The following is a 144,179-nucleotide window of genomic DNA, read 5'->3' as shown; positions in this document are numbered from 1 at the left end:
AACGGTGTGCGGGACGGTAGCCCAGCTTCATGGAGACGGTTGCGAATGGTCCTCGCCGATACCCCAGGAGCAACAGTGTCCCTAATTTGCTGGGAAGTGGCGGTGCGGTCCCCTACGGCACTGCGTAGGATCCTACGGTCTTGGCGTGCATCCGTGCGTCGCTGCGGTCCGGTCCCAGGTCGACGGGCACGTGCACCTTCCGCCGACCACTGGCGACAACATCGATGTACTGTGGAGACCTCACGCCCCACGTGTTGAGCAATTCGGCGGTACGTCCACCCGGCCTCCCGCATGCCCACTATACGCCCTCGCTCAAAGTCCGTCAACTGCACATACGGTTCACGTCCACGCTGTCGCGGCATGCTACCGGTGTTAAAGACTGCGATGGAGCTCCGTATGCCACGGCAAACTGGCTGACACTGACGGCGGCGGTGCACAAATGCTGCGCAGCTAGCGCCATTCGACGGCCAACACCTCGGTTCCTGGTGTGTCCGCTGTGCCGTGCGTGTGATCATTGCTTGTACAGCCCTCTCGCAGTGTCCGGAGCAAGTATGGTGGGTCTGACACACCGGTGTCAATGTGTTCTTTTTTCCATTTCCAGGAGTGTATAAGCAGAAACTACATTTATCGTTTTGTAGTTACTAGCTCCCTTAACCATTCATTTATGCTTATGTTGTAATTTATATGTTAAAGACCAAGGAGGAAATAATATCAAAATTAAGAGATCCTAAGATCTGCTTCAGGCGGTAGTCAGACAGCGCCAAGTCTTGATTTTCGCTTTCAGTATTTTCCGTTGCGCACATTCATTTTACACCCGGCTGGAGTAGCATCTTGGAACACTCTCAGGCACCTTATTTGCTGCAAGTATTATTTCAGATTTAAGTACTGCAACAAAAACGGTTCACACTACAAACAGAAATCACAGGAGCAATTGTCATCATCTGTTGAAACCACAAGTCGCACCTCGTCCCTCCCCATCCCCATCTCCGCTGGAATTACTGGCATTATTTGAGTGTTGATATGCATCTAAGATGCGAGTCACGCTTCATTGTTAACGTACGAATGTCATTCAATAATTAAAGAGACAAATTGGTGTGGGGAAAAAACTGTTAGTAGGGCAATTTTGGTACTTTTATGGCTTTAAGTTGGCGTCATTGGGATGAGCCCTGATCAGCTAATGTACCAACATTGTTTTGTTTATAACCTCAAAAATACATTTCTAGATGGCGAGTCCGCTTGAAACGTCCACATTATTTGAACAACGTTCTGTTATTCGTTTTTCACTTGCTGAAGGCGAGAAACCAGTGAATATTATTATACTGTTGAAGGTTGTATGAATCGCGCAAATTTTTACAAGTGGGTAGAGCAGTTCAAAAATGGTCGCGACTCAGTGATGACGAATCCGTTCTGGCCAACCAGTTGCAGTTTCAACTCCCTCACTTGAAAGTCGAATTGATGATATTATTCGTGCCGACCGCCGTGTGACTGTGGAAATGATAGTTGATAAGGTTCAAGTTAGTACTGATACAGTTCATAACATTATCTGTAACAAGCTGAAGTACTGCTAAACATGTGCAAGATGAGTCCCAAAGGAGTTGACACGGTTACTCAAGGAAACAAAGTTGAGAGTGTGCACAGAGCTCAAGGAACGTTATGAAAGAGAAAATGAGCACTTCCACAACAAAAGTTTAACTTGTGATGAAACTTCGATTCACTATTATGAGCCAGAATCAAAAAGACAAAGCATGGAGTGGAAGTACACCAACCCACCTGTCAAGAAAAAATTCAAAACTGAAGCATCAGCAGAAAAGTCATGTTGACGGTGTTTTGGGATGCTGAAGGTCCAGATTTTTGTGATTATCTCGAAGAGCAGCGTACAATGAACAGCCAATACTACTCGGATTTGCTTTTAAACATGGTGAAGCTTCCGGTAGTTGGGAGTCAAACGCACTGCAGTAAATTTTCAAGAGTCTGTTGTGTCGGTCGGGGGAGTGGAAGATTTTGTGGCCTTCACTGAAAGCTGCCGTTTGCTAGAGGAAGACGCAGCCGAATTCTTCGTTGTTATTTTTTTTCCTGGTACGTAGTATTTATTTTCTTAGCTAACAACCATATTTTATTGTTTTGATTATCGACAGTTTATCACTCAGCTATATACAGGCAACTAATGGTGACATTTTTAGTGTAAATTAAATATTAATGGGGTTATGATGCATTATTTACGAAAAAATACCCTGTCTGTTGATATGGCCCCTGACTTGTTGATACTGTTCAATTTTAAGAAAGATAAGGAAGTGACAAGAGAGGGAGAGAGACGTCGGGGATCTCAAAGGAGAGGTGTGATTCTCCAGCAAGACAACGCACGTCCTCATATTGTTCAACTAACCCGTGAAACCATCGACAAAATGGGCTGGGAAGTACTGCCTCATCCCCCTTACAGTCCTGATTTAGCTACCTAGTGATTTCCATTTGTTTGGTCCACTGAAAGGGGGCAGTACGTTGGAAGAGGTTCGAGGACAACGAGGACGTGTAAAAGTTTGTGGCAAATTGGTTCAAACACACGAGATAAAGAGGAGTCTTTGCAGGCAGAATAAAAAAGCTTGTAGCCCTTTTGAACAAGTGCGGAAACGGTCAAGGGGATTATGATGAAAAGTAGAAGAAGTTTTTAAACGCTTTTTTCTCCAGACCAATGTGTCTATTTAATTATTGAATGACCCCCGTATAATGTATGGACTTAGGTAGATTTGTATGATACGTGCAGCTCGAGCTACAAGGAAAGTTATAATTAAAGTTATACCTGGCAGGTGTCTTCTAAATGTACAAGAAGTACACAGTCGGTTTCCTGTCACAGTCAGTATTAACAAGTAGCCAGAACTAAATCCCTGTGCGTCTTCTAGTATGGGTTCTGAAGCCTAGGGTAGAGTGTGACGCCGTTGTTGCGTGCACTGAAGCTGTTGTTTGTTCCCTCTAATTCCTGACATACTTTCGATAAGATTATCAGATGACGCAGCAACACCTAACAAAAAGAGACCTAGTGAACAGATTTTTCCGCTAAAATCATTTATCTCGTGAAGGTCAGTTCTCTAGTCCATACACCACAAAGCGCTGCGATTCACTCTCTTCATAGTGTAACAAACGACGTCCGACGACGTATTTTTGATGTTCGGAGTCGTCCTCAGTTGTCATAGACGTACAGGCGATGTGGGCTCTTACATTGTCCTGCAGGCAATAACTGTAGATATTTTCTTTCGTCGTTAATTCTCTGGGGGACATAAGTTACAATACAGTGTTGACATACCTATCTGAATTACTAGTTTGGTGGAAAAAGATCGGTCCAAGAATTCGTATTGCTCTAATGAATACCGTACTCCAGCTATTGTTCTGCGAGTTTGCAACCATGCTGCATCAGAAAAGAATGAATATTTCAAGAACAACCTCACAATTACTGCACTACTAACGACGATCAACAGTATCTGAATTAGTCAGCCAATGCACTACTATTACTTTTTGAGGTTTCAGTTGGAGTTTGTGCACAGTAATACAGGGTGCTTCACGATGTTACATATTTATAGAGGATGTAAAGGGAACCTAGCAGATCAAGTTTTACATAGGAACACTCGTCCGGAAAGGTGATCCGAACGCGCTACAGAGCATCAAAATTACAGGCGTCGGCGCCTGTAAATGTATGTCTCTATAGGGTGATTTCGTGATGACGTTACAAAATTTCAGTGGTGGTGGAGACGGATAAACGTATCAATTTGAGGAAAGTGTCCCTGTTACGGAAACGAAAGAGTCGAAAGTTATGAGCGAAAATCATTCTGATACCTGTGACAGTGGAATACATGTTCTAACAACTCTACCACAACAAAGGTCAGAATTTAATAACGATTGTGGTGTTGCTCACGCTGCTAAATACTGCATTTTGGGGCAACAACAGTCATATTATGTGGAAGGTGTCATTAGAGCACAGTTAATAAAGTCATTTCATGTAATAATCAAAAAACTAGGCACTCATCTTTTTGTGTTTCCCACGCTGGTCTCGTGTTATCATGGCTCAATCGTTGAAAATCTAGGTGATTATGATTCCAAGCTCGGATGCAAAGAGGCCTAGGTTTTATCCTGCTATATTCAAAAGTTTTGTAGATGCGCTTCACAAACCATTCTTCATGATTACACTTTTGCTGGACAATGCTGATTTAAAAAAATAATCATCACTCCGAAAGTAAGTTTCACTTCCTTTTAATTGCTTTTATTGCAATATCACGTAACACACAAACATCACTTCAATACAAAACATACTTGAAAACATCTTCATCACAGTCACTGTTAAAGTTCACATTTTATAAGCTGACTACGTTATGCGTCTTTCCAACATGACGTCCAACAGTTGACTTTCTCAAGGTCCGATTCTCTAACAACTCAACAACTAACTAACTAATAATCGCTTACGCGCCCAAAAATCAGAGTTACAAGTACGTCAAAGATCATAGTGACAAAAGAAAGAATACACATAAGAATAATATCATTGCAATATAAACATATCGATGCATCAAAAGTGAAATCAAATCTGTATGTTGTCTCATAAATATGTTAAGTAGTTAACAGAAATACAGTAGAATATTACTGGTATCGAGAGGTCCAGGTGAGGAGTCGTAAGGTTGCGTAATTCAAGTACCATTACAATGTACAGGTACAATTGTTGCTAGGAATGTAGGGTATGCAACTTTCAGAGATGCTAGTATGGACCAAGACAAGGAAAAATATTCAGTAAAGATAAGTTCTAAATTGCATATCTAAGGAGCTAAGAGCACTTGTCGATCTTCACTAGTGTGAAACACATTTCCTGTATTGAACAAGTGCCCATAGATCTTAAGGTATGAATTTTAGAGCCCATGTTTACTAGACGTTTTTTCTTGTTGTGTTCTTGAAAGTTACCTATCCTACAATCTTAGCAACAACAGTTCCGGTACATTTGTTCCACTGTCAGAGGTATTAGAACAGTTTTCGCTTACAACTTTCGACTCGTTGGTTTCCGGTACAGGCATCGTTACCTCTAGTTGATAAATTTATCCTTTTCCGTCATCCTCGAAAGTTCGTAACATCATCACGGAATCACCCAGTCTACACATACATTTACAGGCGCCTTGGCCTATAACAGCGGCATTTTGTAGCATTACTGGATGACATTTCCGGACATGGGTTCGTAGGTACAACTTGATCTAATAACTCCCCACTACAAGTTCTAGAAGTGTGTAATATGAGTTATGAAACACCCTGCGTGAGTAGTCACTATAAATGAACCAGTGTGATGTGCTAAGTCGCGCAACTATTTTCTCAGACTTCTGTGCAACGCCGCTCATAACTCGTGCCGTTCAGCTAGAAATTGATCTGGTGAATAGTTCATGGGGTGAAATTTTGCATTTTTAACTTCTGAATAATCAGTGACTATAAACTGAACATAATACAGGGAGTTTATAATTAAAGTAGAAATAACACCATTGGTCAGAACGACGTCAAATTGCAACTTAAAATTGTTGGAGAAGGGGGAAAACGCATGGCAGAAAAAAATAAATAGCTACAAAATGCAGCAATTGATGGCGCTGTAAGCATCATCATTTCATCTACACTCCTGGAAATTGAAATAAGAACACCGTGAATTCATTGTCCCAGGAAGGGGAAACTTTATTGACACATTCCTGGGGTCAGATACATCACATGATCACACTGACAGAACCACAGGCACATAGACACAGGCAACAGAGCATGCACAATGTCGGCACTAGTACAGTGTATATCCACCTTTCGCAGCAATGCAGGCTGCTATTCTCCCATGGAGACGCTCGTAGAGATGCTGGATGTAGTCCTGTGGAACGGCTTGCCATGCCATTTCCACCTGGCACCTCAGTTGGACCAGCGTTCGTGCTGGACGTGCAGACCGCGTGAGACGACGCTTCAAACAGTCCCAAACATGCTCAATGGGGGACAGATCCGGAGATCTTGCTGGCCAGGGCAGTTGACTTACACCTTCTAGAGCACGTTGGGTGGCACGGGATACATGCGGACGTGCATTGTCCTGTTGGAACAGCAAGTTCCCTTGCCGGTCTAAGAATGGTAGAACGATGGGTTCGATGACGGTTTGGATGTACCGTGCACTATTCAGTGTCCCCTCGACGATCACCAGTGGTGTACGGCCAGTGTAGGAGATCGCTCCCCACACCATGATGCCGGGTGTTGGCCCTGTGTGCCTCGGTCGTATGCAATCCTGATTGTGGCGCTCACCTGCACGGCGCCAAACACGCATACGACCATCATTGGCACCAAGGCAGAAGCGACTCTCATCGCTGAAGACGACACGTCTCCATTCGTCCCTCCATTCACGCCTGTCGCGACACCACTGGAGGCGGGCTGCACGATGTTGGGGCGTGAGCGGAAGACGGCCTAACGGTGTGTGGGACCATAGCCCAGCTTCATGGAGACGGTTGCGAATGGTCCTCGCCGATACCCCAGGAGCAACAGTGTCCCTAATTTGCTGGGAAGTGGCGGTGCGGTCCCCTACGGCACTGCGTAGGATCCTACGGTCTTGGCGTGCATCCGTGCGTCGCTGCGGTCCGGTCCCAGGTCGACGGGCACGTGCACCTTCCGCCGACCACTGGCGACAACATCGATGTACTGTGGAGACCTCACGCCCCACGTGTTGAGCAATTCGGCGGTACGTCCACCCGGCCTCCCGCATGCCCACTATACGCCCTCGCTCAAAGTCCGTCAACTGCACATACGGTTCAGGTCCACGCTGTCGCGGCATGCTACCAGTGTTAAAGACTGCGATGGAGCTCCGTATGCCACGGCAAACTGGCTGACACTGACGGCGGCGGTGCACAAATGCTGCGCAGCTAGCGCCATTCGACGGCCAACACCTCGGTTCCTGGTGTGTCCACTGTGCCGTGCGTGTGATCATTGCTTGTACAGCCCTCTCGCAGTGTCCGGAGCAAGTATGGTAGGTCTGACACACCGGTGTCAATGTGTTCTTTTTTCCATTTCCAGGAGTGTACATCTACATCTACATACATACTCCGCAATCCATCATACGGTGCGTGGCGGAGGGTACCTCGTATCACAACTATCATCTTCTCTCCCTGTTCCACTCCCAAACAGAACGAGGGAAAAATGACTGCCTATATGCCTCTGTACGAGCCCTAATCTCTCTTACCTTATCTTTGTGGTCTTTCCGCGAAATATAAGTTGGCGGCAGTAAAATTGTACTGCAGTCAGCCTCAAATGCTGGCTCTCTAAATTTCCTCAGTAGCGATTCACGGAAAGAACGCCTCCTTTCCTCCAGAGACTCCAACCCGAGTTCCTGAAGCATTTCCGTAACACTCGCGTGATGATCAAACCTACCAGTAACAAATCTGGCAGCCCGCCTCTGAATTGCTTCTATGTCCTCCCTCAATCCGACCTGATAGGGATCCCAAACGCTGGAGCAGTACTCAAGAATAGGTCGTATTAGTGTTTTATAAGCGGTCTCCTTTACAGATGAACCACATCTTCCCAAAATTCTACCAATGAACCGAAGACGACTATCCGCCTTCCCCACAACTGCCATTACATGCTTGTTCCACTTCATATCGCTCTACAATGTTACGCCCAAATATTTCATCGACGTGACTGTGTCAAGCGCTACACTACTAATGGAGTATTCAAACATTACAGGATTCTTTTTCCTATTCATCTGCATTAATTTACATTTATCTATATTTAGAGTTAGCTGCCATTCTTTACACCAATCACAAATCCTGTCCAAGTCATCTTGTATCCTCCTACAGTCACTCAACGACGACACCTTCCCGTACACCACAGCATCATCAGCAAACAGACGCACATTGCTACCCGCCCTATCCAAAAGATCATTTATGTAGATAGAAAACAACAGCGGACCTGCCATACTTCCCTGGGGCACTCCAGATGATACCCTCACCTCCGATGAACACTCACCATGGAGGACAACGTACTGGGTTCTATCACTTAAGAAGTCTTCGAGCAACTCACATATTTGGGAACCAATCCCATATGCTCGTACCTTAGTTAGGAGTCTGCAGTGGGGCACCGAGTCAAACGCTTTCCGGAAGTCAAAGAATATGGCATCCGTCTGATACCCTTCATCCATGGTTAATAGTGGTTGACTTCAAATGCGTAAGGTGTAAGTCTGACGTTAAACAAACTGTACTACTCAGTGTGCATGGGCGTACAGGTTTGATACTGTTAGTTACGTAAGCAGATCCGCCACGGCAAGGTCATATCCTGAGGCCAAAAACCGCATAAAAAACATCAATCAAAATCAAATCGCATTATCAATTTCCGTGTGACTGGTGCAAAAAATGTTCAATATACTGTCCACCGTTTTCTGCAACAAGTTGAAATCGAGAAACAGCATGTTCCACAACTGATCGAAGTGTTTCCGGGGTCACGTTCAGAATGCGTTGCGCAATGCGTGCCTTCAATACAGCTAAGCTTGCAATCGGAACTCTGAACACAACATCCTTCACATACCCCCACAGCCAGAAGTGACACGGATTAAGATCAGGTGATCGGGACAGCCAGGCTGTGGGGAAATGGCGGCTGATAATTCTAGCATTTCCGAAATGGCGCTTCAGCACCTGGTAAACTGAATTTGCAATGTGCGGAGGTGCGCCATCTTGCACAAACATTATCCCATCCACACATCCACGCTATTGGAGAGCTGCGCAAAATAAACTCACAGCGTTTGCCAGTGACGGTACAGGTAACGTGACCGGAAGCACCTGCCTCTTCGAAAAAATTTGGCCCAGTAATAAATGATGCCGTAAACCAACACCACACAGTGACCTTTTCAGGATGAAGTTCAATGGTTCAAATGGCTCTGAGCATTATGGGACTTAACTTCTGAGGTCATCAGTCCCCTAGAACTTAGAAGTACTTAAACCTAGCTAACCTAAGGACATCACACACATCTATGCCCGAGGCAGGATTCGAACCTTCGACCGTAGCGGTCGCGCGGTTCCAGACTGTAGCGCCTAGAACCGCTCGGCCACTCCGGCCGGCCCAGGATGAAATGGTACTGGTTGATTTGTGTGTGGATTTCCCGTTGCCCATATTCGATAGTTCTGTGTATTGACATATCCTGTCAGATGGAAGTGGGCTTCGTCTGTCCACAAAGTCTTCCACGGCCAATAACTGTCCACTTCCATGCGAGCAAGAAGTTCTAAAGCAAACGTCTCTCTTGATGGCAGGTCAACAGGAAGCAACTCGTGCGTATGGGAAATTTTGAATGGATAGCAAAGAAGGATGTTTCGTAGGATTTTACACACCGTGCTCACGGGTATGTCCAATGTTCGGGCAGTTCTCCGTCTATTACACATTTGCACACCACCACTCGTCTCCTCCTGCATTGATGTGGCCACTGCTTCAACTGACGTCAAATCAGTTTGTTTTCTCCCTCTACCAGGTTGCACACCAAAAGAACCCGTCTTTTCGAATTTGCGAATCATTTTCTCCAGACCCACGGCAGTCATCGGACCAACGCCTTTTTTCAAACCCTTCAGTAACCCGGAACTTCTGCAGAACTACGTGTGCGCATTCATCATTCTTGCAGTACAACTTTACAAGCACAGCGCTATCCTGCATTGAGACAGTCATGGCGAACGTCGCAGTCGCGAAAGAAGGACAAGCCGTGTACCCGGGGTGTTTATACCAACTTCAGTGGGTCGTGCGCATGACAGGTGTTTTCATTTACGTATTCTGACACATACAGAGTCATCTATTGATCAATTTCACACTATTTTTTTTTCTTCCGCCATACGTTTTCCCCCTCGTCCAATAACATTCCGTTGCAATTTGACGTCGTTCTGACCAGTGGTGTTATTTCTACAGCGTTTTGAAAGTTTAATTATAATCGCCCTGTCTTATTATTATGAGGTGAGCAGTCGTCGTTGGCCAGAATCAGCTGCAGAGTAATTACATCAATTGTAATCAATTCAAATATACCGACCTGTAGACTACTGCCTATGTGGTGGAGCGCGCTCGGTTATCGATGTTCGTACACTGCATCGTGCAGTAAACACGATCTTTATTTTTGAAGAGGTGCTGTTCGCAAACAGGACGTCAACAGCTTATCGTAGCGATTGCGCACTGCGGGATCCGAGTGCCGACCCGACGGGTTCAGCCGCCTGCAACAGGCGCCGACCTTGGGTGCACGCAAATGATACAAAAGTAGGCTTGCCTTTCTCCGGTCTAGCTTCTAAGAAAGGTCGCCGTGTCATTACTGCCTCGCGTGTTCCTACACTTGTCTGCAACTAAAACTGGCGTTCGTCAAGCTCTGCTTCTACCGGTCGCTCCATGCTTCTGTAGATAACTCGTGTTAAATTTTGCGATTTTGACTTCTGAAGCTGATGGTTGAGTAATTCTCTCTTCTGGCAGGATCTGTCTTGTTTGATATTGAAATTTTTATATTCTTCTTGAAACCTGGGGGTACTTCGCTGTCTCATGTATCCTATAAATCAGCTGGAACAGTTTCGACATGGCTGGTTCTCTCAAAGATCATGGTAATTCTGAGGGAATGTCGTCTCCTCCACGCACTTTTGTGTTCAGTTTTTTCCACAGTTATTTGTAAAGTTCGTTCAGTTATTTAATACAGAAACTTGTTTTGAGATACATCTCATCACACAAAAACATATCTCACCAATTGACAAGGACTGCAAAACATATTCTAGCTTTTCATTTGCTGAGGGCTGCACTGTTCATATGAATGAGACACTGAAAGATGAGTTTTGCTATTTGGATAGCTGTTCAGGAGACGACTGTGGAAGCAGAGAGGACAAAAATGTAGACTGGCAATAGATCGAGAAACGTTTCTGGAAAAGAAAGTAGGCGTATTTTCTGGAATTATTTGTATAGGTCGTAACGATATAGGGAAATGAAACATGGACGATGAAGGGTACTGATAAGAATGCCATACAAACTTTTGAAACTTGTGACACAATAATGCTGAAGATTAAACAGGTAGGTCAAGTAACTATTGAATACTACTGCGTCGATTTTTGATGAAAACTTTTTTATGAGACAATTTGACTTAAAGGAGGGATAGGCGGAGTGGTAGGGAGCTTGGATCTAGGAATGGTAAGGTGCTGAGACAAAATTTTAAAAAGTTTAATAATATTTATTTGCCTCAACGGCATATTAACACTGACAAAAACGAGCCATAAGAGGCATTATAATATTCACTATAAACTCGTTAAGGGGGGTAGTACGTCAAACGGGCCGACTTGGAGCAGGAGAGGCACCACAGGACATTTCAATTTCCACTGTCTATACTTTTACAAATAAATTCATAAAACTTTGTCAGCATGACCAGGAAGGATTCAGAATTTACATTCATAGCAGTGGAAGTTCTAAAACATAACGAAGTAATTTTTTTTAAGTGTGAAATTTCATCATTTTTTTCGCTTACTAATGGCAGCATTTGTTGCTATAGGTACACATTTCTTCATAAGTAAGAGAGATTCTTCGATGAAATTTGCACAGCATACAAATCATACTTAAAGGTGTATGAAACTCTAGAATTTTCCAAATCTATTAAAAACTGTGGTAAACATTGAGGTAATTAACTATAAAATTTGTGTTTTTTCTAAACATGAAGTTTAAAATATAACAGTTCATTCGTTTTTTTCATAAACTAAATATATTCTAGAGCTTCATACACCTGTGAGTATGGTATGTATGCTGTGCAAAATTCATCGAAGAATCTCTCTAACTTATGAAGAAAATGCAGCTATTAGTAAGTGAAAAAATGATGAAACTTCGCACGTAAAAAAATTTATTTTGTTATGTTTTCGAACTTCCACTGCAATGAGTGTGAATCCTGAATCCTTCCTGGTGATGCTGACAAAGTTTTATGAATTTATTTGTAAAAGTACAGATACTGGGAATTAAAATGTCCTGAGATGCCTCTCCTGCTCCAAGTCGGCCCGTTTGACGTTCTACCCCCCTTAATAATTCCTATCATGACTCACTCTTTGCTAGGGACAATTAACTACCCATGGTTAGTGCAGGCACATAGACAAAGCAGACACTGATGAACTAATTCGTTACAGCAAAACTAACTAGCGACGCTAGCTGTATGCACCCAGCCGACCACGCGACAACGAAGGCAAGCTATACTGCACACTAAACACAAACCAAACACAATAAAACCCCACACTGTATGCGATCGATTTATGACAAATTGGACGCTCATACAACAACCTTGGCATGTTACAGGTTACAGACGCTGCAACTGGCCCAAGAGACCTCACAGGTGCCCAGCCTCAGCAGTACCTCTCCTAGATTTGGACTGATACACTTTATAGCGAACATTAGGTATGACAATGATACCGAGCATTGCACGATACCCAAAAACTGACAATAACTGTACCCTTGAATGATCTGTCACATAAGCCGGCCGCTGTGACCGAGCGGTTCTAGGCTTTACAGTGTGGAACCTCGCGACCACTACGGTCGCAGGTTCGAGTCCTGCCTCGGGCATGGATGTGTGTGATGTCCTTAGTTAGGTTTAAGTAGTTCTAAGATCCAGGGGACTGATGACCTCAGAAGTTAAGTCCCATAGTGCTCAGAGTCATTTGAACCATTTTTGGTCTGTAACATAAAGCAAGAAAGCCGCTGGTGTTCTTAATACCCGTCCTGATTATCGCAGAGGTTTTCTTTCGCTTGGCGCTTGGCCTGGGATTTTTTCCCCTCTGCCCTTGAACCCGCTACCCTTCGTACGCTTTGCGACCACTTCTACCTTCTGCATGGACCCGTGTTTAGCAGCTAATCCTACCCAGACGCACGGACAACATCACTGCCCCACATCCAGTGATCTCCTCGATTGCATATGGATGTGGCAATAGAACTTTTGTGATGGCCACCACGTCGGTGTGGGCGTGCAGGAGCTACATCCTTCGCAAACAAGTAAAAACAACCATAAAAATGACAACATTTACCAAAAACTTTGAAGGTCGCGCGCTTGACATTGGGATAAGATATACGGTAAGAGAACCAGTGTTAACAAATTTACGAGTTTTCATAAAAACGTCACAAAACAGCTGAAAACATACACTATGTGATCAAAAGTATCCAGACACCCCCTAAAACATAAGTTTTTCATATTAGGTGCAATGTGCTGCCACCTACTGCGAGGTACTCCGTATCAGCGACCACATTAGTCATTAGACATCACGAGAGAGCAGAGTGGGACACTCCGCGGAACTCGCGGACTTCGAATGTGGTCAGGTGACTGGGTGTCACTGGTGTCATACGTCTGTACGCGAGATTTCCACACTCCTAAACATCGCTAGGTCCACTGTTTCCGATGTGATAGTGAAGTGGAACCGTGAAGGGACACGTACAACATAAAAGCGTACAGGCCGACCTCGTCTGTTGACCGTCAGAGACTACCGACAGCTGAAGAGGGTCGTAATGTGTAACAGGCAGACATCTATCCAGGCCATCATACAGGAACTCCAAACTGCATCAGGATCCACTGCAAGAACTATGACAGTTAGGCGGCGGGTGAGAAAACTTGGATTCCATGGTCGAGCGGCTGCTTATAAGCCACACACCACGCTGGTAAATGCCAAACGACGCCTCGCCTGGTGTAAGGAGCATAAACATTGGACGATTGAACAGTGGAAAGATGTTGTGTGGAGCGACGAATCACGGTACACAATGTGGTGATCAAAAGGCAGAGTGTGGATATGGCGAATGCCCGGTGAATGTCATCTGCCAGCTTCTGTAGTGCCAACTGTAAAATTCGGAGGCGGTGGTGTTATGATGTGGTCGTGTTTTTTATGGAGGGGGCTTCCACCCCTTGTTGTTTTGCGTGGCACTATCACAGCACAGGCCTACACTGATGTTTTAAGCACCTTCTTGCTTCCCCAAGTTGAAGAGCAATTCGGGGATGACGAGTGTATCTTTCAACACGATCGAGCACCTGTTCATAATGCACGGCCTGTGGCGGAGTGGTTACACGACAATAACATCCCTGTAATGGACTGCCCTGCACAGAGTCCTGACCTGAATCCTACAGAACACCTCTGGGGTGTTTTCGAACGCCGACTTCGTGCCAGGCATCACCAACCGACATCGATACCTCTCCTCAATGCAGCACTCCGTGAAGAGTGGGCTACCATTCCCCAAGAAACCTTCCAGCACCTGACTGAACGTATGCCTGCGAGAGTGTAAGCTGACATCAAGGCTAAGGATGGGCCAACACCATATTGAATTCCAGCATTACCGATTGAGGGCTCCACGAACTTTAAGTAATTTTCAGCCAGGTGTCCGGATACTTTTGATTATACAGTGTATGCATTTGAATAGAACTGAAGGCTACCAGCTTGTGCTAACTAAGACATCTCTCCCTCCTTTCAGATTTAAAACAAGCGCACGGAGTTAACATTAAAATGACTTATCCAGAAATCTCACGCCAAAAGATCTTACAATGTCTTTACAACTGTAAATAGACGATTGAAGTTTGCATCCCTCAGCATAGCAACCTCGAATTAAAAAAATACTGTAGCAGTTCAGAGGAAAACAAACAAGGCAAAATGACTGCTGGTTTTATCACGTCGGCCATTACACACTTAAAATAGAAATGTTGTAAATGATTAAGAGCAGAAATGAGTCTTCTGCGAAATAACCAACATAACCTTTAACAAGTAGGCTTAAAATACTCGGCCTTGAAGTATAACACGGAATGTTAATCCACATAGAGGTCTAAGACAAACGCAACTCTAACGGATGAAAGCTAAGCAGAACCCACACCGAATTTCGTACAACGAACAAGGGATTTCGCGATTACACTCATGTTCATAAATTAAGGATAATGCTGATACATGGTGAAACAACGCTCTGGTGGACTGCTGGTTTAAATCACCTCGGGGTATGACCATGCGATGTATTTGACCTGCGGTCTTCGCACAGTCACAGTGGCCCTGGCAGCAGTCTACATACGCAGAGGTGTGTTGGTGCATGTCAGAGTACCGTGCAGCGAGTAACTGGGCAGATGTTTTCAGACGTGCTAATGGTGACCGTGGGTTGAAAATGGCTCAAGGTACACATACTGATGACGTTATGAGGGGTGGAATACTAGGGCGACTGGAGGCTGGTCAAACACAGCAGGTCGTAGCACGGACCGTCCGTGTGCCACAAAGTGTGATATCAAGATTATGGCAATGATTCCAGCAGACAGGAAACGTGTCCAGACGCTACAGTACGGGACGTCCACAGTGTACAACACCACAAGAAGAACGATATCTTACCATCAGTGCTCGCAGACAGCCACGGAGTACTGCAGGTAGCCTTGCTCTTGACCTTACAGCAGCCAATGGAACAGTCGTCTCCAGACACACCGTCTACAGACGACTGAACAGACATGGTTTATTCGCCCGGAGACCTGCAAGGTGCGTTCTACTGACCCCTGGTCACACGAAAGCCAGTAAAGCTAGGTGTCAAAAACACAGTACACTGTTTTTGGAACAGTGGTCCCAGGTCATGTTCACGGACGAGTCCAGGTATAGCCTGAACAGTGATTCTCGCCGGGTTTTTATCTGGTGTGAACCAGGAACCAGATACCAACCCCTTAATGTCCTTGAAAGGGACCCGTATGGAGGTCGTGGTTTGATGGTGTCGGGTGGGATTACGATTGGTGCAGGTACACCCCTGCATGTCTTTGACAGAGGAACTGTAACAGGTCAGGTGTATAGGGACGTCATTTTGCACCAGTATGACCGCCTTATCAGGGGTGCAGTGGGTCCCACCTTCCTTCTCATGGATGATAACGCGCGGTCCCATCGAGCTGCCATCGTGGAGGAGTACCTTGAAACAGAAGATATCAGGCAAATGGAGTGGCCTGCCTGTTCTCCAGACCTAAACCCCATCGAGCACGTCTGGAATGCTCTCGGTCGACGTATCGCTGCGCGTCTTCAAACCCCTAGCACACTTCAGGAGCTCCGACAGGCACTGGTCCAAGAATGGGAGGCTATACCCCAGCAGCTGCTCGACCACCTGATCCGGAGTATGCCAACCCGCTGTGCGGTCTGTGTACGTGTGCATGCTGATCATATCCCATATTGATGTTGGGGTACATGCGCAGGAAACAGTGGCGTTTTGTAACATATGTGTTTCGGGATCGTTTTCTCAAGTTATCACCAATACCGTGAAATTACAGATCTGTGTCTCATTTACTAATCTAATTCCCTCAGGATCACCTGACATAATTCGACTACATTACATTATCCTCGTTTTGCTTTTGTTGATGTTCATATTATATCCTCCTTTCAAGACACCGTCCTTTCCGTTTAACTGCTCTTCCAAGTCCTTTGCTGTCTCTGACAGAATTACAATATCATCGGCGAACCTCAAAGTTTTTATTTCTTCTCCATGGATTTTAATACCTACTCCGAAGAATTTTTCTTTTGTTTCCTTTACTGCTTGCTCAATATACAGATTGAATAACATCTGGGATAGGCTACAGCCCTGTCTCACTCGCTTCTCAACCACTGTTTCCCTTTCATGCCCCTAGACTCTTATAACTGACATCTGGTTTCTGTACAAACTGTAAAGAGCCTTTCGCTCCCTGCATTTTACCCCTGTCAGCTTCAGAATCTGAAAGAGAGTATTCCAGCAACAATGTCAAAAGCTTTCTCTAAGTCTAGAAATGCTAGAAACGTAGGTTTGCCTTTCCTTGACGTATCTTATAAGATAAGTCGTAGGGTCAATATTGCCTGGCGTGTTCTAACATTTCTGCGGAATCCAAACTGATCTTCCCCGAGGTCGGCTTCTACCAGTTTTTCCAATCGCCTGTAAAGAATTCCTGTTATTATTTTACAGCCATGATTTATTATTATGATAGTTCTTCAATTTTCACATCTTTCGACACATGCTTTCTTTGGGATTCGACTTATTATATTCTTCTTGAAGTCTGAGGGTATTTCGCCTGTGTCATACATCTTGCTCACTAGATGGAAGAGTTTTGTCTTGGCTGGCTCTCCCATGGGTGTCAGTAGTTCTAATGGAATGTTGTCCATTCCCGGGGCCTTGTTTCGACTTAGGTCTTTCAATCATCTATACAATAATACATCAGAGTTCTCCTCTTGCTATTAGCTTTCAAAGATCGCACTCGCCAAGGCTTTACGAACTGCTAGAGCAGTTACAAGTACAGGTATGTCAGCAAAGTTCATTTAACGGCTCGCACTAAAATGAATTCTTTTAAAACGAGAAAATTCGAGTAGGTTCCTAAGTACAGGAAAGAATCTGTTCGCAACGAATTAGTATACGCCAACAATACAGGAGAAACAGTTTATAATGTTTAAATTGCCTGTAATACTCGACAAGAGTGCGAACTCGAGAAGATTCTTCGCACATCCGCCATCTAACAAGGAGAGGGCTTAGAAATGTTCACACGTAACTCCTGGTTTACGAGGCACAACGCTGAGTAACGCAATGACGGTGTCTTCGCTCCACCACTGCGACTTTCCTCTAGACGGAGAGGGGCGCTGCATACATCTGTACTCCATCGGATGAACTAAATCACTCATTCTGTTCCAGTTAGAGTCTCTGCTATGAGCTGACGATTCTATAGTTCGCGGATCTTTTCCCGAGTGAAATGGAGAGAAAAGTGTCACTCTAGTCTGCAAATCAAAGGCACATGAATTTCTTAAGACTCGACATTGTCGACTGCGGGCTCTGAAACAACTCATAAAATCTCCCTTAGGCTGGAGTATTAACTTTACACCACTCCAAAACCGCATATCTCTACAAAGTTCTATACTGTACAACATATTAAAAGTTGTCTGCTGATGGCTTAAAGCCAAGGGTAGTTAATCTAAACAGGTTTCTGCAATGTTTAGTGAAAATCATTACTCTCAGCATCATTTCTTCAAATTGAAAGATGTTTCTAAATGGCCACGGAACTACTTGCTTGCTATAATACACATTACCGCTGAACTAAAGCTCTCTAAAGCCATTCCCAACCGGTCTTAACGCCATCGAAAAAAGAACCACAATATCTCCAAAAAGAATACGTTTAGTTTTAACGGAACTTTGCGTAACACGCTTTCTAAGCATCCTTTATGCATTGATAACATTATATTCACTGCAAATGCTTTCTATAGCGCCTCTAAAATGACAGCACAACAGGTTGTGATGTCACTGCTAAGTCATTGGTGCGGAAAACGGACAGGACGGTTATCTGTGTATTTGAAACTGTTGGCGGCCGGCAGAAAGCCTTTCTTGCTTTCCCACGGACTGGAGTTAGCTGCAAAGAAGAAAATTTTAGCACCAGACAATGATTAGAACGTGTAAATCAGATTATCGACCACTTTGGGTGTGGCAGGAAAACATGCACGAAAAGATAAGCACACGATAGGAAAATGAGGTTGATATCACACAAATTAAGAGAGTGATGACTTAAAAAGAGAGAGGGAAGGAGAGAGAGAAGGACAAATCCACGAATTCCGAGCAAGATACTTGCTAGAAGGCTAATTTCCACAATGTAACCATCTAGTCAAAGCACGCTTTTATCTGGATGAATACAGATAAAGATTTTTTAGCGCGTAGTCCTTTCCTTTTTGGGCCGTTTTTAAAGGAGTTAAACATAAACTTAGTTACTAAGGGCCATGAAATACTCCATCATGCCTTTTTTGTATATTCTGAAGTCTGAAAGAGTGGATCATGTAATGATCGACAGAATGTTCACTAGGTATGATGCAGTATCAGCAAGTCCACAGAATTTACTAGGTAGTGAAAAGGGTGTAGTTGGCCTGCAATGGCACCTAAAATAGACTCCATTGAGAACATATTCATGGAGATGAAGAAGCTCATGAGTTAGGAATGGATATGTGTGTGTGTGTGTTTTTTTTCTGACACCTGGCGTCTTCGTCAACTGACAACCGTGAATGGGGATTATTAGCGAATAATGGGATCCGCTTCATCAAAGTAGGGCATTAATGCCACACAATTTGAGCACTGCAGCTCAAGGTGACCGTGCTTAACCAAAATACTACCAATTCCAAGTAGGCATTTTGTCATCTAATAGTACAAATAGAAGCAAAATGTACAGCACTAGATTCACTAGCATCTAGTATTAAGATTAAGAAATATGTTAAGTCAAAGTTTGTAGTGAACGAAAAAGTAAACTTGTCCTGGAATCGAAGGTACTACCTCACGATCTCCATCTCATATGGCGTTCTATCCACTCTCTACCTACTGTGCTGGGCTAACATGCACTCATGAGTGCTCGTGTGTTGCTGAAATACAGGATGTGCTCATCTCGTACTCATGAAAAATTGTCACATTTCCTCTCACCTTTTGCCGGCCGGAGTGGCCGTGCGGTTCTAGGCGCTACAGTCTGGATCCGAGCGACCGCTACGGGCGCAGGTTCGAATCCTGCCTCGGGCATGGATGTGTGTGATGTCCTTAGGTTAGTTAGGTTTAATTAGTTCTAAGTTCTAGGCGACTGATGACCTCAGAAGTTAAGTCGCATAGTGCTCAGAGCCATTTGAACCATTTGATTTGAGCCTCTCACCTTTTGCTTTTAACAACATACAGAGGGATGAATAACAGTTTTCTCTAATGTGTAGGGAGGATATGAAGAGTGTAAAACTGTATCTACGAACGTACTCTGGAATCCACAATACGGTGCATGGCGAAGGGTACTTGTACCAATGATAACCATTTCCTTTCCTGATCCATCCATGAATAATGCGAGAGGAAACCAAATTGTCTATTCGCCTTCGTACAAACCCGAATTTCTCTTATCTTGTTCTCGTGGTCCTTACGCGAGGTCTGCTTTGGTGACAGTAGAATCTTTCCTTGGTCAGTCTCAATTCTCGTTTCTACAACCTTTTTCAACTGTGTTTCGCGAAAAGACTGTCGTCTACTCACCATGAATTAACAATTAAGTTCACGAAGCATATCCGTAATATTCACGCGTCTTATGGGAAAAGTTTGATTTGTCGTAATGGTGAAGCTGCCAAACGAGGTTGTTTCGACATCACAGTGCTTTTTTACTAGGAACGGTCCTCTTCGAAGTGATGTGTGTTTGTCTTGCTCCGACCTATGAACCCATGCCGGTTATCAACAGTTTAACACGGACTCCACAACATGGTGCAACGGGATATTTTTCACGTTAACAAAACAGGTACGAAAGAAATGATAATGTCAGATAAAAATCCTGCGACTGACCGTGGAATAAACGCCAGACCTTCGGATCCGCAGTCTGACATTTATCCACCGAGCCACCGAGCGACCTAATTTCAAATTAGGGAACAGTTAGGGCACTTTAGAATAAATCAGAAGATAATGGTGAACCCAGTTGAAAACTCAGTTGAAGAATGCAATGAAGGTCAAGAATTTTTAAGCAATAAAACCCGGTACGTTGTCCTGGAGAGCGATTGTTCATCAGAGACAAGGGTATCGTAAGGAGTGCCCCAGACAAGTGTGATGAGGCGGCTCTTGTTCTGTATGCACACAAACGATCTGGTGGGTAGCGAGCGGCAATCTGAGACTGTTTGCTGATGACAGTGTAGTGTACAGGCAAGTGTCACCGTTGAGCGAATGTAGTATACTGGATGACTAAGAATTTCCATTTGGTGTAACGTACAAAAGTGTAATCTAATGCAGATGAATTTTATTAGAGCACAATACTAGCGATATGCTGCTTGACAGTCACGTCAATTATATAACTGGGCGTAACGAAGCAAAGAGATATGAAACGGAACGAGCACTTGTGGTTGGTTGTTGGGAAGGTGAATGGTCGACTTAGGAATATTGGGAGAAAACTGTGAAAGCGCAGCTGATCCACAAAGGAGGCCTCTATAGAACGCTGGTGCGACCAATCCTTGGTTACTGGTCGAGTGTTTTCGATGCTCTTCAGTTCGAGACCCTCCTGGAAGTATATTCGAAATTCACCACCCGACTATACAGAAACTAGAGATATTCGGCTAATGCGACTTTCGAGGAACTACGATCACAACCAAACACAGAAATATAACAGACCGGGCCAGACCAATAATACTCTCTCGTAGGGAAACTGACAAAAACCCAAAATTGCAGACAACATTACATCGGCGAGCTGCCGTATTTCAGTTAAGCTGAGTGGGTCCGTCAGCCACACAGACTGATACAGGGAAAATGACAACACGTAAAACACCAACTAAATATACACAAATTTCAGCACTGAGCGACTGATTTCATTGTCAAAGTAACGTCTCTGATGGTGACCATTGCATGTCACAGGATTGAGACCGTTGCAGTTGGTCCAGGAGACATCGTCGGTGCCCAACACTAACGGTAACTACGATCCTAGTACCCTTGCGTCAACTGTCGCTGTTAGCAGCATAATTCGATAGCAGCCTTACTATCCTTCTATAGTGTCGCAGAGGTTTTCTTCCGACTACTTGCAGTGTCACTTTTTCCCTTTCCTCTGTACCACTACCCTTCAAAAGCTATCGTCTTCTACCTCCCCGATGAGACCATATTCATGGACACTCATACCGAGACGTATGGTCAACATCGCAGATCCACATCCTGTGGATCCAAACTAGCAAACTAATCCTTCCCAGACGAGACAGTAGAACTGTTTGTTATGGTCACCATGCCAGTGAGCGACAGGAAGGGTTCCACTTCTTTCTTTACCCTTATAGGTTTACTCTTACGCCTGTAGATTATGGCCAAATGGAGGTCCATGAGGAACCCACCGGTTCTCCTGTCTACTCAGCGTAATGAGCGTTCTCCGTGAGTAATCGACTGTTTTCATAGCTCTTTCAGTAGATCTAGTGCACTGACATCGAATTTTTACCGCACTCATCAGTTTACCCTTAAACTGTTGGTTGTAAATCAGGGTCAAACTCGGACCTGTGAGGAACAACCTACACTACTGGGCATTAAAATTGCTACACCACGAAGATGACGTGCTACAGACGCGAAATTTAACCGACAGGAAGAAGATGCTGTGATATGGAAATGTTTAGCGTTTCAGAGCATTCACACAAGGTTGGCGCCGTTGGCGACACCTACAACGTGCTGACAAGAGTTTCCAACCGATTTCTCATATACAAACAGCAGTTGACCGGCGTTGCCTGGTGAAACGTTATTGTGATGCCTCGTGTAAGGAGGAGAAACGCGTACCATCACGTTTCCGACTTTGATAAAGGTCGGATTGTAGCCTATCGCGATTGCGGTTTATTGTATCGCGACATTGCTGCTCGCGTTAGTCGAGATCCAATAACTATTAGCAGAATATGGAATCGGTGGGTTCAGGAGGGTAATACGGAACGCCCTGCTGGATCCCAACGGCCTCGTATCACTAGCAGTCGAGATGACAGGCATCTTATCCGCATGGCTGTAATGGATCGGCTGCGGTTACCCTTGACGCTGCATCACAAACAGGAACGCCTGCTATGGTGTAATCAACGACGAACCTAGGTGCACGAATGGCAAAACGTCATTTTTTTCGGATGAATCCAGGTTCTGTTTACAGCACCATGATGGTCGCGACCATGTTTCGCGACATCGCGGTGAACGTACATTGGAAGCGTGTATTCGTCATCGCCATACTGGTGTATCACCCGGCGTGATGGTACAGGGTACCATTGGTTACACGTCTCGGTCACCTCTTGTTCGTATTGACGGCACTTTGAACAGTGGACGTTACATTTCAGATGTGTTACGACCCGTGGGGCTACCCTTCATTCGAACCCTGTGGAACCCTACATTTCAGCAGGATAATGCACGACCACATGTTTCAGGTCCTGTATGGGCCTTTTCGGATACAGAAAATGTTCGATTGCCGCCCTGGCCAACACATTCTCCAATTGAAAACGTCTGGTCAATGGTGGCTGAGCAACTGGCTCGTCACAATACGCCAGTCACTACTCTTGATGAACTGTGGTATCGTGTGGAAGCTTCATGGGCAGCTGTACCTTACACGCCATCCAAGCTCTGTTTGACTAAATGCCCAGGCGTATCAAGGCCGTTTTTACGGCCAGAGGTGGTTGTTCTGGGTACTGATTGCTGAGGTCCTATGCACCCAAATTGCGTGAAAATGTAATCACATGTCAGTTCTAGTATAATATATTTGCCCAATGAATACCCGTTTATCATCTGCATTTCTTCTTGGTGTAGCAGGTTTAATGGCCAGTAGTGTATTTCGTCCACCTGATCAGCATACTGAGCTTTTTCCGTGTGTCATCTCGATTGAGCAAGTGAATTTTCATCGAAATATGAAACGTTTGGAAATACATTAAAATATTCTTTGTAATTTTTCATAATTGTGAATTATTATGATGTTTGTGGTAAATCAGGACCAAGAACAGACCCTTGAGGAACCTCCTATATCGCGCGCCTGGTCAGTATTCTGAGCATTCTCCGCGAGTGGTGGATACGGTTCAGCTCTGCAGACGCACTTCCTTTGTCGGCGGGCACACCGTCCAGCGATGCCAACGTCCGCAGGCGGGGGCGCCTCGGTCTCCAGGGCGACAGCGGGCGGCGGACGTGCACACGTCCCGCGCCTCGGCGCGTCCAGTGGCTAGCCGGCTGCTGGCTATCAAGACGCGCGTCCAAAGGGCGCCTCTCCGTATCTGGGCTCGTGGTTCAAAGTGTGCGCCGCGCGCTCCTCTTACAAGGCGAGCGGCGCTCAGCGGACGCAACAGTCACACACCCGCCGTTGGACTCCCATCTCCTGCCAACAGGTAAGCCGGCTGCGAGCTTGTCCCTAGGCGACGCATACATTCTTGTTGCCAAGAAACACATCATTCGTTTGATACTTAGCGCTAAAATAACGGTCCCTCTCCCACATTGGTTGTAAATCGGGCCCAAGCACAGATCCCTGAGGAAATCCCATTTCGCTCAGCTGTGCGTCAACTGCGAGAAGTATTTTATTTTTTACAGTCGCTAGTTAAGAACTGCACTTGCACATGTTAATCTGCTTATATTTGTGCTCCCTTTCTGTACTGTTTACTGCAAAGATGCATATCCGTTTTTCGGTGACTGTCGCGTTTCTCAAGTACTGAGTCCAGTTGTTATGCTTCAACCTTTTAACGGTGGCAGCATCTATAAGGTCGCCCTCAACCCGTTAGTGTGCGACATGGGGAGATCGTAAGCCTAGGATATTCGTAGTACCGCTAGGAACGCGAGGATTTTATTATTTATTTTATTGACGAAATACTGACAGTGAAGGGTACAGCGATGTAGTGCTTGAATTCGCAGAATTTATGTCAGTCATTGTCCACAAGGAAACGCCGTCGTACGCCCCATCGTATTGGCCACGTGCAGTTGCTTGGGTTTCGGATTTACCATTATATATGCTCCCATAGATCAAGAGCAATATATACATAATGTGGTCAGAAAATGTCTGAAACGCTTGTAGGGATGTTGCAGGGCAGGTTGTACTGAGATATGAATGTTACAAAAAAAAAAAAAAAAAAAAAAAATCCGATACGTTGCTCCGTTTCCGAGTTATTTAGCATTGAAGTTAGCCAATCAGATCGTCGTCGCGCGCGTAAATTCAAGTTTCTGCTAACCAAACAAAGCGCTCGTTGGGCAACTCCGCCCCTGGCAGGCCGCTTGAGTGTGAGCGCGCGACGACCCGATTGGCTAAATTCTATGCTAAATAACTCGGAAACGAAGCAACGTATCGAATTTCTTTTTTAACATTCACGTCTCAGTACAACCTGCCCTGTAACATCCCTACAAGCATTTCACACATTTTCTGACCACCCTATATATATATGGACGCTGTCATTCTTGGCTAATAAGTGTATGTTTTTATAAAATTGTATTAACACAGATAGAGCTGCAGATGATCGTATTTGATCGAGACTAGTAACAAAATAAAAACAAATGCGCGTCCATAAAGGGTGATACAAATAAAATTATTTATGTGGCATGCTTAGAGACAAGAAGCTCCCGTCTAATCAAGTATCTTTCATAAGTTGTCTTACCAGCAGATTTGGGCGTACATGTTTTATAAAATCAACTATAAAGTGCTGATCGGTCTAAAACAAAACCGTAAAGAGAGCAGTAATTAATACTGCGAAAAGAAATCAGCGCTTGCTTGCATTATTCATTTCTCAGCAGATACGCATGCACAACGGTCAGTAACATTTACGAAACGTGACTGTCAGTTTTGTCCGGCTTCGATGCAAAAGAACTGAGTAGATCTAGTAATCACTGATATTTTTCAGAGCAGGAATTGGGAGACAAGGTGACTCTGAAGTACTATGAGTCTTCGTAGTAAATGCAATTGTAGACTGCACTCGTAATTACATTTTGTGGGTGTAATGCTGCCTGTAGTTGACAAGAGAAAATACAATGTCTTCAAAAGAAGATGGCAATTTCGACTTATGCTGTATTTATTTTATCGGTTAACGATTAGCTTCTAACTTTTAGGCTGATTTCAGGTGGTTCTCTACATTAGAAAAATGTGCCACATGCATTAAAATCACAGCGGCTTTCAATTTAGATGTTCTATTCCTTTTGGTTCACATTTATGCTGTCTTGTTGCTTTCTGACATTTTGAATAAGGCATAAAATCACTTGAAAATAGCCCAAAAGGCATAAAATAGTCGTGAACCAATAAAATAAGTACAGCAGACTTGAAAAATATCACTTTATCTTAATAAATTTCTTGATGTGATACCCACTACACCCACTATGAAGAAAATCCTTTGTCTTTGGCGTCAAACGGAAAGATCTTTGCGTCTAAAGTGAGAACCATTATGATGACAGCAACAGATCGTGTACGTAGATGTTCAAATCAGCACCCAACATCGAATTTCATTATCTTGAACAATGTTCCCATATATCAAGAGCAAAGGAGATATATGTCAGAATTAATAGTGCCTAGTTTGTTCTCTGAATACGTGCCGAGTTGTAGCATTCTCAGCTGTGAAGGCGTTCGCTTTCTGTCAAGATAAGCATTTCGATAAGCGTAACTCTGCAAGTGCTTGTCGCAGCTTGCTGATACGGTGCTTTGTGAGAAGGGATACCTGTACATGTCAGCGATCCGCAAAGCGACTGGCTAAGGCGACAGGCTCCGGTTTAGTAAGTACATCTCGCTGAACGTGCAGTGATGAACTGTGGTATCGTATTGAAGCTGCATGGGCAGCTGTACCTGTGCACGCCATCCAAGCTCTGTTTGACTCGATGCCCAGGCGTATCAAGGCCGTTATTACGGCCAGAGGTGGTTGTTCTGGGTACTGATTTCTCTGGATCTATCCACCCAAATTGCGTGAAAATGTAATCACATGTCAGTTTTAGTATAATATATTTGTCCAATGAATATCTGTTTATCATCTACATTTCTTCTTGGTGAGAGCAATTTTAATCGCCAGTAGTATATTTCAATATCTGCAGCAGATTTTTTCATGACTTCTTTTCGTGTGTTATTTTCCTCGTGATTATTGGCATCGCTACTCGTGATTGTCTCTACGAACTCCCACTTTTTCAAAAGATTTTATCCCAACTTAAACCTCCCCCAGTTTTTCTGTTCGTAAGGTCAATAAAACGTACATGAACGTCCCTCTATGCCACGTTTTGGGTCATGCAATTTCTTGCCGAAAACTTTTTTTTATAGCCATTATTAACCTTTTTGCTTAAAAAATATCAAATTTACTAACAGTAGTTTCTCCTTTATGCATCGCCCGAGTTTCACATTTTCTCTTTTCTTGCCATGACCTGTCATGTTTAGCAGTAATGATGTGTTTCTCTAGAACCTTAAATCACAGGACCATTTCAATTATATAACTATAAAACTGAAAATTTTCTCATCATTTTTGGATTTTTTTTTTCAAGGCGACAACTCAGTTTTATCAATGGATGGTTGACTTATTTCTGTAGAACATAATGAATTATTTCACTCTATAGAAGACGGATGAAATGTTGGTACTTACTAACCGATAATGCCGGGGTCGTTATTAAAAGAATTTGAACTCAGCTTGACACGAATGGTGGGCAATTGGCTGCAGACCAGTTGCTGGGAGGAGCAAGGTATTTGCCTGGAATGATGAAGGCGAAACGCTTTTCGAATACTAGGGCATTGCACAAGAAATGTAAGAAAGCGAAAAACTCTGGCTTCAAAAAGACTATCATAACTGCAGTTCCAAAGAAGGCAGGTGCTGACACATGTGAATATTACCGAATTCTCAGTTTACGAAGTCATGCCTGCGAAATAATGACACGAATTTTTTTGCAACAGAAAAGCTTGTAGATGACGACCTCCGGGGAAGATCAGAATGGATTCCGGAGGAATGTAGGAGTACACAAGGGAATACTAACCCTACGACGTAGCTTAAAAGATAAGTTAGAGACAAAAAACAACTTTTGTAGCAAATGTATATTTAAAGAAAGATTCTGACAATGTTGACTGGAACACACAGTAATGTTCTGAAGGTAGCAAGGACAAGATACAGGGATCGACAGGTTATTTGCCCTTTGTACAGAAAACAAACTGGAGTTGAAGGGCATGGATAACGATGGTTGAGAAGGAAATGAACAGGGTATCAGCCTTTACCTAATGCTACAAGTCTTAATATTGAGGAAGCACGAAAGCAAACCAAAGAAAAAATTGGAAAAGGAATTTAAGTTCAAAGAGAAGAAATAAAAACTTTGAAGTTCCAAGATGACACTGTGATTCAGTCAGGGACACCAAAGGAAGTGAAACAGCAGTTGAATGGAAAAGATAGTTTCTAGAGAAGAGTTTAGAAGATGAACAAGAGTAATGAAATGTAGTCAAATTCAGTCAGGGTATGTTGAGGGAATAAGATTAGAAAATGAGACACCAAAAGTAGTGGATGAGTTACGCTATTCGGACAGCGAAATAACTGGTGCTATTCGAAGTAGAGAAGATATAGAATGCAGACTTGATATAGCGTTTCCGGAAAAGGGGGGTTTGTTAACATCGCATCTAAGAGTTGGAAAGTCTATTCCGGCGGAATCTGTCTGGAGCGTAGCGTTGTACGGAAGTTAAACGTGCACGATAAGCAGTTCAGACAAAAATAGCTTTTGGAATGAGTTGCTACTGAAGAACACTGAAGATTAGATGGGTAGATAGAGTAATGAGGAGGTACTGAATCGAGCCGGCCGAAGTGGCCGTGCGGTTAAAGGCGCTGCAGTCTGGAACCGCAAGACCGCTACGGTCGCAAGTTCGAATCCTGCCTCGGGCATGGATGTTTGTGATGTCCTTAGGTTAGTTGGGTTTAACTAGTTCTAAGTTCTAGGGGACTAATGACCTCAGCAGTTGAGTCCCATAGTGCTCAGAGCCATTTGAACTGAATCGAACTGGGGAAAAAAGAGGTATATGGCTTAACTTGATTAAAAGGCGGAATCGGCTGACAGGACACATTTTGAGGCGTGAAAGAGTGGTCAGTCTGCAATTTGGTAATGTAAAGAAGAGTGTGTGTTTGAGCGGGGCAACAAAAATCGTAGAGGGAAACCAAGGGATGACGTGGCTTACAAAACAAGGTCAAAAGGATCTAGGCTGCAATAGTTAATCGGAGACGAAGAGGCTTACACAGGATAGAGTAGCGTGGAGAGCTGCGTCATAACCTCAACAACACACAGGTAAATGTTAATCAAGCCTTAGTCGAGATATTTGTCTTGTGTCAAACAAACTATAGAAAATACTGTCTAATATCTCCTACGGCAGAACGTAAAAACGCTATATTTCACTGAGTCACTGATGGAGGGTACTACACATTACGCTTCAAATCGCTGTGCTGATAAAAGACATGACACTGAACTATTAAAGACTGTGTTTTCACTTGCTGATTGGTCAATCTTTTATTTAGAGAATCCTTTTGTTAACATAATTTGAATGCATATAGAATCGCAGTTCTTGAAATCAGATGAATTTCAGTGAGGTTGTATTATGGTTCTGTGTACATGTTTATCAGGATTTCCTTGACATACTTCACTTACCCCAGATATCGTCTATATGTAAAACAGTATTGAAATTAAAGAGCACTATAACAGGAGAATGAAAGTTCATTCATGTGGTACTATTACTTCTGTATGTTCAGTTTTTATTTTACATTAATGTGTTTTATTAATACTCCTGGCGTGTATACATAAAGAAGTAGTACAAATTTGTTTTTTACGTTACTTCGTGTTATCTACTTCCCTTTTGAGTTGCTGTAATACATGAGCTTTTGAATGTTTCAGGCACTGTGTCTCCTGACATAAAACGTATATTCCAGAAAACCGATAATACTCCAGCAAACCGATAATCGTGTTAAAACTTCTCGTTCACACAGACTACGCGAAAATGTGCATTATTGGGACGTAAAGTTTCCGGGGTAACGCAATACAGTGACCTACTAAACCCGCGTTTCTAATACAGCACAGCACGCCATGGGCACTTGCAGCCAAGAAGTAAGTTTCACGAAATGCTATCGAGCTACAATCCATACCGTTACGTCCGAGAATTTGACGAGGTAATCACTTATTCGTGTAAATTTTTAATATATTATCTATCGAACTGGATCTGATGCCTTTCGCTTAAACAACAGAGTTTTGTCTCGTGCAATCCACACGATGTTTCCATAGGAACTTAATTTAACTCCAGCATATACCGAATGACTTGAAAGTAACAGAAAGATACAAATTTGAAAAATCTATTCATTATTGTGAAGTTCCTTTGTCATAGGAGCATTCGCAGACAGTAAGAAGGTTTTACTGTGATAGTTGCGATTACATGTTATGTGTGACGGCCATCACTGACGAGAACACACTTCAGACGACGGTAGACACACTGTATAGCATTGTATTGGTCCTTATATGTGTTGAATTTTGCAAAGCTGCGTATTGAGGATAATTTTAAGTGAATGTCACACAGATTTGTATTAAATATTAGTCTTCCTACATTGTCTACGGGCATGAATTTCCCTTTTGTTTAGCACATCGTGGTCGATGCCAGACACAACTTCAATGAATGTTTTACGTTTCCAGCATATTTGCCCGTGGTCAGAGAGCCTGTTCTATCTGCAATCTTTTGTCCACTAACTTTCAGTGACGAACAATACACGGATTACATTGTAGATGGCTCTTGCTTGTTTTGTTTCTAGGTCCTTTTTCTGTCATAATTTGTTTCGATTTCATTTTACACTAAATTTGATTACAGGTTTTCTTGCAGCAGGAAAAAGTATTTGCTCTATTAGTTAGTTTGAAATGAAGCGGCAACTCCAAGTCAGGCCACTGGAAAAATCTGGAAAGAAAACACGAAAAAACATCCGTACCACGGTAATTTCCAAAAATGATTTCCTATCGAAGTTGGAGGGCTCCAAACGATACATACCGAAGTTGCGATGGTTAAATCGATTACGGTAGTCTCGTGGCGCGCGTTATGATAATTTCTTGTGATCGTCATTTGTATCAGTTTTGCGTTATTTTTTCAGTTTGAGTACATTACGTTCCCGCCATAATTGTTTATGACAGTTTCCCTTCATAGCGAGTGTAATGTGTGCTGCTTCTCAGTTTCTTCTGCGGATTGCCTCACAAGGAAAACTCTGATTCCATGCATATACAGTGTAGACAAATGTTTGACTTTTTGCCAGACATACAGACTTCTGCCGGACGACGACAGGAGGGACTGTGTTGACTGTGGTGCTGCGAAATCTGTGAAACTGCGTAAGAGAAGTGCGGACACTGAGATTCCGTTGCAGTTTCATTGCGGACTTTGTGGAAGCGAACCAGCATCAGGAAAAATACGTTGTTCGAGTCCTCTAAATTGTCGATTCAGACAAGCGTAATTCTTGTGTCGTGCTCGATTCGAAATTATACTCTGCAAGCCACAGCATCAGAAACTGAGCTACCGGCGAATACCGTCTGTGATTACTTCGGGTTTTGCCGAGAAGTGTGCTACGTCATAGTGACAAATGACAGTGTGCCAACTGGTGGACCGAATAAAATAGTGGAAGTAGACGAGTCTCACATTGCTAGACGAAAGAATCAGAGAGGACGACCTTCTAAAAGTGAAGTAGATCATATTTGGGTTTTTAGTGGGATGGAAAGGGAGTCACGCAAATGTTTCATTGTCAGGGTATCGTCGCGAGACAAGGTCACTTTAATGGGTCTTATAAAGTATTTCATACTGCCTGGAAGAAAAGTCATCACAGACGGGTTTCAGTTATACCAGAGTCTCAAAGCTGAAAACTTCGAGCACGAATTTGTGAACCACTCTGTCAAGTTTGTCTCTTCAGATGACGCCAGTGTCCATACCCAGAACATAGAACGCCTGTGGAAGTCTGTCAAGTCAACCATAAAAAGAGAAGAACGGCCATGATAGAGGGACGAACTGTATTTGTTCCAGTACCTATACTTTCACAACTTGCGTTTGCAGGGGAAAGTCGACTCATGTGACACTCTGCCGATATCCCTACGCGATATTGGCAGAGTTTACCCTGGGTATGGGAAAAAAGGATTTGTCCCTGCAGCTTATACATCACGCGGACTGTCACAACACGATAACACCGACGACGACTAAGGTAAGTCGTCCCCTTTCCGTTTGCGAGTGCTTCTCTAACGCTTTTCTTTAGTCGTTCTGTAGTGACACCTTTAAACATACTCGTAACACGCGCCACGAGACTTCCATACTCGAGTTACTATCGCAACTTCGATATGTATCGTTTGGAGCCCTCCAACTTCGATAGGCAATCAGTCTTGGAAATTACCCGTACCACAATAATACTCCGTCTGTGAAAGAGTCGATTGCCATGAAAGCTTCTAGATATTGCTTTTATTCGTTTATTTATTTATTTATTTTTCTTGGCATGTTGTCTCAGAAAGCAACCTAAACGCACCTTTTGAGACCATCATTTTTTTACTTTAATTGGATTGTTTGTTGAATATAAGCGACAGTGGTCCAAAACGGATGGCAAAGAAACGCAATTGTGTGAAGTGTAGCAGCGCAACGTTGGAACTACTCGCAACATGGATTACGCAAACAGAGATCATGTGAAACTCAGCTCGCCCTATTTGCCCAAGAAATTCACAGTGCCGTAGACACTGGCGAGCAGATTGATGCCGTATTCCTGGACTTCAGGAAGGCATTTGATACGGTTCCGCACTTACGTTTAGTGAAAAAAATACGAGCTTACGGAATATCGGACCAGGTTTGTGATTGGATTCAGGATTTCCTAGAAGAAAGAACACAACATGTCATTCTTAACGGTTCAAAATCTGCAGATGTAGAGGTAATTTCGGGAGTACCGCAGGGAAGCGTGATAGGACCTTTATTGTTTACAATATACATAAATGACTTAGTTGACAACATCGGTAGCTCCGCGAGGCTATTTGCAGATGACACGGTTGTCTACAAGAAAGTAGCAACATCAGAAGACTCGTACGTACTCCAGGAGGACCTGCAGAGGATTAATGCATGGTGCGACAGCTGGCAGCTTTCCCTAAACGTAGATAAATGTAATATAATGCGCATACATAGGGGCAGAAATCCATTCCAGTACGATTATGCCATAGGTGGTAAATCATTGGAAGCGGTAACGACCGTAAAATACTTAGGAGTTACTATCCGGAGCGATCTGAAGTGGAATGATCACATAAAACAAATAGTGGGAAAAGCAGGCGCCAGGTTGAGATTCATAGGAAGAATTCTAAGAAAATGTGACTCATCGACGAAAGAAGTAGCTTACAAAACGCTTGTTCGTCCGATTCTTGAGTATTGCTCATCAGTATGGGACCCTTACCAGGTTGGATTAATAGAAGAGATAGACATGATCCAGCGAAAAGCAGCGCGATTCGTCATGGGGACATTTAGTCAGCGCGAGAGCGTTACGGAAATGCTGAACAAGCTCCAGTGGCGGACACTTCAAGAAAGGCGTTACGCAATACGGAGAGGTTTATTATCGAAATTACGAGAGAGCACATTCCGGGAAGAGATGGGCAACATATTACTACCGCCCACATATATCTCGCGTAATGATCACAACGAAAAGATCCGAGAAATTAGAGCAAATACGGAGACTTACAAGCAGTCGTTCTTCCCACGCACAATTCGTGAATGGAACAGGGAAGGGGGGATCAGATAGTGGTACAATAAGTACCCTCCGCCACACACCGTAAGGTGGCTCGCGGAGTATAGATGTAGATGTATGTAGATGTAGAGACAAGTCACCGAACTGTTAACGCTGAGGTACTAGTTTTAGCTATGCGAGCTTTGCATTGATTGTATCACATTGTGAGAGGAACTGAATTATTCTAGACTACCGATCTCGTAACACAAGTAGATTCTTACTCTTTGTACCAAAGAGATCTGAAATTTACGCCCTCGGTGACCAGCTGGTTGGATACAGCGGCAGTCCGTATCACTTATCTCTTATCGTATTTGATGGTGAGAAAGAATGCCATTCTGCAATACACTTCTCGAAGCTGCATATCAGATCTAAGTGGCCGACAGATGTTATCTGATAAGTTCAAGGACGCGTCAGATATAATTTCTGACGCAGCGCCTCAACAACTGCTATCTCCCTCTGAACAAATAAACTTCACCGTGGGATTTTGCAGACGTGACCCGAGGAGGAATTTCACGGCCCTGTTGACAATGTTCCACAGCAACGTCATTAAATAGCGGTTTTTGCTCTCACACCTTATCAACGTATCCGCTTCGAATCCCACCAACGAAAAAAATTATTTGAATGTCGATGGTAAGGGAAAATGAATTAGTGGCGTAATGTCCCTAACCAACTGGGTAAACTCCAGCGGTCTGAGTTCAATCCCCATCTTCGACAGTGTGTTAGTGGGTCAAGAAGGCACTTTTGACGATATCAGTCCATCGGAAGCAGAACTAATTATATGGATTTCATCCTCTAGCGTCTTCTATTTATGTGATTAGTATCAGATGCTTAACTGTATACTCTCCCCACAGTCACAGTCATAGACCGCGAACAGTTACACTTCGCAGGAAATGGAGTCCTTATAAACGATTTGAGAAAACTTTTCCAACAAATTGGCTGAATTTCCCATCAGTGTCTCCCAGCCAACAACCCCCCATAGCTTTATCAACTGAGCAGTGTGAGGCAGTTTTTAAAACAACAGCTCCAGCCCGCATTCGTATGGTACAATATTCAGTCTACCGTATTGCCATTGTGACATCGGCATTTCCCTAAATCACTTCAGATGAATTCCATGATGGTTCCTTAAAATCTCACAGGTGCTTGCTTTTTCTATTCTCGTTCATGTGAGCTAACGCTATGTCTTAATGTTGAGCAGATAATTAACTGATTTCGTTTCTCTTTCTCATCCGGTAGACTCTAAAAATAAAAAAAAGTATCATGCATTTTAGATTAGCACTGTTCATTACCGTGTATAAAAGTACGTCAATAACTATAGGACAGTAAACAGTCGCTTCGCCCCAGATTGCACGAATACGACCAATGGCAACTGTGAGTATTCTCATGTAGATAATTTAAGTTTATTCACTGTGAAATAAATTTCCTCTCCGATTTTCACTATTAATTTCTCACAAAAGGTTTCCAGTAACGCATTTCGGGTTTGTAACTTAGGAGTTTAGCTTGGTATGTGTAAAGAGCAATGGTGTTCATTTATGCTGTGAGCTCAATGTGTGAAAATTTTCCTCTTGTAACTCTGAGTTAAGGTTAGAAGGGAACAGCACACTGAGGACGTCTCACTGTCTTCGTGCATCGGATCTTCAAAATCGTAGACCCGGATGAGCAAAGATATTCTGTCTTGTTAGATTTTAGAAAGCTATCGACATCAGTTCGTACTGTCTTCTTAGTCCGAAGATGCAGTTGTTTGGAGAATCGTTCCAGCCACTTGAATAATAAACACTAAGAAGAACGAACAAAAAGTATCAATTTTAGGTTTCCGATTATTGTAAGGATTGTCGAATAATATGCTGTATTGGCAAAGGTTAGTGTACATGAATCAGTGTCTCGCGACCTATTCAAGATTTTTACTTCTAATATTTGGAATTTTCAAGTCACATTGAAGAAAGCGGTCGGTTTAGAGACTTGCTAAAAGAGTTCAGTGTTTGGTAGAGTGATACAAGAGTATTATGGAACTGTTTTATAGAATTGCTGAAGAAATTTACAAAGACATCATGGAGATAATACGAAGAAGACAAATGTTGTTATAACGAAATGATACTAAGCAAGTTTTGGATACCAGTATTCAACGTTAACTGTTAAATGATTGTGTAACCTCACTCCTGTCTTTCTCGTAAGGGTTAAAAAAGAAGACAAACAACCAGTCTGTGGCACGCGGTTAAAGTAAAAAGTAGGGTGATTCCGCAAAGGAGAGAGAGAGAGAGAGAGAGAGAGAGAGAGAGAGAGAGAGAGAGAGAGAGAGTTGAGAATCTTTGATCGAACTCATAGAACTTTCTTCGGAATTTTCTTCCCAGATAGATGAAATACTTTCACTTCCTTCATTTTAAGGGGAAATGAGTACAAAATAAAGCAGCTCAGTTTACATTTTGTTTCAGCTGCGTTACATGTTATAGGCAATGTGTGCAATTGCTGTATGGAGAAATATTATTCGATAAACGTATCTAGTAATTTCCGGTTTGATCATGAGATGGTATCAGTCTGGAGGAAACATATTCACTCTAAGAAGACTTTAGTCGCAGCGGCTGACGCGAGTAGCTGTTTTGACAGAAGTCAGAAGACAGTGTGTGACTTCAGACCGATGTTCACTTACTTCTGGTTGCTACCAACGTTAGCTTTCAAGACGGTGAGCTGGTACATTGACTTCATTGCAGCCATATGGTTTGTGTGTTAATATCGCTTCGTGATCGCAATCCAGGCCCAAATATTTGAAACTATTGATATAAACTGCTCTGCGAGACTCAAGGACGAGGTACATAAAGGAACTTAAAGCATTAATAATTCGGTGGAAATGAATGAAAATGCGGGAGCATGTTGCCAGAGTCTCCCAGTAGTGTACAGAAAGGTGGACTTCACATGGCGCGAGGCAATGCCACGAGAAATATGGGTCCTCACCGAACTCGTCATATCACAGAAGTCGTCTTACATACATACATTAATACTTGTTCCATAGATCATGAATACGACATTTCGTAATGACGTGGAACGTGTCACTGTAACATAACTTTTCTTCTACACAAAATAATTTTTTTACAGTTACTACTTATTATCTAAAAATTCACCCATTGAATAGAAGGAGTTGTCATTCAGAAATTCTTTAATTTTTTTTAAAAATATTGGTTGGCTATCTGTCAGACTTTTAAAGCTATTTGGAAAATGACCAAAGATTTTTGTGGCAGCATAATTCACCCCTTTCTGTGCCAAAGTCAGATTTAACCCGGAATAGTAAAGATAACTCTTTCTTATAGTGTTGTAGCTATTCACTTCGCTGTTATTTTTGAACTGGGATGGGTTATTAACAACAAATTTCATAAAGGAATATATGTATTGCGAAAGCACTGTGAATATCCCAAGTTCCTTAAATAAATGTCTGCATGGTGATCTTGGGTGCGCTCCAGCTATTATTCTTATTACACGCTTTTGTGCAATGAATACTTTTTCTCTTAATGATGTATTACCTCAAAAGATGATGCCATATGAAAGCACTGAATGAAAACAGGGATGGTAGACTAATTTACTGATATTTTTATCACCAAAATTTGCAATAGCCCTAATAGCATAAGTAGCTGAACCTAACCGTTTCAGCCGATCATCGATGTGTTTTTCCAATCCAATTTCTCATCATTGCACACCCCCAGAAATTTTGAATATTCCGCCTTCTGTTCATAGTATATATTTATCAATGGTGTTATTCCATTTATTGTACAGAATTGTATACACCGTGTTTTCTCAATATTTAGTGAACGTCCATTTGCAGACAAACACTTAATAATTTTCTGAAAGACATAATTTACAATTTCCTCAGCGGATTCTTGTTTGTTGTGTGGCCGAGAGGTTCTAGGCGCTTCAGTCTGGAGCCGCAGGACCGCTACGGTCGCAGGTTCGAATCCTGCCTCGGGCATGGATGTGTGTGATGTCCTTAGGTTAGTTAGGTTTAAGTAGTTCTAAGTTCTAGGGGACTGATGACCTCAGATGTTAAGTCCCACAGTGTTCAGAGCCATTTGAATCATTCTTGTTTGTTGGGTGTGATTACTATACTTGTATCATCAGGAAAACGAACTAGCTTTGCATCTTCATGAGTATAGAGTGGCAAGTCATTAATATATATTAAGAACAGTAAGGAACACATGACTGAACCCTGTGGGACACCATTCTTGATACCTCCCCAGTTAGAGGACTCTGCTGATTTTTACAGATTATCTGTGCTGTTAATTTCAACATTCTGCATTCTTCCAATTAATATGCCACATATCACGAACGCTCGGCCTCGTGCATTGCCCAGCGGAAATCAATATGTCAGTGAAAAGGTACCCACTAAAGGTTTTAACCTTATTGTGTGTTATCGAGAGTCTCCATGTATTTAAAAGCGCAGTCAAGAGTTATTAAATTCGTTCTGAAATAGTAAGTCCCCCCCCTCGCCGGAGACGCCTGCTGGCACTCAGAAGACCTGTAGTGTCTCGTGCTGTGACGCATACCAAAGGGCCCATGTATCTCATTTGCCCCGGCGTGAGGTCAGTGTGACTATAGTGTCAAACGGGGCTGGCCCCACAACACGAGGCTGTTGAAGGAACAGGAAAAGACAGTGTGTGTCAATCAGTAAGCAGTTAGAGTGCATTGTGGTGGCATTTTTCACCACAACACGGCCTGGCAGCAACATTTGGAGGAAGAATCATTGGGAAACTGGAGGAAGGGCGAAGTGCGATGAGTGTAGCCCAGAGTTTGGTATTGCGTGCGTCATACTCTGTTCATTTGCCGATGGATTTGCTTTGGTTTAACTTTCTTTGCATTTAGAAAACGAATCATAGATCTGATTTCACACGCGGCGACATTTTCAATTACGGCTGACATTATAAAGAAGCACTACAAAGCCCACGTCGTCAGCAGTGATCTGAAAATGGCGTACATATCTTCTCCTTGAGTCAGAGTAACTGCCGCCCATGCTCGGAACTGCGATCTTAGCGCTGCCGCGGATAGAGGTAGAAACGGAACTTACTTTGTGGACGACACTCGTATTACAATATATTGCGATCAAAACCATTGAAATTTGTAAAAAATAATACACAACGTTATGTGTCCCTCACTTGTCGATGGGAGGTTTTACAAATTAAGGTGACTGTACCTTTCTGTTGGAGCCAACTTCAATTCTTTCAACAAATTCATGTGTGAAAACGTTTGTTTCTTCGTCAATTTTTTAAAACGAGATTGTGCAGAACTATTCACATTTTATAGAGAGCTCTAGAACTATAACAAATCTTCAGGAACACTGCTGATAAAAAATCACAACACAAAGCAGGAGTTGTGCGACGTAAAGGAAAGTTGGTAAGCGTGTTACTACATCTGAAACATGATGTCTTTTCAAGCTTCGCGCCAGTCGCGTAAGAGAGGCGTCAGTAGCGCCACTATGAAGATGCAAATCAGGTTTTCTTTAAATACACGCTCTAACGGTTGTGTGCGTTAGTTCCCCTTGAGACTGGGCGTGGTAAGTAAATGTCAAGTGGAGAGGGCCTCCCGTCGTATAGATCGGTCGCCTCGTGCAGGTCTTTTAGTTGAAGCCACTTCGGTGACTTGTATATCGATGAGGGTGGTATGATGATGCAGATAACACGACACCCAGTCCCCGAGCGGAGAAAATCTCCCACCCAGCCGGGTACCGATGCGCTGACCACTTTTTTAAAAATCTCATTTTGTTCGTTGCATTTGTTCGGGGCGGACGTCCGACGGAACGGATTGAGCTACCATGCCGGCTTTCTCTGTGTCGTTCCAATTTTAGTATATGTACTGCCGAAGGAAGTACCACCAGTCAGCTATGGAGACGCACACTGGGCGTGGTGAGTTGATGTTAGTCGAGAATGCCTTTAAGGCGACAAAGGCGCCATTGTCAACACCTCACTGGACGAGGTCGTGTATTGCGGCTACGAGAAGCTGGATGTTGGCAGGAATGTAGCCACTGTAGATGATTGCTGGCAGCGGTGATCACGGGAATGTACTTTTGCAAGAAGACCGGCCTCCAGGCAGCCGTACGGCACTACCGAGAGGGAAGACGATCGCATTCGGTGTATAGCAGATGCAGCAGCAGTTTGCGCAGCAGTTGGACCACAGTGACACAGCGAACTGTTATGAATGGGTTACATCAAGGAGACGCTCTGTACAGTGCATTCCATTGACACCATACCACCGCCATTAGGGACTAAAGTGGTGTCTAGCGAGAGCTCATCAAAGGGCAGGGAGGAGGTGTGCCGGCCGGAGTGGCCGAGCGGTTCTAGGCGCTACAGTCTGGAACCGCGCGACCGCTACGGTCGCAGGTTCGAATCCTGCCTCGGGCATGGATATGTGTGATGTCCTTAGGTTAGGTAGGTTTATGTAGTTCTAAGTTCTAGGGGACTGATGACCTCAGAAATTAAGTGTTGTGTTTTCTAATGGAAGATGGTTCTGCCACGGTGCCAGCGGTGGCCGTGTGTTGGTTAGAAGGAAGCCAGTTGAGGCACTGCAACGAATCTTCCTGTGTTCAAATGGCTCTAAGCACTATGGGACTTATAAAAAAAAATGGCTCTGAGCACTATGGGACTTAACATCTGTGGTCATCAGTCCCCTAGACTTAAAACTACTTAAACCTAACTAACCTAAGGACATCACACACATCCATGCCCGAGGCAGGATTCGAACCTGAGACCGTAGCGGTCGCGCGGTTCCAGACTGATGCGCCTAGAACCGCACGGCCACACTGGCCGGCGGGACTTATCATCTGAGGTCATCAGTCCCCTAGACTTAAAACTACTTAAACCTAACTAACCTAAGGACATCACATACATCCATGCTCGGGGCAGGATTTGAACCACATATGAGGTCATCAGTCCCCCTAGACTTAGAACTACTTAAACCTAACTAACCTAAGGACATCACACACATCCATGCCCAGGGCAGGATTTGAACCACATCTGAGGTCATCAGTCCCCTAGACTTAGAACTACTTAAACTTAACTAACCTAAGGACATCACACACATCCAGAATTCTGACCTGCCACCATAGCAGCAGCGCGGTTCCGGACTGAAGCGCCTAGAACCGCTCAGCCACAGCGGCTGGCTCTTTCTGTGTGTTGGACACACTGGACCCACACCTGGAGTTATGGAATGGGGTGCGATTTCGTATGACAACAGGGGCACCTTCGTGGATATGACACGCATCTTGACTGTAAATCTGTACATCAATCTGGTGATTCGACCTGTTGTACTGACATTCATGAGCAGCATTCCAGGGGATGTCTTCCAACAGGATAACGCTTGCTCTCATACCACTGTTGTAATCCAATATGCCCTACAGAGCGTCGGCATGTTACCTTGGCCTGCTCGATCACTAGATCTGTACAAATGGTTCGAATGACTCTGAGCACTATGGGACTTAACATCTGAGGTCATCAGTCCCCTAGAACTTAGAACTAGTTAAACCTAACTAACCTAAAGACATCACACATCCATGCCCGAGGCAGGATTCGAACCTGCGACCGTAGCGGTCGCGCGGTTCGAGACTGAAACTTGATCTGTCTCCAATCGATCAGATATGGGACATCATCGGACGATAACTCCAGCGACATCGGCAACCAGTATTAGCAGCCCCAGGCATTGACCGACCAAGTGCAACGGGCATGAAACTCCATCCCAAAAACTGACTTTTGGCACCTGTACAACACAATGAACGCACGTTTGTTTGCTTACTTTCAACATTCTGTCGGCTACGCCGGGTTTTCATGTACCAGAACTAGACATTTGCAATGGCTTATCTCTCGCATACATTAACCTGTGATCTTGCAATGCTAATCACTGCGTTACCTGGACAAACGTATTCTCGAAATTTTATTACACTGCATTAACTATTTTTGGATGCTGCGACTTTTTTCCGTCAAGTGTATATGTCTCGAGAGTCGGGTCAGAACTTCACATGCTGACCGCTGTTTGCAGGCTGTCCGCCAGCGAGCAGATTGAGCAGTCGACATGACGACGCCGAGGGAGCGCATTGGGATCCAGCTGGCGCCGCTGACCCAGCAGCAGCAGCAGCTGGCGCGCGAGGAGCTGCGGGAGACGCCGGAGAACGTAGCAGAGGCCGTGGTGGCGCTGAGGGAGCTGCTCAGGGGTACGTACTGAGGCCCTGTCGTCCGCCACCGCAACTCTTGTATGTGTACTCCGCAGCGTCCATGACCGCTTCCCACAGAACACGTCGTCTGTGAAACGGAAAGTCGTTTTGCTTTTGGGAAGCGTACGCTTGTTGGAGTCCCACAGGGCTCTGTTTTAGGTCCATTACATCCCCTGTTTTAGGTCCATTACATCTACATCTACATTTATACTCCACAAGCCACCCAATGGTGTGTGGCGGAGGGTACTTTACGTGCCACTGTCATTACCTCCCTTTCCTGTTCCAATCGCGTATGGTTCGCGGCAAGAACGACTGCCGGAAAGCCTCCGTGCGCACTCGAATCTCTCTAATTTTACATTCGTGATCTCCTCGGGAGGTATAAGTAGGGGGAAGCAATATATTCGATACCTCATCCAGAAACGCACCCTCTCGAAACCTGAACAGCAAGCTACACCGCGATGCAGAGCGCCTCTCTTGCAGAGTCTGACACTTGCGTTTGGTAAACATTTCCGTAACACTATCACGCTTACCAAACAACCCTGTGACGAAACGCGCCGCTCTTCTTTGGATCTTCTCTATCTCCTCCGTCAACCCGACCTGGTACGGATCCCACACTAATGAGCAATACCCAAGTATAGGTCGAACGAGTGTTTTGTAAGCCGCCTCCTTTGTTAATGGACTACATTTTCTAAGGATTATCCCAATGAATCTCAACCTGCTACCCGCCTTAGCAACAATTAATTTTATATGATGATTCCACTTCAAATCGTTCCGCATGCATACTCCCAGATATTTTACAGAAGTAACTGCTACCATTGTTTGTTCCGCTATCATATAATCATACAATAAAGGATCCTTCTCTCTATGTATTCGCAATACATTACATTTGTCTATGTTAAGGGTCAGTTGCCGCTCCCTGCACCAAGTGCCTATCCGCTGCAGATCTTCCTGCATTTCGCTGCAGTTTTCTAATGCTGCAACTTCTCTGTATACTACAGCATCATCCGCGAAAAGCCTCATGGAACTTCCGACACTATCTACTAGGTCATTTATATATATTGTGAAAAGCAATGGTCCCATAACACTCCCCTGTGGCACGCCAGAGGTTACTTTAACGTCTGTAGACGTCTCTCCATTGATAACAACATGCTGTGTCCTGTTTGCTAAAAACTCTGCAATCCAGTCACACAGCTGGTTTGATATTCCGTAGGCTCTTACTTTGTTTATCAGGCGACAGTGCGGAACTGCATCGAACGCCTTCCGGAAGTCAAGGAAAATGGCATCTACCTGGGAGCCTCTATCTAATATTTTCTGGGTCTCATGAACAAATAAAGCGAGTTGGGTCTCACACGATCGCTGTTTCCGGAATCCATGTTGATTTCTACAGAGTAGATTCTGGGTTTCAAGAAATGACATGATACGCGAGCAAAAAACATGTTATAAAATTCTACAACAGATCGATGTCAGAGGTATAGGTCTATAGTTTTGTGCATCTGCTCGACGACCCTTCTTGAAGACTGGGACTACCTGTGCTCTTTTCCAATCATATGAATCCTTCCGTTTCTCTAGAGACTTGCGGTACACGGCTGTTAGAAGGGGGGGAGGGGGGCAAGTTCTTTCGCGTACTCTGTGTATAATCGAACTGGTATCCCGTCAGGTCCAGTGGACTTTACTCTCTTCAGTGATTTCGGTTGCTTTTTTATTCCTTGGATACTTATTTCGATATCAGCCATTTTTTCGTTTGTGCGAGGATTTAGAGAAGGAACAGCTTTGGAAAAAGGTGTTTAGTATTTCAGCTTTACGCGTGTCATCCTCTGTTTCAACGCCATCATCATCCCAGAGTGTCTGGATATGCTGTTTCGAGCCACTTACTGATTTAACGTAAGACCAGAACTTCCTAGGATTTTCTGTCAAGTTGGTACATAGAATTTTACTTTCGAATTCACTGAACGCTTCACGCATAGCCCTCCTTACGCTAACTTTGACATCGTTTACCTTCTGTTTGTCTGAGAGGTTTTGGCTGCGTTTAAACTTGCAGTGAAGATCTCTTTGTTTTCGCAGTAGTTTCCTAACTTTGTTGTTGAACCACGGTGGGTTTTTCCCGTCCCTCACAGTTTTACTCAGCACTTTGTCATCAAAAGTCTCCGGCCACCCCCAAAAACATACGTTTTTCATGTTAGGTGTATTGTGCTGCTACCTACTGCCAGATACTCCACGTCAGCAACCTCAGTAGTTATTAGACATCGTGAGAGAGCAGAATGGGGTGCTGCGTGGAACTCACGGACATCGAACGTGGTCAGGTGATTAGATGTCACTTGTGTCATACGTCTGTACGCGCGATTTCAACATCCTAAACATCTTTAGGTCCAGTGGAAACGTGAAGGGACACGTACAACACAAAAGCGTACAGGCCGACCTCGTCTGTTGATTGACAGAGAGCGACGACAGTTGAAGTGGGTCGTAATGTGTAATGGGCAGACATCTATGCAGACCATCACACAGGAATTCCAAACTGCATCAGGATCCCCTGCAATACTATCATAGTTAGGCGGGAGGCGAGAAAACTTGGATTCATTTCGAATGGCTGCTCATAAGCCACACATCACGCCGGTAAACGCCACACGACGCCTCTCTTGATGTAAGGAGCGCAAACATTGGACGATTGAACAGTGGAAAAACGTTGTGTGGAGTGACGAATCACGGTACACAATGTGGCGATCCGATGGCAGGTTGTGGGTATGATGAATGTCCGGTTAACGTCATCTGCCAGCTTGTGTAGTGCCAACAGTAAAATTCGGAGGCGGTGGTGTTATGGTGTGGTCGTGTTTTTTTATGGGGGGGGGGGGGGAGGGCTTGCATCCCTTGTTGTTTTGCCTGGCACTATCACAGCACAGGCCTACATTGATGTTTTAAGCATCTTCTTGATTCCCGCTGTAGAAGTGCAATTCGGGATGGGCGATTGCATCTTTCAACATGATCGAGCACCTGTTCATAACGCACGCCCTGTGGCGGAATGGTTTCACGACAATAACATCCCTGTAATGGACTGGCCTACACAGAGTCCTGACCTGAATCCTATAGAACACCTTTGGGATCTTTTGGAACGCCGACTTCGTGCCCGGCCTCACCGACCGACATCGAAACCTCTCCTCAGTGCAGCACTCCGTGAAGAATGGGCTGCCATTCCCCAAGCAACGTTCCAGTACCTGACTAAACGTATGCCTGCGAGAGTGGAAGCTGTCATGAAGGCTAAGGATGGGCCAACGCTATATTGAATTCTAGCGTTACCGAAGGAGGGCGCCACGAACTTGTAAGTCTTTTTTAGGCAGGTTTCTGGATACTTTTGTTCACATAGTGTATATTTCTCTTCCCTTTAGTTCAGGAAGGATGGCAAATTTGGTTTGAAGACGAAGTCATTAGAGATGAAGCATAAGCTCGGATTGGAGAAAAATGGAGCAGGAAAATCGTCAGGGAATAGTTTTGAAGTAATGTGGACTGCTAGCTGTCGCCACTACAGCTGTTTTATGTATATTCTGTTGCGTTTATATCTACCTATCACAGAACACGTTGGCAATGGAGCGGAAAGTCGTCTCACTTCTTGGTACTATATGCTTGTTAGAGATCCACAGGGCTCAGTTTCAGATCCATTATTTGCCTTTCTTTCTCATCATTTCAACGCAGGAAGGAAGGAAGGAAGTAACTAAACGATTAATGTCTCATTGAAGATGAATTTGTTAGACGGAGTATAATGTCGAAATGCCGAATGACGGCAAAGGAAAACTGGAAGTGCCCTTTAAAAGAAACCATCATGTTATTTGTGCAATGTGATTTGGGTCAATTTAAATTTGGAGGCACAGATGGGAATTGGAAACAGTCCTCCTCCCGAATATGTCTTCAGGGTCTTAACAATGTGCCATCTTGCTCGGTTCATCAGCTTAGTTTTCTTCAAAATACAAACGTTGTTTGAAAAGTTTTTGCCGGCCGGTATAGCCGAGCGTTTCTGGGCGCTTCAGCCTGGAACCACGCGACTGCTACGGTCGCAGGTTCGAATCCTGCCTCGGGCATGGGTGTGTGTGATGTCCTTAGGTTAGTTAGGTTTAAATAGTTCTAAGTTCTAGGGGACTGATGGCCTCAGATGTTGTGTCCCATAGTGCTCAGAGCTATTTGAACCATAGTGAAAAGTTTTTCACTGTGAGGCTTTATGTAAACAATTTACGAGTTATTTCTACCTCCGTAACTGATGTTTTTCAACACTGAAAATCGGAGACGGCTAAGCGCACCACAGCATTTTGGATATTTAGGACCACGATAAAATTGTAACGCCATCTGTAGCTCTAGATGTGGATCCTTATCATATGTCTTAAAGAATGCGCATCATTATCAGAGTTGAAGATGAAGTATGTCTTTATGGAAGTCCAGCATCCAACGTCCCCGGTTAGAAGGAGATTCGCTGTGAATGTGTTAGCTATAAAGTTCATGCTGACTTTTGGGGTACTGCTTCCTACGTGAAAGGATAGAAAGCGCCCAGTGACAGCGACACAGGGAACAACCCGAAGACCAGTATTCGATGACACATCTTGACCTAGTCCTCAAGTTAGTCTGGAAATGGTTTTTATGGAGTATGACTTGAGAAGCGAATACTAAAATGCATTTTATTCAGGAAGATGACTGGGCCAGAGGTTACACGATGAACAGACAGGTCGCTTCTCTTTCCCTTTTCTATTAAGGTTAACGTGCGTTTTGGCGAAGGGGAGGACATACAACCAGCAGATAAATCAGAGTTATTAACTGAGGGATGATAAAACGCCCACTGCATGCGGACATTGTAAATGCCGATCGAGTACCAAAGGGATGGTAAACGTTAACAGCAAATATTTATGCACGCTAACAAATTCAGGTTTAACTCTAAATCAGTCACCTCCATCTTTTATATTAATTTGTTGATTTCACGTCAAAATTTATATTAAAATGTGCTTTTGTTAACGATTTAGAACTATAAAAATGTAAGTTGAATGTCGATCTATTGTGTCTGGTTGGATGATAATTTAAGTATCACCTACATTTCGACATCGCTCAATGTAACAACATGTTGTCATCCCAGATGAAAATGATTCCTACTTCTCATGTCGAAAAAGTGGCCTTTGAATTCTGAAGAGAATTTAACATCAAATTACTATATCAAAACTAATTAGATCAGAAAAGTTCAGGAATGTTTAAGCATGAAATCATCGACAACATTTCTACCGTGCTTCTGAGTTCTATATCTTATCTCAGGAAAACATATTCCCTCTCACTTTTGAAGCTGACGACACGTTATCATGGAAAATAATACACTGACGTATCGAGATTTTGTTTCAAGGCCTATTATTTCTTTGTTTCGAATTCAAAGTCACGCTGTAGAGGTCATAACTAATCTGTGTGTCATTGCCTAATCGATAGCTACAAAGTTCACTGACACCGAAAAACGCAAGTCAGTCAGATGAAGGAGCTTTTTGTAGAATATCGAAGGACTTTGGAAAAATTTCAGAATTCCTACAGATGCCTTTAGAAAACCATATAAAACGTACCTTTGGGCGAAAGTACCTCCCAAAACACGGGAAAATTCATTCGGCCTTCTGCAAGAAGCGTGTCTCTCTCTCTCTCTCTCTCTATGTCTCTGTGTGTGCGTGTGTATGTGTGTGTGTTGTGTGTGTGTGTGTGTGTGTGTGTGCGTCTGTCTGTGTGTGTTTGTGTATGTATGTGTAACACAATTTCAAGCGACTGGCAAAGTAAAAACAAGAGCTTTTTAGCTACTCTTCTTCCCATCTAATTTTTTTCCTTTTTTCTGTTCTCTACTTAACCGTTTGTGCCTACACGTGTAACATAAGGTATATCAGATACGCCGCTGTTAAATTAAAAATCGATTTCCTTTGCGTAAGAAATAACTTCAGTAGCCACCAGGATAGGTATCGCAAGGCACAGAAAGCTCGAATGGATACTGGTGGGTGTCATTTGAAGTACCATTTTCCCGACTGTGATCCACGGAACTCAGCTCAAGGCCATCTCGAGGGGTCCCCCCGAGAGGCTAACACAAGGAGATATAGTTATCGTCCGTTAACTTCAGTGACCCGTGTGGTCCACTTATCGCTTCGAGCGACAGGCTCTCCGTTTATTTAACGCAATCTTTTGTACCACAAACGTGACGAAAATAATCGAATGAGTTGCCGGACCGAAACTACGATTCCTGTCCATTCACAAGAGATTCAAGTCTCTTTTTCAGATCACACATACTATAGCCGTCCTTTTAACGTCATATATTGTGTAGCTACCAGTTTCCGCGCTTTAGCGCACCATCTTCAAGCCTTAGTTGATGCTGAAGGAGTTATCGCGATCCGTATATACGATGCATCAGCGGCCAACAACTGGTTTATGCGAACTACCTGTAACTGTGATGTTGACAGTTGATGGTTGGAGGGACGATATCACAGCTACAGGTAGTATGCATAAAACAGTTGTTGGTCACTAATGCATCGTATGTATGGATCATGATAGCTCCTTCAGTATCACGTAAGGCCTGAAGGTGGAGCACTGAAGCACCGAAACTGGTAGCTACACAATAAATTACATCATAAGGACGGCTGTTGGTGTTTCATTTCCTTACAACAGTTTTCCATGGTATCAGTTGTATTGTTTTTATTGTTGTTGTTGTTATTGTTGTCGTGGTCTTCATTCCGATGTCTGGTTTAACGCAGATATCCATGCTGGTCTATCATGTGCAAGCCTCTTCAATTCTGCGTAACTATTGCAACATTCATCCATTTCAATCTACTCTCTGTTCTGAAGCTCCATTGCCAAATTGACGATTCAGCGATGCCTCAGGATATTTCCTATATACAGATCTCTTCTTTTAGTAAAATTGTGCCGTGAACTTCGTTTTGCCTCAACCCCACTTAACACCTCCTCATTGTCCGCTCCTGGTAGCTGAGTGGTCTGCGCGACGGAATGTCGTACCTAACGGCCGGGGTTCGATTCCCGGCTGGGTCGGAGATCGTTTCCGCTCACGGACTGGGTGTTGTGTTGTCCTTATCATCGCCATTTCATCCCCATCGATACGCAAGTCGCCGAAGTGGCGTCAACTCGAAAGACTTGCACCAGGCGAACGGTCTACCCGACGAGAGGCCTCAGACACACGGCATTTCCATTTTACCTCCTTATTTGCTGTTCTATCTATCTATTCCTCAGCGTTTGTCTGTAACACCGTATTTCAAAAGCTTAAACTGTTCACCGTCCACATTCCAACACAACGTTTTAATTTTCTCCATGAACCTAAATTCCCTTTCCGAATATCTCGCCGGCCGAAGTGGCCGTGCGGTTAAAGGCGCTGCAGTCTGGAACCGCAAGACCGCTACGGTCGCAGGTTCGAATCCTGCCTCGGGCATGGATGTTTGTGATGTCCTTAGGTTAGTTAGGTTTAACTAGTTCTAAGTTCTAGGGGACTAATGACCTCAGCAGTTGAATCCCATAGTGCTCAGAGCCATTTGAACCATTTGAACCGAATATCTCGTTGGTTTCCTTGACAGTATGCTCAAAGTACAGACTGTATAATTTCGGTGACAGGCTACAATCCTGTCTCGCACCTTTCGCAACCACTGTTTCCCTTTCATGTCCTCCGACTCATAACTGCAGTATGTTTTCGGTACAAGTTGTAGGTGACTTTTCGCTTCCGGTTTTAAACACTGCAGCCATCAGAATTTCGAAGCTTTTCTGTAAACCTTGAAATGCTATAAACCTTGCTTCCTCTTTCTTAGCATATGTTGTAAGATAAGTCGTATGATCAGTATTGCCTCCTACTAGGACATATACTCAGCATAAAGGCTATGGGTGGACGTGAGTTGGTATTGAACTTTCTCAGCATAAATGGAAAAGTCTCGATTACTATTGTAATTTTAATTGTTATGTCGAACACATTCTCCTAAATAGCTCAATCAGTCTTTTATGAAGCTCTTAATTGTTAATGGTAGCACTGTCACATACGAACGTTTTCTGCCTGTATATTTTCGCAGAGAGTCTCGTCCATCGTGATGCAAAACGGCACTGGGATTTAAGGCAACTAGTCAATCTGATTTGCCACTGATGTGCACTGAATACCTGTTCTCAAGATGTAAGTCCCCCACTACGATCCATATGTACGTAAATGCATTGTGTGCAAGGAACCGGAAGGAAAGTGTTGGACCTAACATGTGGATTGTAGTTGTGTGGCGTGATAAATATTAAAGCACTCCGTCTTCAGGCCACGAGTAGCCTACCGGGACCATCCGACCGCCGTGTCATCCTCAGCAGAGGGTGCGGATACGAGGGGCGTGGGGTCAGCACACCGCTCTCCCGGTCGTTATGATGGTATTCTTGACCGAGGCCGCTACTGTTCGGTCGAGTAGCCCCTCAATTGGCATCATGAGGCTGAGTGCAGCCCGAAAAATGGCAACAGCGCATGCTGGCTGGATGGTCAGCCATCCAAGTGCCGATTACGCCCAACAGGGCTTAACTTCGGTGATCTCACGGGAACCGGTGTATCCACTGCGGCAAGGCCGCTGCCCGTGATAATATTAATAATTATTAATTATTGATGGGGTCTATCAGCTATCGTAATGATACAAGGTTACAAATCACGTATATTAATTGGTTGCAAATTCAATGGTTGTTCAGAACAAATAAGGCTCAAATACTGGTCACGGGAGAGTGAATGTACGTACACACAATAACCATGATAATTATGGCCGGCCGCGGTGGTCGAGCGTTTCTAGGCGCTTCAGTCCGGAACCACGCGAACACTACGGTCACAGGTTCGTATCCTGCCTCGGGCATGGATGTGTGTGATGTCCTTAGGTTAGTTAGGTTTAAGTAGTTCTAAGTTCTAGGGGACTGATGACCTCAGATGTTAAGTCCCATAGTGCTCAGAGCCATTTGAACCACGACAATTATGGATCTTCGGTAATGGAAAGAACCGCAAAAGTTCTCATAGAACAAACCCAACGGACAAGACATTGTGTTAGCTGACCACTAATAGCGAAATTAAATTGGTTGTGATGATTGCACTGGAAGATTGATGAGTAAAGTTAAAGAAAACGTCAAAGAGAAAAATCATGGTCGAGGCAGTGACAGATTAATCAATCTGAAACAACGCACTTGACATCATATATGAATTTCGTACGGTGTTTCACTGCGAAACTTACATCAATTGCGGTAGTCAAGGCATGGCGAGGTGGCAGGCGCTGATGGAAGGTGGCGTGGTGAAGCCCATCTCCTCGCAACTCGGCTCCTCCTCTCCAAGTTGAGACTTAGAATTTTCATCAGCGCCAGGTATGGAGTGTCTCACTCCAGCTCCTAACACCGTAGTGTGCCTCCCTCTACCAATAACGGAGAAGACGTCCATCGACACTTTTTTTTTCCTACTCCTTTGTGGTGTGAGCCCGCCAAAACTGCCATTTTTGGCGATCGTATACTTTATTTCTTCAGCCCGAAAACTTCTAACAGTTTTATACCGGAAGCTTCGGCGTCGCTTTTCGGAAGATTGCGAGCGCTGATCAGTCACAGCTCCCCATTTCAATAACTTAAGAGTGCCACCCTATCGTACATTGTCGCTCCCAAAGATTGTGTAAGCGCCAACCTATTAACAGCCGTCCTAGCAAAACTTTCCGTAACTTGGGCTTACTCAGTGTTTCTGCTCTAGACACCGGTGGCACGAAACAAAAGATCGGCAAGTGGAGGTGTCCCGTGGCTACTCCACAGCAGTGGGATGTTATCTCACAGGACATGCCGTCCGCGTGGGTGGCCTGTTTCCTTCAGAGAAAACTCCGTGTTCATATTCGCCACTGCGGTGAGGGCTGGGGCACTTCACCGAACACAGCATTCAAACGATTTCCTCTGCCAGCAAAAACGGCAAGGGCCATGATTTTACTTCCTGCTAACTACCAGAAGAATGGATTTTAGAATTAAAAGACATTAGAGGAAATCCTATGCAATCATCACGCATTCCCACGGATAATACAGCACCTTTACATATACATCGGAAACTATCTACCAATTAAACCTATCAAATCGATGAATTAAGTATGCTGGCCACAGCGTAATGCGTTTCAGTCTTAATCATATTTGGTTTCTCATCTGACTGAGTTATTAATGCCACATTTTAATGATATGATACGAGTTAATCTGTAGGGTACTTCTACAAGATTTATTTGTGTATACGGATGTGCAACAACCAAGAACATATTAATAAACATCAAAGTGAAACGTACTTAATAACGAAAATGAACGTATTAATCTCATATATTACTAAGTTACTGGTTTTTGTTATAAAATTCCTACGTGGAATAGAATGAGTAATGAAACAAAAATAATTTTGATTTAGTTTTAATATTTATCTTTATAAGTGATGATCGGTTATTTGTTAAATTACCAAGTACATTCGTTGGCTTATCTTTTTATGACCACAGCAAACTTTCGTTAAATAATAATTGTGAGGTGTCGATTGAGCAGTTTAGGGTACCCCTAAGATGCTACTGATCCAATCCGCGGTCACCTACAGAGATGGCAAGCTCCGCATAAAATCATGCAAGTATAAAAGAAACCAAGTCGTGCAGTGCATAACGCCTTATTAAGTGAAAATTACTAGGGGTGGCCCAACCGAGCACGAAAGTATGGTACTACACCTCACACGGACATGTTAGTGAAGGCATACATCAAACTATGAAAGGAAACTAGTGGTCACTATAAAAAGGAGGTTTATTGCCACAAGATATCGAAATCATTATTTACCCACTGAATCAAGAATACAAACATTTAATAAGTGGACAAGGGACTGTAAACACTATTGATATCATTGGTGTGGGTGGATGGATACATGAAAGTATTATTTGAAACTTTGCCATAAATATGGCTAATGACTGCAAAACAAAAAAGGTTAGTGATTCAATGAAAAGTTCCCAGAAAAGCATGAAAGAACACCAGTACTTCCGCCAAGGCAAGTGATGAGTGTAACTGGCTGGCTGTGAAAATTAGGTCTTCGAAATGAAACCTTGAAGCAAATTAACCAACTTCACACTCCCCTTGCCTCGGTGGTTGCCACGACAATGCGTGCTTGCCACCCTTAAACTGTGCGAATGTAGACGACGGTTGCAATGGTAGCCAAAACTCTATGTTCAGCTCGGCGTCAGTAATTTGTTGTTCTATGTTAGTGACATCTCTCTCTGCAAGTATCGTCTATGGTTGCCTCAGTGGCGTCCTAAGAGAAAGTGTGATCTGCTGTGGCGTAAGGTGAAGTGTGTTCTCCTTGATCTCTCTGAAGCAAGAGTTCTGTGGCCCCATAATCTGAAGTTTCTTCTGACTACTCTATCAAACTTAGCTGGTTCTGCTAGCATCTAAATCTCACCAGCCAACTGCAGCAGACCTTGCGAGTTTTGACCAATGATAGTTTAATAAACAAGTTTAACACTTTGCTGCTCTTGTAGGTTTTGTCATGGTTAACAAACAAGGTGTGGCCATGGGAAGAAGACAGAAAATCTCCTCCACTACATGATAGATTTTCAGTCATGCCCAACCAAATGCCCTGCATCTCTGCACATGTGGAAACTTGCCAATTTTACCGAAATAAGTACTACTAGCCAACTAATATTAAATACAACAAAAATTCCAGCACGCCGTGCCAACACTCCCCTGCTACAAAGTCTTGTATTTTCAAATAGCCTTCAGAATCTTATCGTAGCTAAAAAGAGTTCCTTTCTGCTTCTCGCACAATGCTGTTTTTGTGGCACACTGCCAGTCTCCTGGACATTACTGCTGGGCGGACGTGGCTGACTATCTTTCACTGCTCTTTACAAACGAGAAGAACAGCTACCACACCAAACAACTTTAAGACTCTTCTGTTCCCCTAAGTTGACTTCCCTTTTGCGAGTCTGCTAAAATCCCACAAAGTTTCCAAAAAACAAGACTCCTTCACCATATCAAGAAGAAAGGAGAAATAGAAATTAACAATGCAAGCATTGGCAGCAATATATAGTGCATGCAGTTTTCATGCAGTGTTAATGATTTGACGTGTTTAACTATAGAACATGCATATTACATAATAAAATTGGTTATGGGACAGTTTGGGATTAAACTGCCAAATAACATAATGATTGTCATATTTTCCTTTAGTCGTATATTTGCGAATGTAACTCTTTATTTGAAACAGTAAGGAATTACTGATGATTTATTGCAGTAGACAAAGCATATATTGTGATGTGGTACAAACACTTACAATCTTGAGGAGGTGCTTATTTTACAGCTGTGGGGCTACTCCATACATTACATTCACTGTATATTCATTTAAACTATTACAGCACTTTTAGCTACATATACATCCATGCTCTGCCAATCAATTTGAAGTGCGTGCCAGAGGGTACTTTCCTGTGTACCCAACTATTAGGATTTCTTCCACTCACATATGGAGCATGGGAAGAACTGCTCTTTAAATGTCTGCATGCATACCGTAATTGGCATAATCCCATTTTCGCAGTCTCTATGGGAGAGATACATAGGGGACTGCAGATTATTCCTAGATTCTTCTCTTAATATTCTTGAAACTTTGTGAGTAGATATTCATGAGATAGACAGTAGTAAGATAGTATTAAGTGAGGAATCTAGGAATATACAGCAACTCCCTACATATCACTCCCTTAGGGACTGTGAAAACCAGCTTAGACTGATTACGGAACTCAAAAAGGCGCTTAAGCAGTTATTGTACCGTGCTCCGTACACGATTTGACAGGCTTCTGGCGCTGCAGTCTGGAACCGCGAGACCGCTACGGTCGCAGGTTCGAATCCTGCCTCGGGCATGGATGTGTGTGACGTCCTTAGGTTAGTTAGGTTTAACTAGTTCTAAGTTCTAGGGGACTAATGGCCTCAGCAGTTGAGTCCCATAGTGCTCAGAGCCATTTGAACCATTTTTTTGACTGGGAGGAAAGGATAATACATGGTACGGTGGGCAGTACCCAGTGCCACGCACTTCACAGGGGTTTGCAGAGTGTAGAAGTAGGTGTAGATAGCAGGCATCCATCTTCAAGCTTCTGCCAGTTCAGGTTGTTCATCATTACCATAATGCTCTCCTATTAGTGTAATAATTCGTGCTGCCCTTCTTCGTAAAATCTGAAAAAAAAAACCACGTTGATGCATGTGTCGTGGAACGTAATTCCTGTATAAGAAATGGTACAGTATCCAAAACTAAACTGCCAAGTAACGCACACTGCTTCAGAAAAGTTTGTCTGGAGTAAGCCGTCTCCTGAAAAGTGTTGGTGCAATACTGCGGTAAGGCTTTGAGGTTAAAGACTAGTAACAATGAACTGAGCAAAAATGGCTGCAGATATTAATAATATCAAGTAAATAACCGAGGAAAAATGGCTGCATATATTAACAATGGTATGCATGTGTGTTGTTTGCAGCTGACCCGACGCTGCACTACAGAGATGACGACGACTTCCTCATCCGCTTCCTGCGGCCAACCAAGTACTACCCTAAGAGCGCCCACGAGCTGGTAAGTATTCCTGCTGCCTCAGCACCTGCTTGCATGCGGCAATAAAAACGACAAAATTGTGACGACAGTCAGTGTCCAGTGCAACACGCACTCTCCGCGTTCATTCCCTCCACTGTGTTACCACAGATAGCTGATAACTGTTCCCATTTGCACTGGGAATGCAGGACATGCTTCTACTCTCCCACGTCGAAGCAGAACACTGAGATTCTGTAATGCTCACCCGCTTGATGTCTACTGTAGGTGTCCTGTGCAGACATAGCACTCAGGTAATGAATCCGTTGTTCTTGACGTGAGGCTGTGAAATTTACTATTAAGTTGGCTAAGGCTCAGTACACAATTAAATAAGTACCCAAAGTTAACTGGGATGCCTGTGGCCTTTTGTTTATTTATAATACACAGAGCAGCTAAAACCATAAACTACTAACTAGACATTCCACAAACATATGCCTACAAAGTCACAAGTAATACTGTTCACGTATGTAACACTTAATGATACTGCAACATTAAATACATTGTAGGAATTACAGTCGCAGATCAGTTTACACATTCCGTACTCTGTTTTTCTCCGTGTTGCTCGCAGAGTTGCGATTTCTTAAGGTCATAATGTACGGCGTGCGCCTCATATCTTAAATGTGCGGCCCCTAGACAGGACTGTACTGTACAGCCCCTACTTACCGACTCAGCTGGTCAGCGTAAATCACTTTGCTCTGTGCCCAATTCTGGCGGGAGCCGATGACGCATGAAATGCTTCGCCTGCGCATCTTTATTCTAATGTTATTATTGAAATGAAATCTGAAGTGAATAGGTGATAGCTTACTGTTGAGAGGATAGATAGTAAGACTCTCCATTAAATGTGGGTCACATTTAAAAAAATTAGTAAATGAAAATTAGCGATTTGGCACGCTGGCCCACGCGATAAGCCCTACATCTCCTGTTACGGCAGTTAGTCAAATTATCCGACTGCTAAACTATCCACAACTTCTCATGGAATCGGTACACAATGTACCACCTCATGCCTACACCTCACTCCACTTCGTACGTCACACTTCAGCTAAAGCAATCTCAACTAATTTATGAAATAAAGTTTAGGGTTGAGTATTACGGCACCTAAAGCCATAAATGTTACATGTGGCATTGTGTACCTCGCCGATATAATTAAAGTGCAGCTACTGACGGATATCCTCTGTGGTCTGTAATTGTCGTATGACAGAGAATCTTGGTAGATATGCTAATGCGTTAATGCCGAAACGATTTAAGCTGAAAAAAATATTTTCAGTTTCGGCCACCAGGTGCAAATCTGGCGCTGTGCACTGTCTGAATGACAGTATGAGATCCACGATTTCATTTGACAAGTCATAACGCGAGTGAACAGTATGGCTATCGAGAAAAGAGACCGTGCGCTGTTAGTGAAACAGTTTTATGTGAACGGCAGCAGCTACAACGCTGCATTGAGAGTGTATCGGCTTCTGAAAGGTCTGGTTGTTTAAAAAAGATGGTAATGAAATTCGAAAATATGGATGAGCTTGCTGTGGCACCCGGAAGAGGAAGCCATCCTATCCCGGTGAAAGTTGACGAGGTTGCTGTTTCTGTAACTGGCCGTGCAGCACGTGACCCTTGTCCCGGTGCAGTGTCACGAGAATTGACCATCTCGTGGTCAACAGTACGGAATGTTTTGCGGACTGTTTTACACTCGTACTCGAACAAGACCCAGACGGTGCAACAATTGAAACCTCACGATCCACAGTTCAATTCTGAACTTGCTCTTCAGTTTTATGGCACGGATCGAAGTTGATGACATGTGGCCGGCCAATATTCTATGAAGTGATGAGGCACATTTTACGCTACAGAGTGCAGTGATTACAAAGAATTGCCGGATTTTGGGGTACTGTTAAACCGTGTGTTGTACACGAAGGGCCGTTGCACTCGCTGTATGTGACTGTGTGGTGTGGATCCAGTTTTTTTTTTTTTTTTTTTTTTTAAGAAAATATGCCCATAGGGCCTGTTAGGTGTACCGTAACGTCTCCACGTTTTCGAGACCTCCTTGTCCAGCATGTGATTCCTGCTTTGGAAGAGCACAGCTGTGTGGAAATCACTGTTTTCATGCAATATGATTTATAATAAAATTAACATCATGACTTTCTCACTTGTTTCACCTTTCCTGCCCACGTCCCGTCCCTAATCCATTACATGTAGAAACATTTCTATAGGTCTTTCTTGCATTCACAACCCCAGATTTGCACCTAGTGGCCAAAATTGGAACTATTTTTTTTCCAACGTAAATCGGTTCTGCATTAACGCTCTAGCGTATCTACCAAGTTTGGCTGTCATACGATAGTCACAGCCCGCACTGGGACTCCCTGAGTAGCTGCACTTTAGTTATAACCACCTGCTAGTAAAGAGATTGAAAAGAGAACACTCGAAGTGTACAGTTTGGCAAGCGCAAACGGTTCAGTGTCCTCCAGCAGAACGAAGTGTTGTTGCCGTGAGGGTTTAGGTTTTCTATGATTTTCCAAAATTGCTTAAGTCGAATGCTTGGATGATTCTTTCGAAAGAGCGCGGCCGATTTCCGCCCCTGACCTTCCCCAATCTGAGCTTGTGCCCTGTAACGATCTTCCATTTTTTTTTCCCTTTAAAAGTCGTTGACAGAACCAAGTTGCAACTACCCTATCACTCGAATGTTCCAAAGTCTGGGCGTCTGTAATTTAAATACGATAATGTTTCTGCAGTTAACACGAGGTAAAAAACTGGGAAAATAAAGAATAACATGACATACAAGTTCTAGTTGACTTCGAATTTAGAGTCTGGAGTCTTTCTCGGTATCAACTAAATTTACAATTATGCACCAATACATTCAAATTAATATGTGTATCAGGTAATAGATAGTTTGCTTCATGTTCCATGGATCATTTTGCACAATAAATAGTAATGGTGTGGAACGAGTCATTTTACATTCACACTGCAAATTAATTTGTACATACAGTTATATGATGAACATTAGTAAGGCTTTTTTTTAATAAAAAGCACATAGAAAGTTGTGATTTAGTAGTTTCTACCCACCAACTGTAACACATTACAGTAATAGACATTCTTCTACGGAATAGAGGAGCTGTCAAGGAGAAACTTTCTAAGTTTGTTTACACATTTACTTTGCTTTGTTATATGAAGGGAAAGAGAGTGATAATAGATACAAAATTTCACTGAACTTGTTGCATAATATCGTTTTGAAAATTACAACTTTAGTGTGGTTTTCTCCTACTAGGGAATTTAATAAATTTTGTTGCAATCATGCGCAGCAGATCACTTGTAATTATGGACTGTACAGTGGACAGGTATGACAAGATCATTAATTGGACTATCATTTGTAACTGAAAGTAACCACTAATAATTTAAATTGTAAGACAGGTATCTATTGCGTGGGTGCAAGGATGGGATCATTTCGATATTAATAATGTGGGAATATGGAAGCCGTAACCAGCAAATGACTGTGCCCACCACATGCAATTGACTGGCATCGTTGTGCTTAGTACTTTTTTAGTTTCACGCAATTCAAAAGGTGAAATTACATCGAAAGACACTGTTAATCGATGTAGCAGGCTCTTACGAAGCTCTGCACCTACGTTAGTGATTTTATCGGCAAATGGAATGTGCTATTATTGTTCACTGATCTGAGCTGTAAATAGCTCAGGTTGCTAATAACTTAAGTTACCGTAATCTCAATCATTTGATGTGTGCGTCAAACACCGTCCGGCAGAGTTGCGAGAAAATTTTCTTCTTCTGCGTAATTACAGTGTCAATACAGTAAATACGAGCAATATTATACCGAAGTATTTTCTTTTAAATAATTCCTTTGAAAAATAAAGTCACATTCAATGTCTATGTAGCACGGCTGCTTAAAGGGCATATCGTAAGAACAATAATTTTGTTTCTCTGGTAACATATGGCATTCACAACATTTAGAGTTTAATACATTGACATCTCTTGATATCGTTTGCTCAGACGCTACATTAAGGCATTTCAAAACACACTAGGATTAATTCGATATGGAGTGGTTTGTGAAAGTTTGCAGTAGGTTCGTTACTACGAATAAAAATCGTTCAGTTAAATCAAGAAGGACACAAAGATAATACGAGTGTAAAGCAGGTAACAGTAGAGCTTGCTGTGGTCTTATTGTACTAATAAAACAAAAAGAGTCCACATATGTCATTAAGAGAGGAAGAAATTTGTTTGACTGTCGAAATGCAGTACCGTAATTATGAGATAAGTTCTCGTAGCTGAACGTACAAAAACTCTACACACTGAGAGCGACCACATTGCGATCCACACAACCGTTAGTGGGTAGTCTTTATCGTAATGGTTTCTTCTCGAATCACTACCTACTTAAAATGCCAATTAGCACCTTCGCTGCACACAACTACTACACTCTTTTGCTGAGTAGTGCTCGTGAAAGACACGTATACTCTCAAGGTTGGTTAACAGCAAAGTGTCCTAATAATATCAAAGATCGCTCTCATTTTACTAAAAGGAAAATCTCTTTGCTGTTTCACTTTTTCATACTGCATATTTTCTACTCGATCATGGTGGTTGCCATTAAACATAAATTTTTACGTAACAGTCGTTCTTGGTAAGTTATTTGTACGTCGTTTCCTACTAACACGACAAAGTATTGATACTGTTAATCAAAGTGTAGAAGCTTTGAAACAATGCAGTAGTTGTAATATTTTGGCTACTCTTCAGAGACAATGCTTGTGTCAAGAACTTGGGGCAATGCCCGAATACACTTTGAACCCGAACTCTACTGACAAAATTTTCAGAGATAGTTCAGAGATATCTTTTGAGTATTTTGGTGTAAGGGGCCGGTGGTCTCCGATTGCTCATTACAGAGTAGTTGCTTTTATTTCGATTTCTTACCCCATTTATCTTTATATCTACATTACACTGAAAATCCACAGCAGTGCAAGTGGCAGCGGTATGCGCTGTGTATCTAACACTCATGCTCATAAATTAAGGATAATTGCAGAATGTGGTGCGACACAACGTGGCACTATACAAAACTGGTGCTAATAGCATAGGCACATAGGGAACACACACAACACAGATCTGTAAGTCCACGGTACTGGTGATAAGGTGAGAAAACCGTCCCGAAACACATGTGCTACAAAACGACACTTTTCCCTGCGCATGTACACGGACATCAATATGGGATACGATCACCATGCACACGTACACAGGCCGCACAACGGGTTGGCACACTCTGGATCAGGTGGTCGAGCAGCTGCTGGGGTATAGCCTCCCATTCTTGCACCAGTGCCTGTCGGAGTTCCTGAAGTGTCGTAGGGGTTTGAAGACGTGCAGTGATACGTCGACCGTGAGCATCCCAGACGTGCTCGATGGGGTTTAGGTCTGGAGAACAGGCAGGCCACTCCATTCGCCTGATACCTTCTGTTTCAAGGTACTCCTCCACGATGACAGCTCGGTAGGGCAATGCGTTATCATCCATCAGGAGGAAGATGGGACCACTGCACCCCTGAAGAGGCGGAGATACTGGTGAAAAATGATGTCCGGATACACCAGACCTGTTACAGTTCCTCTGTTAAAGACATGCAGGGGTGTACGTGCACCAATCGTAATCCCACCCCACACCATCAAACCACGACCTCCATACAGGTCCCTTTCAAGGACATTAAGGGGTTCGTATCTGGTTCCGGGGTTCACGCCAGAAGAAAACCCGGCGAGAATCACTGTTCAGACTATACCTGGACTCGTCCGTGAACATAACCTGGAACCACTGTTCCAGTGCTCGTGTACTGTGTTCTTGACACCAGGCTTTACGGGCTCTCCTGTGACCAGGGGTCAGTGAAATGCACCTTGCAGGTCTCCGGGCGAATAAACCATGTCTGTTCAGTCGTCTGTAGACTGTGCGTCTGGAGACAACTGTTCCAGTGGCTGCGGTAAGGTCCCGAACAAGGCTACCTGCAGTACTCCGTGGCCGTCTGCGGGCACTGTTGATGAGATATCGGTCTTCTTGTGGTGTTGTAAACTGTGGACGTCCGGTACTGCAGCGCCCGGACATGTTTCCTGCCTGCTGGAATCGTTGCCATAATCTTGAGATCACACTTTGTGGCACACGGAAGGCCCGTACTACGACCGCCATCAATATGTGTTCTTTGAGCCATTTTCAACACACAGACACCATTAGCACGTCTGAAAATGTCTGCACACTTACTCGCTGCACCGTACTCTGACATGCACTAACACACCTCTCCGTATGTGGACTGCTGCCAGCGCCACCGTGCGACGACCGCAGGTCAAATGCACCACTTGGTCATACCCCGAGGTGATTTAAACCCGAAAACCGCCCACCAGAGCGTTGTTTCACCATGTATCAGCATTATCGTTAATTTATGAGCATGAGTGTATTTGCAGCACTTGCTGTTCACTACAGCAATAACCAACTTTGGGCCGGCCGGTGTGGCCGTGCGGTTCTAGGAGCTCCAGTGTGGAACCGCGTGACCGCTACGGTCGCAGGTTCGAATCCTGCCTCGGGCATGGATGTGTGTGATGTCCTTAGGTTAGTTAGGTTCAAGTAGTTCTAAGGTCTAGGGGACTGATGACCACAGATGTTAAGTCCCATAGTGCTCAAAGCCATTTGAACCATTTTTGAACCAACTTTGATTCTATCAGGAACTAGAGTAATGATCACTTTATTCTTTGTCCTCAAGCTTACATTTAGTATTGCTCGGTTCAGTCTCGGGTTTATTTTTCTGGCAATGTTAGTTGCACATTATCAGTGTTGCACTGTGGTGTGGATAAGTTTGTTGGTGACGAGTTGGCCGATATGCGCCTAGTGTATTCATTCACTACTGCAATTGCAAAACGGCACAACGACGCTATGTGGATTGTTTCCGTAGCGATAGCAACAATGTCAAAGTACTTTTGCACCTGAGGGCTGTTGCTTTACTCGAACATGTTCGCAGGAGATGATTCTCTCCATGGTTTCGCCGGAGTTCGAGCACGTAGTGCTGTGCCTCTTTACCTGAATGTGTAGAAAAATTTACCTATTCTGTTTAGTTGTCTTCTTATTCTCCCTTTTGCATTTTTCGTTTCCTATTGCCGGCAGGAGGACCGTCACCACTTTGGAGACCAACGAACGGGTCTTGTTGTCACCGCTCCGGGCGCGGACTGCGTCAGAAGCGTTGTTTCGTTACTCTGTTTTTTGTGTTTTACGCTCTCGTGACTGCTTATTACTGGGTTTTTCACTGTTGTTACTTCTACATCAACACGGCCGGAAAAAAATAATTAGTACACCCTTGTGGAGGTTTCCAATTCACTCATGTCTTATTGTTGCAACAGTAAACATGGGGTACACGAAACGATTACTGTTACAGATCAGTAGCACAAGCGGTTCTGAGAAACCATGTATCGATCCATGCTGCAACACCCATATTAGTGACTGGTGTACCCTCCACGGGCGGCAATGCAAGCGCTGATTGTGGCATCCAGATGGCGAACACTGTTCTGGGATACGTGTAGCCACGCCTGCTCGACTTGTATACGTAGTTCTGTAAGAGTTGTTGGCTGACGAGTTGCACGACTCACTTCCCGCCCCATCATATCCCACACGTTGGTTGGTTGGTTGTTTGGGGAAGGAGACCAGACTGCGTGGTCATCGGTCTCATCGGATTAGGGAAGGATGGGGAAGGAAGTCGGCCGTGCCCTTTCAGAGGAACCATCCCGGCATTTGCCTGGAGCGATTTAGGGAAATCACGGAAAACCTAAATCGGGATGGCCGGACGCGGGATTGAACCGTCGTCCTCCCGAATGCGAGTCCAGTGTCTAACCACTGCGCCTCCTCGCTCGGTATATCCCACACGTTCTCGACTGGAGACATGTCTGGAGATCGTGCTGGTCAAGGAAGCTGCTGCACGTCTGCAGAGCACGTTTTGGAGTTTCGCGGACAGTGCGTAGACGAACATTATTCTGTTGGAAACACACATCCCCTTCTTGTTGCAATAACGGCAAAAGAACGGGTCCAACAATATTCTGAGCGTACCAAGCGCTGGTTAACGTCCCCTCCAGATGCACCAAAGATGTACGAGGATTGTAGGCTATCGCACAGCAGACCATAAGGCCTGGGGTGGAGCAAGTGTGACCTCGCAAACGACGATCGCTTGCGTGCGGGCAGAATCTGCTTTAAGACACAGAGAAATTAACGACCTTAGCTGCCAGTGGGATTGAATTAAAGCAATGGGAAAAATTGGAAATTTGTGCAGGACCGAAAATCGAACCTGGGTCCCCTGCTTACAAGGCAAACACTGCTCATTGCAACTAGCACGCCTCCCGTCAGAACCAAATTCTCAACTTATCCACACACTATTGCTGATGTTCCCGTTGCCATAATCCTCACTACTCGTAGCACTTCACTGATTCCCGTAAGATTTCGAGCTTGTTGTGCGTTTGTAATCGTTTCGGACGTTTCCGAAAGAACAGACACCACGTATAGATTTCTTGATACAATAATTTACCAACAGCCGTATATATTGTAGAAATTTATTTCATGAACTTCTTATATTCAACCAGTTTCGGCACTACATTGATGCCATCTTCAGGCCCCTGTACAATGAGTAGAAGAAATGTGCTATTATAAAAATATAGAACATACGTTAAAAATTGACAGGTATCTATGTTAACTATGTAAGTGGCTCAAGAGGACATATTGTATATCATTAAAGTTATATGTAATACTAGGGCAAACGTGCTTCTGCCTATGTCATGTTGTTGTTAATAGTTTTCACTGTTTTACTCGAATATAGCATAACAGATGAACATATGTATACGCTATTATTCATAAATCCGTACCACACAGTTGGAATAGGTCATGCATCACAACACTCAAATGTACTGTATACAATCATATGCCCAGTGGAAGAATTTTTTTAATAATAATTAATTAACATAAATGAACAATAAAATAAATTTAAATACAATAAAATGTGACAAAACCATGCCTGAACACTTAAGTTACGTATGTGTAGCCCAGGTCGTGTTATGTGTGGTACGATAAATAGCTGCCGCAATATTAAGATAAGAAGCATATTCACGAATTAAACCAATGCAATCCCACTATAAAAATCATCAAACCTGGTCCCGTAGGCACCACATTGGAACCCCTATGTAGGACCACCTCGTAGTGTGCTGAGTGGATTAATGGAACGACAGTAACTGTCTCATATAGTCATAGTGAAAAAGAAGATTCTCGATCTCTATATATCAAAGAACGTCTACCTCTTACATATAAGTCCTAAACAATTATGTAGGATTATAAATGGTTCAAATGGCTCTGAGCACTATGGGACTCAACTGCTGAGGTCATTAGTCCCCTAGAACTTAGAACTAGTTAAACCTAACTAACATAAGGACATCACAAACATCCATGCCCGAGGCAGGATTCGAACCTGCGACCGTAGCGGTCTTGCGGTTCCACACTGCAGCGCCTTTAACCGCACGGCCACTTCGGCCGGCTGTAGGATTATCGAACGAATAAAAAGGAACAGAAGAAAAAGAAAAATATAGGAGGCCGCCTCTAAGTCCGAACATAAACCTTAAAATGAAAGGTACACCATCCCCATGACTAAGGGTACCACCTATAACCATGTCAAACCATTCTCAAGGTTGCATTGAGGCCAGGTGTAGTAACGTGTAAGATGACTATCAGGATCTTAATTACATCATCCAATGTCATCATATTCTGTGTAATGACCTTAGTGAGTTGGGGACTGTCTGCATGGGTCTAAATGTCACGGTACCTAAAGCCTTGTCAGAATATTTGACTAGCTAAAATCAAACAATAATGAATTTATACCCATCAGATAAGTATCAAGGAAATTCAGTGTTACACCAAGTATAAAATTGCTTAATAGAGTAGCCGGCCGGAGTGGACGAGCGGCTCTAGGCGCTACAGTCTGGATGTGTGTGATGTTCTTAGGTTAGTTAGGTTTAAGTAGTTCTAAGTTCTATGGGACTGATGACCTCAGAAGTTAAGTCCCATAGTGCTCAGAGCCATTTGAACCATTTTTTTTTAATAGCGTATAAATACGTTCATATATATCAGTGAAAACTATTTACAACAACATGACATAGGCAGAAGCACGTTTGCCCTAGTATTGCAATTAATTTTAATGATATACAATATGTCCTTGTGAGCCACTTACATAGTTAACATAGATACCTGTCAATTGTTAACGTATGTTATACATTTTATAATAGTACATTTGTTCTACCCATTGTACAGGGGCCTGAAGATGGCATCAATGTAATGCTGAAACTGATTGCATATAAGAAGTTCATAAAATAAATTTCTACAACATATACGGCTGTTGGTAAATTATTGTATCAAGAAATACATGCAGCCGTTGTCCCACAGCCCATAATGGATCAACAAAGATCACATATAGAATCTGCTTTCATCGGTAGAGACCACTCCAACCGATCCTCTGACGTCAGCAGTCGAGCTGTGCATAACGATGCTTTGGCGATGGTGGAAAACGGCCTAGAAGTGCGCGTGCCCATAGTTCCACTGCCAATAACCGGTTCGCAACAATTGATGTTCAAACGCCTGGGCTCACAAGCCCTCTTATGTGTGCTGTAGTAGCTGTACGATCTGCCACTCCTGCCCATACAATACGACAATTCTGGCGGGCGTCTGTGCTGCGTGGACGTCCAGAACTTCGTCTACAGGTGTGAGAATGTTCATGTGACCACTGATACCAACATCGTTGCACAACTGACGCAGCACGTCCAACTTGTGCGGCAGTTCTCCAATAGGACCATCTTCCGCTCGGAAGTCTACAAACTGACCCCTTTCAAACTCGCTCAGTTGTCTGTCGGAAGCTCGAGTGCCTCTCTGTGGCACTGTTACCTGCTTGCGTCAGACGTCTGCCACTACACGGAGCCTTCTGGCTAATACAGGATTGGCACAGGTGGCACGCTGATAGCTATGCCATTACGCTATCTGTTGGTAGACGATGCTAAAACTATTATCAGTACATCTACTGTCCTGCAAGTGGCATACGCCATCATCGGATCGAAGTCGACGTCGTCTTTCCAGGAGTACTAATTTTTTCCGGCAGTGTATTACATATTTGTGGTTTACGTTTAAGCAATGAACGGCAGATGTTGAATGTGGCTTCTTTAATCTCCTAGCACAACTGGAATTGTACAAAAACCGGATGGCAGTTATAAGAGTAGAGGGGCATGAAAGGGAAGCAGTGGTTGGGAAGGGACTGAGACAGGATTGTAGCCTTTCCCCGATGTCATTCAATCTGTATATTGAGCAAGCAGTAAAAGAAACAAAAGAAAAATTCGGAGTAGGAATTAAAATCCATGGAGTAGAAATAAAAACTTTAAGGTTCGCCGATGACATTGTAATTCTGTCAGAGACAGCAAAGGACCTGGAAGAGCAGCTGAACGGAATGGACAGTGTCTTCAAAGGAGGATATAAGATGAACATCAACAAAAGCAAAACAAAGATAATGGAATGTAGTCGAATTAAGTCGGGTGATGCTGAGGGAATTAGATTAGGAAATGAGACACTTAAAGTAGTAAAGGAGTTTTGCTATTTGGGGAGCAAAATAACTGATGATGGTCGAAGTAGAGAGGATATAAAATGCAGACTGGCAATGGCAAGGAAAGCGTTTCTGAAGAAGAGGAATTTGTTAACATCGAATATAGATTTAAGTGTCAGGAAGTCGTTTCTGAAAGTATTTATATGGAGTGTAGCCATGTATGGAAGTGAAACATGGACGATAAATAGTTTGGACAAGAAGAGAATAGAAGCTTTCGAAATGTGGTGCTACAGAAGAATGCTGAAGATTAGATGGGTAGATCACATAACTAATGATGAAGTATTGAATAGAATTGGAGAGAAGAGGAGTATGTGGCACAACTTGACAAAAAGAAGGGACCGGTTCTGAGGCATCAAGGGATCACAAATTTAGCATTGGAGGGCAGCGTGGAGGGTAAAAATCGTAGAGGGAGACCAAGAGATGAATACACTAAGCAGATTCAGAAGGATGTGGGTTGCAGTAAGTACTGGGAGATGAAGAAGCTTGCACAGGATAGGGTAGCATGGAGAGTTGCATCAAACCAGTCTCAGGACTGAAGACCACAACAACAACGACAACTGGAATTTAATGTCTTACTCAGTTAGAAATTTTTAGAAACTAGTAAAGAGATGTATGCATCCCCCATTTATTATTGAATAAGAAAATCTTAGTTCACCGCTTTTAGACAATGCTACAAACTCTACATAGAAGTAACAGCTTCGTGCGTAGACAATGAAAAAATTTTCATTTCAGTGCATAACTCTACTCCAGTGTGATAGTTATTGTAAATGCTCCCTAATGAATTTTGTAACTGAGTCAAAATTGTCAACAGAGATAACGTTTATAGCTCAGTTCAAGAATCGATAAATTAAGAAGGTGACATGTTATCTTTTTTTGGTTCTCATTTTTGGGATCAATTGTGTAGTAGAAAAATGGGGCTATAACCGGAATCGAAGCTTACACAGTAGTAATAAACTTTATAAAAGGAGGAGGAAGAAGTGTTTCGTTCAGTTAATACAGTATATCATGCAATGTTTCACCAAGAACCCACAGCTGAATCAATTAAAAAAGGAAATAAGTTGATCCATAAACGCCACCATTTGTAGTGAGAAAAATTTCGTATTATAACGCGAGATAAAATCGATATCTCTCATACGAACAGGAATTTACAGAAGTGAGTCGAGTAACGGACACTGTAGATCATGGACGAATGGGCCGACCGTTGTGGCCGAGCGGTTCTAGGAGCTTCAGTCCGGAACCGCGCTGCTGCTACGGTCGCAGGTTCGAATCCTGCCTCGGGCATGGATGTGTGTGATGTCCTTAGGTTAGTTCGGTTTAAGTAAGTCTAGGGGACTGATGACCTCAGATGTTAAGTCCCATAGTGCTCAGAGCCATTTTTGAACTGACGAATGACCTTTCAGGGACGTTGTTCGAAATCCGCCCGTTGGATTTCTTTGTAATAAGCGGTATCTGTGTGAAGAGATTTAGCGATAAACGTCAGAGAGCTATGCTGCTCACTGGGCGATAATAACTGACAGCAGGTAATCTGAGAAGCCGAACATTATAGCTAGTGTTATTTGGCGGCGATAAGGCCATCTGATAGTGTCCACAGCTGGCGGTTCTGGGAGTACGCGTGCCACAAGGAAGGGGGGGGGGGCGTTCCCCCAAGGCCACGGCGGGTGCTGTATCAGCTGCGAAACGACGTGCGCACGTGACATGCACATACCGGGCGACCATTGCTACACCTCATGCAACGTGGGCGGTGCGGACACTGAAACAACAACTTGAGCTGGGGTTTCACGATGACTTGACTCTAGAATAGCTCCGATAAAGGGTTCCGGCGACAATTGTGTGAGACATAGCACGTGTTAGTATTTCCTGAAATATTGGCACACTGGCTCTTTGTACGCATTAGTGACATGTAATCCTGGACCTTGCTACGTGACGCCTAACATCCATGCTCCCCATTATGACACTGTCACGTTACATGTCATTTCGTTCTGACGTAGAAGATACCAGACAGGAAATTAATTATCCCACACGAGACATATTGCTGATATCGCGGCCTCTAGTCTTTATAATAGGCTCACAAACGAAACATACGAATTTCCCATCAGTGATTTGGTTCATATTTACAACTAGAACCGCAACATACGTAAAAAGGCAGACGCAACTCTCGCCCGTTTTCGAGAAAACCGAGTTCGAAAATTTTAGGCGTGCTTATAAACTTTGTATGCTCGCTTGTAAAAGAGTCTGCAACTGAGCGAGTAAGCGCTTAGTTTCATAATCTCAAGGTCTCTGGATCGAATCTCGCTGCCTGTACTTTTTTCATTCCCACGTAGTTCTAACAAAATATTTATTATGACTGTTCAAATTATCAGTATGTAGTGAATCATTTATTATTGTCATAATCTTTATCCTGAAAAAGGAGAAAATCAGTATTTTCGTAAGTAGTTTGGAAATAAAAATGAGTACAACAGGACTTCCAATCAAACCAGTACAGTATTTTACTTACATTACTGTATCTACGTTTGTGAAAAGTAAAATTCGTAACCCATTGAGCACTGCATGAATGAGGATGACAATGATCGTGGGAACTTCGAAAACAATAATTGTTGCTACACAGCACATATAACGAACGCCGAATTTTTGCGTGTGCATGTTTTTTTCTTCAATGTGTCTATCGCAAAACAAATTTGGTTTTCAATCTCCGTTATCACACAGTTTCCGTGGTACAACCCGCATATCTGCTGGTATAATTACTTGGGAACGAAAAAAAAAAAAAATAATAACGGCAGCGAGATTCGACCGAAACCTCGCAGTGATAAAACTAAGCGTTTCCGCGCTCGGCTGCGGAACCCTCGAATACTAACAACCATAAAAATATATGAGCACGTCTTAAATTTTCGAACTCGACTTTCTCGAAAACGGTGCAGAGTTGCGTCTTCCTGGTTACATTTCGCACTCCGGCAAGAACAGCGACACAACTCAAAAATGCAATACTTAAAAATCGACTTAATGAATTCTATAAAACTTATATTGAAATAGTATGAGCGTCCTTTAAATGTTAAGTAAGTAATTTTGCCAGTAAATTCCATTATATTCTATACAAGAGTAATATGGACATGACAATCTGTTCGCTTCGAATATGAGCTGTTATTAGGTAATTATTTATTAATTCTTTGAATTGTGTCACTTTTCTTGATCCCCTTAAACCTTTATTTTGTTATGAACTCTCATCTAATACTTTTCCACCCCAGATAGTAAATATTTTTTACTTACTGTAATATTATACGGCATTCGAATCTTCATCAGGCCAAGTAAGTACTGAAATTAAAGTAAAAAATTAAAAACAATTTGAAACTGGGTATTAGGAAAACGCAAAGTACAAAATTGTTATTTACAGAAATCAGCATAATTTAATAAGGAACATCAATTAGTTACACTTTAAGGAACACAATTTCCAAAACACAGAATAATTTCTTATTCTACGTTTTTGAAAATAGTGTTCCTTAGAGTGTAACTAATTGATGTTCCTTATACAGGGCTTATGTGGAGTGTTCAGAAATTCCCGTTACAAACTTCTAGGACTTGTAGAGAGGCCGGCCGTTGTGGCCGAGCGGTTCTAGGCCCTTCAGTCTGGAACCGCGCGACCGCTACGGTCGCAGGTTCGAATCCTGCCTCGGGCATGGATGTGTGTCATGTCCTTAGGTTAATTAGGTTTAAGTAGTTCTAAGCTCTAGAGGATTGATGAACTCAGATGTTAAGTCCCATAGTGCTCAGAACCATTTGAACCATTTTTGTAGATAGGAATGAGTACGCCATTTTTGAATAAGTTCCCATGTTTGGAAATGTACAGTTTTTCCTTTTTCGATGGTTTTAATTCAGATGTTTAACTCACCCACTTGTGCTTGAGGAACTGAATTAGGCATGGCGCAGCACAATTAATAGGTAACAATTCGAAAGGAAACATAACAAAACATCCATTTATCACTTATGCGCATTTCTTTGTATGAAAACTTATTTACGTGTTTGCATTATTCCAAAACAAAAAAGAGCCGAGCCCACTGTGCATGCAGAGCAGTACTGATGCATCACAACGGCCCTCGATGTGGCGACCACCATTGTTTTTACAGACATTGTACCTACGAAGCATGTTCTGATACACGCTATCGTGGCCACCTGGTGTCTCTTCAGTTTCTAGTGCAGCGGCCAGAACTCGTGCCAGCAGATCCTTTCTCTGCCTCTACAGAAGTCTCGTAAATTAAACTTTGCTTACGACCCCAGAAGAAGTAGTCAGCGTCACTGCCTCTACTCTATTACAAACTAAAACAGGCAACTCTGAGACTTTTCTCTTTCCATCATCAAATGTGGACGCGTCACACATCAGAAATGAAACCGTCGTAGAACGGAAATGGTACGTTTTCGGACGTGGGTTCCTATTCAAAATACATCCCCTGTACAAGTCCTAGAAGTTTGTAACAGGAGTTTCCGAACACACTGTATAATGTGGGAATACTTTTCGCCGAGAAAACGGATTCAAACTTTCTTTATAGCAGACTTTCCATTTTTTCTTGTACGCTGCAACGCGCGAAATTTCATAATACTCGTATTTACAACAGCTGTAATCGTCAAAACGTGGCTGAAGGACATGGTAATGTAAGATACAGACACTGTATAAATACAGACGTTGTAATAATCGATTACACTAAAAATTACGTTCAACTTACCTTATGCATGAAAACTTTCACAACTCAAAATGTAGCACTGTTCTCGATAACTCGTGCACACCCGCCTATAGCAACACTGAAGTGACGTTTTTCTTGCAGTGGCGAATCACGAAGTAGCCTACAAAAAAACTGACGCAACTGCCTTGTACTCGTAGTAGATAAATTGCGAGATAGAGATGTGGCGTTCTACGTGCACGATGGGGCACTTCACAAGAATTTTTCAGTGACAAATACCAAAAAAAGGCGTTTTTTGACTTGTGTCACTTTTGTTGCCCGGGTGCGATGTGTTGAAATCCTAGTCGCGTCCTACACATCTTGTCAATGTGAATAAAATCTTCGAGGGGAAGTTCGTAAGGTCCTCTTGTCAGTTTCAAAGCCATGTCCGGTCATCCATATTTAGATTTTTCCATTGTTCACTAAACCGGTTAAGCAAATGCAGCGATGGTTCGTTCGAAAGGGCACGGCCGATATTCTTCCCCATCGTTTCCTAATCCGAGCTTGGGCTCCGCCTCTAATGGCGTCGTTGGACCCTGATCGTCCTTCCTTTCTTTTTCAACTCGGCATGGAAGAAAGCCTGTAAATTTCTTCTGATACTCCACGTCCAGTTGAAGGCACTCATTGATGATCCCGTAGAGTAATCGTGTTGAGGGGATATTGACTGCTACGGCTGACCCGCTGTTCCAAATAATCCCAGATATTTTCTGTGGTATTAAGATCACGCGATTTGGTGGGCAAGCCGAATTGCTACAGGGAGCGTGCGTGTTGGGCAAAACAGCAAAGTGTGCGTGCAGCTCTGTAAACGCGGCTGTTATGAGGGCAGCACTTGGTCACCGAGAATGTCTAAACAGTTTCCTGGTTCACATTCACGCTATTCGGAATTAGTGGGCCGGAGTCATTGTACGAAGAACAGCACCAAAACATCAAAAAATCGCTTCCGGTCCCAACTTAAGTCTCCACAGACAACGGATTAAACGCCTCCTTTGGTCATCGATGAATCTGCCGATTCAGATCATTTGGAAAAGGATAAACATGCGACTTATCGGCCTACACCGTTACAGACCAGTTTCCGCGTTGCTTCGCCCACTGAAAACGTGCATATTTACACTAAGGTGACAAAAGTCATGGGATAGCTAAAAATGGTTCAAATGGCTCTGAGCACTATGGGACTTAAACATCTGAGGTCCTCAGTCCCCTAGACTCAGAACTACTTAAACCTAACTAACCTAAGACCATTACACACATCCACGCCCCAGGCAGTATTCGAACCTGCGGCCGTAGCAGCACCGCGATTCCGGACTGAAACAAAAAGGAGACTGTATCTACCATTTAGGAACAGCTCTGATGTTAGCATTGTAATGAATTACAAAGGATACAGCAAATTATTGAATCAAGTAATCCAGAAATCTAAGCAACTATGTTATGAGAAAAGGAAAATACCATCAGGCAACAAAATAAAAACTGTATGGCATATAATGAAGACAGAGACAGGTGAGACCAAAAAGGAAGAGGAACAGATATCTCTAAAAATAAATGAGACATTGGTAACAAGTGCATGTAGTGTTGCAAACCTCTTAAACTAGTACTTTGTTTCTGTTCTGACAGTTTGGGATTATCAGGTTCAGTAAACAGTACAATGAAATATTGGAGACCAGTCTTTACAAATAACTTCAGTAAAATGGAAATGACGCTCAAGTCTCCTAAAGAAGTAACATCCATCATGAAATCGTTAAAATCAAAATACTGTAGTGGTTACCATGATAACGTATCAACGAAGTTAATCAAAGAGTCCCCACGTGAGTTGAGTTCTATCTTAAGTTATTTGTGTAATCAATCTCTTTATCAGTGGAACATTTCCAGACTGGCTTAAATATGCTGAAGTTAAGCTCAAAAAATGGCTCTGAGCACTGTGGGACTTAACTGCTGAGTTCATCAGTCCCCTAGAACTTAGAACTACTTAAACCTAACTAACCTAAGGACATCACACACATCCATGCCCGAGGCAGGATTCGAACCTGCGACCGTAGCGGGCGCGCGGTTCCAGACTGTAGCGTCTAGAACCGCTCGGCCACTTCGGTGGGCTGAAGTTAAGCCTCTTACAAGAAGGGGATAACGAGATACCGTCGAACTATCGACAAATTCCACTTTTGTCTGATTTTCAAAAATATTTGAAAACAATATATTGTCCAAGTCACAGCTTGAGTCCGTTAAGGGTTCCAATACAGAAAAGGGTGTTTGCACATACAGTGAAAATGAACTTAACTCATTAGATAACAAATTAGAGGCTAATGGCATTTTCTGTGGCCCGCCATAAACGTTTAACTGTGTAAATCACACATTCTCTTGAGTAAATTAGAATATTGTGGTGTCACCAGCAGTGCCGCGAAGTGATTCGTGTCGTATCTAACTAACAGCAAATAAAGGGTGTCCTTGCGAAATATCTGTGGAGTAAGCAATCTGTCTTCATCTGACTGGGAATTAATTACATGTTTTGTTCCTCAAAGTTCCATCTTGGGCCTGTTGTTTTTTCTTGTGTACATTAATGATTTTTCATCTTTTACATTGCCAGATACCAAGTTTGTTTTGTTTGCATATGATACAAACATTGCAATAAATAGCAAGTCAAGTACAGATTTATAAACGGCAGCTAATCAAATTTTCACTGACATTGATAAATGGTTTAAAGCTAATTAACTGTCACTGTCATTAAACGTTGAAAAGACCCAGTATATGCAGTTCAGACACTGTAAGAGATTTGCTTCCAGCATGTGTACAACACATGAAGATATGCAGATGGAAGAGGTTGACAATATTAAATTTCTGGGATTTCAAATCGTTAATAAATTCAATTGGGAAAGGCATACCACAGAATTACTGAAGCGCCTAAACAAGTCTGTATTTGCAACGCGAATGATGGCAGGCGCAGGAGATATAAGAAAAACCTTACATACTTTGCTTATTTTCCTTCTGTCACGTCATTGGTATCATATTCTGGGATAACTCGCCAAACCGAACAAAAGTTTTTAGAGTGCAAAAGCGTGTAATAAGTTTCATTTGTGGTGTAAATTCAAGATCATCATGTAGAAACCTGTTCAAGGAATTGGGTATTCTAATCGCTGCTTCTGAATTTATTTTTAGTCCTTAAGTAAATTTTTTGCAAATAATGTGTGTGTATTTCCTTTCAATAGCTCGAAACATAATATCAATACTAGGAATAAGAACATTCTACATAAAGACTTAAAATCACTCAACTTGGTCCAAAAAGGGTTGTACTATTCAGAAACACACATGTTCAATAAACTGCTAAGAACTATTAAAAATTTGGTTCCAGATAAAGCACGGTTCAAACAGAGTTTGAAAGACATTTTGGTAGTCAATCCTTCTATCTATAGATGAATATCTTAACGAGGACTGTCAGACCAGCTTAAGTAAAAATGTCAGATTTTAGTTTTGACTGCTCTTGGTCACAGCAGTCAAGATTAGCTATTTTGTGTATGATAAATTTATTAAAGCTCCATAACTATGTGTCATTCTGACAGTGTATTAATTCCGTAAATACGTATTAGCAGTTCCAGCTTACTGTAATGAATTCACGTATTTGGACAGTCTCCTAACAAATGATCGGGGAAGTGAGTACCATATTCAGATGTTCTATGTTTTTTATATTACACTTTCTGACATGTTCCACACCCGCGAGAATAATCTCATTTTTGGGTCTGTGGAACGAAAACTTAATCTAATCTGTGCAACCATATGTAAAAACTATTAAATGGACAGCAGTATTAAAACAGTAATAAAATGTAAATAAAATAACAAGTTAGAGGTAGTAATCTAACTTTAAACAGACGTGAGGGCATTGACGTATTTTGAATTTTATTGTACCATTTTTTTATCTTTTATTTTTTTTGCTGGAAATGTGCTAGGACGAGTGATGGGGGTGGTGGCAAAGGGGGGGGGTGAGGCGGTTGAAGGAGGGTGGAGAGGGATAGGCGGAAGGGCGTGTACTTAGGGGGGGGGGAGAGAGGTGGAGGTGAGGGGGAAGGTGAAAAGGGATGGACGATGGGTAGGTACTAACAAAACATCATAGTTACATCAACGCCAATTGCGAGTAGATGCTCATTCTGAGTGCATTTATGGTACACATTTATTATGATAATGTAGGTACAAAGAGTAGCTAAAGTTTCTGATAAAATCTATTAATCTAAATGTCGAACACTGTACCTCAAGAGAACAGTTTGTTACTTAGTGCATGAAGTGATGCTTACATGGTCAGTCGTAGTTGAAAATTATTCAGTATCCCGCGGCAAACGCCTGCGTCAAAGTTAAGTAAATCTTTTACTCATTCATGCAATAAAGTGAACTAACATTTAGTGTTCTAGTTTGACGAGTCTTCTCCTAAAGCAATCCAGGAACCCACAGTTATGGCTAGACGAAAGTAGTTTCGTCTGGTCACAACACGTAATCTCGGAAAACATGGGTTTAAATCAGCTCTGGTTCGTCTATATTGCTTCTCTCGTTATCTTGACGACACTTTTATTATTTGGCCACATGATATCTACCACTGATGCTTTGCAAAACAAGTTAGGAAGAAGTCTAGTGGAGGGTAGTCACGTGACCTTGTCAGCCAGTGAGTCGGACCATCACGTGGAGTCCACCTATCTTGAAACGTTTCATCCAGAAATTGATGAAAGTTGAGGGTTAAGTGAGGTAGCTCCCTCTTGCTGGAATATGACACCGGGTTGCAGGTGCTCTAATTGTCACACAGAAAACTCTTGTAACATATACAGGGTGTTACAAAAAGGTACGGCCAAACTTTCAGGAAACATTCCTCATACACAAAGAAAGAAAATATGTTATGTGGGCATGTGTCCGGAAACGCTTACTTTCCATGTTAGAGCTCATTTTATTACTTCTCTTCAAATCACATTGATCATGGAATGGAAACACACAGCAACAGAAACGTACCAGCGTGACTTCAAACACTTTGTTACAGGAAATGTTCAAAATGTCCTCCGTTAGCGAGGATAAATGCATCCACCGTCCGTCGCATGGGATCCCTGACGCGTTGATGCAGCCCTGGAGAATGGCATATTGTATCAGAGCCGTCCACAATACGAGAACGAAGAGTCTCTACGTTTGGTACCGGGGTTGCGTAGACAAGAGCTTTCAAATGCCACCATAAATGAAAGTCAAGAGGGTTGAGGTCAGGAGAGCGTGGAGGCCATGGAATTGGTCCGCCTCTACCAATCCATCGGTCACCGAATCTGTTGCTGAGAAGCGTACGAACACTTCGACTGAAATGTGCAGGAGCTCCATCGTGCATGAACCACATGTTGCGTCGTACTTGTAAAAGCACATGTTCTAGCAGCACAGGTAGAGTATCCCGTATAAAAACATGATAACGTTCTCCGTTGAGCGTAGGGTGAAGAACATGGGGCCCAATCAAGACATCATCAACAATGCCTGCCCAAACGTTCACAGAAAGTCTGTGTTGATGACGTGATTGCACAATTGCGTGAGGATTCTCGTCAGCCCACACATGTTGATTGTGAAAATTTACAATTTGATCAAGTTGGAATGAAGCCTCATCCGTAAAGAGAACATTTGCACTGAAATGAGGATTGACACATTGTTGGATGAACCATTCGCAGAAGTGTACCCGTGGAGGCCAATCAGCTGCTGATAGTGCCTGCACACGCTGTACATGGTACGGAAACAACTGGTTCTCCCGTAGCATTCTCCATACAGTAACGTGGTCAACGTTACCTTGTACAGCAGCAACTTCTCTGACGCTGACATTAGGGTTATCGTCAACTGCACGAAGAATTGGCTCGTCCATTGCAGGTGTCCTCGTCGTTCTAGGTCTTCCCCAGTCGCGAGTCATAGGCTGGAATGTTCCGTGCTCCCTAAGACTCCGATCAATTGCTTCGAACGTCTTCCTGTCGGGACACCTTCGTTCTGGAAATCTGTCTCGATACAAACGTACCGCGCCACGGCTATTGCCCCGTGCTAATCCATACATCAAATGGGCATCTAACAACTCCGCATTTGTAAACATTGCACTGGCTGCAAAACCACGTTCGTGATGAACACTAACCTGTTGATGCTACGTACTGATGTGCTTGATGCTAGTACTGTAGAGCAATGAGTCGCATATCAACACAAGCACCGAAGTCAACATTACCTTCCTTGAAATGGGCCAACAGGCGGTGAATCGAGGAAGTACAGTACATACCGACGAAACTAAAATGAGCTCTAACATGGAAATTGAGCGTTTCCGGACACATGTCCACATAACATCTTTTCTTTATTTGTGTGTAGGGAATGTTTCCTGAAAGTTTGGCCGTACCTTTTTGTAAAACCCTGTATAGGTAAACATCGCTGTTGAAGGTAAACTTGCTGAAAAGGACTGAACCAGTGATTGCAATTCTGCATAAGCCCTCGTCACACATAGATCCTGGGGCTGTCTTCTTTTCCAGTGTTTCGTGTAACATGATGATACGAATGTTATGACGGTTCAATTAGCCGTGTACATGCAAAGAATAAAATTTTTCAAAAAAAAAAAAATGGTTCAAATGGCTCTGAGCACTATGGGACTTAACATCTGTGGTCATCAGTCCCCTCGAACTTAGAACTACTTTAAACCTAACTAACCTAAGGACATCACACACATCCATGCCCGAGGGTGGATTCGAACCTGCGACCGTAGCAGTCGCGCCGTTCCGGACTGAGCGCCTAGAACCGCGAGACCACCGCGGCCGGCTAAAATTTTTCAAACATGACTGTCTGCACCCAATGGGAACAGCTCCCACTCAAGTTGTCATCGGCTTTATGCCTGGAGCAGCTGTCCGTCATAGGAATACAAATGTGATTCCTTGTGCAAGACTTTGTGCAGTACTGCTCGTGGTTTTTCCAGATCTCTGACCGCCGTGCACGCTGATTTTATCGGAGTCCTTGCAAACGCCTCCCGTGCCTTCTCCACATTGGCGTCTGTAACAGGGAGGCGACTCGACCATGTTTATTAAGAACGCTACCTGTTTTCGAGGAGCCCACGAGAAATACGGGTGCCGCAACGAACTTGTGACATCACAGTAGTTGTCTTGCCGACGTACATCGCGAACGCTCGGCTACGACCGGGAAATCAGAATGTGAATGAAAAGGTGCCCTCAGAACTCCTTAACTTTGTCATGCATTATCGAGAGTATGACTCTGTGAAATGGTAGCCGTCGGGGCGGTCGCTGCAGCTCGTAAGACCTGTAGTGTCATGTGCTGTGACGCACACTGCAGGGCCCTTATATCACCTTGGCCCCATGCTTTCATAAGTGACATATTGCAAGCCCGAATAACTGGTGTAAACGTTGGTTCTCTTCTGTACTTCGTCCGAAAGTTTCATTCCACTTGGGTATGGGACTTCGTCTCTTTGAATCAGGCTATACACTGAGCTTTTTTCTATGTGATCAAATTTGTCGTCAGGTCTGTGGAACCTGGAAAATACACTACTGGCCATTAAAATTGCTACACCAAGAAGAAATGCAGATGATAAACGGGTATTCATTGGACAAATATATTACACTAGAACTGTCATGTGATTACATTTTCACGCAATATGGGCGCACAGATCCTGAGAAATCAGTACCCTGAACAATCACCTTTGGCCGTAATAACGACCTTCATACACCTGGGCATTGAGTCAAACAGAGCTTGGATGGCGTGTACAGGTACAGCTGCCCATGCAGCTTCAACACGATACCACAGTTCATCAAGAGTAGTGACTGGCGTATTGTGACGAGCCAGTTGCTCGGCAACCATTGATAAGACGTTTTCAATTGGTGAGAGATCTGGAGAATGTGCTGGCCAGGGCAGCAGTCGAACATTTTCTGTATCCAGAAAGGCCCGTACAGGACCTGCAACATGCGGTCGTGCATTATTCTGCTGAAATGTAGGGTTTCGCAGGGATCAAATGAAGGGTAGAGCCACGGGTGGTAACACATCTGAACTGTAACGTCCACTGTTCAAAGTGCCGTCAATGTGAACAAGAGGTGACCGAGACGCGTAACCAGTGGCACCCCATACCATGACGCCGAGTGATACGCCACTATGACGATGACGAATACATGCTACCAAGTCCGTTCACCTCGATGTCGCCAACCACGGATGCGACCATCATGATGCTGTAAACAGAACCTGGATTCATCCAAAAAAATGACGTTTTGCCATTCGTGCACCCAGGTTCGTCGTTGAGTAGACCATCGCAAACGCTCCTGTCTGTGTTGCAGCATCAAGGGTAAACGCAGCCACGGTCTACGAGCTGATAGCCCATGCTGCTGCAAACTTCGTCGAACTGTTCGTGCAGGTGGTTGTTGTCATGCAAACGTCCCCATCTGTTGACTCAGGGATCGAGACGCGGCTGCACGATCCGTTACAGCCATGCGGAGAAGATGCCTGTCATCTCGACCGCTAGTGATACGAGGCCGTTGGGATCCAGCACGGCGTTCCGTATTACCCTCCTGAAAGCACCGATTCCATATTCTGCTAACAGTCATTGGATCTCGACCAACGCGAGCAGCAATGTCGCGATATGATAAACCGCAATCGCGATAGGCTACAATCCGAGCGTTATCAAAGTCGTAAACGTGATGGTACGCATTTCTCCTCCGTACACGAGGCATCACAACAACGTTTCACCAGGCAACGCCGGTGAACTGCTGTTTGTGTATGAGACATCGGTTGGAAACTTTCCTCGTATATGTGTCGCCACCGGCGCCAACCTTGTGTGAATGCTCTGAAAAGCTGATAATTTGCATATCACAGCATCTTCTTCCTGTCGGTTAAATTTCGCGTCTGTAGCACGTCATCTTCGTGGTGTAGCAATCTAAATGACCAGTAGTGTAATAATAAAGAAAAGAAAACTTAATGAGTTATCACTTGGTGTAAACCAGTCGTTATTATCTAGTGTAAATTTAAAGTAATTAAAGTCTAAAGTTGTACAGATAGTATTTGGACACACTGTGTTATTTGCGTGCTTTCTGCTACGCAACTGCTACACAACCATTCTATCAAACCGGCGCAAGCTTTGACGGCGTGCCTTGTGCTGTGGACAGATGAAGCGGGCGGCGGTGTTCAAAGACAAGCACAGCGACCTGCTGCGGAACCTGCTGCCCACGGACGAGCAGGACGCCTTCGTCAACCACACCGTGGTCAACGTGTTGGCCGACCGCGACCACAAGGACCGCCGCGTGCTCATCGTCAACTGCGGAGGTCAGTCCGCGCTGCTCCGCTACCTTGCAAGAGATGTGTGTGTGCGTGTGTGTGTGTGTGTTTGAACTACTCCCGTGAGCAGTGACAGTAAAGCCTTGAATTAGTAATCCATGCAGCAAGTATCAACCTTTATAACCACAAGAGCGGCGCGTTTCGTCACTGGGTTATTTGGTAACCGTGATAGCGTTACGGAGATGTTTAATAAACTCAAGTGGCAGACTCTGCAAGAGAGGCGCTCTGCATCGCGGTGTAGCTTGCTCGCCAGGTTTCGAGAGGGTGCGTTTCTGGATGAGGTATCGAATATATTGCTTCCCCCTACTTATACTTCCCGAGGAGATCACGAATGTAAAATTAGAGAGATTAGAGCGCGCACGGAGGCTTTCCGGCAGTCGTTCTTCCCGCGAACCATACGCGACTGGAACAGGAAAGGGAGGTAATGACAGTGGCACGTAAAGTGCCCTCCGCCACACACCGTTGGGTGGCTTGCGGAGTATCAATGTAGATGTAGATGTAGAAACTATTGGAAACACAATTTCCACCAAGCCTCTCGCTATCACCTATGCCACAATATACAGCGTGGTCCATTGATAGTGACCGGGCCAAATATCGCACGAAATAAGCATCAAACGAAAAAACTACAAAGAACGAAACTCGTCTAGCTTGAAGGGGGCACCCAGATGGCGCTATGGTTGGCATAGGTCAAACGGATATCAACTGCGTTTTTTAAAAAATAGGAACCCCCATTTTTATTACATATTCGTGTAGTACGTAAAGAAATATGAATGTTTTAGCATTAAAATTGCCACACCAAGAAGAAATGCAGATGATAAACGGGTATTCATTGGACAAATATATTATATTAGAAGTGACATGTGACTACATTTTCACGCAACTTGGATGCATAGATCCTGAGAAATCAGTACCCCGAACAACCACCTCTGGCCGTAAAAACGGCCTTCATACGCCTGGGCATTGAGTCAAACAGAGCTTGGATGGCGAGTACAGGTACAGCTGCCCATGCAGCTTCATCACAATACCACAGTTCATCAAGAGTAGTGACTGGCGTATTGTGACGAGACAGTTGCTGGGCCACCATTGACCACACGTTTTCAATTGGTGAGAGATCTGGAGAATGTGCAGGCCAGGGCAACAGTCGAACATTCTCTGTATCCAGAAAGGCCCGTACAGGACCTGCAACATGCGGTCGTGCATTTCCTGCTGAAATGTACGGTTTCGCAGGGATCGAATGAAGGGTAGAGCCACGGATCGTAACACATCTGAAATGTAACGTCTACTGTTCAAAGTGCCGTCAATGCGAACAAGAGGTGACCGAGACGTGTAACCAATGGCACCCCATACCATCAAGCCGGGTGATACACCACTATGGCGATGACGAATACACGCTTCCAATGTGGATTGACCGCGATGTCGCCTACCACGGATGCGACCATCATGATGCTGTAAACAGAACCTGGATTCATCCGAAAAAAAGACGTTTTGCCATTCGTTCCCAGGTTCTTCATTGAGTACACCATCGCAGGAGTTCCTGTCTGTGATGCAGCGTCGAGGGTAACCGCAGCCATGGTCTCCGAGCTGAAAGTCCATGCTGCTGCAAATTTCGTCGAACTGTTCGTGCAGATGATTGTTGTCTTGCAAACGTCCCCATCTGTTGACTCAGGGATCGAGACGTGGCTGCGCGATCCGTTACAGCCATGCGGATAAGATGCCTGTCATCTCGACTACTAGTGATACGAGGCCGTTGGGATCCAGCACGGTGTTCTGTATTACTCTCCTGAACCCACCGATTCCATATTCTGCTAACAGTAATTGGATCTCGACCAACGCGAGCAGCAATGTCGCGATACGATAAACCGCAATCGCGATAGGCTACAATCCGACCTTTATCAAAGTCGGAACGTGTTGGTACGCATTTCTCCTCCTTACACGAGGCATCACAACAACGTTTCACCAGGCAACGCCGGTGAACTGCTGTTTGTGTATGAGAAATCGGTTGGAAACTTTCCTCATGTCAGCACTTTGTAGGTGTCGCCACCGGCGCCACCCTTGTGTGAATGCTCTGAAAAGCTAATCATTTGCTTATCACAGCATCGTCTTCCTGTCGGTTAAATTTCGCGTCTGTAGCACTTCATCCTCGTGGTGTAGCAATTTTAATGGCCAGTAGTGTAGTACGTTTCTGGCCTCTTGACATGGAGAGTTATCCTGCTGGAAGATGGCAAAGCAGTCGGGGAAGGCATCAAGCGTGGAAGTCGAAGTGATGCGCTATAATCTTCACGTAAACCAGGCCATGGTGTCTTCAATTAGTAGCACAGATACCATGAGCGCCCCGGTGAATGTGCCCCGCAACGCAATACTCTCTCTGTCAGCTTGCATCCGTGACATAGTGCATATTTCAGGCAGCCTTTCGTCTGGATAACGGCATATCCGGATACGATCATCGATCTGGTGAAACAAGAAACGTAATTCATGCACCCAGGTCACACTTTTCCATTTGTACAAGGCCCAATCTCCCGGACTCTGTGCCTACTGCAATCGTGACTGAGGATGGCTTTCCGTTATCATGAGATCACGTGAGTGTTGTAGCTACAGAGCCCCGTGTTCAACTATGCGCGTTGACCAGTGTGTTCCGAAACACTTGTGTCTGCGCCAGCATTGTACCTCGTCGTCAGATCTGCCACAGGCAGCCACATATCTTGCTTAACAGAACGGAGAAGTCTTAAATCAATTTTCACGACAGTAGCAAGCGAAGAGCGGACTAGTTTCGCTGTTTCCCATATGGTCGTTCCCAGGAGCTGGACTGAATCAAATGGTTCAAATGGCTCTAAGCACAATGGGACTTAACATCTGAGGTCATCAGTCCCCTGGAACTTAGAACTACTTAAACCTAACTAACCTAAGGACATCACACACATCCATGCCCGAGGCAGGATTCGAACCTGCGACCGTAGCGGTCGCGCGGTTCCAGACTGCAGCGCCTAGAACCGCTCGGTCACAGTGGCCGACTAGATTGACTCAATCTGTCCTCTGTCGTGGACTCTTATGTCAGTGAATTTCTATGTCTGCTGCAAGTATCGTCGCTAGAATGATTCCTCATTCTCGTCCATTCCGCTTACATGCTTTCTTTACCGACTCAATGGCCGCAACGTCGCTAGGGGGCAGTCAGTATCGCTGTGGGCAGTGGACATAAAGTTTTGGTTCATCACTGTACACTCACGTGACAAAAGTTGTGGGATAACTTCTAATATCACGTCCTCGTTCCCTGAGTAGTGGTGCAACTCGACATGGCAACGACTCAAGAAGTTGTTAGAAGTCTCTTACAGAAATATTGAGCCACGCTGCCTCTATAGCCGCCCATAACTGCAAAGTGTTTCCGGTGCGAGATCTTCTGCACAAAGACCTCTCCTTTGCGTTCCACAAATATTCGGTGAGATTCATGTCGGGCGATCTGCGTGGCCAAACCATTGGCTGGCATGTCCAGAATGCTCTTCAAACCCATTACGAACAGTTGTGGCCGGGTGACATGACACACTGTTATCCACAAAAATTTCATCGTTGTTTGGGAACATGAAGTTCCTGAGTGGGTGCAAATGGTATCCAAGTAGCTGAACATTACCATTCCCAATCAAAGGTCACTTCAGTTGACCCAGAGGACCCAATCCATATAGTGACTCTGGACAAGGCGATAATCGTGGTATATGAGCAGTATTTCTATTTACTTTGCCGCTGTCTCCGTCTTTTATTCTTTCTCACATTAAAGATACCTACAATGGTGTAATTGATCTGCAACAATAGCAATTGTCAGAGTACCGCGCAAAGCGCGCATGCAGATACGCGGTTAACAGCACACAGACAAGAGAGCAGTGGCGAAGTACAGTTGATTGATTGTCCAACGGTCAATGTCTTCTGGAGGCAAAAATCTGAACGTGTCATAGCTATAGGAAACTATGCTGAGTGGCATCCAGCATATACAGCGTGTCCCAGGAGGAATAGCCAATATTCAGTCATACGACAGGAACGATGAGTCGAAGCCAAAAAGTCTAATAAATGTTGGCTCTAAAATACGTACTTTAGTAGCTATGAGAACTTCTTCGTCTTCGGTACTTTGAAACAAATCTCTTCTACTGTAACCTCTTTGCTTTCCACATTCTGAGAGGCGGTAGGATGGACTAAAACAAGAAAAAAGGTCCAGTAAATATGGGCTCTAATGTGCATACCTTAAGAACTATGAAAACTGTTCGTCTTTGCTACTCTGAAACACCTCTGTTCTGCTGGACAAGTGTTGCGCGATGACTTTCGCCCCCACAATGCCAATCGTACGAAGACTACTCTTCAGAGATTTTGTTGATAAACGCTGCAACACCCTCTCTACAGCTCAGATCTCTTACCTTGTGATTTTCATATGTTTGGCGACCTGGAGAAGGTCGTGTGGTCTACGAAGTGTAAAGATGTGTTTACAACCGTGCACCTTGCTCTTAGTCACCGTGCGACTGCCCTTGCCTCACGCGTAAGCAGAAGCTTGTGTGGAGGTCGGTCAGATGTAGAATTTTGGAACACTTATTATGTTCGAGTATAACGACTTTTCTGGAGACTAGAAATCTACTCTGTAGGAATCAACATGGGTTTCGAAAAAGACGATCGTGTGAGACCCAGCTCGCGCTATTCGTCCACGAGATTCAGTGGGCCATAGACTCGGGTTCCCAGGTAGACGTCGTGTTTCTTGACTTACATAAGGCGTTTGATACAGTTCCCTACAGTCATTTAATGAACAAAGTAAGAGCATATGGACTTTCAGACCAATTATGTGATTGGATTGAAGAGTTCCTAGATAACAGAACGCAGCATGTCATTCTCAATGGAGAGAAGTCTTCCGAAGTAAGAGTGATTTCAGGTGTGCCGCAGGGGGGTGTCAGTGTCGTAGGACCGTTGCTATTCACAATATATACAGGGCTATTACAAATGATTGAAGCGATTTCATAAATTCACTGTAGCTCCATTCATTGACATATGGTCACGACACACTACAGATACGTAGAAAAACTCATAAAGTTTTGTTTGGCTGAAGCCGCACTTCAGGTTTCTGCCGCCAGAGCGCTCGAGATCGCAGTGAGACAAAATGGCGACAGGAGCCGAGAAAGCGTATGTCGTGCTTGAAACGCACTCACATCAGTCAGTCATAACAGTGCAACGACACTTCAGGACGAAGTTCAACAAAGATCCACCAACTGCTAACTCCATTCGGCGATGGTATGCGCAGTTTAAAGCTTCTGGATGCCTCTGCAATCTCACGGTTTAAAGTTTACGGCCTTTTTCTTCTGCGAAAAAAAAAAAAACGTTACAGGACACGTGTATCTGGACATGCTGGAAAATTGGCTCATGCCACAACTGGAGACCGACAGCGCCGACTTCATCTTTCAACTGGATGGTACTCCACCGCACTTCCATCATGACGTTCGGCATTTCTTAAACAGGAGATTGGAAAACCGATGGATCGGTCGTGGTGGAGATCATGGTCAGCAATTCATGTCATGGCCTCAACGCTCTCCCGACTGAACCCCATGCCATTTCTTTCTGTGGGGTTATGTGAAAGATTCAGTGTTTAAACCTCCTCTACCAAGAAACGTGCCAGAACTGCGAGCTCGCATCAACGATGCTTTCGAACTCATTGATGGGGACATGCTGCGCCGAGTGTGGGAGGAACATGATTATCGGCTTGATGTCTGCCGAATCACTAAAGGGGCACATATCGAACATTTGTGAATGCCTAAAAAAACTTTTTGAGTTTTTGTATGTGTGTGCAAAGCATTGTGAAAATATCTCAAATAATAAAGTTATTGTAGAGCTGTGAAATCGCTTCAATCATTTGTAATAACCCTGTATAAATGACCTTGTAGATAACATCGGAAGTTCACTGAGGCTTTTTGCAGATGATGCTGTAGTATATCGAGAGTCTGTAACAATGGAAAATTGTACTAAATGTAGGAGGATCTGCAGCGAATTGACGCATGGTGCAGGGAATGGCAATTGAATCTCAATGTACAAAAGTGTAATGTGCTGCGAATACATAGAAAGAAAGATTCTTTATCATTTAGCTACAAAGTAGCTGGTCAGCAACTGGAAGCAGTTAATTCCATAAATTATCTGGGAGTAGGCGTTAGGAGTGATTTAAAATGGAATGACCATATAAAATTAATCGTCGTAAAGCAGATGCCAGACTGAGATTCATTGGAAGAATCCTAAGGAAATGCAGTCCGAAAACAAAGGAAGTAGGTTACAGTACACTTGTTCGCCCACTGCTTGAATACTGCTCACCGGTGTGGGATCCGTACCAGATAGGGTTGATAGAAGAGATAGAGAAGGTCCAACGGAGAGCAGCGCGCTTCGTTACAAAAATGGTTCAAATGGCTCTGAGCACTATGGGACTCAACAGCTGTGGTCATCAGTCCCCTAGAACTTAGAACTACTTAAACCTAACTAACCTAAGGACATCACACACACCCATGCCCGAGGCAGGATTCGAACCTGCGGCCGTAGCAGCAGCGCGGCTCCGGACTGGAGCACCTAGAACCGCGCGGCCACTGCGGCCGGCCGCGCTTCGTTACAGGAACATTTAGTAATCGCGAAAGAGTTACGGAGATGATAGGTAAATTCCAGTGGAAGACTCTGCAGGAGAGACGCTCAGTAGTTCGGTACGGGCTTTTGTTGAAGTTTCGAGAACATACCTTCACCAAGGAGTCAAGCAGTATATTGCTCCCTCCTACGTATAGCTTGCGAAGAGACCATGAGGATAAAATCAGAGAGATTACAGCCCACACAGAGGCATACCGACAATCTTTCTTTACACGAACAATACGAGACTGGAATAGAAGGGAGAACCGATAGAGGTACCCAAGGTACCCTCCCCCACACACCGTCAGCGGGCTCGCGGTGTATGGATGTAGATGCAGATATAGGTGCATGTAACTTCCTTACATTCACACCTATGTTCACGTCGTGCGCCTTCATTTCCGTGTGTGGTAAGCTACAGGCTACAGGCATCTTTTAGAGTGGGCGCGGTTGTGAATTCGTCAGCCGCCGACTGCGTTTTACGAAACAGGAACTGATCGTCTAGTCTCCCAGTGGGATAAAAGTCTTAGCGCGTATGGTGGTTGCTTTTGAATGAAACCATTCCACATGTTGTTGCGACGGGTGTTCAGTTTTCATTTGATTGCGTTTAATATTTCGAGCATTCTTGACCTCAGTCACTAGGCGTGGGACAAGCACAGGAAGTTATACGTTAGGCCTATATCTGTTAACCTTACATACATTTTCATACTGTGACCTACTGCTATTCAGTACGAAAGGTATCATGGGTGGAGGAACTGCTAGTCGCTCTACTACTGTTGATGAATCGAGTATATCAATACCAGTCACATTGAAAAACGCGTTCTTGACGAATTAATACAGTTTGTAGTTCAGCATTCCATTTTTAACTCCTATTTAAACTTATTCCAGTGAACATTAACTGGAATTGTGAGATATTTCGTTCTGAAACAAAATTTTAGGGTGCGATCAAGCCGTTCTCCGCAGCTTATCAAACAAATCAGCGAACGCAGCTGCTTGTACAATTCCGAAGCCCCAAAAAATAACAAATGTTTATTATGCTTGAGACAACGAAGACGTTTGACTTAAAATGTTGACTTTGCGCAATAGTATTTAAGCTGAGTTTCCGGAGACTCTGCCTTCGCTAAACAGTGTCGTTTTCCGCTTCATGGAACTGTTAGGTGGTGCGTGTCAACTGAGAAACGAAGGCGGACAAACATCCTTCAGATGTTACAGGAACACCCACTGCTTGCAGCACCGCAGTATTCTGAGAATTGGTTCACACTATTCTCCTAGGGCCAGGCGTTCCCGCACAAAGTGATTTACTCGTGAAACACATTTTTTTCCAGATCGTATACAATCTTACATGCCGATTGTCTGTCTTGGAGTGGATCACGGTGTTACAGTGCCAGAAATGTCCTACTGCACTTGTCACAGAAGGAACTACAACTTACCCAGCCTCTTAAGGCTACAAGCTTGAAAACAGCTTCTATAACTGTGCGAACACACATCCCTTCGAGTGATCAGATTAGATCATTCGTCATGCATCCTTTAATACAGGCTGTCCGAGGAGAAAAGGTCAGTATTCAGCAGTATGACAGGAACGATCAATCGAAACAAAAAAGTCCAGTAAACATGGTGGACGTCGGTTTCAGTCGGACGAGGAAGTACCTGAGCTGATGCGATTGTGGATACGTCAGCGAACGACAGTGTTCTACGAAACAGGAACTGATCGTCTAATCTCCCAGTGGGATAAATGTCTTAACGCGTGTGGTGATTACTTTTGAATGGAACCATCTCATTGTTCCATTGTGTCAGGTGTCCGGTTTTTATTTCATTGACCCTTATAAGTCTGTAGTGAAACAAAACTTCATCTCTTGGAATTCTGACGGCAGAGTATGAGGCTAGACAGTACGCCAATGTCCTGGGCTAAATTACAGGTCTCTCTGCAGTGTGTCTTGGAGTGAAAACTTGTGATGCTGCTGATGGCATTCTGTCCGAGGAACTTGGTAAACTCAGCAAGCCACGTTGTTCTATTTAAGAGGTTAAATGTCAGTACCATATTTCACTTTATCTCGTCGCCATTAACAGTACGAGGGGATGTTCCGTAAAGATTGGCACTCACTTTCTAAAAACTTTATGCCAGAAATTTAGAATTCAAACTTTTGTTGCTTTCAGGATATTTCACATCCAATGCGATGCATTTGTCCCCTCTCAGTTGCCGCTCATGAAAGACGTGATGGCCGGCCGTTGTGGCCGAGCGGTTCTAGGCGCTTCAGTCCGGAACCACGCTGCTGCTACGGTCGCAGGTTCGAATTCTGCCTCGGGCATGGATGTGTGTGATGTACTTAGGTTAGTTAGGTTTAAGTAGTTCTAAGTCTAGGGAACTGATGACCTCAGATGTTAAGTCCCATAGTGCTCAGAGCCATTTGAACCATTTTTTGAAACACGTGATGCAGGCCGTTGTTTCTCACGAACATAAAAATCGCTTCTAAGGCTTCCTCTCCGTGAGTGTCATTATCAAACCGTTCGCAGATCCTGATCTACAACGGCACAGTAACTCAGCATGTTCTGTCAGGGGACTTACCCGGCATCCATAATAGAAAAGTGAGTGATGGACTTTGAATGATGCCCTGAGACATCCGCACAGAACCACTGACGAAGAACGACGAAGAAACAGATCGAAAAGAAAGAAAAAAATAGTGGTTAGCATCGCTGCTTCTATATCGCTGGGCCTCAAGTTGGATTCTCGCCTAGGTTGTAATCTGGGTCTTTCTTTGGTCGTAATCATTTCAACTCACCTTCATCACATACACGCGCGAGTTGTCGAAATGGCTTCGAATAGAAGGACTTGCATCAATTGGCCGTTCAACCTCCGGCCAATAATTCTATACGATCACTTCATTGTTATCAAAATAATATCCTAGGTTCTTTTTGGCAGGGGGCAGAAAAGAAAGTCGCACGCTGCCAGGTCCGGAAGGTGGATGGTCAAAAACTATATCAGAGTTTTGGTAACGTGAGACGTCGTATTATCCTGATGAAGGCTGCACCTTCCATCATGGTCATTCTTCTCCTCTGGAACGCGATCCTTAATCAGCCGCTCAGGACATTTCGGCAGTATGCTGCAGTGACTTATAGCACCTCTTGGAACGGTACGAATGTACACCATGACTTGTAATCGAATAAGCTGATCACTAGTGCGTTATTCGCATTCTTCTGTACATGCGGGGAGTTGATCAATTCTGCGCCCATTTGTGCTACACCTTTTCATCTTTTGATCATAGCGATACACCTAATTTTCATCTGCAGTGATGGTCTTTTGGCGCCATGCATCATCCTCAGCTTCACTGTTTCCGGTAGTGGCACACGTGAACACGATTCTGCTTTTTCTGTGAAGTAATCAATCGCGGTATCCAGTTTGAGCACCCACTTGATATGTGCAAATGTTCCTTTAAAGGGCGTGAATACTTGCAATTGATATCTCAAGAATCTATGAAAGATGTCTGATACAGACACGTGGCTCACTGCGAATAACGGCGGCTGGAGTAAAGTTATCTCTGTCAAGGCTGTAACAGGCCCGCCGCCTCCTCGTTGAAGTTCGCACCTTTCGTGGCCATCTTGATAAAACTCGTGTGACGTCGTCCAAAGAATGAAGCCTCCGTACCTTACGACGGAACCACAAGTAACGACGGTCGTTGCCACACGCGGCAACCAATGACAGACGTCAGCCTTCATACGTCCTCAAGAGCTTTCCAACACCGCCGCTGCTGAGTGATTACTTACGTTAGAGTGCAGCGCCGCTCAGTCTCACTCTGCAATCATCTCTGACGACGACAGTATCGTCTTACTTCAGATCCAGCTCCGCGAGTTGTACTAAAAGTCAGAACTCGATATCGACGTTTATAGTCAAATGAACATTGAGATGTGACTAACATTCTGTATTATATCAAGTGACAAGGTATAGTGGTCAGCTACAGTAACAAGTAGATAGACATTCCTGTGGACATGGATTGTTTCCGAGTTGAGTATTTTTTAATGATCTAATACATTGCCGGAAAAAACTAATACGCCATTCTAGAGGCTTCCAATTCACTAGAGATTTATTGTTGCAACAGTGCAAATGGAGTACATGAAGTCAATACAGTTACAGATCAATATCACAAGTGGTTCTGGGGTACCACGTATCACCCGTGCTGAAAAAACCCATATTAGTACGTGGTGTAGCCTCCACGGGCGGCAGAACAGGTGCTGACTCTGGCTTCCAGTCAATCGTATAGATGGCGAATACTCTCCTGTTGCTAGAACAGCCAAACAACAGGTATAACAAACCATAAGGCCCGGGGTGAGGTCAGTGTGTCTTGGACAAATGCACTCTACGAGACAGCGCTCACCAGATCTATGTCGTACGCGCATACAACTATCACTTGCGTGGAGGCAGAATCTGCTTTGATCACTGAAGACCACGGCGCGCCATTCTATCTTCCAATTGATCCTCTGACAGCAACAGTCGAGCCGGGCACTTCGATGCTGTGGCGTGAGTGGAAGACGGGTTAGAGGTGTGCGTACTCTTAGTCCCAATGTTAATAATCAGTTCGCAACAGTTCCGTTGACAAGTATGGGTTCACAATCCCTGTAATCTGTAAACAATCCTGTTGGCAGAACATTTGCAACTGAGCATTATAGCAGAGGTTGAAAATACCGCTTCAGTTGTAAATTACTTTATTTTCACAAGATCGGTTCAAATGGTTGAAATGGCTCTGAGCACTACGGGAGTTAACTTCTGAGGTCATCAGTCCCCTAGAACTTAGAACTGCTTAAACCTAACTAACCTAAGGACATCACACACATCCATGCCCAAGGCTGGATTCGAACCTGCGACCGTAGCGGTCGCGCGGTTCTAGACTGTAGCGCCTAGAACTGCTCGGCCACTCTGGCCGGCGCTCAACCGGTTTCGGACTGTTGTAAGCCCATCCTCAGGTGCCGTAGCTGTGCTGTGGTCCCCGAGCGCTGTGCGTACCAGGCGCAGTGTGCTGCCTATAAGCGCGTGTACCAGGCACAGTGTGCTGCCTATGCGCGCATTACCAGGTGCGGTGTGCTGCCTATGACCGCGTGTACCAAGCACGGTGTGCTGCCTATGAGCGCATGTACCAAGCGCGGTGTGCTGCCTATGAGCGCATGTACCGGGTGCAGTGTGCTGCCTATGCGTGCATGTACCAGGTGCGGTGTGCTGCCTATGAGTGCGTGTACCAGGCGCAGTGTGCTGCCTATGCGCGCATGTACCAGGCGCGGTGTGCTGCCTATGAGCACGTGTACCAGGCGCAGTGTGCTGCCTATTCGCGCATGTACCAGGTGCGGTGTGCTGCCTATGAGCGCGTGTACCAGGTGCGGTGTGCTGCCTATGTGAGCATGTACCAGGTGCGGTGTGCTGCCTATGCGTGCATGTACCAGGCCAACATCTTCTGATACACAGGCCTCACGGCGGAACTATGACGTCATCAGCGCGAGGCTAACATCTGCCGCTGCAAGACAGCCTGTGCGCTAGAGCCAATGAACGTGTATTTCTTTCGTGAAACCATAGCAAATTCACTGATCGTTAAATTTGCCCTTTACAGAGAAATTGTGCCGCCCTTGTATGATATCGCGCACAATGTGGCACACTGATCACAACACAGTGTGATCTCCTTCTGTTGTGTTTAAAATCGTATGCAAAATCTGACTTACTTGTTAAGAAAAACGTCGCTACAAAAAACCTAGATCCATTAGTCAGTAAGTGACACTAACGGAGATACTTCGTAACAGTTAACAGACAGCATGACGAAATTGTTGTAGTTATCATAAGTTTATTACTGGGGCAAAAATGTAATTCACTGCGGCATGAATGGCTCATCAATGATCGCATAGATATTGGAGATATTGTCACAGTGAGAAGTTTAATTACAAACGCTCATTTAGCCAATGCAAAAGCGTGAAATAACTCATTTGTGGTGTACATTCAAGAACATAATGTATAAACCTACTCAAAGAACTGGTTATTTTAACCACTGCTTCCCAGTATATTTATTCCTTAATGCAATCTGTTGCAAACAATATGTCTCTACTTCCAACCAATAGCTCAATACATAGTACCAATACTAGGAATAAGAACAATCTACATAAAGACCTAAAATCACTTACCTTGGTCCAATATTCAGGAATACACATATTCAATAAATTACCAGCAACCATTAAAAACTTGATTTAAGATAAAGCACAGGTTGAAAAGCTTCTTGGTAGGTAACTCCTTTTGTACTCTATAGATGAATTTTTTAACAGGGACTGTTAGAACAGCTGAAGTAAAAATGTCTGTTAGATTTAAGCTCTGACAGCACTTGGCCACAACAGTCAAGATTAGGTAATTTGTGTATGAGATATTTAGTAAAAGTGTATAATTATGTTTCGTTCTGACTGTGCACATTCTGTAGAAAATGATTCAAATGGCTCTGAGCACTATGGGACTTAACTTCTAAGGTCATCAGTCCCCTACAACTTAGAACTATTTAAACCTAACTAACCTAAGGACATCACACACATCCATGCCTGAGGCAGTATTCGAACCTGCGGCCGTAGCATTCTGTAGATATTAGCAGTTTCAGTTTATTGTTAAGTATCTGGATATCTTGACAATCTACTGGCAAAATGATCAGGGAAGTGAGTATTATATTAAAGTGTCCTATATTTATATGTTATATCTTCTGACATGTCCCACACCCATGAAACTCATATCATCTTTGAGTCTACAGCACAAAAACTGAATCTACTCTAACCTTTAACCCACAAAGCAAAATCAGGGATTTTGTAAGTTTGACACCTTTGTCTGTCTCTCTCATCAAAACTCTCAAATATTTAACAGAATATTCTTGATAATGATATGACATCATTGTAAATAGAATATAGGCCTAATTTTATGCACATTCATTTTAAGCAATGCAGCTACACACATCAAGTAGAGAAAAGTAGGAATTAGGAGAGAATGACAAATGTAAATGTTTGTTAACCTGTCACAAAATTTATTCTAAACTACTTTACAGTTGACAGTTTTCTCTTTTTCATTTTACTGCCAATATGGCTGTCATTAATTTTTTTAACATAATTATTGAGAAATATATTACATGCTACTTTTACTACAGACTGAAGAATTTTGTCATCAGTGTGATCTACCTGACTACAAGAAAATTCCCTTAGGAAAAAGTCTTCCCTTTTAATTACATCAACAGCTAATCTTATAACTAGGTTCTCTGGGATGTACATCTCATGAAGGAGAGCTCATGTTCTCCAGACACCAAGTTTTTAACAATCAAATAAGTGAAAATAACAGCATTAATGACCTCATTATTAGGGCAATACAATCCACCTCTATATACGTTTCTTAGAAGTCCATAGCTCTCATCACTTTCTATTACTGATAATGTTTTATCAAGCACTAAGTACGTTTTACATGTTTCATACCTCAGCTTCTTAAGAACAGCTCTGGCACAGTATCCTGACAAGTATGTGAAAACAGGCAAGTATTCCTGAACAGACTGAACTTGTTCTTCACTGAAATCCATTATGCTCTGAGAGTTTGATGTTGGTGGTAAGGTAATATCATCTACACAATCACTTTCAAAAGAATCTAAATCCATGCCAACTTCACCAAGAGCAGAGGATGAAATTTTCAAGGAAAGCAGAGTCTGAATTCTTAGCTTGGATTCAATTTCAAATATCTGTCTCATTTAATTAAGTCATTTAAATGGTTTATAGTTAAAGGGAACTTTCTTGTACCAAGTTTTGAGATTACACTTTTACCCTCATATAAATACATGCTCAGGTCAGTAGTCACCACAACAGAACACAAAAGTGTAGGAATACCTTTGACGTCTATTAGAACAAAAGTTATTGAACTTTCTGACTTTATCAGATGCCAGTCATTAGGCAGCTTGATACCCTCTAAACACTTAACAAAACCATTAAAGTCCACAAAATGTCTTTCCTGTTCATACTGAGCATAAGTTGCTACACTCGCTGCAATAGCTATTTCTAAGTCTCTATTTTCCAGACGCTTTCGTCTCTCATCTCCACTTTCCCTCGAACAAGAAGCTGACGAAAGATACTTCGGACAGTTAGGCAGAATGGATGGTATGGCTCCTGTTTTAAGGCGAGGTTTTGGAAATGGCACAGAATATTTCTTCCCTGTGGAACTGTCGAAATATTCACTGTGTTTCAGAATGAGGTCTGCAGTGAAGTGGAGCTCGCAGACCTTGAAATAATGAGAAAATCTTTTATCAGCTACATGTAATAATCCCGAGGGGGTACTAATGCTAACACATGGGATTAGTGTCAGTTATCTTCAGATCAAATCGATTATTGTTCACTCGGTATTTCAGGTTAAAAGGCTAAAGCTATTCTTGCATAAGTAAATCACAGTTTTCCAGTGACTCAGTAATGTATGTAATGCAGTTGATCTTCTAGAGAAGGGCATCAAGTCAATCGAATTCAGCTGTTAATGAACATCTAAAGAGCGTGCTACTTAAATATATGATTAGTTGCTCCCGCTCTCTAAATTAAAGAACACGCACCCTGAGACAATCTAACTGAATTGTAAAGAACATGAGCTTACCTTCGAATTCTGTGTAACCTGCAAATTTTCACGATGTATTGCAGATATCCATTTCTGCTGTAGTTCAGTGCTTTTAGGAAAAGAAAACACCGCTACTCCTGGCTTATTTTCGTAATTTCCTCTACAACGTGGAACACAACACTTATACACCATTTCGAACGATTAAATCAAATCTCAGAGTTAAACGGAGATGTAATTTCGACGAATCAACCACTATACTTTAAAAGTAAACAGAACACAAGTTTTGTTTCCCGGGTAGGTTAGCCAACATAAACACAGAATTTCGAATTGCTTATAAAGGTAAATCCATACAAATTAAGCACAGCATCTCACGGTGCAGATTTCTTATCGCATATTGCTTTGTAAACGGCGCTACTTTTTCTTGCAGTGCTTCATATACTCATTTTCAATTAAACGAACAATGTATTCTACCGGTGCCTTTTGTTGCATAGTTGGTATGGCTATTAGATCCAGTTTTGGCCACCAGCGGCGCTAGTTGTAGCAAAATCTGTCTTTCCACCACTGGCCTAGTGAAAGTGACGTCACATGGCCTACTCGTCTTGGCTGGGAGGCCTGTATGTTAGAAGGTGTTGACCAGGCGCGGTGTGCTGCCTATGAGCGCGTGTACCAGGCTCAGTGTGCTGCCTATGCGCGCATGTACCAGGCGCGGTGTGCTGCCTATGAGCGCGTGTGCCAGGCGCAGTGTGCTGCCTATGCGCGCATGTACCAGGCGCGGTGTGCTGCCTATGAGCGCGTGTGCCAGGCGCAGTGTGCTGCCTATGCGCGCATGTACCAGGCGCGGTGTGCTACCTATGAGCGCGTGTGCCAGGCGCAGTGTGCTGCCTATGCGCGCATGTACCAGGCGCGGTGTGCTGCCTATGAGCGCGTGTCCCAGGCGCAGTGTGCTGCCTATGCGCGCATGTACCAGGCGCGGTGTGCTGCCTATGAGCGCGTGTGCCAGGCGCAGTGTGCTGCCTATGCGCGCATGTACCAGGCGCGGTGTGCTGCCTATGAGCGCGTGTACCAGGCTCAGTGTGCTGCCTATGCGCGCATGTACCAGGCGCGGTGTGCTGCCTATGAGCGCGTGTGCCAGGCGCAGTGTGCTGCCTATGCGCGCATGTACCAGGCGCGGTGTGCTGCCTATGAGCGCGTGTACCAGGCTCAGTGTGCCGCCTATGCGCGCATGTACCAGGCGCGGTGTGCTGCCTATGAGCGCGTGTGCCAGGCGCAGTGTGCTGCCTATACGCGCATCTACCAGGCGCGGTGTGCTGCCTATGAGCGCGTGTGCCAGGCTCAGTGTGCTGCCTATGCGCGCATGTACCAGGCGCGGTGTGCTGCCTATGAGCGCGTGTGCCAGGCGCAGTGTGCTGCCTATGTGCGCATGTACCAGGCGCGGTGTGCTGCCTATGAGCGCGTGTGCCAGGCGCAGTGTGCTGCCTATGCGCGCATGTACCAGGCGCGGTGTGCTGCCTATGAGCGCGTGTACCAGGCTCAGTGTGCTGCCTATGCGCGCATGTACCAGGCGCGGTGTGCTGCCTATGAGCGCGTGTGCCAGGCGCAGTGTGCTGCCTATGCGCGCATGTACCAGGCGCGGTGTGCTGCCTATGAGCGCGTGTGCCAGGCGCAGTGTGCTGCCTATGCGCGCATGTACCAGGCGCGGTGTGCTGCCTATGAGCGCGTGTACCAGGCTCAGTGTGCTGCCTATGCGCGCATGTACCAGGCGCGGTGTGCTGCCTATGAGCGCGTGTGCCAGGCGCAGTGTGCTGCCTATGCGCGCATGTACCAGGCGCGGTGTGCTGCCTATGAGCGCGTGTGCCAGGCGCAGTGTGCTGCCTATGCGCGCATGTACCAGGCGTGGTGTGCTGCCTATGAGCGCGTGTGCCAGGCGCAGTGTGCTGCCTATGCGCGCATGTACCAGGCGCGGTGTGCTGCCTATGAGCGCGTGTACCAGGCTCAGTGTGCTGCCTATGCGCGCATGTACCAGGCGCGGTGTGCTGCCTATGGGCGCGTGTGCCAGGCGCAGTGTGCTGCCTATGCGCGCATGTACCAGGCGCGGTGTGCTGCCTATGAGCGCTTGTGCCAGGCGCAGTGTGCTGCCTATGCGCGCATGTACCAGGCGCAGTGTGCTGCCTATGAGCGCGTGTACCAGGCGCAGTGTGCTGCCTATGCGCGCATGTACCAGGTGCGGTATGCTGCCTATGAGCGCGTGTACCAAGTGCGGTGTGTTGCCTATGAGTGCAATGCGCCTGGTAAACGCGGCGCTCCGGGACCACAGCACAGCTATGACACCTGAGGATGGGCTTATAACAGTCCGAAACCCGTCGTGTGAAAATAAAGTAATTTACAACTGAAGCGGTATTTTCAGCCTCTCCTGTTATCTGTGCTGTAGTGGCTTTACGATCTGACACTGCTGCCCTTACAATACAACGACACTGGGGCCGTCTGTGCCGCGTGGAGGTCCAGAACCCAATCTACGAATGGAAGATTGGGTTTCACATCGAGATCATTAGAGACGGAACACAAGCTCGAACTGTGGCAAGTAAAGGGAGAGAAATCGGCCATGCCCTTTTAAAGGAACCATCCTGGCATTTGTCTGGAGCGATTTAGGGGAATCACGGTAAACCTAAATCTGTATGGCTGGATGTGTGTTTGACCCGTCGTCGTCTCGAATTTGAGTCCAGTGTGATAACCACCTCGCCGCCCCGCCCCGCGTGCGAGAATGTTCACGTGACCTCTGACACCAGCATCGTTACACAACTGAAGCAGCTCGTCCAACGCGTGTGGCAGCTCCACGAAAAGACGATCCCGCCACTCGGAAGACCACAATTTGACCACTCCCAGACTCATTCAGTTGGCTGTAGTAAGTATTGGTGCGTCTCCGTGGCATGGTTGTTTTCTCGTTTCACACGTTGGCACCACACTGAGATTTCTGGTTGTGGGCATTCCCTGTTAAAGGGTAGACACAGAGGGTGCTCTGGTAGCTATGCCGCTACGCCATCTGTTGCTGGACGATGTTGAAACCGTCACGTGGCATATGCCGTCATCGGATCAAAATGGACATCGTCTTTCAAGGTCTACTAATGTTTCTATCCGGCAGTGTATTTTGTGTTTGTGTGTAGTATATGCTCGACCTCCTCAATAAGTAAATCTAGACTTGCTAGGACTCACTACAGTTTCGACGCAAATGTCTCTATTGTCTCCTCGTCCAGCACTACACCTCATGCCACCGAAAACAAGCTGGATGGGAAACAGCAGACTCACTAAATGCTGACCTCAGTTTCTCATAGGTCACAGCATCATTTTTGTTCAGACGAACACGAAACTCCGACATGTTGAAGTTGTAGAGGCGCCTACAATGCACATCCCGTACCATTAACTACTGTATCTCAACAGAGACTACCCAGAGCGTGGGAAGAACGAGAGTGCGTATATACGGTGTCTAGCATGTAGTTTTCTCAGACAGGGAGAGAGGGCTCCCCTGCTCACTGTATGCGATTCAGGTAGTGCCAGTTTTTAATTAACAGGCCTCATCAAAACGACGCATTACGCTCTACACCGACTCATCACAACCATCCACACTAACATAATACACGTAAGACACAAGCTTCACACATCAAGGAGGGAGATACCAAGGCACACGAAGGTAGAAGTCAGTTTGTATTGGGCGACTGAAAAGCCCTTGTGGGTCTCCCGCCCAGAATCTGCACGATTCTCTTTTTCTTTCCTTTGCTTACACCACCGTATTGTTTGAACCATGCATGTGAGCGCCAGCTTGAAGTTTCTGTTTCTGAGCGACTGCTTCTTACAGGTTCGTGGGACCCAAGTAAAGTGACGGCGTACCAGATGTTCAAACTGTTCTACCTCATCCACGAGGGCGCTATGCTGGAGCCGCAGACGCAAGTGGCCGGCGTCGTCGTGATAATGGACTTCAAGAACATGTCACTCAAACAGGTCCGCGGTCTCTCGCCGTCCTTCTCCATGCTCCTGCTCTCGTTTATACAGGTAAGTCAGCACATGGACAGCTCAGTTTCCTTTATAACGGATGTACCAAAGCCACCATGACGTATTAAATAAAATACATGGTACAGTCACATTAATGTGAGTATTGCCTATGTTGGACATCAAGGTGTAATAACCACTGACAAACAGCAGGTGGCAACACTAACAGTGGAGGATATACACTACTGGCCATTAAAATTGCTACATCAAGAAGAAATGCAGATGATAAACGGGTACTCATTGGACAAATATATTATATTAGAACTGACATGTGATTACATTTTCACGCAATTTGGGTGCATAGATCCTGAGAAATCAGTACCCAGAACAGCCACCTCTGGCCGTAATAACGTCCTTGATACGCCTGGGCATTGAGTCAAACAGAGTTTGGATGGCGTGTACAGGTACAGCTGCCCATGCAGCTTCAACACGATACCACAGTTCATCAAGAGTAGTGACTGGCGTATTGCGACGAGTCAGTTGCTCGGCCACCATTGACCAGACGTTTTCAATTGGTGAGAGATCTGGAGAATGTGCTGGCCAGGGCAGCAGTCGAACGTTTTCTGTATCCAGGAAGGCCCGAACAGGACCTGCTACATGCGGTCGTGCATTATCCTGCTGAAATGTAGGGTTTCGCAGGGATCGAATGAAGTGTAGAGCCACGGGTCGTAACACATCTGAAATGTAACGTCCACTGTTCAGAGTGCCGTCAATGCGAACAAGAGGTGACCGAGACGTGTAACCAATGGCACTTCATACCATCACGCCGGGTGATACGCCAGTATGGCGATGACGAATACACGCTTCCAATGTGCGCTTCACTGCGATGTCGCCAAACACAGATGCGACCATCATGATGCTGTAAACAGAACCTGGATTCATGCGAAGAAATGACGTTTCGCTATTCGAGCACCCAGGTTCGTCGTTGAGTACACCATCGCAGACGCTCCTGTCTGTGATGCAGCGTCAAGGATATCCGCAGCCATGGTCTCCGAGCGTCGAACTGTTCGTGCAGATGGTTGTTGTCTTGCAAACGTCCCCATCTGTTGACTCAGGGATCGAGACGTGGGTGTAAGATCCGTTACAGCCATGCGGATAAGATGCCCGTCATCTCGACTGCTAGTCATACGAGGCCGTTGAGATCCAGCACGGCGTTCCGTATTACCCTCCTGAACCCACCAATTCCATATTCTGCTAACAGTCATTGGATCTCGACCAACGCGAGCAGCAATATCGCGATACGATAAACCGCAATCGCGATAGGCTACAACCCGACCTTTATCAACGTCGGAAACGTAGTGGTACGCATTTCTGATGCTTACACGAGGCATCACAAGAACGTTTCACCAGGCAACGCCGGTCAACTGCTGTTTGTGTATGAGAAATCGGTTGGAAACTTTCCTCATGTCAGCATGTTGTAGGTGTCGCCACCGGCGCCAATCTTGTGTGAATGCTCTGAAAAGCTAATCATCTGCATATTACAGCATCTTCTTCCTGTCGATTAAATTTCGCGTCTGTAGCACGTATTCTTCGTGGTGTAGCAATTTTAATGGCCAGTAGCGTATAAATATATGTAACATAAGAGCGCGATAAGTTTCTGTATCGTTTGCTTATGCGATCGGCTATGAGTCACTGTAATCAACCAATAGCATTGAGGTATCCAGGAGTTTCTGCCTGAAATGATTTATGGTGGGAAGATCACATAAACCTAGCCCTGGGGAAGACTCTGGGACTCAGGTGTGTTAGAAGAAGCCCGAGAAAGCAAAATTCGCACATGAAAGATATCGCTGCCAAAACGCCCGGTCTACTATTTATTGTATGTTGTTCGTCGATTTGTGGTCCTTAAGAAGTCAGTTTATTGGATTAGATAGAAAATATTCAAAGAAGAGCAGCGCGAGCCGCTACACGTTTGTCTATGCGCCGCGAGAGTGTCGCAGATTGTAAAATGCAAACCTTATGTTAAAAATCTTTAATATCATTGCCACAATTATAAATGCAGTAACATATGTATCATTAACTTTCTATTCTGTCCCGTGTTCCTTTACCTGTGGTTGTGATAGTTTGACTTAAGATGACGAAAACCGGTAAATGAATGGGTATAAGTTGTTACAAAACATCAAGGAAATGTTTCCTCTCATCTTATTGTCGCATTTTACCAAGAAGCGAAAGATAATTCAGTTAATGATATCAAAATCGTATCAATAATTACGAAAGAAATGTCAGTGAGTTTACCTTGTTTGTAAAGTTGCATCCGGATGGCAGGACTCTGTTACTTCCAGCTGACTGATACACCCATTACGTCGAACGAGAACAAGTATTTTTGGAGGATTTTTTGAACGTCGGCACATGAGTATTACCTGAAGTTCTGAGCCCTATTTTTCTGCAAACTTGGTTTTGTCAGTGGAAAAAATTATGGCAGAACCGAACATAAAACATACTTCAACATGATCACACTCGGGGACTTGTTCGTACGGTAATATCAAAGAAGGAACGTTATGTTTCGACTCACCGTATAACGGAGATGCTGTGTCGCAGATAGGCTCAACGAAACGACTGTCAGAAAATGAACTTTCGCCCAACATGGCCTTCGTCGGTGATAGAACATTCTCTCTCTCTCTCTCTCTCCCACACACACATACACACATTCACACTCACGCAAACCCAACTCACACACACACGACCGCAGTATCTGGCTGCTGAGGCCTCACTTTATAGACCGGAAAAGGAGGAGGTGGGGATGGGGAAAGTTTGGTAGGATGACACACAAGTTCGTGTGGCACAGGAAGATACAGGAAATAACACACGAAAAATACGCGAGAGTGACGCAGGAGTTTAAAGGTGTGTGAGTTGCGTTTGCTTGATTGTGTATGTGCATGTTCTATCGCCTATGAAGGCATTATTGGCCGAAAGCTCATTTTCTGACAGTCTTTTTGTTGTGCCTATCAGCGAATCAGCATCTCCGCTATATGGTGAGTAGTAACTATCCCTTTTTTTAAAATCCTGTTACATTCCATCCTAAATTTTCCATTTTTGAATGTCATGGTTCATTTTTCTTGTTGACATCGATGCCATTAGAAACATAGCAAGAGCTTAACTAGAGAAAGATGAGGTGAGATGCAGTCATGGCACTGAAACCATCCCACATTTCGTTGAAATAATCTGGGGGAACTACGAGAAATCTATGTAAGAACATCCTGATGGGGACTGGAACCCGATTCCTCTCGAAACGAGTCGAGTGTGTCAACCATTGCACTCGCTTTATCGGTACGTAGTAATAACACTTACGAGACAAGAAATTTGATAATTTCGTTCTTATCGAGGAGGGAGGATTCTTCATGCCTCTATCACACTTTACGCCCGTGATGACATGACAGCACGTTGACTCTACTCCCGTTCAGTCATGGGGCGATACTTACGACCAGTAAATAGATGCCATTTTATCAGAGGTCTACTTCGGCCGCTGACGCTGCAGATACCTGATGCAGACAGCAATAGATGTCTCTGCGAATTTAATTCCAGTTTACTATCGGAATAAAAATACTCGTGCCGGTGGGCGCAGCTATAAATAACAGGCTGCAGAGCGGAATTGGCTCGAAAACTGAACTAAACGGTTGAGGTTGCAAGTTGTCCTTCACAACTTGCAAGGTCCCGCAAGGTAGCAAGTCAATGTTGCAGCCGCACAACCTTGAGGTGAGGTTGTTCGGTAGTAGCGGAAGAGATTTTCCGCAAAGTTCTTTCGAACCGGCTCCACTTCCTCTCATTGTATCTAAATACCGCCTAGCCTTGAAAACTGAAGATGTTTCTTGCACTAGCAGATGGATGGAAACTGATTCTCTATCAGCGTTCTGCGGTTTACGTGGGTTAGATGAAATTCAATGTTGTCATGTAAGAACGACAAAATAAACATGACGATAATCCGAAATAAATGGCAATATGTCACATTACAAATGGTCAGAAATGATTTTCGCACTTTTGAGGACTAAACAGTATTTTCTATTGTTATTAAACTGTGTCAGCAATATACTGTATATCAGGGAAGTTATAGATCTACCTGTAAGGTTCTTCGTAGGGTTTAATAGGTACCAATGGCGATTTGGAGTCACAAAGGCAGGATTAGAAGTTCAGTCACCTTTTTTTAAAAGATACAAGAACCAATAGTTTTAGAAGTAACGAGGACTCGAAGTGGATTGTCGTATTTCATATTTTAAGACTTTTGTAAGGGCTAAACAGTGTATTTTTTATTATTAACTGTGTCAGCAGGAAGCTACGGATTAACTCAAAAAAATGGTTCAAATAGCTCTGAGCACTATGGGACTTAACATCTATGGTCATCAGTCCCCTAGAACTTAGAACTACTTAAACCTAACTAACCTAAGGACATCACACAACACCCAGTCATCACGGATTAACTAGAAGATTCTTCACTGTACTGCGAGACGCGTACTTGAATAGAGGACTATTGAGAACGTGAAAGTAAAATTGTTTATGGAAACGAGACTCCTATTATTTGTTTACTAGTCCATTTACGAGGGGCGTTTGAAAAGTCCGTGCAAAACAAAAAACTACTTGCTTTTATAGCCGTTTATTTTTCCATGGTGACATTTCAAGGTACCTGGCATCACATCTTCAGATATTTACATTTATTTACTTGTTGCGAACATTGTTTATTTACTAACGGCGTTGAAAAATATTGCAACAGAGGTTTTTAAGACAGCTACTGTAAAACATTGTACGTAAGGAAACAATGTTCAAGACGCATGAGTAAATGTTGACGTCTGAGGATGGGGTGAACATAACATGAATGTATTCTCAAAAATGTGTTTGTTGAGGCATGATCTGTTGGCGTGGTGCGTCGGAAAACGGGTACCATTCATATAGGTGCGTTACGCCCCGTACATTAACTTCACGGACGGTGTAGTTTTGACTTTATGATCTAGAAGCGCTGCTGTCACGTAACGTGGCGAGGGAGTCCACGACTTAAGTAGATATATGAACCAGGTCCGGGGATCGCCAAATGTTGCCCATGCTTGAGTTAGTGTATCTATTAAGACTGTGTTTCAGAAGCGATGGTCAGTGTTCAGAGACACGACAGGAATGAACATTCGAAACAAAAAAGTCAAGCAAACATGGGCTGTAAAACGCATGAGAAGTTCTTGATCTTCGATATTGTGAAACAAATCTCTTCTACTGCAAGCTCTTTGCTTTCCATATTTTGGGAAGTGGCAGTATGGACCAAAACAAGAAAAAAATGTCCAGTAACCATGTGCTCTAAAATACTTACCTTAAAAGAGCTATGAGCACCTGCTTTACCTTCGCTACTTTGCAACACAACTCTTCTAATGAACATGCGCTCATAGCTTTCAAGGTACGCATTTTAGAGCACATGTTTACTGGAACTGTTCTCCTGCCCCTGGTCCATTCTACCACTTCTCAAAATATGGAGAGCAGAGAGCTTGTAGTAGAAGAGATTTGTTTCACAGTATCGAAGATCAAGAACTGGTCATAGCTGTTAAGGTATGCGTCTTAGAGCCCATGTTTGCTTGACTTTTTTGTTTCGAATGACCATTCCTGTCATGTTGTTGTTGTGGTCTTCAGTCAAGAGACTGGTTTGATGCAGATTTCCACGCTACCCTATCCTGTGCAAGCTTCTTCATCTCCCCGTACCTACTGCAACATACATCCTTCTGAATCTGTTTAGTGTATTCATCTCTTGGTCTCCCTCTACGATTTTTAGCCTCCACGCTGCCCTCCAGTACTAAATTGGTAATCCCTCGATGCCTCAGAATATGCACTACCAACCGATTCCTTCTTCTAGTCAAGTTGTGGCACAAATTTCTCTTCTCTCCAATTCTATTCAATGCCTCCTCATCAGTTATGTGATCTACCCATCTAATCTTCAGCATTCTTCTGTAGCACCACATTTCGAAAGCTTCTATTCTCTCCTTGTCTAAACTATTTATCGCCCACGTTTCACTTCCATACATGGCTACACTCCATATAAATACTTTCAGAAACGACTTCTTGACACTTAAATCTATACTAGGTATTAACAAATTTCTCTTTTTGAGAAACGGTAGCCTTGCCATTGCCAGTCTACATTTTATATCCTCTCTACTTCGACCATCATCAGTTATTTTGCTCCACAAATAGCAAAACTCTCTACTATTTTAAGCGTCTCATTTCCTAATATAATTCCCGCGGCACCACCCGATTTAATTCGGCTGCATTCCATTATCCTCGTTTTGCTTTTGTTGATGTTCGTGTTATATCTTCCTTTCAAGACACTGTCCATTCCGTTCAGCTGCTCTTCCAGGTCCTTTGCTGTCTCTGACAGAATTACAATGTGATCGGCGAACCTCAAAGTTTTTATTTCTTCTCCATGGATATTAATTCCTACTCGAAATTTTTCTTTTGTTTCCTTTACTGCTTGCTCAATATACAGATTGAATAACATGGGGGATAGGCTACAACCCTGTGTCACTCCCTTCCCAACTACCTCTACCCTTTCATGCCCCTCGACTCTTATAACTGCCATCTGGTTTCTGAACTGCCATCTGGTTTCTTACACGTAACCTCTTACATAGAACAATGTGGCTTGCTGAGTTTACCAATTCCTTGGACCGAATGCCATCAGCGGCGTCAAAAGTTTTCACTCCAAGAGACACTGCAGAGAAACCTGTAATTTAACCTACGACGTTGGCGTACTGTCTAGCATCATAATCTGCCATCAGAATTCCCAGAGATGAAGTTTTGTTTCAATACAGACTTATAAGGGCCAATGAAATGAAAACCGGAGACCTGACACAGATGAATAACATCGGGGATAGGCTACAACCCTGTCACACTCCCTTCCCAACCACTGCTTCCCTTTCATGCCCCTCGACTCTTATAACTGCCATCTGGCTTCTGTACAAATTATAAATAGCCTTTCGCTCCCTGTATTTTACCTCTGCCACCTTCAGAATTTGAAAAAGAGTATTCGCATCAACATTGTCAAAAGCTTTCTCTAAGTCTGAAAATGCTGGAAACGTAGGTTTGCTTTTCCTTAATCTATTTTCTAAGATAAGTCGTAGGGTCAGTATTGCCTCACATCTTCCAACATTTCTACGGAATCCAAACTGTCATATCCCTGAATATTGACCATTACTACTGAAACACTCTGTTCCGCTTTACGCTACCGCTTTTAGCGTGCCCATTTTTACATTTGATAACGACCAATGGTTGTCCAAACGGTGATTGCATTTTGCGACTGTTGTAAGAAAATGGTTCAAATGGCTCTGAGCACTATGGGACTTAACATGTGTGGTCATCAGTCCCCTAGAACTTAGATCCGCTTAAACCTAACTAACCTAAGGACATTACACACATCCATGCCCGAGGCAGGATTCGAACCTGCGACCTTAGCGGTCACGCGGTTCCTGACTGAAGCGCCTAGAACCGCACGGCCACACCGGCCGGCGTAAGAAAATGAAAGAATGACATTACAGTATGGAGAGCTCTTCACGAATTGTATCTACTCGTATAGTTGCCAGAGAGATATTATATGGTCTCTCACTAGTTGGCGGATCGAAGGGATCGTGTTCTTAATAGCTGGAGCTGAACAGCTAATTTTGTTCCCCAGCTTGACGTAGAGCGAGTGGAGCGTAGCGGTGGCGACAGCGTGGGTGCCGACCGCGCTTATCTTCGTGCCAGGGGTCGGAGGTGAGGCCGGCAGAGGCGACTTGACGTAACCGCTCGCTGCTCCAGCCGGTGAACTTTGCCTGAAATACTGGCGACTCAGGGCGCGACCCGGCGTTAGAACGACCGACTCAGCCAGTCGCGTGTACCGTCTGTTGCGCACAGATAGATAACGTTAGCCCGTAGGGGCATCGCGTGGCGTAACACCCAAGTCCACAGCACGAGGGTGTCAACACACAAGCAGAGTGCGGTCTGCTGGTGTGTGCTTGTCAGAGCTAAAAACTCCTGCAGGGGTCTGTTCAGTATCTCTTACACGTAACACGCCTTGGTAACTCAGTTACGTCTGGACTACCACATACGTACGAACGCAAATAATGAGATAAATCATAGCAGAACAGAAAAACAGCTACAGTCGCTTAGTGGTGGAAAGGCATCTGGATCAGATGAGATACCTGTACGATTCTACCGGTTGGCTACACTGAAAGTGCTGCTACTTGAGGAGGTTCTGTGTGGGCTGTAGATATGCCAATGCGTTAATGCAGAACCGGTTTACACTGGAAAAAGAATTCGTTCCATCTGTGGCCCGATTATGCAAACCTGGCGCTGTACATTGTTTGTATGACGGCACGACATTCAGCCGGCCGATGTGGCCGAGCGATTCTAGGCGATTCAGTCCGAAACCGCGCTGGTGCTACGGTCGCTGGTTCGAATTCCGCCTCGGGCATGGATGTGTGTGATGTCCTTAGGTTAGTTGGGTTTAAGTAGTTCTAAGTCTACTTCTATATCTACATCTACGTGATTACTCTGCTATTCACAATAAAGTGCCTGGCAGAGGGTTTAATGAACCACCTTCATGCTGTCTCTCTACCGTTCCACTCTCGAACGGCACGCGGGAAAAACGAGCACTTACATTTTTCCGTGCGAGCCCTGATTTTTCTTATTTTATCGTGATGATCATTTCTCCCTATGTAGGTGGGCGGCAACAGATTTTCGCAATCGGAAGAGAAAACTGGTGATTGAAATTTTTATGAGAAGATCCCGTCGCAACGAAAAACGCCTTTGTTTTGATGATTGCCACTCCAATTCACATATCATGTCTGTGACACTGTCTCCTCTACTTCGCGATAATACAAAACGAGCTGCCCTTCTTTGTACTTTTTCGATGTCATCCGCCAGTCCCACCTGATGCGGATCCCATACAGCACAGCAGTACTCCAGAATAGGGCTGACAAGTGTAGTGTAAGCAGTCTCTTTGGTAGACCTGTTGCACCTTCTAAGTGTTCTGCCAATGAATCGCAGGCTTTGGTTTGCTGTGCACACAATATTATCGATGTGATCGTTCCAATTTAGGTTATTTATGTTATTTGTAACTGTAATCCCTAAGTATTTAGTTGAAATTACAGTCCTCAGATTTGTGTGACTTATCGCGTAATCGAAATTTAGCTGATTTGTTTTAGCACTCATGTGAGTAACTTTGCACTTTTCTTTATTCAGGTTCAATTGCCACTTTTAGCACCATACAGATATCTTATCTAAATCATTTTGCAAGTCGTTCTGATCACCTGATGACTTTACAAGACGGTAAAGGACAGCATCATCTGCAAACAATCTAAGACGGCTACTCAGATTGTCTCCTATGTCGTTAATATACATCAGGAACAATAGAGGGCCTATAACACTTCCTTGGGGAACGCCGGATATTACTTCTGTTTTACTCGATGACTTTTCGTCTATTACTACGAACTGTGATCTTTCTGACAGGAAATCACGAATCCAGTGGCACAACTGAGGCGATACTCCGTAGGTACGAAGTTTGATTGGAAGACGCTTGTGAGGAACGGTGTCGAAAGCCTTCTGGAAATCAAAAAATATGGAATCAATTTGACATCGCCTGTCGATGGCACTTATTACTTCATGAGTATAAAGAGCTAGTTGTGTTTCAATAGAACGATATTTTCTGAATCCGTGCTGACTATATGTCAATAAATAGTTTTCTTCGAGGTACTTCATAGTGTTCGAATACAGAATACGTTATAAAACCATACTGCAAATCGACGTTAGTGATATAGGCCTGTAATTCAGCGGATTACACCTACTTCCCTTTTTGGGTATTGGTGTGACTTGAGCAATTTTCCAGTCTTTAGGTACGTATCTTTCTGTGAGCGAGTGGTTGTATATAATTGCTAAATATGGAGCTATTTTATCAGTGTACTCTGAGAGGAACCTGACTGGTATACAATCTGGACCGGAGGCATTGCCTTTATTAAGTGATTTAAGCTGCTTTGCTACACCGAGGATATCTACTTCTATGTTTCTCATCTTGGCTGTTGTTCTTGATTGGAATTCAGGAATATTTACGTCGCCTTCTTTGGTGAAGAAGTTTCGGAAAACCGTGTTTAATAACTCTGCTTTAGTGGCACTGTCATCAGTGACTTCACCGTTGTTATTACGCAGTGAAGGTATTGATTGCGTCTTGCCACTGGTGTGCTTTATGTATCACCAGAATCTCTCTGGGTTTTCTGCCAGATTTCGAGACAGAATTTCGTCGTGGAAATTATTAAAAGCATCTCGTTTTGAAGTACGCGGCATATTTAGAACTTCTGTAAAACTTAGCCAGTCTTGGGGATTTTGCTTTCTTTTAAATTTGGCATGCTTTTTCCGTTGCTTCTGCAACAACGTTCTGACCCGTTTTGTGTACCATGGGGGATCAGTACCATCACTTATTAATTTATGTGGTATATATCTCTCAATTGCTGTCGATGCTATCTCTTTGAAAAGATTCTACAACTTTTCTACACTTACATGATCAGATCGAAAGGAGTGAAGATTGTCTCTTAAAAAGGCGTTGAGAGCTTTTTATCAGATTTTTTAAAATATATATACTTTGCGTTTCTTTTTGATGGTTGTAGGTGTTACGGTATTCTGCCTAGCAGCAACTTCCTGTATTCGTTACAACACTCGCTATTTGTCTAGGATTATTTGTTGCTAAAAGGTCAAGTATGCTTTCGCAACCATTTACGCTTCGAGTGGGCTCGTGAACTAATTGTTCAAAATAATTTGCTGAGAAAGCATTCTGTACATTTTGGATGATGTTTTGTGCCTGCCGCCCGCTTTAAACGTATAATTTTTTCAGCCTATCGAGGGTAGATTGAAGTCACCACCGACTATAATTGTATGAGCGGTGTACTTATCTCAAATGAGACTCAAGTTTTCTTTGAACTGTTCAGCAACTATGTCTTCTGAGTCGGGGAGTCGATAAAACGATCCAATTAATAGTTTAGTCCGATTGTCAGGTATTATAACCCCTATCGATACTATTTCACATGACGCTACAAGGCAAACTACCTCTGACAGCAATAAATACTCCACCACCAACTGTATTTAATCTATCCTTTCTGAAGACTGTTAGATCGTTTGAAGGGGACTGATGACCTCTGATGTTAAGTCGCATAGTGGTTAGAGCCATCTGAACCATTTGAAGCACGATATTCACACTGTCTTTTGACAGGTCAAAACGTGTGTGAACAGTTGGCTATCGAGAAGAGAGAAGGCGCACTGTTAGCGAAATTGGTTTGTGTGAACGGCAGCAGTTACAGTGCTGCATTGAGAGAGTATCGCAGACTGAAATGTCTAAGGAGAAGTCCGATTCCATTAAATGATTTAAACAAGATGGTAATGAAATTCGAAAACGCGGGTGAGCCTGGTGTGGCACCTGGAAGAGGAAGGCATCTTAGCCCGGTGGAAGTCGCCTGATAAACAAAGTAAGAGCCTACGGAATATCAGACCAGCTGTGTGGCTGGATTGAAGAGTTTTTAGCAAGCAGATCACAGCATGTTGTCCTCAATGGAGAGACGTCTACAGACGTTAAAGTAACCTCTGGCGTGCCACAGGGGAGTGTCATGGGACCATTGCTTTTCACAATATATATAAATGACCTAGTAAATAGTGTCGGAAGTTCCATGCGGCTTTTTGCGGATGATGCTGTAGTATACAGAGAAGTTGCAGCACTAGAAAATTGCAGCGAAATGCAGGAAGATCTGCAGCGGATAGGCACTTGGTGCAGGGAGTGGCAACTGACCCTTAACATAGACAAATGTAATGTATTGCGAATACATAGAAAGAAAGATCCTTTATTGTATGATTATATGATAGCGGAACAAACACTGGTAGCAGTTACTTCTGTAAAATATCTGGGAGTATGCGTACGGAACGATTTGAAGTGGAATGATCATATAAAATTAATTGTTGGTAAGGCGGGTGCCAGGTTGAGATTCATTGGGAGAGTCCTTAGAAAATGTAGTCCATCAACAAAGCAGGTGGCTTACAGAATACTCGTTCGACCTATACTTGAGTATTGCTCATCAGTGTGGGATCCGTAGCAGGTCGGGTTGACAGAGAAGATAGAGAAGATCCAAAGAAGAGCGGCGCGTTTCGTCACACCGTTATTTGGTAAGCGTGATAGCTTTACGGAGATGTTTAGCAAACTCAAGTGGCAGACTCTGCAAGAGAGGCGCTCTGCATCGCGGTGTAGCTTGCTGTCCAGGTTTCGAGAGGGTGCGTTTCTGGATGAGGTGTCGAATATATTGCTTCCCCCTACTTATACCTCACGAGAAGATCACGAATGTAAAATTAGAGAGATTCGAGCGCGCACGGAGGCTTTCCGGCAGTCGTTCTTACCGCGAACCATACTCAACTGGAACAGGGAAGGGAGGTAATGACAGTGACACGTAAAGTGCCTTCCGCCACACACCGTTAGGTGGCTTGCGGAGTATAAATGTAGATGTAGATGTAGATGTAGAAGTTTTTGACGAGGTTGCTGTTGCTGTAAGTCACCTCGCACCACGTGCCACGGGCAGTGCTAATGCTCGCGAAATGTCACGAGAATTGTTCAACCCATGGTCAACAGCGCGGAAAGTTGTTCGGTCTATTTTACACTGGTACCCGTACAAAGGAAGTCTAATGATTCGCAGAAACATTCTGAATTTGCTCTTCGGGTTCTGGCACGGATTAGAGTTGCTGCCATGTGGTCGGTCAATATTCCATGCATTTGCGAGGCACATTTTACAGTCCACTGTGCAGCGAAGACACAGAGCCCCCGACATTTGGGTACTGTCAAACCGTCTGTTGTACACAAAGAGCCCTCGCCGTGTGAGACGGTGTGGTGTAGATTTACAAGTACCTTTATTCTCAGTCCGTTTTCCTATAAAGAGACTACACCCACAAAACCTGTCATGTGTAGCGTGAGGTCTGTACGTTATCGTGACCTCCTTCTAGAGCAAGTGATTTCCGCTTTGGAACAGCGCAACTGTGTGTAAACCCCTACTTTCATGCAAGATGGGACAGCGCCTCATGTCGCTCTCACAGTGGAAGATCTCCTTCACGTAACCTTCCATGAACGTGTCCCCGTTAGTGGTTTTTCAGATGCGCGGCCTCTGAGATCATCTGTTCTGAATCCATGTGACTTTTGGCTCTGGGAATACACAAGAAACACGTTTGTCAGGGACACGTTCCATCTCTGCCTGCTCTGAAGGTCAGTACACAGCAACGTGTTGCTCAGATTCCGCCGGAAATGCTACGAGCAACTGTTGACGACGTCGTCTTACGGATGCAGTTTCTCGTCAAAGTCTCCAATGCTGATATTGAATAAATTGTGTAAGCAGCGGTTAACAATAACTTCAACATTATGCCTTTCCCGACCTTTTCTTGTTCTACCTTTTCTGTGCACGTCACTTTCCTAACCCGTTTCACATGGAAACTTTTCCGTATGCCTTTCTTGCATTTACAGCGCCAGATCTGCACCTAATGACAAAAATTTGAACTATTTTTTTTCCAGCTTAAGTCGGTTCCTCATTAACGCATTAGGGTATGTACCAAGTTTTTCTGCCTTACTATAGTTAAAGCTCACACTGGACCTCCGTAAGTGGCTGCTCTTTAATTGTAACTACCCGGTACAATCAGTTTAGGGAAAAAACGTACTCCCCTTTTAATAGCAATTTATCGTAGGTCGCTGGAGCAACAAAGGGTTCCTAGAGACATTCCCGTTTTCAATGAGGATCGTATAGCAAATGTACACTGTTATAGGCCTCTATCGCTGACGTCAGTCTATTGTAGAATTATGGAACCTGTTTTATGGCGATGTTTATGATGTTTTCGGAGAACCAAAATTTCCCCTATAAAAGTCAGCATGGGTTCCGCTGAGATCTTACGAAGCTCAGCTCGCTCTGCCTTCCCAAGAAATCTACAGAGCTCCGGATGACCCTGTGTTCCAGTACTTCAACAAGGCTTTTGACGCAAGTACCACTGAAGTTCAATCAAAGAAATACGAGTTTACCGAGTATCGGACAAATTTTACGACTGGATTCAAGAGGTCGTTACAGACAGAACTCAACACTTCGTTCTCCACGGTACAGTATTCGACCGTTGTAGAGGTAATTTCAGGAGCACTCCAAGGAAGTGTGATAAGGCTATTGCTGTCTACAGTAGTTGTAAATAATCTGGTAGTATAACATCGAATGGTCCTTAACGCTGTTCGCAGATGACGCGGTTAGTGCCTGGCAAGTGATTCCGGACGTAAATAACTGTTCCACACTCCGCATGTACATGGTGGTCCATTGACAATGACCGGGCCAAATATCTCACGAAATAAGCGTCAAACGAAAAAACTACAAAGAAAGAAACTCGTCTAGCTTGAAGGGGGAAACCAGATGGCACTATTGTTGGCCCGCTAGATGGCTCTGCCATAGGTCAAACGGATATCAACTACGTTTTCTTAAATAGGAATCCCCGGTGTTTATTACATCTACGTCCGCCCCGGTAGCTGAGTGGTCAGCGTGACAGACTGTCAATCCTAAGGGCCCGGGTTCGATTCCCGGCTGGGTCGGAGATTTTCTCCGCTCAGGGACTGGGTGTTGTGTTGGCCTAATCATCATCATTTCATCCCCATCTACGCGCAGGTCGCCGAAGTGGCGTCAAATCGAAAGACCTGCACCAGGCGAACGGTCTACCCGACGGGAGGCCCTAGCCACACGACATTTCCATTTTATTACATCTACGTGTAGTACGTAAAGAAATATGATAGTTTTATTTGGACCACTTTTTTCGCTTTGTTATAGATGGCGCTGTAATAGTCACAAACGTATAAGTACGTGGTTTCACGTAACATTCCGCCAGTGCGGACGGTATCTGCTTCGTGATACATTACCCGAGTTAAAATGGACCGTTTACCAATTGCAGAAAGGGGCGGTATCGTGTTGATGTATGGCTATTGCGATCAAAATGCCCAACGGGTGTGTGCTATGTGTGCTACTAAGTATCCTGGACGACATCATCCAAGCGTCCGGACAGTTCGCCGGATAGTTACGTTATTTAAGGAAACAGGAAGCGTTCAGCCACATGTTAAACGTCAACCACGACCTGCAGCAAATTATGATGCCCAAGTAGGTGTTTTACCTGCTGTCATGGCTAACCCGCACATCAGTAGCAGACAAATTGCGCGAGAATCGGGAATCTCAAAAACGTCGGTGCTGAGAATGCTACATCAACATCGATTGCACCAGGAATTGCATGGCCACGACTTTGAACGTCATGTACAGTTCTGCCACTGGGAACAAGAGAAATTACGGAACGATGACAGATTTTTTGTACGCGTTCTATTTAGCGACGAAGCGTCATTCACCAACAGCGGTAACGTAAACCGGCATAATATGCAGTATTGGGCAACGGAAAATCCACGATGGTTGCGACAAGTGGAACATCAGCGACCTTGGCGGGCTAATGTATGGTGCGGCATTATGGGAGGAAGGATAATTTGCCCCCATTTTATCGATGGCAATCTAAATCGTGCAATGTATACTGATTTCCTACATAATGTTCTACCGATGTTACTACGAGATGTTTCACTGCATGGTAGAATGGCGATGTACTTCCAACATGATGGATGTCCGGCACATAGCTCGCGTGCGGTTGAAGCGGTACTGAATAGCATATTTCATGACAGGTGGATTGGTCGTCGAAGCACCATACCATGGCCTGCACGTTCACCGGATCTGACGTCCCCGGATTTTTTTCTGTGGGGAAAGTTAAAGGATATTTGCCATCGTGTTCCACCGAAAACACCTGACAACATGCGTCAGCGCATTGTCAGTGCATGTGCGAACATTACGGAAGGCGAACTACTCGCTGTTGAGAGGAATGTCGTTATACGTATTGCCAAATGCATTGAGATTGACGGACATCAGATGGTTCAAATGGCTCTGAGCACTATGGGACTTAACGCCTGAGGTCATCAGTCGCTTAGAACTTAGAACTAATTAAACCGAACTAACCTAAGGACATCACACATATCCATGACCGAGGCAGGATTCGAACCTGCTACCGTAGCGGTCGCTCGGTTCGAGACTGTAGCGCCTAGAACCGCACGGCCACTCCGGCCGGCTGACGGACATCATTTTGAGCATTTATTGCATTAATGTGGTATTTACAGGCAATCACGCTGTAACAGCATGCGTTCTCAGAACTGAAAAGTTCACAAAGGTACATGTATCACAAGGGAACAACCGAAATAAAATGTTCAAATGTACCTACGTTCTGTATTTTAATTTAAAAAACCTACTTGTGACCAACTGTTCGTCTAAAATTGTGAGCCATATGTTTGTGACTATTACAGCGCCATTTATCACAAAGCGAAAAAAGTGGTCCAACTAAAACATTCATATTTCTTTACGTACTACAAGAATATGTAATAAAAATGGAAGTTCCTATTTAAAAAAACGCAGTTGATATCCGTTTGACCTATGGCAGCGCCATCTAGCGGGCCAACCATAGCGCCATCTGGTTTGCCCCTTCAATCTAGACAAGTTTAGTCCTTTGTAATTTTTTCGTTTGACGCTTATTTCGTGAGATATTTGACCCGGTCACGATCAATGGACCACCCTGTATAGGAGAAGAAATTCACTACCGTGCAGTATCACTATTAATGAAAATCGCTGGAAACAATAACTAGGGTAACATATCTAGGACTACATAAAACAAATAGCTGGAAATGTATTTCAGTCACGAAAGAAATGGCTTACAGAACATTTGTTCGACCAATTCTTGAGTATTCCTCGTCAGTTTTGGATCCTTAGAAGGTTCAGTTAACACAATAGATAGACATCCAACGAAGATTGGTGTGTTTCGACAGTTGATCGTTCAGTCGGTGTGCGGGGCCTTACGGAGATGCTCTACAAACTATGGTAGCAGAGGCTAGGAGAAATGCTTTATGCATCACGGATAAGTTTACTATTGAAGTTACGAGGGCGTACGTTCCGGGAAGAGTCAAACAACATGTTACTGCCTTCTGCATATGTCACGTGAAATGACCACGACGAGTAAATTCGAGAAATCACAGCTAATACAGAGGCTTACCGACAGTCACGCGCCTTTCGCGATCGGAACAGGGAAGAGGGAGAGGAAGGGTTTAGAAGAAGTACCCTCCGCTGCACACCTCAGCTTGCTTGCGGAGTGTAAATGCAGATGTAGATGACATGTCCAGAACGGGATTCTCGTACTTGCATGTGGCTTTGTTGGCTCATTTCTTAACAATAGTTTGTGCGCAAGAAAATCATCGTACAATTAGTGTATAACATAAGCGAACATCTGTCAAAAACTTGAACTTACAAAGTTAAATTATAGTACATTCAATACGTTTCGAGCTATCTCTCCATAATTAGGCTTGCATAGGACGGATAAACGAACATCAGATCCAGAAATAACCGTTCAGTCTGCAATGGAGTGTGCTCTATTTTTAAAGTTCCTGGCAGGTAAAAACAGCGGGCCAGATGGGGAACAGAACCTGGAACCTTGACTTTCGCGGATAGTGATAACCAACTGAGCTACACAGGCACGACTCAGCAGCCGCCGTCTTTATAGTTCGGCATGCGCTATTGCCTCTTTCTTCCCTTCGACACATCACTGAAATTGTGTTGTCTGCTTTAGTGGACTAGGACTGCTGGAACAAAGAATATTGCAGAGATGCCGGCTTAGTCACAGCCGAGGGGTTGGTTTCTAGAAACAGTCTGGCTTTATTCCTCCGTTATTTCTCGTTTCCAGAGGCAGTGAAGCGGATTAGTTGCTCTCTTGTCCGTCCTACATCCGCCTTTTGTTGCTGTATTTTCCTGTGAAGTAGACATGACACATGGCACTGTTTTTCTTTTGTCTGATCTGTCTGTAACATGTCATCGTCGGAAAAACATATTTGTGGTGTTATAGGCCAGTTGTCTTACAGGATATAACTCTGGTTCTCCACGAAGGTTCAAATGGCTCTAAGCACTATGGGACTTAACATTTGAGGTCATCAGTCCCCTAGAACTTTGAACTACTTAAACCAAACTAACCTAAGGACATCACACACATCCATACCCGAGGCAGGATTCGAACCTGCGACCGTAGCGGTCGCGCAGTTCCGAACTGTAGCGCCTAGGACCGCTCGGCCACTCCGGCCGGCTGTACGCAAATGCCGGCCTGTTTTTCATCTGCGCCCTGCAGACACTAAAAAGAATAGCTGGAATATCAATGCATACCGAACTGACTGACCTCATTCCACAGACAAATTACAGACATCGTTTTTCTCTTTTAGGGTACACGGCGATTGTAGCGATATGAAAGGGGAAATTCTTTATTCTAATCTGTCCTCGCACGTTAATTTGACGAGTTAGTGTGTAAATCATCTGATGATGACTTGCTAAGACGCCGAAACCTGTCATCATACTATTTCCGTGTTCCAAGGCCGCCTAGTTTGGGATAAAAAAAGACGACTCGCCACGGATGTAAAAACAAAATAATTGTCAAATAGTATATGGCTTATTGCCCTTAATTATCAGTGTCTACCAAATAGATGGACAAGCGGCGGAGAAAAAGGAAATCTCTAGCTGCTGGATTTGTCTGTACGACTTATGCAAGAAAAGCCACAAAAGACGCCGCACACTGAGCAATATCACGCGCAGTTCTGACCTTCATTTATGAGTAGTAGAGGCTCAAGGAATCCACACGAGACCATATATATATATATATATATATATATATATATATATATATATATATATATATGTGTGTGTGTGTGTGTGTGTGTGTGTGTGTGTGTGGGTGTGTGTTCCACATCTCCGCCTAAACCACTGGACCGATTTCAATCAAATTTATTACACGTATCACTTACTGTGTGGAGAGAATCGCTAGGGAGCTAAGAACTACCTACCTATCAAAGGAGCGGGGGTGGGGATGAAAAAGTAGTGTATCTCACGACTCGCGAATTCGCAGTGTTTATTCATCCAGTATTTGAGAATGAGAGCACTTAGTGACTTGGAACCAACGTTACACATAATTTAAAACCTTAGCAAACTTTTTCTCGATGACTAAACCCACAAAATAATGAAAAGAAAAAAGTTCATCGCTACAACGTCATCCCTGTTCCTACAGTAAAACTGCCGCATCAGGGCTGACGTTTCAATTGATTGCTTCATTACTGCTAAATTTATTCAGGACACATTTTGCAGGTAGTATTCACGTATGCCACTGAATGAACCTACAAAATTATGTCATTGTACGACACATAGTTCACGAGCTATGGCGTCACAAACCCTGAAATGTGAGAAAACTGCCGCATCATGCACGCTGTTTTAATTTATTACGCCTTTACTCCCAACTTACCACCAAATGTAGCTCCAAAATGATGTCATTGTACGACAGTTGTTCAGGAGACATGACGCGTCGTAGAGATTGAGCTGCGGGAAATGAGAATTGCAGGACGAAATTCGCTACAGATACAGGCGAAGTACATGTACCAATATGCGTGAAGTATGTTAAATATCAGTGAAACGTATTCTCCCAAAGCCACGGCTGAAATGCTATTCCTAAACCCCTGGATCTATTTCAACCAAATGCAATATACGTATTACTCTATGGAAAGAAATACAGTGGGGATAAGGACCAGCAGCCTCCAGTTGGGGTAAGGATGATAATGTGGACAGAGAAGTGGGAAGGAAGACATGGACAGAGAGGGGAAGGAGGGCATGCACACAGATATAAGGGGGGAGGAGATCGACACAGCGAGGAGGAAGGGGAAATGGACAGAGAAAGGGCAGAGGAGATGGCACAAAGGAAGGGTAGAGGAGTAGAGAGAGGGGAGAGGAACAGATGGACTGACAGACGGTGGGGGAGGAGATGGGCACAGAGACAAGGAGGAGGAAATAAGCGGAGAAAGGGAAGAGGAGATGGACAGAGAGAGAGGAGGTAATGGGCAGAGAGAGGGAGAGGATGAGATGGACAGAGAGAGGGACAGGCAGAGAAATAGGCATTCGGTGGTGGATAGTGGTCAGAGAGAGGGAGCAGGAGATGGAAAGAGAGAAGTGTGGAGAAGATAGACAAAGACAGGGGGGAGGTGGAGGTAGGCTAACAGAACTCGAATAAATACGTCCTGGAGCAACGCTGGATACTCAACTAGTAGGATAATAATCCTGTTGGAGGCACATCTGCAACTGAGCATTATACCAGAGGTCGAAAATACCGCTTCAGTTCTAAAGTTCTTGTATTATCACACTACAGGTTTCGGGCTCTTATATGCCCATCCTCAGGTGTCGTAACTGGGTGCTGTGAGCCCTGAGCGCCCTGGTAGGAGGCGCGGTGTGCTACCTACGAGTGTAGAGTATGGAGTAACATGGAGTGGTCACTCCATGCACGGTTTGCGCTTATAGGTAGCACACCGCGCATTGTACACGTCTACCAGGGCGCTCGGGGCTCACAGCATCCAGTTATGACACCTGAAGATGAGCATATAAGAATCCGAAACCTGTCGTGTGATAATACAAGAACGTTACAACTAAAGTGGAATTTTCAACCTCTGGTAGTATGATAATATTTAATTTCAAGCTTACTTCAGTATTTCAGTGTTAACTTTATACCACTCGCTTCTTAACAGCCGTTTCATATCATAATATGATAAAAATAAAACAGTGTGTTTCTGTTGCCCATGGTCTTTCGTATTTATTCAGTATCTTTTCAACATCTTACTTCTTTTTCGGCCTTAAAATATCAGTTCACAACGCGACCATACAGATTGGGAGAAACCATTTTGTTTGAGGAAGGAAGGTTGGAAGTTTTCGCTGTCTCTTTGCTTTGTTATTGCTCGCGTAACAACTAATATATGAGATAAAATATGTTGCTACGGAAAGAGCCCTGAACTACTTTTTAGGGATGCTGTGCTGTGAATTTTCTTGGATCATTAATTTTCAACAAAACAAAATATATTATGTTCTTATTATTCTGGCTCTGGTTTTCTATTAAAGAAACATTGTTTCGTTACTGTAACTCGCTGTAAAGTTCAACATATCCTCCTTACTTTACAGTTATTGAAAAGGTTACTGAAAATTATTTAGTTATCAATACTGATGTTACAGTACGCAATGTTTGTTCAACATCAAAATTTTTCAGTGGATTTTTGTTAACAGTAAAACGCCAATAAGTACCACGACTAACACGAGAACATGAGACTCATATCAGAGAAAAAGATGTTTTTACTATAATGTTTGCCAGACCAGAACTACGCACAGCAAGATTTCTTTTATGTTATGAAGGTAAATTATCTTTTTGCACTGTTAATAATACATCATCTGCAGCCCGCGTCCACCTGTAAAACACATCATAAAGTCTGCTGCTCTGCCCTGCAATTCCGAAAGCTGAAAGAAATAATTTTAGTTCACTATTACCTGTCCGCTTCTTTGCGGTGTGATTGGTTTCATTTAATGCAGTTTGAATGCGCCGCGGCAGCGGCTCGTTCGTTCGTAGCGCACCTCTGCACCACGAATAATATGTAAATAGCTGAAAATGTCTTAAAAGGATGGGATAAAATACCAGGCAAGCTTATTACAAATCATAATGCAAGTTTTCGCTAAATAACTCTATTCAAAACATTTAGACAGATTAAATTATTACACACCTTTACAAATCAGCACCTAATGGCGTCCTTCTCTCAATCTTGACAAAAGAATGCTACACAAGCGTACAATATAGCGTCACAGGCTCTTCCTACCCACGTAACTCCAAGAAGACGACAGAGAAATTAATGCTCGGTCACTACTATTTGTACTCGTTGTGACATATTCTCATCTTTGTTTGATATTTAACAAGTATCGTCTGTGGCGGTTTCAGTACTGGCCGACACAGATATTATCTTTAAAACAATCGGTGCATGATTCTATGCAAGTATAAAACATGGCACATAATGGTTTGTCTTTATTACATAAAGTTCACACAATCGTTGTCCACGCATTTACAATCATCCAGTTCAATTATTCTTTTCTCCTTTTTTACCACTTATAATACGTGTTTTGCTAAGAGACATTACAAAGTTTGCGAGGAAGAAAGAAAGGAATGAATTTTGTACTCGTCTTACTTGTAGTTCTTGCAGAGGAAAATTGTAGAGAATTTTCGCCTTATGTTGTTGTTGTTGTTGTTGTTGTGGTCTTCAGTCCTGAGACTGGTTTGATGCAGCTCTCCATGCTACTCTATCCTGTGCAAGCTTCTTCATCTCCCAGTACCTACTGCAACCTACATCCTTCTGAATCTGCTTAGTGTATTCATCTCTTGGTCTCCCTCTACGATTTTTACCCTCCATGCTGCCCTCCAATGCTAAATTTGTGATCCCTTGATGCCTCAAAACATGCCCTACCAACCGATCCCTTCTTCTAGTCAAGTTGTGCCACAAACTTCTCTTCTCCCCAATCCTATTCAATACCTCCTCATTAGTTACGAGATCTACCCACCTTATCTTCAGCATTCTTCTGTAGCACCACATTTCGAAAGCTTCTATTCTCTTCTTGTCCAAACTAGTTATCGTCCATGTTTCACTTCCATACATGGCTACACTCCATACAAATACTTTCAGAAACGACTTCCTGACACTTAAATCTATACTCGATGTTAACAAATTTCTCTTCTTAAGAAACGATTTCCTTGCCATTGCCAGTCTACATTCTATATCCTCTCTACTTCGACCATCATCAGTTATTTTACTCCCTAAATAGCAAAACTCCTTTACTACTTTAAGTGTCTCATTTCCTAATCTAATTCCCTCAGCATCACCCGATTTAATTTGACTACATTCCATTATCCTCGTTTTGCTTTTGTTGATGTTCATCTTATATCCTCCTTTCAAGACACTGTCCATTCCGTTCAACTGCTCTTCCAAGTCCTTTGCTGCCTCCGACAGAACCACAATGTCATCGGCGAACCTCTCAGTTTTTACTTCTTCTCCATGAATTTTAATACCTACTCCGAATTTTTCTTTTGTTTCCTTTACTGCTTGCTCAATATACAGATTGAATAACATCGGGAAGAGGCTACAACCCTGTTTCACTCCTTTCCCAACCACTGCTTCCCTTTCATGCCCCTCGACTCTTATAACTGCCATCTGATTTCTGTACAAATTGTAAATAGCCTTTCGCTCCCTGTATTTTATACCTGCCACCTTCAGAATTTGAAAGAGAGTATTCCAGTTAACATTGTCAAAAGCTTTCTCTAAGTCTACAAATGCTAGAAACGTAGGTTTGCCTTTTCTTAATCTTTCTTCTAAGGTAAGTCGTAAGGTTAATATTGCCTCACGTGTTCCAACATTTCTACGGAATCCAAACTGATCTTCCCCGAGGTCCGCTTCTACCAGTTTTTCCATTCGTCTGTAAAGAATTCGCGTTAGTATTTTGCAGCTGTGACTTATTAAACTGATAGTTCGGTAATTTTCACATCTGTCAACACCTGCTTTCTTTGGGATTGGAATTATTATATTCTTCTTGAAGTCTGAGGGTATTTCGCCTGTCTCATACATCTTGCTTACCAGATGGTAGAGTTTTGTCATGACTGGCTCTCCCAAGGCCATCAGTAGTTCTAATGGAATGTTGTCTACTCCCGGGGCCTTGTTTCGACTCAGGTCTTTCAGTGGTCTGTCAAACTCTTCACGCAGTATCTTATCTCCCATTTCGTCTTCATCTACATCCTCTTCCATTTCCATAATATTGTCCTCAAGTACATCGCCCTTGTATAAACCCTCTATGTACTCCTTCCACCTTTCTGCCTTCCCTTCTTTGCTTAGAACTGGGTTGCCATCTGAGCTCTTGATATTCATACAAGTGGTTCTCTTCTCTCCAAAGGTCTCTTTAATTTTCTTGTAGGCAGTATCTGTCTTACCCCTAGTGAGACAAGCCTCTACATCCTTACATTTGTCCTCCAGCCATCCCTGCTTAGCCATTTTGCACTTCCTATCGATCTCATTTTTGAGACGTTTGTATTCCTTTTTGCCTGCTTCATTCTCTGCATTTTTATATTTTCTTCTTTCATCAATTAAATTCAATATTTCTTCTGTTACCCAAGGATTTCCACTAGCCCTCGTCTTTTTACCTATTTGACCCTCTGCTGCTTTTACTACTTCATCCCTCAAAGCTACCCATTCTTCTTCTACTGTATTTCTTTCCCCCATTCCTGTCAATTGTTCCCTTATGCTTCCCCCCAATCCATATTCACCTACTATGTTTCCTTCTCTCCCCTTTCCTACTGACGAATTCCAGTCACCCATGACTATTAAATTTTCGTCTCCCTTCACTACCTGAATAATTTCTTTTATCTCGTCATACATTTCATCTATTTCTTCATCATCTGCAGAGCTAGTTGGCATATAAACTTGTACTACTGTAGTAGGCATGGGCTTTGTGTCTATCTTGGCCACAATAATGCGTTCACTATGCTGTTTGTAGTAGCTAACCCGCGCTCCTATTTTTTTTATTCATTATTAAACCTACTCCTGCATTACCACTATTTGATTTTGTATTTATAACCCTGTAATCACCTGACCAAAAGTCTTGTTCCTCCTGCCACCGAACGTCACTAATTCCCCCTATATCTAACTTTAACTTATCCATTTCCCTTTTTAAATTTTCTAACCTACCTGCCCGATTAAGGGATCTGACATTCCACTCTCCAATCCGTAGAACGCCAGTTTTCTTTCTCCTGATAACGACGTCCTCTTGAGTAGTCCCCGCCCGGAGATCCGAATGGGGGACTATTTTACCTCCGGAATATTTTACCCAAGAGGACGCCATCATCATTTAACCATACAGTAAAGCTGCATGTCCTCGGGAAAAATTACGGCTGTAGTTTCCCCTTGCTTTCAGTCGTTCGCAGTACCAGCACAGCAAGGCCGTTTTGGTTAATGTTACAAGGCCAGACCAGTCAATCATCCAGACTGTTGCCCCTGCAACTACTGAAAAGGCTGCTGCCCCTCTTCAGGAACCACATGTTTGTCTGGCCTCTCAACAGATAACCCTCCGTTGTGGTTGCACCTACGGTACGGCCATCTGTATCGCTGAGGCACGCAAGCCTCCCCACCAACGGCAAGGTCCATGGTTCATGGGGGGAGGTTTCGCCTTATGAAATACAGAATTGGTTAATTTTTGTTTTAGCCTTATATGTATTGGCAGTTCTTGTGCTACCTTAAGTTGGATTTTGTGTATTATTCTGTCTGAAAACTACTGCAACATGGTAACATCTTGCTGAGGTTTGTATGACATTCCCCTTCAAAGTTATTCTTATGTACAATATCACTCCTTTTGATACAGAAATATTGTGATCGTATTTCTTCAGAAATCGATCTGCTTCCAGCCCTATTTTCCTCCATTACCTTCTCCAGTTTTCGATTCACCATTCTTAACATAACTTTGGCTGCATGTGGAGTGAGGTTATTGTCCTGTGTTTACTGCATACCTTGGTACCCTGCTATTACAGCGCGACGGCATGTAATGACGTGGGTGTACTACATTTTAAAGAAAGTGGAAGGTGTATTGTGCACAACTGCAGACAGGACTGTAATTGTACTTTCAGCAAAATTTGACCTGTTTCATCGCAAGCATTTGAACCTTTGACAAAACTGTTCACAGGATGCCATGCCGCTGAGACTGAAGGAGGTGCACATCGTAAAACAGCCGTACATTTTCAACATGGTGTTCGCCATGTTTAAGCCGTTCATCAGGGAGAAACTGAGGAACAGGGTAAGGAGGCTGTTGATTAATAAATATTGAAAACTATAAAGTAAACTGAAACACATCTTTCCTGTATGCTATAAATGGAAAGTAAAATATTTGGTCCGAGAGAAATGTATTCTTTGCTACTATTAAATAAATTAAAATGGTATTGGTTCCTAGAAATAAATTAACTGATTCTGTAAGACTCATTTGAAGGACACTGGTTTTAGCTGTAGAGGTGTTTTTGATTATATGTTTCAATAGTCTTATGCATTTCATACAGCCCTCGTTACATAAACTCACGATGATAATAAAATGATAAATAAAGTAATTTCCAAAACCTTCTTTATTAAAACTTCAAAAGGTTCAGTTCAGTCTGCCAAAATGCAACGTCATGTCAATTCGTAAATTGAAATCAAAGGATGCTTTATGTACTCGACCCTTTTGCTATCCCTGACTTTGGTTTCGCTGGAGGAGAAGTTTTTCACATCTTCTTCTGCACTTTTATTTTAATAAGGAATGAGAAGAAAAAATTGAAACTCTTTTTTTAGCTATGAAAAGCACTTCCAATGTTACGTACATCAGCTTTACACAGTATATGTGTTACAGATGTTCTTCCACGGTGACAAAATGGAATCACTGCACAAGCACCTCGACCCCAGCCACCTTCCTGAGGACTATGGTGGCAAGCTGCCGAAAATTGACTACACAAGCAAAGACTGGTACCCAGTAATTTGTGATATTACGGATGAAATTAAAGGTACATTTGCTACTTTACATCAGGTGAAGCTAAATTAACTTTTAATAAGTGTGTGTGTGTGTGTGTGTGTGTGTACTGGAGATGTGTCAAAACTGAAATCAATTATAATCCATACAAATTACAAAACTGAATGTACCTATGTATGTATGTATTTTCCCTATCTCACTTTAAAACATAGTACCGATTTCAACCAACCTTGGTACACGTTTCACTTACTGAAAAACTGCCGCTTAAGGAATTACGTTTTAGTTTTTTACTTCTTTACTACGAACATTCTTGACACATTTTACAGACAGTATTCGAATATACCACTGAATGAACCTGAAAAATTACATGATTTTTCAGCAAATAGTTCAAGAGCTACGACTTCATAAACAATGAGCTGTATGAAAATGAAACTGCATGGCGAAATGTATTTGACTTACAGGTCAACTATGCCTACAAATACGTGTGAAATATGTTAAATATGTGTGAAATATATTTGACATGTGCATTTGGGGGCAAAGTCACAGGTAAAAAGTTCATCCTAAATCTCTGGAACGATTTCAATCAAATGTGGTACACGTATTAATTAGAATCTGGAAAGAAACACTGTAGGGGTAAGAACTACAGGCCTGCTATTGAGGTGAGCGTGATAACGTGGAGAGAGAAGGTGGAGGGGAAGGCCATAGACAGCGAGGGGGGGGGGGGGGGCACGAAGAGATAGGCACAGACAGGAGGTGGAGGAGATGGTCAGGGATAGGGGAGGGGTAAATACACAGAGAGAGGGGAGAGGTGGAGAAAGGCGGAGAAAGGAAAGAGGAGGAGATGGACAAAGACAGGGGGGCGAAGAAATAGGCAGAGAGAGGGGGAGAAGGAGATGAAGAGACAGATGAGGGTGGAAGAAACGGACAGAGAAAGGGAAGAAGAAGAGGTGGATAGAAAGAGGAGAGAAAAGGAAGTGGACACAGAAAAGAAGAGGGGGGAGATGAATGGGGAGAAGGGGAAGGAGGAGACAGAGAAAGAGAGAGGAGGAGGAGATGGAATTAGAGGAGGGAGAAGGAGATGGACTGAGAGGGGAGGTGCAGATTGACAGAGAGAGAGAGAGAGAGAGAGAGAGAGCGAGCGGAAGGAGGACATGGAAATAGAGGGGCAAGAGGAGATGGACAGAGAGTCTGGGTGGAGGAGGAGAACAGAGAGAGGGAGTGAAGGAGATGGACAGAGAGGAGGTTAGGAATCTTATGGATGGAGAGAGGGAGGAGGAAGAGATGAACTACTTGAAGTTTGAAGTAAATACATAACTGGACCAGCCCGGCTGCTGAGCTAGTATTTACACGCACAGCAGGAACAATATGTGGCAGTACTGAAACGTAGCGAAGTGTCAATATGTAAACGGAAAACTTTGTATTAAAGTCCATCTACAGTCTTTACAGCCTTTTTTTTATGAAAATGTACATTTCGAACTCACAGGTTTATCATCGAGATTTTTTGTTATGTTAGGCGTGTCGAAATCTCAATGAATGTTCTTACATAACAGATGAAGATGTGAGTTCGGAATATGCTTAGGCATATTAAAAATTCTTTAAAGTCAGTAGACAGATTTTGTTATTAAGTTTTCCATTCATTTGATTGTCTCAGTTTGACAAGAATAGTCATTATGTCTCACATGACACCAGGATACAAACTTAAAAAGAAGTCTGTGAACTACACTCCTGGAAATGGAAAAAAGAACACATTGACACCGGTGTGTCACACCCACCATACTTGCTCCGGACACTGCGAGAGGGCTGTACAAGCAATGATCACACGCACGGCACAGCGGACACACCAGGAACCGCGGTGTTGGCCGTCGAATGGCGCTAGCTGCGCAGCATTTGTGCACCGCCGCCGTCAGTGTCAGCCAGTTTGCCGTGGCATACGGAGCTCCATCGCAGTCTTTAACACTGGTAGCATGCCGCGACAGCGTGGACGTGAACCGTATGTGCAGTTGACGGACTTTGAGCGAGGGCGTATAGTGGGCATGCGGGAGGCCGGGTGGACGTACCGCCGAATTGCTCAACACGTGGGGCGTGAGGTCTCCACAGTACATCGATGTTGTCGCCAGTGGTCAGCGGAAGGTGCACGTGCCAGTCGACCTGGGACCGGACCGCAGCGACGCACGGATGCACGCCAAGACCGTAGGATCCTACGCAGTGCCGTAGGGGACCGCACCGCCACTTCCCAGCAAATTAGGGACACTGTTGCTCCTGGGGTATCGGCGAGGACCGTTCGCAACCGTCTCCATGAAGCTGGGCTACGGTCCCGCACACCGTTAGGCCGTCTTCCGCTCACGCCCCAACATCGTGCAGCCCGCCTCCAGTGGTGTCGTGACAGGCGTGAATGGAGGGACGAATGGAGACGTGTCGTCTTCAGCGATGAGAGTCGCTTCTGCCTTGGTGCCAATGATGGTCGTATGTGTGTTTGGCGCCGTGCAGGTGAGCGTCACAATCAGGACTGTATACGACCGAGGCACACAGAGCCAACACCCGGCATCATGGTATGGGGAGCGATCTCCTACACTGGCCGTACACCACTGGTGATCGTCGAGGGGACACTGAATAGTGCACGGTACATCCAAACCGTCATCGAACCCATCGTTCTACCATTCCTAGACCGGCAAGGGAACTTGCTGTTCCAACAGGACAATGCACGTCCGCATGTATCCCGTGCCACCCAACGTGCTCTAGAAGCTGTAAGTCAACTACCCTGGCCAGCAAGATCTCCGGATCTGTCCCCCATTGAGCATGTTTGGGACTGGATGAAGCGTCGTCTCACGCGGTCTGCACGTCCAGCACGAACGCTGGTCCAACTGAGGCGCCAGGTGGAAATGGCATGGCAAGCCGTTCCACAGGACTACATCCAGCATCTCTACGATCGTCTCCATGGGAGAACAGCAGCCTGCATTGCTGCGAAAGGTGGATATACACTGTACTATAGTTCAATTCTTTAATCTTGGCGGCTCGCGCATGCCCGCCCAGACGCTGGAGATTGCTGCGTTGCCAGTTGCACACGACGCACGCGCCAGTAGAAGCAGCGCCATAGTATAGCATAGCTCGCAAGCTTACGTGTAGGGGAGAGCGCGCAGTTCATGAAGTGAAGCCACCACGGCCGCATTCCGCGCTGTGGGCGATTTTGTCACTGCACTGCTCGCCTGTGCAGACACTTCGTGTTCCGACTGCTTTGACACTCTTTATCATTCGATTCCACAAAAACTATTTGGCTCAAAAATTAGATTTTTACCTATCTTCTTGACTGATACCTTCCCCCCATAAATGACTTAATTTTGTTTCGATGTTCAACGCAGTTATTATGCAGCATTAAATATAGTAGACCTTTGCACGAAATTTTGAAGAGTTTGCAGAGGTAAAAGTCCATAGAGTATGGTCGATTTTAGTTGCCACAATGTTGAGAATGAAACGTGGACAAGATACTTATATATTTCATTTAATTTAAGTACCACATAAGTGTCGTATGTAATATTGAGAAATATTCCACCTTTCGCGACTGTAACAAAAGGTTTACTTACACTGAGCACGTTTGGCTTTCTTTTAAAGCACTTCAATCAATCAAAAGGAAGTAGACAAAATACATTAAACAAAACTGTGGACTTACAAAAACATTAGGACTTGAATATTCCGTCTGTGAAAGGTATGGCACATACACAATGGTATTCATGTTCTATTTCTTGTTTTTGTTCCACAGTCGCAGTTTTACCAATGGTATTGAAATATATCCCTCTTCTGCAACTGTAATAAGCGACTTATTTAGAGCAGACGCGTTTCTCTCTTTTGAAGCATCATAAGAGGACTGTATTTTGTGTCCTCCATTGTCAAGTCACCTTTCGTAGTTTTGTGCTGCGGTAGCCAAACGCGCCGTGTGTATATAAAACTTTTATTACAGTCGCGAAAGACTGAATATTTCTCAATATTACATACGACACCTATGTGGTACTTAAAGTAAATGAGATATTGTTATACAGTAAATATTATATGAAATTTAGGTATCTTGTCCACATTTCATTCTCAACATTGTGGCAACTAAAATCGACCATACGGAAAGTATACGCTATGGACTTTTACCTCTGCAAACTCTTCAAAATTTCGTGGAATGGTTTACTACATTTAATGCTGCACATCAAAACAAAATTAAGTCATTTATGGGGGGAAGGTATCAGGCGAGAAGACGTGTAAAAATCAAATTTTTTGCCAAATAGTTTTTGTGAAATCGAATGGTAAGCGTGTCAAAGCAGTGGGAACACCATGCGTCTGCACAGGCGAGAAGTGCAGTGATGACAAAATCGCGCACAGCGCGGAATGCGGGGAGCACGTGTCTGCAGCAGCGAAAAAGTTAATGAAGAGGCAAAGCACTAGAAATTTCATTCAAACGAATAAAATTCGTGAAGTAAGGCACTCCAATATTGTTTTTAAATAAAGAAAATATTAAGCACTGCACAAGGTTTGAACTCATAATCTTTCACTTGGCAGCCCAACACTTTAACCGTTCCGCTACCTCAGCACATCGAACAGAATAACTCCATAAGGACTCTAACACCGCACGCAACTACTTATAAACACAGTTGGTATGACTATGAATTACTCTCGCTTCGTCGAAGTACAATAGGAAATAAACAATTATCGCTGTTCTTTATTGCGGAAAAGCAGTTCGTGAGATTGAAACAAACACCTGTCCTTGCTATCGCCTGAATTGGGAGTCTTATTGCTTGTTTGGTTTAATTAATTCAAAAAATGGCTCTGAGCACTATGGGACTAAACATCAGTGGTCATCAGTCCCCTAGAACTTAGAACTAATTAAACCTAACTAACCTAAGGACATCACACACATCCATGCCCGAAGCAGGATTCGAACCTGCGATCGTAGCAGTCGCGCGGTTTCGGACTGAGCGCCTAGAACCGCTAGACCACCGCGGCCGGCGTTTAATTAATTAATAGAATATGAAGCAATTGGTATAAAGAATGCTTTTTCCAAACTTTCTGTAAAAGAAAGTCTGCTATCAAGACATTGCTTTTGTTCTATTACTTTATTTATGACTGAACGTTTATAAAACTGAAGACACTCGTCCGTGCTCTGCACTGCTGTTGAGATCTGGCAACGTCGTTCTCTGTTCATTGGCTGACTGTGTTTTGTGACGTCAGATGCGCAGAACGAACCTAAACTCGGCCGCCAAGATATATGACGCGCACTTTAGTGCCGACATTGTGCATGCTCTGTTGCCTGTGTCTATGTGCCTGTGGTTCTGTCAGTGTGATCATGTGATGTATCTGACCCCAGGAATGTGTCAATAAAGTTTCCCCTTCCTGGGACAATGAATTCACGGTGTTCTTATTTCAATTTCCAGGAGTGTATATCATTTTCACTTCCGAGTTTTAGCTCTCTGGAGCGTGCAAGTCTGTACGATAAGACAATGAACTTGATTGTGATTGTAATGCATTAATATTCGACAAAAATGGTGTCTGCTAAAACGAATTCATAGGTTCGGTTATTGGTAAAACAAATGACAGACTCTGGTGTATTGGTTAACTGCAGTTTGTGTACGAACGTGAGGCCTTACAAAAAACTTATACGGTATATATATATATTCATAGGTTCGGTTATTGGTAAAACAAATGACAGACTCTGGTGTATTGGTTAACTGCAGTTTGTGTACGAATGTGAGGCCTTACAAAATACTTATACGGTATATATGGGAATATCGACGGTTTGTTTACGTATACTACGCAACCAGTCGCTTATCGGCCAGAATTATGGACGTTAGCAGAAGTGAAAATAAATAAACTGAGACCATTTCAATGAAACATCCTGCGTAAAATCGGCGACCCTGTGAGAAGTGCATTAACGATGCCAAATAAGATATAATGAACAATTACTGAACTTTATGCAAGTCTTGTTATTTTTAAATTCATAATATCACAGGGAATGCATTTTATATCACATTTGGCGAGGTTGGCAGTTGATAGCATGCCCAAGAGAATAATGAAAGCAAAATTCTCTTCCACCAGAAAAAAATGACATCCAGAGACAAAATGGCTGAAAATACGTTCAATCAACCTGACAAAATTGAGATATTCGGATAGTGGAGGTAACCATAAAATAGAGGGCGTGGCTCATCAAGAGCTGCAGTGCTAAAGAGGAAGAGACCCGTGATTCGATGTCCTCATGTTTACCAAATGTTACCTTTGACTGTCCCATTTCACTGACATTTTAGTTGCCAGCAGGCAAAACTCAGCTGTTTAGTGATACAGATGAGCTATTATTTTGAGGATGTGTATCGCAAAAGCAGAAAGACCACATGTGACACACTTCGTTAGCAACTATCTGCTTCATCATCGTTAGAGCTATTCATCGGCGTCAGAAATGAAGTCACAAGGCGACAGAAAAAGTATGGAACGTAAAATATTCCATTTGCGGTTTATGTAATTTGTGCTGAGTAATGTTACCAAGCAGTGTTGTTTCACGTAGAGGTCATGCTATTAATCTCTGAACGTTTCCTGTAAGCACTGAACATATAAGAAGAAACAAAATTGCAATGCGACTTTAATTGATGTTTACTCTGAGAAACTTGCAAGCCATCACAGCCGTTTAGTAACAGTCTCTTACAGGTGTTCACATCTTCCTCGTGCTGAATTGACAGTCTCCGAGATTTATGTGCACAAAGCGTTTAACAAGAATTATTATAATGTCAGTAAGTTTACAGACATCATTCGTTTTATAGACTTTACCCCATTGTCAGCTTCCTATGTAGTGTTAGGATAATGGTATACAGAGTGAAATGGACATAACAGGCCAAATATGTCAAGGATTACGAGTATTAAGAGACTAAAATATTTCACGAAAGGTTGATGCGTTCTACGTATCATCTGTCAGTACTTCTCAGACAATTAGGGTGCAAGGAGGTCACATGAAACACAGATGAATTTCCAGTTATTAAAACACTACTAACCATGTATACAAAGTCAACTTCGTAACACAAAACTTGGAAGTATCTCCTTTTTTTATATATTACCGAAGATTTCCATATACATTTTTTGAGAAGTACCTAATTGCAGTCTGTGGCACTAAACAACTAAAAGAGAAACCCAATTTCAGTAGCGGGTTGCCTATCTAAGGCTTAAAGGGGCAAAAAAAATTTGAATTTCAGAATTTCATACAATTATTGACCGAATTTAAAAATTTAAAATGCCGTCATAATCTGCTCATTAAGTGGTATAATGTTACGTCTAAGGCTTAACACAGCAGGTCAAGTAATAAAGTTAGAAACCGTGTAGGCCCTGAATGTACTGAGGCAGCATAGCTCATGGCGTGCAAATTATCCAGTGTGTATTCATCCAGTAACCAGACGTCTGAAGCTGTTATGTACAGGTTGTTTAAGAAAAGTGTCACATATTCCTACAGGACGTAGTTTGGTCAAAACTAGAACGCAAGTTGCTTTAGTACGTATTATGTCTAGAAACCAATACCTGTTGAGAAATGGCACAATCTGTTCCGTCATTCCCCACTGTCACGCCACGTAATAATAGACGACGTAGACAGGGTTGCATGTGGTTACCACGCATCCTGTCACATTCTTCATCCCTTCTCTGCACTGAATCACACACTCCTTCAAATACACCATGGCTCCATTTGCATCGCAACGCATTCATTGGTCACATTCTCCTGTAACGTCTGGACATTGTCGATGGATTGGGCGTACACCAATCCCTTAAAAATGTCGCCACAGCCAGAAATACAACGGCTTCAGGCTCGATGAACGGGAAGGACATGCTAACGGACAACCTCGACGAATCCGTCGCCCATGAAAAGTTGTGGTGAGCTACTGTTACACAATTCGTAGAAAATAGGGTGGTGGATCCTCGTGCACAAACCACAGTTACTGTGTTTCTGCAAGGGTAACGTTCTCCAACAGTGCCGGAAATTCATCACCCAGAAAGCGGTGATAAGCAGCACCGTTTAATCTCCTTGGTAAAGTGTACGGCCGCTACGAGTGATTCACCGACAATTTCTGCCCATACGTCGACACTCAAGCGACCCCCGTCTCTCTCTCTCTCTCTCTCTCTCTATGAAATTATAGTGCATGAAAAGATTCTGGGAAATAACTATTAAGCAAAGCTTTCCCAGTATTTAGAATATTAAGCATGGCTGCAGCAGCAAGTGTGCAGATGTACTATATGGAATGAAAACAGCCACCAGTTAGTGAAGGTAGCAGTCGAAAGCAGCTGGCCTGACGGCCGACAAAACTTCTGAGGATTCGTGCTAAGCATACTTAAAAAGTAATGTGGCACTAATCATTATGATTAATTTAGAAAATAGCTGAAACTGATTTAAGCTGAAAAGCGCTGCTAGTTTAAATCTGTGTGCTAGACCAGGATTCGGATCAAGAAGCCTGCCTTTCGCAGGCGAAACCCTTACCGACTGAACCAACCCCGTCGCAACACATGACGCGCCCTCAAAACTTCATTCTGCCAGCGTTTCCCTCCTACTTTCCAGGATTTAAGGCACTTTGAAAAGCAACTGATAAGAAATGCGATAAAAAAAGGCACACAGATAAATCACGATGTCGAAGAAAAACTGCGTATAATTCAGCTAAACTCAGAATTGCAAATATGTATTGCATAAGATTTCCTTGTTTTACCAATGCATAGATACGTACATGGTTATATTCCGTACTATTGTACCTCCCATATATCAAGGAATTTAGAAAGAAGTCCCAAGTACAGGAGACACTTGATCACTAATAGTTAAGTGTGATATCCGAGAAAAGGAATTCCAGTTTGTTCTGTGTTCTTATTACAGACAAAATAATATAATAGTGAATGAAAAATTACAGATTTATGTGTATACATATTAATGAAGAAATTAGCGCCTCTAATATGTTTAAATGTAACACTTGTAATTTTTCCTCCTCCTATCTTTTCTTTTCTAATTCTGTAGCTCTCAATTCGTTCGAGCAATCATTCATTCATGATAGGAAATACAGTCATAGCTCAGTCACTCAAAATGATTCTGAAATTTTACTTGTTGGAATGAAATCAGGCGATGATTCTTCTTCTCTGCAGGCTCGTGCTTTGCGGCAGTCTGCTAATCTGCACAAATAAAATGCCTCGTAATTTTGGGAGCGTTGTATAATCAGTCGGGAAACCTCAGATCAAGCGGATATTTGGCTTTGATGAAGTTTAACCTTCCGAAGAAGCAATGGAGCTCTTGGATTATTAAGTGCAGGTTCGTATCCAGTCTTTCGGAAGTCCCTTCTGATTAACAACTACGCAATATATCGATAAATATCATTAATTCTCAAATTTAAAATACACACCATTTACTTGAAGGAGCCATCTATATATATTTCCATTTAATCGTACAGTTCATATCAGTTATCTTCTGTAATAAATCTCAATAATCAGATTACAGTTCTTCCAAACCAAGCACAGGCTAATCGGCACGAAGACAATCTCGGAAGCTCCCTTTCTTTTTTTTCTAACAACCACCAGAGAGAGTACTACAAAGAATACTTATGCGCTCATGGCATAGCTATTGTATGAGCTACTTTTCGCATGGATTCCGCGAGTATGAAGATAGAAAATTAGTAAACGGCATTCAAGGGTAGAATTGTATCTGAATAATTCATCGAATATAAAGAGATATTACAATTGCCCCTCGCAGCGAGCAAAGTTAATGATAATACACTTTGCGAGCTAACAGAAAAAAATTTGTTGGGTTGTTTATTCAAAAGAGGAATATTTTGAATTAGTAGAATTTTACTGTAGAGAGTATGGGTAACATGTTAAGACAATAAGTTACAGGAATACCTAAGCTGTAGCTTTTACATGTACCGGGGTATACCCGCATCCCGAGTACATAACCAGGGAAGATGTAGATTGGTGTAATTACGAAAAAGGTCTACCCATTTGGGAACTGGCCTTCACAGGGAAACCCTGGAAAACCCGGAAGAATAGACCCCAGCTCAGGTATTAAAGAAGATAGGAAAGCCTAAATCCAGTAATTTTGAAATATATAGAAGCTCTATAGATTAGATCGAAGGAAAAGTGCCTCATAGCCAAAAAAAATTTTACAATATTGCTCAAAAAAAAATTTTCAAAATTCTTCTTTCGACGATGTAGCCGGCGATCTCGTTGTGAAGTCGATGGAACAGGAACACTGGGTACGGGCACCGGGTAGGCGACGTACAGCGTTTGGTGGACGCGGCACGGAGGACAGGCGATGGCTTATGGTACAGGATAGAAGCTGGTAACGTGCCGTAGAAACAGGAAGATGATCTCAGGAACAGATGGTCAGGTACGTGAACATGAAACAGGTTTAAAGTGGAATAAGAAAAGGTTCTGACTGAATAAATCCCTGGAAGAGAGTGGATTAAGGCAACGAAGTCCATATTTCATCGTTGAACTCAAAGTCGGAGTGGATCCCTACATTCTTCCATCTGTACTAGACTGGAACATCCATCAGTCCTGACAATCGCGAATTTTTTTTGTAGTCCTCAATACCAAAGTTGTTTTGCATTACAACTGCTGATGGTCCAAAACATTGCCAAATAGACTGTGGGCATTTAAATTTTGTTGTAGCTCGTATCGAATGTATTCCTCTCAAAAAAAATTTTTAATCTAATCTTCGTTTTGTTATAATGCAGGTGGAAGTAGAGCATTGAATCTGTCCGAGGTTTGCTTTCAGTTACGAAATTATGGATAAAATTTAAGTTTACACCCGATGAAAAATTTTAAACATAGGCATATGACACTGACTCCACAAAAGGAATACTTTGAAAAATTTTCATTATTCTTATAATTAATTGATTTATAGATCCACTTGCAAATAAATATCATTAATGATGACGTATGTTCATTTAACAAATCATCCAATCGCAGAATCTTCTTCATCCTCTCATGAACATTTATGGAAATATGTTTCAACAATTATGTCCATAATATGAAACACACAAACTGCTATTCTTAAAATGTTAGTTAAAATTCTTAAATTAATTCTCCTGGTAAAGAAGGCATAATTAAAAAATCTAAAAATTATAATAATTTTCTCTCGCGCAACCAGAGAGTTTCTTCAATTGTTTGCAACAGTGACACTATCGACTGTTGCTTCATTTCACAGTTCATTTGTTTTCTTGCGCGAACAGCGCACATCATACACACAGCGTATTTACCTACATATCCCACACTGTTCAAGTTTCACACGCAATTCTCACATAAGTGCCGTGTCTTGAGGAAATGTAGATGCACTTTCATTGTATATCACTGTGGCTTCTGCTCATAGTCCACACTTAGAAACACTAGTAATTAACAAATTCTTTTACCTATCTTAAAATTTTTGTGCTAAACTATCACAGAAGTAATCTCACTGTCTCTTAACCTATCACAGGAGTAATCTCACTCTCTCTTAACCCATCACAGGAGCAATCTCACTGTCTCTTAACCCATCACAGGAGCAATCTCACTGTCTCTTAACCTATCACAGGAGCAATCTCACTGTCTCTTAACCTATCACAGGAGTAATCTCACTGTCTCTCAACCTCTAGACAACATAAACTTCTTGATATTTATATACACATTTGACTCATAGTCAAATTCCACTCTAAATTCTTCTCCATATTTGGTATCACAGATCTATGATCCTTCAAAAAAATTTCTTAATATCATTATGCGGGAATAATCCCTTTATCCTTTTCGATTCGGGATATGCCAACAAGTATGATCCAGGATTTGGTATATTTACAATAACATATGGTCCGGTATAAATAAGATTCCATTTCTTTATGTTCTTCATCAGTTTCGAGGAATGGATGTGTCGCCTCAATAAAACCTTTTCTCCAAGATGAAACGTCTGAATCCGGTGAATCCGTTTATCATATGTCAATTTCCGTTGTATTGCCTTTTTAGTTAAATTGACAAGTGCGAGTCGAATCTTTTCTTCCCATTTTAAATTCTGGTCTTCATACTTTACGTCCGTTGACTCCAGATTTTTGAACGACTACGAGCGGAGAACAATATGGACTAGTTGATGGCTCAATCAAGTTCCATTCTAACATTCTATTTATCTCCCTTTGAACAGATTGTTTTAAACGCCAGGGGATCGGGTAGTGCGTGTAACAGTAAGTCTGATGTGGCTTCACTTGTAGGTGACAAATATACCCTTTAATAATTCCTGGTTTCTCATCAAAAATCTCTTCATATCCATCTAACAAATAATGAAGCTGCTGCCTTTGTTCTCTGGTAAGCTGATTTGATTCACTAGCTTTTATCATTGTTGTTTGGTTAAAGTCCTCCTGTTGTATCAAATCCTTTGAAAGCTCCTTCCAACGACGGTTTGTAGTGTCAATTAATTGAATTATGGCACCGCGACAATATTTCTCATGCACCGTTTCCTTTCTATTTAAATCCAGTGCTATCTCTTCTCCATTTAATCTAAATTTAACTATTCCTTCCAAGAAATCAATCTGACACTCGTACTCCTGCATACTCCCAATACCAAGAATACAGTCCACTAATAACTTCTCCACTACAAGGAACGTGCATTTTATTGCTACATTTCCCATTTTCATCTCTAATTGTGTTTGTATTTTGACATTGGGAGAGCGTGCTCCAACAGCTCCGATGATTTTGCAGTTCTGTACTGGCAAAATTGGTACCTTCTTCTTCCTAATAATTCTCCGAAAAAGAGCGCCTGAGATGACATTGGCGGAAGCGGCGGTGTCCAATATCACATTCGTTGGAACTTCCTCTATTTCAACACATACTTCCGATACCGGAACACTCGATCTGTCATTATGACACGTTATTAAATCCTTTGTTAACTCTTCAGTCAACAGCTCACCATCATTATATCTTAACATTTGTAATTTTACTGTTTCGCCCCTAACAGATCCCCTGACCGCTCCTCCGGGGCACGATGCGGTCATGTTTAGTTTGACTGATTATTGGTCCGATTGGTATTTATCTCTTCAGCTACTTCAGTGATTATCGGTTATTGTGGTGAATTCGGTCTATATTGTCTTGCTTGATTTGTGTAATTATTGTTGTTGTTTTGCTGGTGTTGGTAGAACTGTCCTGTGTTGCCATACATTGGATCATGTCGATTAAAATTCCTACTGTTTCTAAAATAGCCCCTCGCTGCACCATTACTAAAGTTTCCATTATGGTAATAATTATTGTTTGAATTTTGTCCATTTCTAAGTCTCCTCGGAGAGTGTAGTTGGTTATGATTATTGTTACTGCTACCATTACTGCCATTCCCATTCGAGTTGCAGCTCGGATTCGCTTCTGTTACTCCTCTTTGATATGACATTTCTCTTGCCCTTTTATTGTCCTCCTCAATTATATCAATATGATCAAGCGTAGTCATAAATGAGTCTATATCCTTATCATTTATATATAACAGCTGATTCCTTATACTGGTGGGTAGTCTGGACTTGAGTATTCTAAGTATATCCGGCAAAGGAATCGGTACATCCCAATACAAAGATTTATTAATGTATTTCTCAAAATATCTCTTTAGAGATCCTCTAGAAAACGAGAAAGGCTCAGGATATAATACTTCCTGCCTAAGTCTTTCTTGTATTCCAGCAGACCAATATTTTGCTAGAAAAGCATCCTCAAACTCTTTGTAACATTTACAAGAAGATGTTTGTTCGGATGCCCACAATGCTCCTGTTCCTTGTATATATCCAGATACAAAACTAATCTTTTGCCATTCTGTCCAAGATCGTGGAAATAGACCATTGAAACTTCGAATAAAGACTACAGGATGAACATTCTTTTTGTCAGGGTTAAAGATTTGAAATTGTCTCTGTTTAATCATCTTCTCCTCAACGGTACTACGATTCCAAAAATCATCCTGTTCGTACTTTTCCCTGTGGCTCTCCGTTATATCCAATCTAACTTGTGATGTTCCAGTTCTATCTACATCGGATCTTGACGTGGACGGAATGTCACGCGCAGATTGAGAGTTTTGTTTCCTACTTCTCGGTGTTTCTAAATCTTCCTGCGAGAGATTTAGTGATCTTTCGATAATTTCTTTCCAACGCGAGAAATCTTCGCCAAGTTGTTCTCGAACTTCCTTTAACCCTTTGTTAAAAAAATTGTCCTCGGAACTCTCTGAAATTGACTGTAAAGCTACTTTTACAGTTTCTTCTATCGTTTCCGAAGGAAAATTTTGCCGCTCTAATGTCATTTCTGAAAACTTTCCCGCAAGTACATTCATTCTATGTTGCACTGTCGTCTGTTTTTCCTTCACTTCGTTAAACTGCTTCTTTAGATTATCTTGGGATTCTATAATTTCTGGTATCATAGATACGGAACACTGTATGTCCTCTTGAGCTTGTATTACTTGAGGAAACAGTTCTACTTGTTTTTGTATCGTGTCAATTTTGACGGATACATATTCGGTTAGTTCCGCTTTTAATTTACTATTGTTTTCTTGGCATTGTCGGCGGACCTGCTCAATTCGAGCAATAAGATTCTGTTCGGTCTTTTCTGCCTGTTCTTTTATTTCCTGTGTCTGGGTATTTAATCTCTGATCTAATTCGGTAAAGGTTGCTCTTAACTGATTTTGTAATTCTGTTTGATTTTCGGCTAGTTGATTTTTGAATTCATTTTGTATAACGGATAAGTCTCGTTTTACCTCTGCTTGGCCTTCGGCTAATAGAGACAACTGTTGCATAATAACAACTAATGTGTCAACAACAGTCTGATCAGCTGTTGTATGAATGTTTTCTGAACCAGCGGAATTATTTATATTGCTACTGCTAGCCACAACAGTCTCAGAATTGTTATCCGTGGCCTCTGCTCCTGCGCAAACAGCTGAAGGCTGTTGCACGTCTCGTTGCTGATTCAATGACATTTTAAATGCCGCTCTAGTCAATACAATTAAATAACTGTCAATATCAGGTTCTAATCACTAAATACGGTTTCAAATTTACTGTCGTAGACACACTTAACTTTCAAATTACTTCACAGATGGCATAAAGTTCAATGTCCAGATACGAAAATCACACAATATACAGTTCTACAATCTAACTACTATCTGGAAAAAAATTCTTTCTAAATTGATTTCAAACTATTTTAACTACAGGATAAAAAAAATTAGATTTCTCTGGCCTTGTTCTGTAGTCTCGGTGTTGTCCAATAGTTGAAATCGTTTCTTGGTATCAGCAATCTTTTACTATGGGCACCGAATCTCTCTTCAGATTAGTTACCTCTCGTTCTCGTTGGTTTTCATGAAACAAAAAAATACATACATTATATAACAATCCAAGAGAGTCCTGTCACGGTCGCCACTGTAATTTTTCCTCCTCCTATCTTTTCTTTTCTAATTCTGTAGCTCTCAATTCGTTCGAGCAATCATTCATTCATGATAGGAAATACAGTCATAGCTCAGTCACTCAAAATGATTCTGAAATTTTACTTGTTGGAATGAAATCAGGCGATGATTCTTCTTCTCTGCAGGCTCGTGCTTTGCGGCAGTCTGCTAATCTGCACAAATAAAATGCCTCGTAATTTTGGGAGCGTTGTATAATCAGTCGGGAAACCTCAGATCAAGCGGATATTTGGCTTTGATGAAGTTTAACCTTCCGAAGAAGCAATGGAGCTCTTGGATTATTAAGTGCAGGTTCGTATCCAGTCTTTCGGAAGTCCCTTCTGATTAACAACTACGCAATATATCGATAAATATCATTAATTCTCAAATTTAAAATACACACCATTTACTTGAAGGAGCCATCTATATATATTTCCATTTAATCGTACAGTTCATATCAGTTATCTTCTGTAATAAATCTCAATAATCAGATTACAGTTCTTCCAAACCAAGCACAGGCTAATCGGCACGAAGACAATCTCGGAAGCTCCCTTTCTTTTTTTTCTAACAACCACCAGAGAGAGTACTACAAAGAATACTTATGCGCTCATGGCATAGCTATTGTATGAGCTACTTTTCGCATGGATTCCGCGAGTATGAAGATAGAAAATTAGTAAACGGCATTCAAGGGTAGAATTGTATCTGAATAATTCATCGAATATAAAGAGATATTACACACTCATGTTTGTGTTTGTGTTATTTATAATGTCTTGTTCTAATTAGTATGTTACATGGTCTTAAAATTGTCATTGCAAAATATCTGGGAAAACTGAGATACACGCTAAGAGTGTGCCAGATATCTGTGAAATATACCGTTCTGTTCTAAGTCTACTATAAGCCGACTCGTATGAGTGCAATGGGCCACAGTTAATGCCGACTGCACTCCTTGTTTGATAGAAATAAAAATATTAATTTGTTAATTATACAATATTGTTAATAGTTTCTTAGGAAATGATCTGTAAATTATATCGTATAATTTTGTTCGGGGACCTAAATGGATTGCATCTCTCGCATTTATTCCCTAAGATATTCACCTGTTCATGTTTCACAGTTTCTAAGATTGCTTTTCCCAAAATGCCTTTCGTTAAAAAGATTGCTATCGACAGAAAAGGAAACTGTTCGCTCTCTGTTTCACAGAATCGATGTAACCGGATCACATTAGACTGTTCAAAAAGTAGAAGTAATATCACTATATATTCAGTTCTAATAACATTGTAATCTGCCTCGGTGCTACTCTTCATGTGCCAAAATGTTATGGGACTTTATTTCGTCGTTCCCCGAACCTAGCCTACCTTTGTGGTGTCAGCTAGTGTGTGTGTGTGTGTGTGTGTGTGCGTGTGTGTGTGTGTATAGAGGTAATTCTCTGAAAGCGTCCCTGTTCTCTGTTGCAGAGTGGAACTCGTACGGCCTGGTGCAGCAGAGCAAGTGACGAGTGACTTGCGACATCCGCCGCAGTATCGGCCCCTGCGCAGGAATTTCTCATTTTGTGTTCAAACAAATTTATACATTCCTTTTAATGTGATGTTCCTTATATTACTACATTAAATATATAAGTACTTTTGTACATATGACTATTCACCTCACAAATGTCCTTTACGTTCTCCTTTTCATCAGTCATAGGATAACATCACGTCGAAAAAACTCAGGCTACGACAAAGAAACTGAGTGATAGTGTTAAACTTTCTCTACATACTCATGATCAATACGACACATTTTCCCAGTGACGGATCAGTTGATGAAGACCACAGTTGTAGAAATCTGCTTGTTGGTTGTTCAGGAGGTATTTCGAATTTAATGTAAACAAATGTGAGAACCTAGTTACAACTGGAAAGTGTCAAGTACTTGGGAAATATGATAGAGCAAAATGGAAGAAATGAGAAAGAAATGAGAACACAAGGCTCAGTTACTACCAAGGAAACAGAAACCCTAAAATATATATGGAGGTTCTCCTTTTATCACTCAGGTTCTATAATTAGTTCAGTGCCTGTTGCACCATTTAAAGTTTCCTTTACTTATTCGTGATTACTACCTAAGAATTATATGTTAATATTGATTCTTCCTCTTTAATGTATTTCTTTTTCGTCCACCGTGAAACAAATTTACACTCTTGGAGTTCATGGCAGTTTGATGAACATACGGTCAGTAGTTGGCTTGATGAATACTGGACTGAGTAATGCTTCTCTTTGCTGTTTCTCTTGTGTCGAATGTAGTGCCACAGTTGCTATGCTCTTGGGTAGTTCACGAACTTCACAGTTATGTAGCCACTGACTGTCAATAGCACAAAACAGGACAACAACTGTTACAAGAATACAATTACAACATTAACCCATTAGTGCCCATAATTATTAAGATAGATTTTCTAGTTAAAAGTAGTTGTAGGTAACTGTTTTATAACAGGTTTACAGGAAGAACCTTATTTAAATTTAACTTTTACTGATACAGTCCTGAAAATTGATGGCAATTTAAGTTGCCATTGGGCACTTAAGATAATAAATGAAAATTATTTCCAGATTTATTAAAATGATTATTTTTAACTCTATTACTATTACACATTGTTACCTACTTTAAAAATTGTGGTGTGCGTACTGTAAGCCCTTCGGTACACACACCATCAGATTATTTGACTTGTCGCTCCAACGAAGTAGGCGAGTGTCAGCAATATGCCTCGTGGTCTTATC

At 43.3% G+C, this 144,179-nt stretch overlaps 1 protein-coding gene across 1 annotated transcript; it reads left to right on the top strand.

Annotated features, from left to right (window-relative positions):
- The first annotated feature begins 23,596 nt into the window (after nt 1–23,596).
- Nucleotides 23,597–143,065, top strand: LOC124596211 (retinaldehyde-binding protein 1). Its single transcript, XM_047135266.1, has 8 exons — nt 23,597–23,753; nt 41,091–41,262; nt 54,717–54,808; nt 80,237–80,393; nt 99,434–99,627; nt 125,253–125,363; nt 125,946–126,096; nt 142,893–143,065. Exons 2-8 carry the CDS (start codon nt 41,124–41,126, stop codon nt 142,928–142,930), a joined length of 882 nt encoding a protein of 293 aa, XP_046991222.1. The 5' UTR covers nt 23,597–23,753; nt 41,091–41,123; the 3' UTR covers nt 142,931–143,065.
- The last annotated feature ends 1,114 nt before the right edge of the window (nt 143,066–144,179 follow it).

Source organism: Schistocerca americana, chromosome 2 (genome assembly GCF_021461395.2).
Source record: "Schistocerca americana isolate TAMUIC-IGC-003095 chromosome 2, iqSchAmer2.1, whole genome shotgun sequence".
Lineage (NCBI taxonomy): Eukaryota > Metazoa > Arthropoda > Insecta > Orthoptera > Acrididae > Schistocerca > Schistocerca americana.
This window is presented reverse-complemented; position numbering and strand designations above follow the sequence as displayed.

Excerpts from the sequence above, each read along its gene's own strand:
- LOC124596211 (XM_047135266.1), top strand. The coding sequence starts at position 41,124 with ATGACGACGCCGAGGGAGCGCATTGGGATCCAGCTGGCGCCGCTGACC. Across the intron at positions 41,263-54,716 it reads GCTGAGGGAGCTGCTCAGGG|CTGACCCGACGCTGCACTAC; the intron begins GTACGTACTGAG and ends TGTTGTTTGCAG. Across the intron at positions 54,809-80,236 it reads CTAAGAGCGCCCACGAGCTG|ATGAAGCGGGCGGCGGTGTT; the intron begins GTAAGTATTCCT and ends TGCTGTGGACAG.